Here is a 144,179-nt window from a genome sequence, read left to right as displayed (position 1 = left end):
GTGCAACGTGTACGGAGGGGTGGAGTTTAGATCAGTGCTGCTGAAATAATAGCGATCTCCATTTTTGTTTTCCTAACCACATGTACAGTGGGGCGGTGCAGGCTGTCAGCCAATCTCACACACACACACACACACACACACAGCAAAGTGCATTTTTTGCACACAAGCAAGGGCATGTGTCATTGGCTGTGTATGTCACATGTTCACATGTCCTTGCCCTATAAGACCCGGCCATTTTCCCCATCGCCACCATTACCTCAGTGCTGCAGTTGTGTGTCAGTCACCACTACTGCTGCTGTGGGTGCTATAAATTGTAATAGAGGGGTTTAGGGAGTAGAGACTAGTTGTAATTTAAGCCCTTTTGAGGGCTAGGTTAGAGCAGTTCCTAGTAATTTTTGCCAGGCAGGTCTGTGCCAGTGCTGTGCAAGTGTTTTTCACAGCATCTGGCCAAATCTAGCTCAGGCAATCCTTTTGGGCAGGTAGTGTAGCACTGCTGTGAAGAAAGCTAAAACGCCTGTCTATCCAGTAGCCAATATTTAACTGCAACTACCCCAGGAAATCCCTTGGGCATAGTAGCAGTGTCTGGTAGTCAGCAGTGTAACCCAGTTGTAAAGTAAGTTACACCGCCTGTCTATCCAGTAGCCAATTTTTTACTGCAGCTAGCCCAACATCACCGCTTCCTTGAGAAACTCTGTGTGTGACAGGGTGCATTTCACCACAGATATTTGCATCAGTAAGCATGGACAGGGGCATTACATGTTGCTGACTGGGTTCTGGGTAACTTTTGTGAAAGATAGAGAAGGGTCTGCTGTACAAGTCTTGCCGTCCCCACGAGTTGTGTGTCAATCCTCTCTATGTAGATGTTCCTCCACTGCTTCTGCCTCCTCAACCTTGTTCGGTCCTCCATCGCCTCCCAAAGCCTGTCTGGTAAGGCCACCTGCATTGTAACTGCGCACAAGGAATCCCACACACCTTCTTACTATGCTGGCAGCAGAGCTTAAAGGCGGTCTTTACTTTAAAATGTCTGGGAAATGTGAGTCACACAGCTGATGAGTTGTGGTCAGCTCTGGAGACCAAGTTTCTTCAATGGTTGTCTCCACTCAACCAGCAGCCAGGGAAGGCCGTGTGAGACAATGCTGCAAACCTGGGTGTGGCCCTTCGCCGGGGCAATGTGACACACGTGCAATGGCTCACGTGTTGAACCTGGTTGTCCAGCAATTTTTAACCCACTATCCTAGCCTACATGGGCTTCTGCAGAGGGCACGGTCGCTGTGTGCTCACTTCCACCGTTCATACCCTGCAACTCAACGACTTGCATCGCTCCAGAAACTTTTTGGCCTGCCGGTTCACTGGCTGAAATGCGATGTGCCGACAGGCTGGAATTTGACTCTCCACATGTTGCAGTGACTGTGGCAGTACCGCCCAGCCCTGGTGCAATACGTTATGATGTATAGCCTGGGTTAAATAAATAGCCACTGAGTATAGATTCAATTTATCAGATGATAAGTAGCAAATTTTTCACTTACTCCGGAAACATTTTTTTAAAATTTAACTTTTAATAATTCCACTAAAATGTGATAAGTAATCACAAATAACAAACAGTTGACATAAAAGAAAAGAATATGGCCCTCTTGTCTCTTCAAAGGATTTCTGTAAGCCAAAGAAATTGCTTGGACCTTCACCCCCAATGTAATCGGACTTTAGTAACCATAATTATAGGTGCCAATTAACATTAGCGTCCACTAATAATTGGATAAGTCTTACCTCACTCCAAATTAGAAAAATGAATTGGTCTCACCAAATTTATTTGGATGCCATCTAATATAATCACTGGGGTCCAGATAATGCCCCTTAATAGATCAGTCGTATCTCCCAACGCGTTTCATTCAAGTATAGAACTCTTCAGGGGAGTCTCAAAAAGTATCACATCCTTTTAGGGTACCATAGCATATGAACCCACCATTCGCATGACATGCAATTAGTATGGACTCATCACATAATCAATCTGTGACGCATCCAATTTCAGTCCTAACAAATTATGGACCCATAGCCTATATACCGTGCATGTGGCTGGAGCGGCCGTGCTTATCGCTCTATCACATCACATAGATAGATAGAGCGATAAGCACGGCCGCTCCAGCCACATGCACGGTATATAGGCTATGGGTCCATAATTTGTTAGGACTGAAATTGGATGCGTCACAGATTGATTATGTGATGAGTCCATACTAATTGCATGTCATGCGAATGGTGGGTTCATATGCTATGGTACCCTAAAAGGATGTGATACTTTTTGAGACTCCCCTGAAGAGTTCTATACTTGAATGAAACGCGTTGGGAGATACGACTGATCTATTAAGGGGCATTATCTGGACCCCAGTGATTATATTAGATGGCATCCAAATAAATTTGGTGAGACCAATTCATTTTTCTAATTTGGAGTGAGGTAAGACTTATCCAATTATTAGTGGACGCTAATGTTAATTGGCACCTATAATTATGGTTACTAAAGTCCGATTACATTGGGGGTGAAGGTCCAAGCAATCTCTTTGGCTTACATAGATCCTTTGAAGAGACAGGAGGGCCATATTCTTTTCTTTTATGTCAACTGTTTGTTATTTGTGATTAATTATCACATTTTAGTGGAATTATTAAATGTATAGCCTGGGCCAACGAGATCCAGAGGTGGGGCAGATCACGCTGCTGGAGTGGTCAAAGATCAAGGACCTATGCACCCTTCTGCACAATTTTGAAATGGCGACGAAGAAGTTTAGCGCTGACGATGTCATTATCAGCATGTCTATTCCGGTAATCTACATGCTGGAGCACACTCTAAACAGTATTCGGAGTCAGGTGGTGGGACAAGAGGAAGGGGAGGAAGTACAGGAGGAGTCATATGCGGAAGAGATAATAAGATCTCCAAGGTCCAGATGATAAGCAGCACCAAGGCAGCAGGTATAGGACGGAGAGGGATTAACAAGGGTGCATTGAAGCAGCCAAACTGTTGAGGAAGGTGCAGGAGCCAACGAAGAAATGGAGAACAAACTGGCGATGGGCATGGAAGACACATCAGATGAGAGAAACCATGATCACATTTCTGTTGTGCGAGGTTAGGGGGAGAGGGCAGAGGAAGCATGATTCTCACCTCGCCGCCACCAACACAACAAAGACTTGGTCCTCTTGGATGCGCAAGACACATGAGAGCCTTCTTGCTGCACTATCTACAACTAGAGATGAGCGGTGTTCTAATCAAACTGTTCGCCAATCTCAAGTTCGATCTGTTTATGGTGATGTCCGAGCCATTTGATGAACTCGAACGATTAGCTTCATGTTTGACAGTTCGAGTTACCGTTCGATCACCAAAAGCATGGCTAGTTACTAGCTGGCTTTTCACGTTAATACTGTCATTCAATGTTAAAAATAATATTCTCCAAATTCAGCGTAAATTGTGCGGGGGGGGGAGGGGCAGAGTTTAGATCAGTGCTGCTGAGTGCTGAAAGAATGGCGATCGCCATTTTTTTTTCTAACCGCGCGTCCAGTGAGGCGGCCAGGCTGTCAGCCAATCACAGACTTAAACACAGCAAAGTGCATTTTTGGCAGACAAGCAAGGGCATGTGTCATTGGCTGTGTATGTCACATGTCCTTGCCCTATAAGACCCAGACATTTTTCCCATTGCCGCCATTATCTCAGTGCTGCGGTTGTGTGTCAGTCACCGCTCCCACTGCTGCTGCTTCTGTGGGCACTATAAAGTGCAATCGAGATATCGGTTTAGGGAATAGGGACTAGCTGTAATTTCAGCCCTTTTCAGTGCTAGATTAGAGCAGTTCATAGCAATTTTTGCTAGGTAGGTCTGTGCCAGCACTGTGCAAGTGTTTTTTACAGCATCTGTCCAAATCAGCTCAGGCAATTCCTGTGGGCATAGTATAAGTGTGTGATAGTGGTGTAGGACTGCTGTCAAGAAAACTACCTCACCTCTACATCTGTAGTAGCCAATTTTTAACTGCAGGTAATCCAGGCAATCCCTTGGTCATAGTATCAGTATGTGATAGTCAGTGGCGTACCACTGCTGTCAAGAAACGTACTCCACCTCTCCATCTGTAGTAGCCAATTTTTAACTGCAGCTAGTCTAGGCAATCCCTTGGTCATAGTATCAGTGTGCGATAGTCAGTGGCATACCACTGCTGTCAAGAAAGCTTCCCCACCTCTCCATCTGTAGTAGCCAATTTTTAACTGCAGCTAGTCCATGCAATCCCTTGGGCATAGTATCAGTGTGTGATAGTCAGTGGCGTACCATTGCTGTCAAGAAAGCTACCCCACCTCTCCATCTGTAGTAGCCAATTTTTAACTGCAACAAACAGTTGCCAATTTATTCACATACAAAATGAGTGGAGAAAGGCCAGATGCTGGTGGAAAGGGGAACAGGCATGTTGGAAAGGGAAAAAAAGTATGTGTCCGTGGGGTAAGTAAAGCAACAGTAACATCTGCTGAAGAAATACCATCTTCCAGCCAAAATATGATGTCTACTTCTTTCCATGGACAATCTGATATGATCCCTTTCTTACGGACACGAAAATCGCTACCAATTGTAGATGAGGCACAAAAAGAGCTGGTGCTTGAATGGATCTCCAGTTCTCCATCAAGTGGCCTCTCCTCCACTTCAACTTCATCAACATCCCAAATACTCCAGTCTTCTGAGGTGTCTCCCCAATCGCACTTGCTTCCTACCAACTCTCAAGTCTCCACCCGCCCTGCTGAGTATGGGGTAACAGAGATGGTGGAGTCTACAGAGCTGTTCAGTCACACTATAGCCTGGGAATCAGAGGTCTGCTCCAAAGCTGCAGTGAATCTAGACAAGGAAATGATCTGCACTGATGACCAGAAGCTTTGTGAGTCGAATCCAGGCCCAGATGAAGAAGGTTCTGAGCATAATGTAGACCCTCATTCCCAAACTGTAACTCCTCTTGGTGGAGACAATGAGGAACAAGCTGATGAGACTCAGATACCTGATTGGAATGACAACTTAACTATTCGGTCAGGGCAGGAAGAGGTTGGCTCTGAGGACGAAGGGAGTGAGAAAACACAGGGTGATGATCAGGTTGTAGATCCCACTTACTTTCAACCCACAGTCAGGCAGTCGATGAGGTCAGCAGAGGAGGTGGAGGAGGATGCTAGTGATGGCGAGGTTAGGTTGCGCCTTCCTTGACAAAGACGGACTACTGGAAGCACGTCAACAACTGCATCCTCATCCACAACTCTGCCTCTGAGCATAAGTAATAGTGGCTCTGCAGGTCGCATGGGCTCTAAGCCTTGCCTAGCCTGGGCCTTTTTTGACATCGCAAAGGATCACCCAACTCATATCATCTGTAAAATTTGTTGTCAATGTCTAAGTAGATGCCAAAAACTCACTAGTTTGAGTACTTCGTCCATGAACCGTCACATAGATATGAAGCATAAGTCGCAGTGGGAAGCTCACTGTGCTACTATGCGGCCTAGCGTGACGGGCCAACCACCGTCTGCCCCATCAAGTGCATCCACGCGCATTCCTCTTTGACTGTGGGGACAGCAGTCACACATGCTTTTGGACACACACCTTCCACCTCTTTAACCGCAACAGGCAGTGTGATTGGCAGGTCAATAGTAGAGATGAGCGATGTTTGAATCGAACCATTCGCCAATTTCAAATTTGAGTGATTTTAGGCGGTGTTCGAGTCGTTCGACAAACTCGATCGATTTGCTTCAAGTTCGGCCATTCGAGTTACCGTTCGATAACGGTTCGATCACCAAAAGTGTGGCTTTTCACAGAAAGGCTATGGGCACATGTTGTGTATTTGCATGTGTCCTGCGTCCACAGCACAATCCCTCTCTCTTTCCTACTCAACAATGACGGGCGCGGTGCTGCATGGCTGTCACAAAGCTCCGACTGCTTTTCCTCTTTTGAAGGCCGGCGGGTCTATATCGTACAGTACAATAAATAAATAAATAATTAAAAAATACCTGCGGTTCCCCCTAATTTTGATACAGCCAAGTTAAAGCCACACGGCTGCAGGCTGGTATTGTCAGGATGGGGAGCGCCACGTTATGGGGAGCCCACCACCCTAACAATATCAGCCAGCAGTCGCCCGGAATTGCCGCATCCATTAGATGCGACAGTCCAGGGACTCTACCCGGCTCATCCCGAATTGCCCTGGTGTGGTGGCAATCAGGGTAATAAGGGGTTAATCATGACAGGCGTTTCGCCGAGATACCTTCCATGATTAACCTGTAAGTAAAAGTGAATAAACACATACACCCGAAAAAATAATTTATTTGGAATAAAAGACAAAAAAACCCCTCTTTCACGACTTAATTAAAATCCCCAAATACCCCTCCAGGTCTGGCGTAATCCACGAGGTCCCGTGATGCATCCAGCTCTGCTACATGAAGCTGACAGGAGCGCTCTGTGTCTGCTCCATGCAGTAAATGACGTGAGCCACACTGTCACTGGAGACTTCACCCAGGTAGTGCCTGCATGTGTGCGAGGATGAGGATGATGAGTGCGGTAGTGCTTGTGTGTGCGAGGATGAGGATGATGGGGGCGGTAGTGAATGTGTGTGCGAGGATGAGGATAATGAGAGTGGTAGTGCTTGTGTGTGCGAGGATGAGGATGAGTGCGGTAGTGCTTGTGTGTGCGAAAATGAGGATGATGAGTGCTGTAGTGCTTGTGTGTGCAAGGATAATGAGTGCAGTAGTGCTTGTGTGTGCGAGGATGATGATGAGAAGTGCAGTAGTGCTTGTGTGTGCGAGGATGCGGATGCTGAGTGCAGTAGTGCATGTGTGTGCGAGGATGAGGATGATGAGTGCAGTAGTGCATGTGTGTGCGAGGATGAGGATGATGAGTACGGTAGTGCTTGTGTGTGCGAGGATGAGGATGATGGGGCGGTAGTGCTTGTGTGTGCGAGGATGAGGATGATGAGTGCGGTAGTGCTTGTGTGTGCAAGGATGAGGATGATGAGTGCGGTAGTGCTTGTGTGTGCGAGGATGATGAGTGCGGTAGTGCTTGTGTGTGCGTGGATGAGGATGATGAGTCTCGTAGTGCTTGTGTGTGCGAGGATGAGGGTGATGAGTGCGGTAGGGCTTCTGTGTGCGAGGATGAGGATGATGAGTGCGGTAGCGCTTGTGTGTGCGAGGATGATGATGAGGAGTGTGGTAGTGCTTGTGTGTGCGAGGATGAGGATGATGAGTGCGGTAGTGCTTGTGTGTGCGAGGATGAGGATGATAGGGGTGGTAGTGCCTGGGTCTCTCTCTCTTCTCTCTCTCTCTCCTCTCTTTCTTCTCTCTCCTTCCTCTCTCTTTCCTCTCTCTTCTTTCTCTCAATCTCTACTCTATCTCTCCTCTCTCTCCTCTCTCTCCTTTCTCTCTCTTCTCTCTCCTCTCGCTCTCCTCTCTCTCTCTTCTCTCTCTCTCCTCTGTCTCTCTCTATTCTCTCTTCTCTCTTCTCCCTCTTCTCTCTCTTCTCTCTATTCTCTTTCTCTCTTCTCTCTCTCCCTTCTCTTTCTCTCTTTTCTCTATTTTCTCTCTCTCTCTGCTCTCTCTCTCTTCTCTCTCTCTTCTCTCTGTCTCTCTCCTCTATCTTCTCTTTTTCCTCTCTCTCCTCTCTCTCTCTCTCTTCACGCTCTCTCACTCTCCTCTCTCTCTCCCTCAGCAGGCAGTGTGATTGGCAGGTCGTCAGTAGGGATGAGAGATGTTCGAATCGAACCGTTTGCCAATTTCAAATTCGAGTGATTTTGAGCGGTGTTCGAGTCGTTCGACAAACTCAAACTATTTGCTTCAAGTTCGGCCGTTCGAGTTACCGTTCGATAACGGTTCGATCACCAAAAGCGTGGCTTTTCACAGAAAGGCTATGTGCACACGTAGTGTATTTGCATGCGTCCTGCGTCCACAGCACAATCCCCCTCTCTTTCCTACTCAACGATCACGGGTGCGGCGCTGCACGGCAGTCACAAAGCTCCGGCGGCTTTTCCTCTTTTGAAGATGGCTGCCGCTCATTATTCAATCTGGTATTCTCTCCTTCCCCACCCACCGGCGCCCATGATTGGTTGCAGTCAGACCCGCCCCCACGCTGTGTTTTAGCTGTCTCACTGCAACCAATCACAGCCGCCGGCGGGCGGGTGTATATCATACAGTACAATAAATAAATAATTTTAAAAAAACCCTGCGGTTCCCCCATATTTTGATACAGCCAAGTTAAAGCTACACGGCTGGAGGCTGGTATTCTCAGGATGGGGAGCGCCATGGGAGCCCACCACCCTAACAGTATCAGCCAGCAGCCTCCCGGAATTGCCGCAGCCATTGGATGTGACAGTCTCGGGACTCTACCCGGCAACCGACGTGAGCCGCACTGTCACCGGAGACTTCATCTAGGTAGTACTTGTGTGTGCGAGGATGAGGATGATGGGGGAAGTAGTGCATGTGTCTCTCTCTCTTCTCTCTCATCTCTCTCTCTTCTCTCTCTATTCTCTCTTCTCTCTCTATTCTCTCTCTTCCCTCTCTTCTCTTTCTCCTCTCTCTCTCCTGTCTTCTCTCTTTCTCTTTCTGCTCTCTCTCTTTCTTTTTCTCTCTTTCTTCTCTCTCACTCATCTGACTCACTCACTCTTCTCTCTCTCCCTTTCTTTTCTTTCTCTCTCTTCTCTCTCTCTCTCTTCCCTTTCTCTTCTCTCCCTGCTCTCTCTTCTTTCTCCCTTCTCTCTATTCTCTCTCCTCTCTCTTCTCTCTCTCTCCTCTCTTCACTCTCCCTCTCCTCTCTTCTCTCTGTCTCTCTTAACTCTCCCTCTCCTCTCTCTCTCTCTCTCTCTCTCTCCTCTGTCTCTCTCTTCTCTCTTTCTCTTCTCTCACTATTATCTCTATTCTCTCTCTCCCTCTTCTTTCTCCTCTCTCCTCTCTGTCTTCTCTCTCTCTTCTCTTTCTGCTCTCTCTCTTTCACTCTTTTTCTCTCTTTCTTCTCTCCCTCACTCATCTCACTCTCTCACTCACTCCTCTCTCTCTCCCTCTCTTCTCTTTCTTTCTCTCTCTTCTCTCTCTTCCCTTTCTCTTCTCTCCCTCTCCTCTCTCTTCTCTTTCTCCCTTCTGTCTATTGTCTCTCCTCTCTCTTCTCTCTCTGTCTCTCTTCACTCTCCCTTTCCTTTATCTCTCTCTTCTCTCTTTCTCTCTTCACTCTCCCTCTCCTCTCTCTCTTCTCTCTCTCTCCTCTCTCTCTTTTTTCTCTCCTCTCTCTCTTCTTTCTCTCCTCTCTCTCCTCTCTCCCCTCTCTCCTCTCTCTCTCCTTTCTCTCTCCTTTCTCTCCTCTCTCTCTCCTCTCTCTCTCCTCTCTGTCCTCTCTCTGTCTTTATCTTCACTCTCTCGCCTCTCTCTCTCCTCTCTCTCTCCTCTCTCTTCTGTCTCTCTCCTCTCTCTTTCTCTCTCCTCTTTCTCTCTCTTTCTCTCTCCTCTGTCTCTCTCTTTTCTTTCTCTTCTCTCCCTCTCTCTTCTCTTTCTCTCACTCACTCATCTCACTCTCATCATTGTAGCTGAATAATCATTTCCGGATTCTCTACTGCAACACAGAGATCAAGATTACCAAATTTTCCTATGCTTTTCATTTCAGGCACTGGCTCAATGGGTAGAGCTACTTCCTAAGGAGAATTAATACACGAGTTTGAGTCCCGGCCATCCCAGTAAAGAATTTAATTTATTTATATATTATAATCATTATTTATTTATAATTATAATTTAATTTAATTATGCTCTGGGGGGAGGAGCCGGACATCAGCTGTGAGCTGCGGGACACACCTCTAAAATCGGAGCAGTTCATGCAATGAGCCTGCATTGCTCTCTCCTCTCTCTCCTCTCTCTCTCTCTCCTCTCTCTCTCTCCTCTCTCCTCTCTCTCCCTTTTCTCTCCCTCTCCTCTCTCTCTCCTCTCTTCTCTCTCCTCCCTTCTCTCTCAGACCTGGCGATGATCAGCTGATGCAGTCACCTGACGGAATCAGCTGACTTTATAAGTCGAACGGTGAGGCCGTTTTTTTACCGCCCAGGCGGATAAACTATCAGCTGATGCTGTCGGACAGGAGTCTGCACTTAAGTGGTTTTTTCTTTTTTTTTCACTGATGCATCAGCTGATTGTATAAAAGCCGTTTATACAACCAGATGCTGTCCCATGTGATTCAGGCCCTTGAGCCTGACACATCATCTGATCACTTTGCCTTCTACCAAACCGATCAGATGATATTGGATCCAGATTAGATGGCGCGGGACCCTTGACCCAGGATTACTGCGGAGGGGGGTTCTTTATTTCAATAAAGATAGAGTCACTAATTGTGTTGTTTTATTTCTAATAAAAATATTTTTCTGTGTGTTGTGTTTTTTTTATCTTTACTAGAAATTAATGGTGGCCATGTCTAATATTGCCGTAACACCATGAATTTCGGGCTTAGGGCCAGTTGATAATATACAGCTAGCCCTAACTCTAATATTAGACAGCAAGCCACCCGTCACCAGGGCAGCTGAAGAGTTGGATACAGCGCCAGAAGATGGCGCTTCTATGAAAGCGCCATTTTCTGGGGTGGCTGCGGACTGCAATTCGCAGAAGGGGTGCCCAGAAAGCTTGGACACCCTGCATTGCGGATTCCAATCCCCAGCTGCCTAGTTGTACCTGGCTGGACACAAAAATTGGTCATTTTTTAATTTTTTTAATTATTTCATGAAATTCGTGAAATAATTAAAAAAAAAAGTGCTTCCCTATATTTTTCGTTCCCAGCCAGGTACAAATAGGCAGCTGGGAGTTGGGGGCAGCCCGTAGCTGCCTGCTGTACCTGGCTAGCATACAAAAATATGGCAAAGCCCACGTAATTTTTTGGGGGGGCAAAAAACTCCTGCATACAGTCCTGGATGGAGTATGCTGAGCCTTGTAGTTCTGCAGCTGCGGTCTGCTGTACGTCTTTATGGAGTAGAGGAGACAGCAGCTGCAGAATTACAAGGCTCAGCATGCTGCATCCAGGACTGTATGCTGGATGGAGAGACAGGGGGAGCATAACTACAAGGCTCAGCATGCTCCATTCACTAGTATATGCAGGAGAGCAGACAGCAGCTGCAGAACTACAAGGCTCAGCATACTCCATCCAGGACTGTATGCAGAAGTTTTTTGCCCACCAAAAAAATGACGTGGGCTTCGCCATATTTTTGTATGCTAGCCAGGTACAGCAGGTAGCCACGGGCTGCCTCCAACCCCCAGTTGCCTATTTGTACCCGGCTGGGAACCAAAAATATAAGAAAGCCCGTTTTTTTAAATTATTTCACTTATTTCATGAAATAATTAAAAAACAAATGACGTGGGCTTCGCCCCATTTTTGTGTCCAGCCGGGTACAACTAGGCAGCTGGGGATTGGAATCCGCAGCACAGGTTAGCCCGAGGTTTCTGGGCACCTCTGCTGTGAATTGCAGTCCGCAGCCGCCCCAGAAAATGGCGCTTTCATAGAAGCGCCACCATCTGGTGCTGTATCCAACTCTTCCAACAGCCCTGAAGCTGGGTGGCTTGTTGGGTAATAATGAGTTAATACTAGCTTTGTTTTACTAGCTAGTATTAAGCCAGAGATTCTTAATGTCAGGCACGTTTGACCCGGCCATTAAGAATCTCCAATAAAGAGTTAAAAAAAAGACACCACACAGAGAAAAAATACTTTAATAGAAATAAATACACAGACACATTAGAGACTCCATCTTTATTACCCCCTGTCAGCCCTCCACGATCCATGGTCTTCTGTCTTTCTCGTTCAACACATGCAGCTCTGCTCCATCACTGCTGCATGGGGGAAGACGCTGCTTCCCGTGCAGCCTTCCATCCAGGACTGTATGCAGGAGTTTTTTGCCCACCAAAAAAATGATGTGGGCTTCGCCATATTTTTTTATGCTGGCCAGGTACAGCAGGCAGGTACGGCTGCCCCCAACCCCCAGCTGCCTATTTGTACTCGGCTGGGAACTAAAAATATAGGGAAGCCCTTTTTTAATTATTTCATGAATTTCATGAAATAATTAAAAAAAAAAACGACTTGGGCTTCGCCCCATTTTTGTGACCAGCCAGGTGGGGATTGGAATCCGCAGCACAGGTTGGCCCGAGGTTTCTGGGCCCCTCTGCTGCAAATTGCAATCCGAAGCTGCCCCATAAAATGGCGCTTTCATAGAAGCGCCATCATCTGGCGCTGTATCCAACTCTTCCAGCTGCCCTGGTGATGGCTGGCTTGCTGGGTAATAATGGGCTTTGTTTTACTAGCTAGTATTAAGACAGAGATTCTTAATATCAGGCAAGTTTGACCCAGCCATTAAGAATCTTCAATAAAGGGTTAAAAAAAAGACACCACACAGAGAAAAAATACTTTAATAGAAATAAATACACAGACACACTTAGAGACTCCATGTTTATTACTGCCTCTAACCCCTCCATGAACCTGGTCTTCTGTCTTCTTTTTCCTTTAACCCATGCAGCTCTGCAACATCAGACAGTGCTGCATGGGAGGAAGACGCTGCTACGTCCCTTGCAGTCTATATGACTCAGTGAGTAGTAGAGGCTGCGGGTTGTAAGCGATGATGTCACCGCCCAACGTTGCACTGAGCACCTGATTCCCGGCGCCGGGGAGCCAAGCATGTGCCAGAGCATCTCGCCGGTACATGGAGATGCTCAAACGAGCACCACGTATCGGAGAGATGCACTGACAGGACCTAGCATGACGTCTAGCCATGTGACCAATCTGTAGCCAATGAGATAATACACACGTGACTGGTCACATGCTATGACGACGTCACGGAAGGTCCTATCATCAGTGCTGGTAACTGGGAGGGCACAGCGATAATCGGAAGGAAAATCGGCGGGAGACAGAGTTCAGGACGCGTCGCGGGGACCTGTAAGTATAATGGCAATGTTTATTAACTGTATGTGTACATGTATAATGTGTTTGTATGGGTTTGTGTTTGCCTGCCATTCTTTTCAATGGGGTTCGAAGGTGTTCGTCTAACATTCATCGAACGTTCGCCGAAAATACCCGCCGTTCGACGAACCGAACCGAACTCGAACACTAGGGGGGTATAACGCCTGCCTGGATACACAGACTCAGATAGGCTGTAATGGGGAGGCTAGAGGGAAGCCACTCACCAAGCAGGACCCCCAGAACCCTGAAACCCTTTAACTCCTATACAGTGATTTGGAATTACGCAGGGCCCGGGTGATCACTACCTGTGGAAGGCTGCAGTCCGATGAGAGTAGTAGTCAGGCAGGGTCAAACCAGGAATTGTGGAACAGGGACAGAATCGGCAGGCAATGACGTAGTCAGCAAACATAGCAGAGGTCAAATCCGGATCGGGCAGCGAGGTCCAAAAACAGCAGGCAGGAGGGTAGTCAGAAAACACGCAGAAGTCAGCACACAGGAATAACCAAACAGAATAAGACGTAACAGGAGCCAGGAAAATCAGAACTATCTCTGGCAGCGGTCTTGTGACAGGAGGGGGAATAAAAAGGGTGTGGTGTCTTCCCATTGGCTGTAGCTGAACGCTGGCAACTTCAGCTGGAAGACACATGCCACCCACAGTCAGCCATCAGTACTGCAGATCCCAAGATAACCCAGCCCAGTGGATGATCGGAGCCTGCGCCCACCGGTGCCGCTGGCATTGACTCCTCTCCCATCACCAGCACCATCCATGGCAGGAACATAGCGTAGCCTGGCGATCGGAGCAGAAGTCGCTGGAGGAGACTCCGGCGGTGACGTAACAGGGGGTGGCTCAACACTAGTCAGTTGTTTTGGAAGTGGAAACAGCTGCTGGTGTTGAGCTCTCTCAGACATCGAGAGCACCACCTTTGGATGAAGGCAACATTATTTTTCTGCCTACACCTTCCTCACAGACCAGCAGTTTGCCAGGGACAACCTACTCAATGCCGTCTCAGCACAGCAGCCAGCCCTTGGTCCCTCAGAAGTGGACAAGTAAAAGACCATTTCCTCTTAGCCAGGACAAAGCTAAGAGGTTGACGGTCAGCATCTGCAAGCTATTGGTTACAGAAATGCTGCCTTTCCGCCTGGTGGACACAAAGGATTTTTGAGACCTCATTACTGTCGCAGTGCCCCAGTACCAGATGCCCAGTCTCCACTACTTCTCCAAGAAAGGTGTGCCTGCGCTACGCCAGCATGTCGCACACAACATCACCACCTCCTTGAGAAACTCTGTGACAGGGTGTATTTCCCCAAAGTTATTTGGACCAGTAAGCATGGACAGGGGCATTACATATCGTTGACTGGGCACTGGGTAACTATGGTGAGAGATGGAGAAGGGTCTGCTGTACAAGTCTTGCCATCCCGAGTAGTGCATCAATAGTCTGTATGTAGAAGTTCCTCAACTGCTTCTGCCTTTTCCACCTTGTCTGGGTCCTCCGCCTCCACCCAAAGCCTGTCTAGTCCGGCCACCCGCGTTGTAACTGCGCACAGGGAATCCCACACACCTCCTTACTATGCTGGCAGCAGAGCTCAATGGCATCAGGCAGTCTTTACTTTGAAATGTCTGGGAAATGTGAGTCACACAGCTGAGGAGTTGTGGTCAGCTCTGGAGACCAAGTTTCATCAATGGTTGTCTCCACTCAACCTGCAGTCAGGGAAGGCCGTGTGCGACAATGCTGCAAACCTGGGTGCGGCCCTTCGCCGGGGCAAGGTGACACACGTGCCTTGTATGTCTCAAGTGTTGAACCTTGGTTTCCAGCAATTTTTAACCCACTATTCCGGGCTAGATAGGCTTTTGCACAGGGCACGGTCACTATCTGCTCACTTTCGCCATTCACACCCCACAGCTGAACACCTTGCATCGCTCCGGAAGTCTTTCAGCCTGCCAGTTCACCGACTGAAATGCGATGTGCCGACATGCTGGAATTCAACTCTCCACATGTTGCAGCGACTATGGCAGCACCGCCGAGCCCTGGGGCAATATGTTATGATGTATAGCCTGGGCCAATGAGATCCAGAGGTGGGGCAGATCACACTGCTGGAGTAGTCTCAGAATAAGGACCTATGCACCCTTCTGCACAGTTTCGACATGGCGACGAAGAAGTTTAGCGCTGCCGAATTCATTATCAGCATGACAATTCCAGTCATTTACATGCTGGAGCACTTTCTAAACAGTATTCGGAGTCAGGTGGTGGGACAAGAAGAAGGTGAGGAACTACAGGAGGATTCATATGTGGAAGGGATAACAAGATCTCCAAGGTCCAGATGGTCAGCAGCACCAAGGCGGAAGGCATGGGACGGTGGGGGAGAGGGATTAACAAGGGCGCATTGTAGCAGCCAAACTGTTGAGGAAGGTACAGGAGCCCAGAAATGGAGGAGGAACTGGTGATGGGCATGGAAGACTCAGCAGATGAGGGATCACATTTCTGTTGTGCGAGGTTGGGGTGAGAGGCCAGAGGAAGGAAGCATGATTCTCACCTCGCCGCCATCAACACAGCAAAGACTTGGTCCTCCTGGATGTGCAAGACACATGAGCACCTTTTTGCTGTACTATCTACAACATGACCCTCGGATTCTTAGAATTCGAAGAAATGCTGACTGCTTTCATTGCCACACTCTTAGATCCCTGATACAAGTCAAAATTTTGGCAAAATTATTCCTGCCATAGAAAGGGACGCACTTATGCAGGATTATCAGCAGAATCTGTTACACAATTTGAGATTGGCTTTTCCACTAAACACCAGTGGTGCACAGAGTGAATCTCACAGTTCTAACTTGACAACCATGGGACTGTCGAGTCATCATCACTCAAACTGTACCAGCAACACTGTATCTGGTGGTAACAGCAATTTTATGGAATCTTTTCATGAATTTTTTAGACCATCCTTTGCAAGGCCACAAGACACAAGAAGTCTGACACATAGTCAATGCCTGGAGAGGATGATACAGGAGTATCTCCAAGTGAATATCGATGCCATGACTGTGCAACTGGAGCCTTGCTCATTTTGGGCTTCCAATCTGGAAAAATGGCCTGAGCTCGCTACTTACGCCTTGGAGATCTTGATGTGTCCCGCAGCCAGCATTCTCTCGGAATGTGTATTCAGTGCTGATGGGGGTGTGCTGACAGATAAGCGCATGAGTCTGTCAAGTGACAATGTGGACAGACTAACGTTCATCAAGATGAACAATTCATGGATCCGCAAGGACTTTTCTACCCCTGTGTCATCCTGGGGACACTAAAGGCTTGTGTATTTTTGATTGTGCTTCATGCAAATCAACATTTTAAGTTTGCAACTGTGGGACAATTGATGCCATTTAAGTGGTGTCTGTGGCCAAATTTTTTTAAAAAATGGAAACTCTGGTTGGAGTCCTCTTGCTGTGTTTTAGATGATCGTTCATCAAGATGAACAAGTCATGGATCCGCAAGGACTTTTGTACCCCTGCTTCATCCTGAGGAGAGTAAAGGCTTGTGTATTTTTGATTGTGCTTCAAGCAAATCAACATTTTAAGTTTGCAACTGTGGGACAATTGATGCCATTTAAGTGGTGTCTGTTGCCAAATTTTTTGAAAAAAAGGAGACTCTTGTTAGAGTCCACTTGTTGTGTTTTACATGATTTTAGAAGGGCATGACATGCCTATATCTGTGTCTTCTCCTCCTTTTACTCATCCAGCTCTTTTTTTTCAGCATGAGTATATGTACTTGTCACTTTTTCATGTGTTTGTGGTGTCTTCTGAGTTGTTTGTCACATTTGTGACACCTTAGAAGGTGTTCTCTATGTGTTTGTGTTTGCCTGCCATTGTTTTCAATCGACGGTGTTCGACGTACATTTGTCGAACATTCGACGAACACACCCGCCGTTCCACGAACCGAACCAATCTCGAACACTAGGGTGGTGGCTCATCTCTACCTTAAACATGACCCTCAGATTGTCAGAATTCGAAGTAATGCTGACTACTGGGTTGCCACTCTTAGATCCCCGGTACAAGATAAAATTTGGCTAAATAATTCCTGCCATAAAAAAGGACACACGTATGCAGTTGTATAAGCAGAAGCTGTTACAGAATCTTAGATTGTCTTTTCCACTAAACACCAGTGGTGCATAGAGTGAATCTCACAGGAGTATCTCCAAGTGAACATCTATGACATGGCTGTGCAACTGTAGCCTTGCTCATTTTGGGCTTCCAATATGAAAAAATGGCCTGAACTCGCCATTTACGCCTTGGAGATCTTGTTGTGTCCCACAGCCAGAGATTTCTCAGAATGTGTCTTCAGTGCTGCTGGTGGTGTGCTGACAGATAAGCTCACTCGTCTGTCCAGTGACAATGTGGACAGACTAATGTGATGCCCTGGCCTATCAGGTCATCACAGGGTATTGTGCAACCTGCCCTTCTGTGCAATATCCCCCTCCTTGCTTACGGGTCCTCAACTTATGGTGTTGCCAACAGCAGTCAATCAAAATCCTAGGAACACTCTGCACCACACCCACCAGACACACCAGTGGACGGCCTGAGTGGAATAGGGTTGCCCACTTCGGGGGTTGGTAAAGGGAGGTCAGGAGTATCAAGAGTAGGTCAGTGAAGTGTAGGAAGTGAAGGAGAGAGGAGGTCAGGAGCCGGGCTCCTTGGAAGTAACTAGGTGGCAGACGGTGGTCTGGGCCTAGTAGGAGCTGAACCCCCGGTCACAGGGGATCACGACAAGGGGCACGGAACTGTCGAGGAGGACAGGCGGTGGTCTTGTACCATCACCGGTCTGGGAGCAGGGCACGACGGGGTACGTGAACCCTTGGTCACGGAGTAGCTTCAGGCAACCTGACAATTTACTCGACGAGGACGGAGCCTTCAAGATCCGCTCTCCACCTGCTCCAAAATCGAGGTACTAGCGCAATGAGGGGGATAGGACTTCTCACCAAAACGGTCCAGGAAATCCAAAGCGGGAACACTTTGAGCAAGCTCCCACAGTTAGCCACACTGGGAAGCAGGACCCGACTAGTTTTACACTACAGGGGCCATCTAGCAAGAGAACTTAGTGCCAGGAGAAAGGTCACAGATCATCAGGCAACACCAGTGGGGAGAGGACCCAAACTAGCTCCCCTCAGCGGCAGCGGTGTCCAGAACTTTGGTTAACCAAGTTGTCTATGTCAGCTTTATGGACTGAGTGAGTACGCAAGTTACCCTTTCAACCCAATGGCACTCCCCAACTACATCACCAAGTCCCGGGGCATCTCCCCTACCCGTAGAGGGCTTAAAAACACCTAGCTGCCCACTCCATCGCCCCCGGGTACTCCCAGCTGCAGCAGTGGTACTCCATCTTACCACACACCCCAGGTGGCGTCAAGAACTTTAAATATACAATCCCCTGTAAATACCCACTTTATTTGAGTGGCCACTGGGTCCGGCCGCTCCTCGAGCCACCGCGGATCCGGATCCGAGCAGCCCGGCTGCTGACGTGGGGGCGGCACACTAACGCTCATCAAGATGAACAGGTCATGGATCTGCAAGGACTTTTCTACTCCAGTGTCATCCTGGGGAGAATAAAGGCTTGTGGATTTTTGAATGTGCTTCATGAAAATAAGCTTTTTAAGTTTGCAACTGTGGGACAATTGATGGTACTTAAATGTCTGTGCCCAAATTTTTGGAAAAAATGGAGACTCTTTTTGGAGTCCCCTTGCTGTGTTTTACATGATTTTAGAAGGGCATGACATGCCTATATTTGTGTCTCCTCCTTTTACTCGTCCAGCTTTTTTCTTTTCGCATGAGTATATGTACTTGTCACTTTTCCATGTTTGTTGTGTCTTCTGAGTAGTTTATCACCTTTTGGACACCTTAGAAGGTGTTTTCTATGTGTTTTCTATGTGTTTGTATGTGTTTGTATGTGTTTGTATATGTTTGCGTTTGCCTGCCATTGTTTTCAATGGTGTTCGACGGTGTTCGAAAGGGTTCAACGAACGTTCGACGAACACACCCTAAGTTCAACGAACCGAACCAAACATGAACACTAGTGTGGTGGCTCATCTCTAATCTTCACACACGCCGGAATTTCACACGCCCCTGCAGCCATCTTTGTACCTGTTATCGCCATCCCACAGCGCTAACACGCAGGCTGGATGAGACGCATCCCTCACTGTTTTCTTTCAACCATCGCGTGTCTCACTTTCAAAATTTAATGTGGTCCTTAATAAAAATGGATTTCTAAATTTTGCTGTAAAAATAAGAAGTTGATGAAAAACACTTGAACCCTTCTAATTTCCTAATACAAAAAAATTGTTTTAAAAAGTGCAACATTTTCAAATTTTTGCTTAAATTTCAAATATTTTCAAAAATTAAAAAAAATATATAGTATTATATTTACCACGATCATGAGGTACAAAATATCCCAAAAAGACAATATCAGAATCACTGGTATCCATTGAAGCGTTCCAGAGTTATAAACTGTCAAAGTGTCAGTGGTCAGAATTAAAAAAATGGAATGATCATGAAGATGAAAACCCGGCTTAGGGGTAAAGGGGTTAAGAATTGAGATTAGCGAACCTGTCAAGGTTTGGTTTGTGTTCATAGACTTTCCCGGTGTTCACCAAACAACTAAATGAACATATCCAAAGAATCTGAAAGATTCAGGGCTGAAAGAATCTCTGAGTTTTGCCCCAGTCTTATGGAACCTTTATAGATTTAACCTGTACCATAATGTCACTGGCATTTTATCCATTTACAAATGCTTGGGGTTTTTTTTACTTTTCTGTATCTTTTATTTCTAATTTTTTCTTTTTCTTTCTTCCATATTTTTTGGCTTGTTATTTTTTTGCCCTTTTTCTGTCAATAATTTACTTTTCTGTTTTTCATATGTAGTTAATCATATGTGGGACCTTATATGACTTTCCTGGCCTTGGCCCTGCTTGAATTTCCACTGTGGGATTGCCTATTGAATCTTTACCTTGGACAGTCTTATTTACATATGGTTTATGTGCAATTTGCACTCCTTTTTTTAATCTTATAATACAAATGTTTTCCTGCTTTCTTGTACCATTGATTCATTGTCAGTTTAAATATGCACCGGTGCACTTTTCTATATTGTTAGGTAGGATACATTGGTGATGCAGTGGTTAAAACAATCCTGCGCTCAGCATTTGTTGTTCCGCAGTGCACCTGCGTCCTGTCTGGTTCCGGTCCCCCATGCTCCTCACGGCATCTGTATTGAAGGGTGCTGAGCATCCGGTAAACCATGGTAACCAGTGGGTGGTGGTCAGCCCACAGCTCTCCTTGATGGAAATTGGGTGTGTGTGGGATGGGGCTGGGCACAGAATGCACTGTCGGGCAGCCGTGTTTGGCCGAGTGCCCATTGCAGGTCTTGCAAGATGAACAATGCAGTCACACATCTGCTGATTTAAGTTCATTGAATATGGTCAGCTTTTAATTCCCCTAAATAAATGATTTGGTACACACGCAAAACATATGTAGGAGGGCTATTCTGTAGTGGATGGGTTGCAAAGTTACTTTCCATATGGGTGAGTGATTTAATTTGGGAATTTGAAACTATTTTCTATGCCTTTATATTTTTTTTATTAAACTTACACTCTGTGGTCTATCGGGACCCATATTCACAAGGGATGCACTATTTATCTACAGTATGTCATTTTCCCCTCTGGATTCCTTATTTGGGCAGCTATACCACCACTGATTGGGTAACTCTCCTTTCCTACATCCTACTGTCATTATGTTTTATTTCTTTTCTTGATTTTTAGTGATGTTTTTATGAACTTGGTGCTCTTTAATAAAAATGTGTAAATTTTGAAGCAAGGAACTCCTTTTTTCTTCTGCGCTTTCTGATAGCTATGGTTAAGGAAGTGACTTAATTTGGCCTACTTGTTGTTTTACTCATAATGTGTCCCAAGGAATTGTTTTTATTTACATTAAAGGATACAGCCGCCAGCTGTGCACATTTTCATGGCTGTGTATCAAAATATGAGGGACCACATGCAGCTTTTAAAAAAAAAAATAAATTAATAAACGGCGTTTGGTCTCCCTTTCATTTTGATACCCAGCCAAGATAAAGTAACAGCTGGGGGCTGGTATTCTCAGGCTGGGGAGGCCCATGTTTATTGGGTTCTCCACAGCCTAAAAATAGCAACCTCCAGCCACCCACCTACTAATCTGTAAGTGAAAGAAATAAAACACAAACACTGAAAAACCTTTCTATTTGAAATAAAAAACAAAAAAACTCCACTCTTTAACCCCTTTATCAACCCCCAAAACACACAGGTTGGACATAATCCACATGAGGTTCCACAACGGTCCTGGTTCGCCTACACCCTGTAGTCTCAGCATGCAGGCACAGAATATGACTGCATGCTGAGTAGAGTTGAGCGCGGTTTGTGGTTCATAATTCTCCAGTTCGCAGTTCGAGTGATTTTGGGGGGTGTTCTAGATCAAACTAGAACTCGAGCTTTTTGCTAAAGGTTCGTTAGCTCAAGTTACATTCGAGAACGGTTCTATCAGCAAAAAGCCTAGCTAATTACTAGCTGGCTTTTCACTGTAATAGCGTAAGTCACTCTGTGACTCACACTATTATGAAATTTCAGTGTATAGTGTGTGGGGGCTGCGCGTTCAGATCACTGCTGCAGGGATAATGGCGATTGCCATTTTTTTTTTCTTCCTTCCCTAAGCGCGCGTGTAGTGGGGCGGGCCAGCATGTCAGCCAATCCCAGACACACACACACTTAAGTGGACTTTTTGCCAGAGAAGCAAGAACATGTGTCATAAGTAGAGATGAGCGAACCGGTCCCGGTTCGGCTCGAGGTCGGTTCGCCGAACGGACGTCCCGTTCGAGTTCGGCTCGTCGAACGTTCGACGAACCGAACTCGAACTGCATAGGAAACAATGGCAGGCAATCACAAACACAGAAAAACACCTAGAAAACACCCTCAAAGGTGTCCAAAAGGTGACAAACAACTCACAACACAACACAAACACATGGGAAAGTGACAAGGACATATACTCATGCGAAAACAAAAGAGCAGGACAAGGAAAAAGTGGAGGACACACAGATATAGGCATGGCACGCCCTTCTAAAATCATGTAAAGCACCGCAAGGTTACTCCAAGCGGAGTCTCCCTTTTTTCCAAAAATTGTGCCCCACACACACCCACCCATTCAGTGACAGCACTTGTGCCCTAGTTGTACACTTCACAGCTAGATTTGCATCAAGCACATTCAAAAATACGCCATTCTTATCCGTCCCCAGGATGACACCGGGGTAGGTAGCAAAGTCTTTGCTGAACCATGACTTGTTCATCTTGGCTTCTTTTAAAAACAATGTAAGCAAGGGTTACTCCAAGCGAAGTCTCCCTTTTTTCCAAAAATTGTGCCCCACACACACCCACCCCTTCAGTGGCAGCAGTTGTGCCCCAGTTGTACAATTCACAGCTAGATTTGCATCAAGCACATTCAAAAATACGCCATTCTTATCCGTCCCCAGGATGACACCGGGGTAGGTAGCAAAGTCTTTCCTGATCCCAGCTCTGTTCATCTTGGCTTCTTTTAAAAACACAGCAAGCAAGGGTTACTCCAAGTGGAGTCTCCCTTTTTTCCAAAAATTGTGCCCCACACACACCCACCCATTCAGTGGCAGCACTTGTGCCCTAGTTGTACACTTCACAGCTAGATTTGCATCAAGCACATTCCAAATCCACAAGCATTTACTCTCCCCAGGATGACACAGGGGTTGTAAATTCCTTCTGGATCCATGACTTGTTCATTTTGATGAACGTCAGTTTGTCCACATTGTCACTGGACAGACGCGTGCGCTTATCTGTCAGCACACACCCAGCAGCACTGAAGACACGTTCAGAGACAACGCTGGCAGCTGGACATGACAAAATCTCCAAGGCGTAACTGGATAGCTCTGGCCATTTTTCTAGATTTGAAGCCCAAAATGAGCAAGGCTCCATTTGCAAAGTCATGGCATCGATGTTCATGTGTAGATACTCCTGTATCATCCTCTCCAGCCGTTGACTATGTGTCAGACTTGTTGTCTCTGGTGGCCTTGCAAAGGAGGGTCTAAAAAAATTATGAAAAGATTCCATAAAATTGCTGTTACCAGCACCAGATACGGTCCTACTAGTACGTGTAGACTGTTGAAGATGACGAGACCGTCCCATGTTTGTCAAGTTACAACTGGGAGATTCACTCCCTGCACCTGCACGGTTGTTTGGTGGAAAAGCGGATCTAAGATCGAGTAACAGCTTCTGCTGATACTCCTGCATACGTGCGTCCCTTTCTATGGCTGGTATTATGTCACAAAATTTGGACTTGTACCGGGGATCTAATAGTGTGGCAAGCCAGTAGTCATCATCACTTCTAATTTTGACAATACGAGGGTCATGTTGGAGGTAGTGCAACAAGAAGGCACTCATGTGTCTTGCGCAGCCATGCGGACCAAGTCCACGCTGAGTTTGTGGCATAGAGGTGCTAACCGTTCTTTCTTCCTCTGACATCTCCCCCCAACCTCTTTCAACTGAAATTTGACCAAGGTCTCCCTCATCTGCTGAGTCTTCCATGTCCATGGACAGTTCGTCCTCCATTTCTTCATGTCCTCCTGCACCTTCCTCAACATCTCGCCTGCTACCATGCACCCTTGTTGATCCCTGTCCCCCATGCTCCCATGCCTGGCGCCTTGGTGATGATGAACATCTGGACCTTGGTGATGTTGTTGTGTTTTGCGCATATGAATCCTCCTGTAGTTCATCCCCTTCCTGTTGTCCCACCCCCTGACTCCGAATAGTGTTTACCGTGTGTTCCAGCATGTAAATGACTGGAATCGTCATGCTGATAATGGCATTGTCAGCGCTAAACATATTCGTCGCCATGTCGAAACTGTGCAGAAGGGTGCATAGGTCCTTGATCTGAGACCACTCCATCAGGGTGATCTGCCCCACCTCTGCATCTCGTTGGCCCAGGCTATACGTCATGACGTATTGCACCAGGGCACGGCGGTGCTGCCACAGGCGCTGTAACATGTGGAGAGTTGAATTCCAGCGTGTCGCCACATCGCATTTCAGGCGATGAACCGGCAGGCCGAAAGACTTCTGGAGCGATGCAAGTCGCTCAGCTGCGGCGGTTGAACGGCGGAAGTGAGCAGACAGTTTTCGTGCCCTGTTCAGAAGGCCATCTAGGCCGGGATACTGTGTTAAAAATTGCTGCACGACAAGGTTCAACACGTGAGCCATACAAGGTACGTGTGTCACCTTGCCCAGGCGAAGGGCCGCACCCAGGTTTGCAGCATTGTCGCACACGGCCTTACCAGGCTGCAGGTTGAGTGGAGACAACCATTTATTAAACTCGGACCGCAGAGCTGACCACAACTCCTTAGCTGTGTGACTCTTATTACCAAGACATGTCAAGCTAAAGACCGCCTGATGCCGTTGCGCTCTGCTGCCAGCATAGTAATGAGGGGTGCGTGATTCCTTCTGCGCAGTGAGAACGCTGGTGGCCTGACCAGGCAGGCTTGGGGCGGAGGTGGAGGACCCAGATGAGGTAGAGGAGGCAGAAGCAGTGGCGGAACTTGGACAGACAGAGGATTGACACACAAGTCGTGGGGACGGCAAGACTTGTGCAGCAGACCCTTCACCATCTATCACCATAGTTACTCAGTGCCCAGTCAGCGACATGTAACGTCCCTGTCCATGCTTACTGGTCCAAGTATCGGTGGTGAAATGCACCCGTTCACACACAGAGTTTCTCAAGGAAGCGGTGATGTTGTGTGCGACATGCTGGAGTAGCGCGGGCACACCTTTCTTAGAAAAGTAGTGGCGACTAGGCATCTGGTACTGGGGCACAGCGACAGACATAAGGTCTCTAAAATCCTGTGTGTCCACTAGGCGGAAAGGCAGCATTTCTGTAGCCAACAGCTTACAGAGGGATAGAGTCAACCTCTTAGCTTTGTCATGGGTCGCAGGAAATGGCCTTTTATTTGTCCACATCTGAGGGACAGAGATCTGGCTGCTGTGTGTAGACGGTGTTGAGTAGGGTGTCCCTGGAAAAATGCAGGTTTGTGAGGAAAGTGCAGGCGGAGACATGATGTTGCCTTCATCCAAAGTTGGTGCTATCGATGTCTGAGAGAGCTGTACACACTCACTTGTTTCCCCTTCCAAAACAACTGACGACCTACCAAGCAAACTGCCTGTTGCGGTTACAGTGGTGGAAGTTGTGGGTGGAAAAACAGGTGTGACAGCTGTCCCCACAGTCCTAGAAGATGACGAGCGCGCGGATGCACTGGAAGGGGCAGGGGGTGGATGGTTCGCTCCGCAAGGCCGCATTGCAGCACGGTGAGCTTCCCACCGGGCCATATGATATTTATTCATGTGACGATTCATGGAAGAAGTAGTCAAACTGCTGAGGTTTTGACCTCTACTAAGAGAACCATGACAAATTTTACAGATCACATAATTTGGGCGATCTTTTTCTATGTCAAAAAAGGACCAGGCTAGGCAAGGCTTAGAGGCCATCCGACCTGTTGATCCACCCCGAATAATGCTCAGAGGCAGAGTGGTGGCTGAGGATGCAGTTGTAGACGTGCTACCAGTACACCGACTCTGTCCAGGAAGGCGCAAGGTAACTTCGTCATCAGTTGCATCCTCCTCCACCACCTCTGTTGACCTCCTCGAGTGCCTGACTGTGGGTTGACAGTAGGTGGGATCTAGAACTTCATCATCAATTGTTGTGTTTGCACTCCCCTCCCCCTCAGACCGAGCCTCTTCTTGCCCTGACCGAATATTTAAGTTGTCATCCCAATCGCGTATCTGAGTCTCATCTTCATCAGTATGTTCCTCATTGTCTATAACCACAGGTGTTACAGTTTGTGACAAAGGGTCAACATGATGCTCCGAAACTTGGTCCTCACAGCCTGAATCAGAGTCACAAAGGTTCTGGGCATCACTGCAGACCATTTCCTGTTCTGTACTCACTGTAGCTTGGGAGCAGACCTCTGATTCCCAGGCTATAGTGTGACTGAACAGCTCTGCAGACTCAGCCATCTCAGTTCCACCATACTGTGCAGGGCTGATGGAGACTTCAGAGCTGGGAGAAATCAAGTTTGATTGGGATGACAACTCAGAGGACTGGTGTTTTTTGGATGCGGTACTTGAAGTGGCTGAGAGGGCACTTGTTGGACCATTTGAGATCCATTCAAGCATTTTCCTTTTTTGACCATCATCTACCTTTGTTCCTGTTGTTCGTGTCCGTAAAAAAGGGAGCACATCGGATTGTCCACGGTAAGTAGTAGACATCTTACTTTTGATGGTAGATGGTCTATCTTCAGCAGATGATAATAGAGCTTTGCCACCTTCCCCACGGACAAAACCTTTTTTGCCTTTTCCACCACGCCTCTTCCCCTTTCCACCAGCATCTGTCATTTTGCCACTCATGTTGATTGCGACAAGATTGTGGACTGAAAATGTGGTAGTAAAAATTGAATGGTGGTGTAGATTGCAGTGGTGGTCTAGCTTTATTAACAGCAGAATAATAAAGAATAAATATCCCTGACAATGCAACTACGGCCCTTAAACTGGCAGCAAAAATTGCTAGTATAATGGCTTAGTTATAATGAGTTGGAGTGTGCAATGCAGGCAGAGGTGCTGCAAATGTCTTTGCACTAGTGGGACTATAGCAAAGTCCAATAGCCACGTTTAGGATGCCACTAGGTACACTGAGTGTTTGCTAGTATAATGGCTTAGTTATGAGTTGGAGTGTGCAATGCAGGCAGACTTGCTGCAAATGTCTTTGCACTAGTGGGACTATAGCAAAGTCCAATAGCCACGTTTAGGATGCCACTAGGTACACTGAGTGTTTGCTAGTATAATGGCTTAGTTATAATGAGTTGGAGTGTGCAATGCAGGCAGACGTGCTGCAAATATCTTTGCACTAGTGGGACTAGACAAAAGTCCAATAGCCACGTTTAGGATGCCACTAGGTACACTGAGTGTTTGCTAGTATAATGGCTTAGTTATAATGATTTGGAGTGTGCAATGCAGGCAGAGGTGCTGCAAATGTCTTTGCACTAGTGGGACTATAGCAAAGTCCAATAGCCACGTTTAGGATGCCACTAGGTACACTGAGTGTTTGCTAGTATAATGGCTTAGTTATAATGAGTTGGAGTGTGCAATGCAGGCAGATGTGCTGCAAATATCTTTGCACTAGTGGGACTAGACAAAAGTCCAATAGCCACGTTTAGGATGCCACTAGGTACACTGAGTGTTTGCTAGTATAATGGCTTAGTTATGAGTTGGAGTGTTCAATGCAGGCAGACGTGCTGCAAATATCTTTGCACTAGTGGGACTATAGCAAAGTCCAATAGCCACGTTTAGGATGCCAATAGGTACACTGAGTGTTTGCTAGTATAATGGCTTAGTTATAATGAGTTGGAGTGTGCAATGCAGGCAGATGTGCTGCAAATATCTTTGCACTAGTGGGACTAGACAAAAGTCCAATAGCCACGTTTAGGATGCCACTAGGTACACTGAGTGTTTGCTAGTATAATGGCTTAGTTATGAGTTGGAGTGTGCAATGCAGGCAGACGTGCTGCAAATATCTTTGCACTAGTAAGACTATAGCAAAGTCCAATAGCCACGTTTAGGATGCCACTAGGTACACTGAGTGTTTGCTAGTATAATGGCTTAGTTTTAATGAGTTGGAGTGTGCAATGCAGGCAGAGGTGCTGCAAATGTCTTTGCACTAGTGGGACTATAGCAAAGTCCAATAGCCACGTTTAGGATGCCACTAGGTACACTGAGTGTTTGCTAGTATAATGGCTTAGTTATAATGATTTGGAGTGTGCAATGCAGGCAGAGGTGCTGCAAATGTCTTTGCACTAGTGGGACTATAGCAAAGTCCAATAGCCACGTTTAGGATGCCACTAGGTACACTGAGTGTTTGCTAGTATAATGGCTTAGTTATAATGAGTTGCAGTGTACAATGCAGGCAGAGGTGCTGCAAATGTCTTTGCACTAGTGGGACTATAGCAAAGTCCAATAGCCACGCTTAGGATGCCACTAGGTACACTGAGTGTTTGCTAGTATAATGGCTTAGTTATAATGATTTGGAGTGTGCAATGCAGGCAGAGGTGCTGCAAATGTCTTTGCACTAGTGGGACTATAGCAAACTCCAATAGCCACGTTTAGGATGCCACTAGGTACACTGAGTGTTTGCTAGTGTAATGGCTTAGTTATAATGAGTTGGAGTGTGCTATGCAGGCAGAGGTGCTGCAAATGTCTTTGCACTAGTGGGACTATAGCAAAGTCCAATAGCCACGTTTAGGATGCCACTAGGTACACTGAGTGTTTGCTAGTAAAATGGCTTAGTTATAATGATTTGGAGTGTGCAATGCAGGCAGAGGTGCTGCAAATGTCTTTGCACTAGTGGGACTATAGCAAAGTCCAATAGCCACGTTTAGGATGCCACTAGGTACACTGAGTGTTTGCTAGTATAATGGCTTAGTTATAATGAGTTGGAGTGTGCAATGCAGGCAGAAGTGCTGCAAATATCTTTGCACTAGTGGGACTAGACAAAAGTCCAATAGCCACGTTTAGGATGCCACTAGGTACACTGAGTGTTTGCTAGTATAATGGCTTAGTTATAATGATTTGGAGTGTGCAATGCAGGCAGAGGTGCTGCAAATGTCTTTGCACTAGTGGGACTATAGCAAAGTCCAATAGCCACGTTTAGGATGCCACTAGGTACACTGAGTGTTTGCTAGTATAATGGCTTAGTTATAATGAGTTGGAGTGTGCAATGCAGGCAGAGGTGCTGCAAATGTCTTTGCACTAGTGGGACTATAGCAAAGTCCAATAGCCACGTTTAGGATGCCACTAGGTACACTGAGTGTTTGCTAGTATAATGGCTTAGTTATAATGATTTGGAGTGTGCAATGCAGGTAGAGGTGCTGCAAATGTCTTTGCACTAGTGTGACTAGACAAAAGTCCAATAGCCACGTTTAGGATGCCACTAGGTACACTGAGTGTTTGCTAGTATAATGGCTTAGTTATAATGAGTTGGAGTGTGCAGAGGACAGGAGGGTACAGTGCCAGGATTGTGGGGCTCTGGGTAGAGGAAAGGAAGCCTGCCTTTCTATTCCCTCCTAATAGGGAAATGCAGATAACAGAGAGTGATAGAAGAAGGGTCTTAATTCCGCGCCAAGGACACAATGGATCCAGGAAGAGATTAATGCTTCTTTAATAACATGCACAAGTCTACGCGTTTCTGGAGACACAGCTCCCTTCATCAGGACATTGGCAAGAGAACATCAAAATTTGATGTTCTCTTGCCAATGTCCTGATGAAGGGAGCTGTGTCTCCAGAAACGCGTAGACTTGTGCATGTTATTAAAGAAGCATTAATCTCTTCCTGGATCCATTGTGTCCTTGGCGCGGAATTAAGACCCTTCTTCTATCACTCTCTGTTATCAGCCAACTTTGGGACTGCTGCCTGGACCTGGATCTTATATATGCCTGTATAGTGGTTGTGACTGGCACAACCATTATAGGTGAGTGTGTTTTTATTACATATCTTCCTCCCTTTTTGGGGTAAGACCCTATTGCGCTTTTCTTTCCACAGTTTCTCATCTAATAGGGAAATGCAGGGAGGAAATCCCTGACCTTGGCTACACAGACGCTGTCGCTGTTTTCAGGACCTGTCACCTATGGCTCTGACCCTGCCGGTTTGAGCCCTTAAAAGGACTGATAGAAAGTGCTATCCCTATGCTGTCCAGCGCTGTGTATGGAGCGCATACAGCTGTATCGGCGATAGGACTCAGGACGGAGCTGCGACAGTGATGTCTGACACCAAAGACGCAGAAGAGATAATGGCGGCCTGGAGGAAAATGTCCGGTTTTATAATGCAGGGACATGTGACATGGACATCCTATCACACATGCCGTTGCTTCTCTGGCTAAAAGTCCACTTAGCTGTGTGTGTGTCTGGGATTGGCTGACATGCTGGCCCGCCTCACAAGACACGCGCGCTTAGGGAAGGAAGACAAGGAAAAAAAAAAAAAAATGGCGATCGCCATTATAGAAACAGCAGTGATCTGAAGGCGCTGTTCCCGCACACTATACACTGAAATATCATAATAGTGTGATTCACAGAGTGACTTACACTATTACAGCGGAAACCAAGCTAGGAATTAGCTGTTTTTTTGCTACTAGAACCGTTCTCGAACGTTTCTAGAACTATCGAGCTTTTTCAAAAAGCTCGAGTTCTAGTTCGATCTAGAACAGGCCCCAAAATCACTCGAGCCTAGAACTGGAGAACCTCTAACCGCGAACCGCGCTCAACTCTAGTCATAAGCTGTCCATGTCACATGTCCTTGCATTATAAAAACGGACATTTTGTTCCAGCATGGCATTATCTGCCTTCTGCGTCTGGGGAGAGACACCGCTCACTCAGCTGCTGCCGCCGATCCTGCTGTGTACGCTATAAACACAGCATTCTACAGATTAGAGACAGAATTTTATTTCAGCCCTTTTAAGGGCTAATTACAGCTGGCTCAGAGCCATAGGTGACAGTTAGGTCCGTGGAAACGCTTTTTACAGCTACAGATAACAGTATCTGTGTAGCTAAGCTCAGGGACTTCCTTGCTGCATTTCACCATTAGAAGGGATAGAAAGTGAGGCTTCCTTTCCTCTACACAGACCCACAACCCGGCCACTGTACCCTCCTGCACTTTTTAGCAAAGCCATTTTAATTGCAGAGTGCTGCCAGTTAGTGCCAAACAAATAGTGGCTGCTGGCCTCCATTATTGTGGTACTTGGGCCAAACAAGTCCCACCACCTCTGCATTCTCCCCTCCTGCGCATTTTTGCAAAGCCATTTTAATTTGAAATAGTGATGCCAGTTAGTGGCATCCTAAAAGTGGCAAGTCCCAGCACCTCTGCATTGCACCCTCAAGCTCATTTTTACTAAGCTATTATAATAGCAAACACTGAGGAAAATTAGTGGCATCCAAAAAGTGGCAGTTGGACTTCATTAGTGTCCCACTGGTGCCAAGCAATTTCCAGCACCTCTGCATTGCACCCTCAAGCTCATTTTTACTAAGCCATTATAATAGCAAACACTGAGGAAACTTAGTGGCATCCAAAAAGTGGCTGTTGGACTTCATTAGTGTCCCACTGGTGCCAAGCAATTTCCAGCACCTCTGCATTTCACCCTCCAGCTCATTTTTACTAAGCCATTATAATAGCAAACACTGAGGAAACTTAGTGGCATCCGAAAAGTGGCTGTTGGACTTCATTAGTGTCCCACTGGTGTCAAGCAATTTCCTAGAGCCTTGCTCATTTTGGGCTTCAAATCTTGAAAAATGGCCAGAGCTCTCCACTTACGCCTTGGAAATCTTGTCGTGTCCAGCTGCCAGCGTTGTCTCTGAACGTGTCTTCAGTGCTGCTGGGTGTGTGCTGACAGATAAGAGCACGCGTCTGTCCAGTGACAATGTGGACAGACTAACGTTCATCAAAATGAACAAGCCATGGATCTACAAGGAATTTACTACCCCTGTGTCATCCTGGGGAGAGTAAATGCTTGTGGATTTGGAATGTGCTTGATGCAAATTTACCTGTGAAGTGTACAACTGGGGCACAAGTGCTGCCACTGATGGGGTGTCTGTGTGGCCCAATTTTTGGAAAAAAGGGAGACTCCGCTTGGAGTAACCCTTGCTGTGTTTTTTAAAAGGAGCCAAGATGAACAAGTCATGGTCCAGCAAAGACTTTGCTACCTACCCCGGTGTCATCCTGGGGATGGTTAAGGATGGCGTATTTTTGAATGTGCTTGATGCAAATCTACCTGTGAAGTGTACAACTGGGGCACAAGTGCTGCCATTGAAGGAGGTGTCTGTGTGGCCCAATTTTTGGAAAAAGGGAGACTCCGCTTGGAGTCACCTTGCGGTGTTTTACATGATTTTAGAAGGGCATGCCATGCCTATGTCTGTGTCTCGTCCTCTTTTTCCTCATAACGCTGTTTTGTTTTCACATTAGAATTTGTTCTTGTCACTTTCCCATGTATTTGTGTTCTGTTGTGAGTTGTTTGTCACCTTTTGGACACCTTTGAGGGTGTTTCCTAGGTGTTTGTATGTATTTGTGATTGCCTCCCATTGTTTTCTATGGGTTTGGTTCGGTTCGCCGAACCGAACTCGAACTAGACCTCCGTTGGACGAACCAAGCTCGAGCCGAACCGCGACCGGTTCGCTCATCTCTAGTGCTGAGCTGCAGGCTGAGACTGACTGAACCGCAGCTATGTTCCCCAACTATGACGGCAGGAAAACTTACCTCAGGTGAACTGATTGAACTCAGTGACCTCACCTCAGGTGAACTGAGTTCAATCAGACCTGCATGACCTGGCATTTTTTTGCCATGAGATGCAAATTTGGTGCCGAAAATACACCAAAGCACCACTACAGCATCTTGTTTTGTTTTCAACTCTGTAGTGGTGCTTAAATGTAAGCCTCCCATCCCATGTCTGATTATCACCTTTCAACAATTTCATAAATTTACCAAAGCTGCACTGATCCTGTGGGGCTATTTTGTGCCCATATCTTCTGACTGGCTAGCAGTCAAATGCTAGTTCACAGGCACTGAATGCATTTCTATAAAAGCCAGAACGAGGCTCCCATAGAAATGCATTGAAGACTGACCTCCTGTGCCGTCCATGGAACAATGGAGCGGTCGGCAGATCACTTTTCAGCACAGGTCAACTGGAGCACTGCTGGAAAAGCATAAAGATGGTGGAAGAGGAGTATGGGTATGAGTACATAGATTTAAAGCACCAGTACAGTAGTTCAATAAAAAAACCACTTTATTGGCTCTTTAAGTAAAGTACATAATAACAAATTTATCCACAACCCTGCACACCAATACCCATCCACACTTGTTTCAATAAATATGAGTATAGTAGATCTCAGTATTTTAAATATGCAAAATTTTTCTCAAAATAAAAGCTTTCTTTTTAGCTTATTTTTAGTGAAAATATAGGAAAAACAATAGCTAGCTTAAAAGCCTCTTTCCTCCACATCGGTACATGACAGGTTAGAGAACAGTGTACTTTTGTTATTTGTGCCTCTTCTGTACTAAATTTCAGGTCACTTTTAGAACTTTTGATAAATCTTATTATTACTTTCTATGGCATCCATTTGTGTCTAAAAGATTTTTTACATTCTTCCTTTCTGCACAGTTTGCTTTGTCTGTAAAAATAATACTTAGTTGTTCTGGGCAAAAAACTGGCTCACCTACCAATTTTTGGAAAGCATTAAACAGTAGACGACTCTAGGGATACAACAGAACCACATCCCCAAGGTATACCAAAATCATGGCTTGCTAAAGGCTCCATGTATTTGGGCTGAAATTCTGGAAATATATGTGTCGCCCGAGGATAAGGGGTACTCAGATCCGGGCCATGGGGTCACTTCTGTGGGTATCACGGTGGCGTGACCCGGTCTGTGATCCCAGGCTCCACAGTAAGAAGGGGATTGGGTAAGGGAGATTGTCCGTGACGCCACCCGTGGTGTGCGGTGAGGTAACGGAGCACCGCCGCTGCTGGTAAATGGATCCCGGGGATGGTGGTGGGCAGCAAGGTGGTGATTTCCCTCCACGGGTAGGGTGTTGGTGTCCCGGGACCCCGGTGAGGTGGTGCAGGGAGGAGATGGAGATGGCCTGAGAGCTATGCGTCCGGTTGGACCGGGGGATGTTGTTACTCACAGTTCGCTTTGCAAGAAAATTCACACAGAGTCAGGAATTAACCAGAAAACTGCCGGAGCCCGCAGCCTTTGGTACGGAGGGTGTTAGTGTCCCACACATGGTGCAGCAGCCCCTGTTCTTTCCCTGCAGCCAGGTGCCTCTTTCTCCACTCTTTCTCCTTCTCCTCAGCCGGGAACGGGGAGTCCACTCCCCTGCAGTGATCCGGGTCACCCTTGGTACCGGCGGGCCGCTACCCTGCCCCGGCTACCTCTTGCCCCTTCCTCACTAACAGCCTGTCCCGGCCCTTTTGGAGCACGCTTCTGTAGCAGCCCAGGAGCTACAACTCCGGGCTCCTCTCCTGTCTCTCTCTCCACACAGTCTGCTCCAGCCCCTCCCCTCCTGCTCTGTTTTACTCTTACACTGGGGGAGGTGGTTTGTCCTGCTGCACTGGTGTGGGATCAGGTTACCAAGGAGGATTAACTCTTTCTGTGACAACCTGTCTTTGCCAGGGCGTCACATATACGTAGATAAAAAATGAATAGACTGCCTAGATTTTTTATTTTAATATTTTTTATTGCTTTTTGGTGTAAACAGTACTTGCACTCCTGAATATAATGATAGTCAATGTGCAATGAACGATTTACTATAGATCGTTCAATGCACCTCATTTACCATCCACTGCAAGAATAAACAGGCTATTAAATGACTGATAATTAGTAAATCTTTACCAATCAGTGGTCGCTTAATGTCACCCGTTGGTCACGGTAAACAGACTTTTAGTACGTCTATTTTAAAATATTCTATTAGTGAATTCGGAGTGAATAGAGAGTTGAGAAATCTTATGTTCAGGCACCTCATATGGGGTGTTATGGAGGGTTTGTCCCACACTACACAGGTAACCAATGATTTAGGACTAAGGAGATAAGATCCTTTGTAATTATTGAATGGAAATGTTCCCGGAAATACACTGAAGGCTCCTTCATTTGGACCAATATTCAGCTGATAAAGCTTTTATAGACACAATTGTTACCCTTTATTGATCCATGTAGAAATTCTTCTGATCAGCTGATGAAGAGGTAAAATAAGTGGATAATTTATGCTGGCTCTAAAATCTTTGTTTTTGGCAGCATAAGTCCCCTCATTAAAAAGGGAGTGTACTGTTAACAATAGGCAAACTATATAAGAAGTAATAATATTAATAACTATTAGTCCCCAAACAATTTGTATTGGCCTGTGTAAAAGAGCATCAAACGACTTGTTATATGATTCATAAGTGTTCTCTATAGGGAAAATTCTGCGAGCATAAATCTTCCATATTGCCAGATGTCCTTACAGATTACAGATAATTACAAAAGGTCTCTACATGGAAACACTTTGTAGTCAGCTTATTGTCAAGACAATTTAAGCAAGTAGAGGTTTTTTTTTAAATCAGATATCACATTCAAATTAAAAATAATCACGATTTTTTTTTTGCAAGGTATAATAACAATACAAAAACCACAGCACGATCTTAAATGGAGATAAAATTTGAAACATGAATTTTAAGGGTTACTCACTTTCTTTTGATATTGCATTTTCTCACACTCAAGATGTTCTGTCCATAAAATTGTTACTGATGTTGGACCAGATGATTCCATCAACCTTCTCCAAGAGAAAAGCAACTTTCTCATGTGAGGTATTTTACAATTGCAGGAGACTGATGGACAGGTTTGGTACCCTACTTATCCACCAATAGCCATCTTATGGACAGAAGTGCAAGTTAGATTGTGAAGAAATCTGCGCTATGAGAAAGTGGACAACCCCTTTAATATATATATATATTTTTTTTAAACTGAGTGCAAATTAATAGGCAAATGCAGATGTAAACACAACCAAATGCTCAAATTAATTGCTAATTAGGTTGCTGAAAGCAAACTTAGCGTTGCCTCCTACTATGTTTATTAAGAACTGTGCCTTCGTCAGGGCAGGCCAAAGCTAACAGTCACCAAAGAGTAATGCAAATGGAGGCTCTTAGCCACACCCAAGATGTACCTATCACTGTATTTAGCAAATTAAATTAATCATCAATTTTTGCAGAATGATGCAAGAATTTGAAAACTAAAACTACAATTCTTGAAGCCACAATGTCCCCTACACGAATAGATGTCTAATTTTTTTCTAAAGGCTGCTTTACATGCAGCGACATTGCTAGCAATGTCGCTAGCGATAGCAACCGCCCTCATCGTTTTTGCTTCACGGGCAAATCGCTGCCCGTGGAGAACATAATTGCCAGTACGTGTCAAACCAACTTACCTTCCTAACAACGTCTATGTGGCCGGCGAACAACCTCTTTTTTAAGGGGGCGGTTTGTGCGGCATCACAGCGACTTCACACAGCAGGCCACCAATAGAAGTGGAGGGGCGGAGAGCAGCCGCATGAATGTCACTCCCACCTTGTTGCCGGAGGAAGCAGGAATGCTGTTGTTCGTCGTTCTCGGGGTGTCACACGTAGCGTGTGTAGCAGTGTGTGCTGCCTCAGGAATGACAAACATTCTGCGTCCAGAACGAGCAATGATATTTTGTAAATTAACAACGTGTCAACAATCAACGATTTGGTGAGTATTTTACATCGTTAGCGGTCGCTTGTGTCACATGCAACGACTTTGCTAATGAGGCCGGATGTGCGTCACGAATTCCGTGACCCTAGCGACATTTCATTAGCGAAGTCGTTGCATGTAACGGGGCCTTTAGTCGAAAGAGTACGTTACCCAAAAAACATTGTTCCCCACACACTTTGGTGGTGCTCAGCAAAATGAATAAAGTAGTAAAAAGTACAATATGAGAAGACAATTAAATTGCAACATTCACCCATGTATAAAATTTTAGGAGACTTTATTCCTACCAAATAAAATGACAGCATAGCAGTGTGTGAAACACTACAAAGCAGGGAAAACAGACGTTTCTGGTCCCAACCAAGAACCACCCAGTTGACACACCTGTTTTATTCACATTCAAGACTTAGGGGTGCTTCACACACAGCGAGCTCGCTGCCGAGATCGCTGCTGAGTCACGCTTTTTGTGACGCAGCAGTGACCTCATTAGCGATCTCGCTGTGTGTGACAATGAGCAGCGATCTGGCCCCTGCTGCGAGATCGCTGCTCGTTACACACAGCCCTGGTTCGTTTTCTTCAAAGCCGCTCTCCTGCTGTGACACACAGATCGCTGTGTGTGACAGCAAGAGAGCGACAAATGAAGCGAGCAGGGAGCAGGAGCCGGCGTCTGACAGCTGAGGTAAGCTGTATCCAAGATAAACATCGGGTAACCAAGGTGGTTACCCGATATTTACCTTAGTTACCAGCCTCTGCAGCTCTCACGCTGCCTGTGCTGCCGGCTCCGGCTCTCTGCACATGTAGCTGCTGTACACATCGGGTTAATTAACCCGATGTGTACAGCAGCTAGGAGAGCAAGGAGCCAGCGCTAAGCAGTGTGCGCGGCTCCCTGCTCTCTGCACATGTAGCTGCATTACACATCGGGTTAATTAACCCGATGTGTACTGTAGCTAGGAGAGCAAGGAGCCAGCGCTCAGTGTGCGCGGCTCCCTGCTCCCTGCTCACACTGGTAACTAATGTAAACATCGGGTAACCATACCCGATGTTTACCTTAGTTACCAGTCTCCGCAGCTTCCAGACGGCGGCTCCGTGCAAGCGCAGCGTCGCTTGCACGTCGCTGCTGGCTGGGGGCTGTTCACTGGTCGCTGGTGAGATCTGCCTGTTTGACAGCTCACCAGCGACCATGTAGCGATGCAGCAGCGATCCTGACCAGGTCAGATCGCTGGTCGGATCGCTGCTGCATCGCTAAGTGTGAAGGTACCCTTAGACATACCCCCTTTCATAAAAAAAACCCACATTTAAGCCTTACAAAAAAAAATAACTAAAAGCTAAGCATAGGCTTGCACAGAAGATTATAAAGTGACACTCACAACAAAGTGTTTAAGTAGTTACATAGAAGCAATTCATAATCCATTTTCAAGAAATGCACTCAAATTATTGTGGTAATTCAAGCTTAGAGCACATAGTGCAATGGTGCATATGATCCAATTTGCCTTTCTTTGTAAAAGGAATGTACGCCGATTAACTCCTGACTGCCCCCATTATTCGATTGATTCCTGCAAATGTTTTGACACATAATGCATTTTAGTTTGAGCAGCAGTGCTTTTTTCCGATTAAGAAGTTTGAACACCCTTGGAGATTTGGGTGCTCAAATAACTTTCACAAAGGTTTCAGACCTTAATTAGCCGGTTAGGCTTATGGTTTTTTTCACTATCATTAAGAATGGCCAGGTGATGCAAATTTAAAAGCTTTATAAAAACCCAACCTTCTTTAACCTACTGCCAAAGAAAAAACAGAGGCGAGCCATGGATTCTTCTAAGCAGCTAGCTAGCACTCTGAAAATGAAAATGATGAAACCCCTCAAATCAGGAGGCTCTAAAAAGATAGTAAAGTGTTTTCAAGTTGCCCTTTCCTCAATTCAAAATGTAATTAAGTGCCAGTTAACAGGAACAGTGGAAAACAAGATAAGAGCTGGAAGACCAAGCAAAAATTCTGTGAGAACTGCTCATAGGATTGCTAGAGGGACAAATTCAGAACCCCCATTTGACTGCAAAAGATTTATTGGACTCTGCAGTTGTGGTAGATTTTTTATCGTTCAATGCACAAATATAGCCTTCAAGGAGGAGTCATTAGAAAAGCTTTCCTGGGTGGCATGGTGGCTCAGTGGTTAGCACTGCAGTCTTGCAGTGCTGGGGTCCTGTATTCAAATCCCACCAAGGACAACATCTGCAAGTAGTTTGTATGTTCTCCCTGTGTTTGTATGTTTTTCCTCTGGGTACTCCAGTTTCCTCCTACACTCCAAAAACATACTGATAGGGAAATTAGATGGTGAGCCCCAATGGGGACAGTGTTGCCAATGTATGTAGAGCACTGTGGAAATAATAGTGCTATATAAATTAATAAATATTATTATTATTATTATTATTATCCTGCATCCTCCCCAAAAAATTCAGCATAAGAAATATACAAAAGAACATCTAATTATGTTTGATGCATTTTGGAAACATGTCCTGTGGACCGATGAGGTTAAAATTAAAACTCTTTGGCAACAAAGATTAATGGTACAGTATGTGTGGAGAAAAAAATGGCACAAAAATTCAGGAAAAGAATATAATGCCAACCAATAAGCATGGTGGTGGATTAATCATGCTTTGGGGTTGTGTTGCAACCAATGGCACCTGAAATATTTTACTGGTAGAGGTAAGAATTGATTCAATGACATTTCAACAAATTCCTGATGCAAACATAACACAATCTGTAAAAAAGCTGAAGTTGAAAAGAGAATGGCTTCTACAAATGGATAATGATCCTAAACACAAAATCGACAATAGAATACCTCAAAAGGCCCAAGTTGAAGGTTTAACAATGGTCCTCACAGTCGCCTGATCTGAAAATCATTGAAAATTTGTATCTAAACTAGAGATTAGCAAACTTATTCTAATAATATTTGTCAAATTCAAATTCGGTACGAGCCTTGGCTCATTCGGCATGGATACACAAGCAATTTTCTCAAAAATAGGCAAAGATTGGTTTTGTTCGGTAACTGTTTTGCAGTTGCACTAATGTTTTACTTCTACCTTATTTTCACTTTGGTTAGGACAGTGGTGCTGTATAATGAGTGTGGGGACGTGTTTGATGAGGGAAGAGGGTGGGGAGAGGTCAGAGGAGAGCCGGGCTTTTTTTTTCTTCTTAACTCTATGTGTGGATGTTCCGGCAGCCAATCAGGGAGCAGGAAACATCCACAATTTTCAGACATAAGGGTTTGTTAAATTGGCTGTCTAAGACACATGCCCTTCTGCATATAAAATGTGGACATGCTGCCGTTGCTGCTGCTACACAGTTAGATTAGCTAGTGAGTTCAATTTTAGGCAATTGAGTTAGTTAGGAGGGTGATAGTGTAGAATATGGAAGTTTAGGGGCATGCAGTGTAGGGAATGTTGTGTGCCACAAATCGGCATTTTATCATCTAGTGATTGCTAATTGTGTAGTCCTTCCAAAAATTGCTATTTCAACAGCTAAACAATGCAAACTCTGCTTTCCAGCTCAATTGTCTTTTCAGCATCCACATAGTGCAAAATCTGTTCTCCGGTAGAGATGACCGATGTTTATCGGTAAAGGTTGACTAATTTAAAAATCTAATGATCATTGGCTGGTTCGGATCAGGCTTGGAAATCCGAACATTTGTCCCAAAAGTCAGCAATGTTCGGTTTTGTTTGGTAACTGTTTGCGGCTTTTCTAATACTTTACAATTATTTTAACTAATGTAGTGCTGATGTATGAGTATGGAGACATGTTTGATGAGGGGTAGGGGTGGTAAGAGGTCAGAGAAGCAGCAGATTTTTCTTTCCTTCTATGTGTGGATGCTCCTACAGCCAATCAGGATGCAGAAAACTTACAAAACATTCAGATATAAGGGTTTATGTCATTAACTGCCTAAGTCTCATGTCCCTCTGCATATAAAATGCGGACATGCAGTGTCAGCGCCATTTTTGTGATTGCGAAAGCTTAAAGATAATTGGATTAGCTAGGGGTTTAATTATAGGAAGTGTAGATAGTTCGAACATAGAATGAAAGTGCAGCGTAGGGAACGTTGTTTACAACAAATCAGCATTTCATCATCTAGTGATAGCTAATTGTGTGCTCCAGCTCCAAATTGTGATTTGTGCATCTAAATAGGGCTACATCTCAGTTCCAGCTCCAAATTGCGATTTGTGCATCTAAATAGGGCCAGCTACAAAGTGCTATTTCTGTATTTAAGTTGGGCCAAATCTGTGCTCCAGCTCCAAAGTGCTATTTCTACATTTAAATAGGGTCAAATCTGTGCATGAGCTCCAAAGTGGTATTTCTACATCTAAATAGGACCACATCTGTGTTCCATCTCCAAATTGCAATTTCTGCAACTAAATAGGGCCGCATCAGTGTTCCAGCATGAAATTGCTAGCTTTGCATCTGTATCTTTTGCATCTTACTGCAAAATCTGTGCTCCAGGTGAAAATTGTCATTTAATCACCAATATAGCGGTTGTTAATTTAGTGATTGGTGGCTGACAGGTGTGCGACTAGGGTTGTGAAGCAGCTGCTTAAAAGACGGAAAGGGTATATCAAACATGAGTGGGAAATTCCGAGGTCAAGGTGGAAGGTGGACTAAGCATGGTGTTCAAGGTGTATGGGAGTAGGTGCTAAAGTTCCTGAAAGTTCTACTAAACAAAAACAGTCTTGTCCTATCTAAAGACAAGTGATAACTTCTGCTGGATGGGCTAAGAGATATTGATTTCTTTTGTGCATCCTTCACTGCTTCCTCCTCTTCCTCTGGCACCACTGCCTCCTTCCACAGACCATTCAAAGTCATGTAGATTACCAGACTAGTGATGCTAATGATGACATTGCAAGCGCTAACTATCTTATTAGCCATTTCAAAACTCTGCAGAAGGGTGCAGCGGTTCGCCCGATGATCACATCATGCTGGCCCAGTATATACATCATGGCATGCATACTACAACACATTTCGTCGCTGCTGTCAAAGCAACATTTGCAGAGTGTAATTTCACCATCTTGGCACATCACATATCAACCAGTTAAGTGGTAGCGATGCAAGTCGAGCCGCGGGAGGTGAACAGTGGAAGTGAGAACACATCAACTGTGCTTTCTGCAGAAACTGTTTCAGGGGGGATAGTGGCCTAGAAATTTCTGTACAACCAGGTTGAGGACATGAGCTATGCAAGGCACACATGAGGTTGCTACAGCATAGGGCCACCACCAGGTTTGCACCGTTATCGCACATGGCCTTCCATGGTTAAGTGGAAACATCAATTGCTGAAACTTGACCTGGATAGCTGTCCACAACTCTGCAGCTATGTGACTGGGTTCTCCAATGGTTTTCAATTTCAACACTGATTTTGTTGTGTTGAGCACAGGCATTGCTGAACGGAGGTAGGGGGGGATTCTCTCTGCATTATTGAAGTGCATGTTACATTAATGGATAGGTTGAAGGTGCAGGAGGCAGAAGCAGTGGAGGAAGAGATAAATAAATAGCTTTGTTCTGCAAGCCTGAGGTATTCCAAGACTTGTGGAGCAGCCAATTGCTCACCTGCCGCCACAGCCACCAGAATCACCCGGTGCCCAGTAAGGGAAATTTAACACCCCTGGCCATGCTTGTTCACTTACCTGGTAGATTGATAGCAGGAAGTTGCTTTGGTTGCCCACGGCTAATTAAACATTTTCAGAAAGCTCAAAAAGGCAGCAATAGTTGTCTTTCATTTGCAGGAATCAAGCAAATAATTGGGGTGGTGGTGTCAAAAGTTAATAGGCATACATTCCTTTCTTTTACAAAGAGAGGCCCATTGGATCATATTCACTGATGTACTTGGATTCCACACGTACTTGAGAATGTTGATTGATTGTGTTTCTTTGAAATGGATTGAATTGCTTCTTTGTAACTAACTATGTAAACAGTTTATTGTTTCATTTGTGAGTGTCATTTTAAAATCTCCAAAACAACCCTAAGCATAGTTTTTTTGGTTATTTTGATTTGTATGGTTTAAGCCCTTTAGCGTCAAGGCCGTTGTCATTTTCCTGACAAGTCCATTTTTTTTAAATTCTGATGAGTTTCAATTTCTCTGGTCATAACCCTGAAAAGCTTCAATATATTACAAAGATTTTGAGATTGTTATTTCATGACATGTTGTACATGTACATTTTGGGCAATATATTTTATGGTAGTTTTTGAAAATATAGAAAAAAAATAATGTTTTTCAATTTTCAAACATTGAATGTTTATGTCTTTAAACTAGATAGTTATACCACATAAAATGGTTTATGTATAACATTTGCCAAATTTCTAGTTTACATTAGCATAATTTTTGAAACATTATGTTTTTTGTTAAGACATTTAAAGGGTTAAAAGTTTATCAGCAATTTGTAATTTTCCCAACAAAATTTACAAAACCAATTTTTTTAGGGACTACATCCCAATGTACATTGCTGACAGAAAATATACAAAAAGACCAAAATTTAAAAAATTGCACCCCTCAAAATGGTCAAAACCACACTCAGGAAGTTTTTTAATGTTTTAGGTGTTTCACAGGACTTAAAAGAATGCAAAAGGAAAAAATAAAAAAAAATGTTCCCATAAAATTTTGCTTTAGCCCCAAATTTTGCATTTTTATGAGTAACTGGAGAAAATGAAACATGTGATTTGTTGTGTAATTTTTTCTGAGTACACCAATACCCCATATGTGTTAGAAACTACTGTTTGGACCCATGGTAGGCCTCGGAAGGGAAGAAGCACTATTTGACTTTTGGAGCTCAAAATTCTCTGAAAAATATAGTGGATGCCATATCGCATTTATAAAGCCCTTAATGTGTCTAAACAGTTTAAACCCCTACAAGTGATCCCCTTTTAGAAACTTCAACCCTTAAGAAATTTATTTAGAGGTGTGATCAGCATCTTGAACCCACAAGTGTTTCACAGAAACTTATGTTGAGCTATTAAAATGGGAAAATACATTTTTCCCACAAAAATGTTTTGCAATTAATTTTTAATTTTCACAGGGATAGCAGGAAAAAATGGACCATACAGTTTGTTGTGCAGTTTCTCCTGAGCACACTAATAGGCTATATGTTGTGGAAATCTACTATTTGGTTGCACGGCAGGGCTCAGAAGGGAAGAAGCACCATTTGAGATAGATAGTGGATGTTATGTTGTGTTTGCTGAGCCCCTAATGTGCCTAAACAGTAGAAACTCACTTTAGGTGACCATATTTTGGAAAGTAAGCCCCTCAAGGAAACTATTTGGTGATATGATAAGCAAAGTTTTCTTACAGAATTTTATAGCATTGCACCATGAAAATTAAAAATTAAATTTTTCCGACAGATGTTGCTTTTGCCCCAAATTTTTAATTTTTATAAGGGTGACAGGAGAAACTGAACCATGCAATTTATTGTGCAATTTCTCCTGAGTACATTAATATCCTTTATGTGGTGGGTGTACGGCAAGGTTCAGACTTTTGGAGGGTCATTTTAGCTGGAATAGATTGCAAATGTCATGTCACAGATAAAGAGCCTCAGTCTTCCCAAAGCAGTAGAAATCCCCACAAGTAACTCCATTTTACATGAGAATTTCTAACCCCCAGGTGAATCACAGAAATGTTTAACATAAACTTTACATTTCCAAAGTGGTAAAAGGAAAAAACAAACAATGACATTTGTTACAAAATTTCTCCTGAGTACACTTTTACTTCATATGTTGTTGAAAATTTCTTTTGAGTCACAGTGGAAAGCTCAGAAAAGAAGGAGCATGATATTGGAGTGCAAATTTTGCTGGAATAGTTTGAGGGGGCCATGTCACATTGCATTGCCTTGGAAATTCCAGAAAAGAAGATCCCCCATGAGTGAGTCGACTTTAAAAACTACAAAACTCCATGAGCTCATTAGTAGAGTTGAGCGCGGTTCGCGGTTCGAGGTTCTCCAGTTCGCGGCTTGAGTGATTTGGGGGGCTGTTCTAGATCGAACTAGAACTCAAGCTTTTTGCTAAAGCTCAATAGTTCTAGATACGTTCGAGAACGGTTCTAGCAGCAAAAAGACAAGCTAATTACTAGCTGGCTTTTCGCTGTAAAAGTGTAAGTCACTCTGTGACTCACACTATTATGAAATTTCAGCGTATAGTGTGCGGGAACAGTGCATTCAGATCACTGCTGTTTGGATAATGGCGATCGCCATTTTTTTTTTTCCTTGTCTTCCTTTCCTAAGCGCGCACGTGTAGTGGGGCGGGCCAGCATGTCAGCCAATCCCAGACACACACACAGCTAAGTGGACTTTTAGCCAGAGAAGCAACGGCATGTGTGATAGGATGTCCATGTCACATGTCCATTCATTGTAAAAACGGACATTTTCCTCCAGCACGCCATTATCTGCCTTCTGTGTCTTGGTGTCAGTCACCGCTGGCGTAGCTCCTGTCTCCGATACTGCTGTGTAAGCTCTATACACAGCACTATACAGAATAGGGATAGAAGTTTCTATTAGTACTTGTAAGGGCTAATACCGGCAGGGTCAGAGCCATAGGTGACAGTCAGGTCCGTGAAAACAGATTTTAACAGCTACACAAGATGACAGCGTCTGTGTAGCTAAAGTCAGGGATTTCTTCACTGCATTTCCCCATTAGGAGGGATAGAAAGGGAGGCTTCCTTTCCTCTACCCAGACCCACAACCCTGCCACTGTACCCTCCTGACCTTTGCACACTCAAACTCATTGTTACTAAGCCATTATACTAGCAAACACTGAGTAAACTTAGTGGCATCCTAAAAGTGGCTGTTGGACTTCCATTAGTGTCCCACTGGTGCAAACCTATGTGCAGCACCTCTGCATTGCACACTCAAACTCATTGTTACTAAGCCATTATACTAGCAAACTATTCTGTCCTCTGAGTTGTCATCCCAATCACACTTGCTTTCTCCCAGCTCTGAAGTCTCCATCCGCCCTGCACAGTATGGTGGAACTGAGATGGCTGAGTCTGCAGAGCTGTTCAGTCACACTATAGCCTGGGAATCAGAGGTCTGCTCCCAAGCAACAGTGAGTACAGACCAGGAAATGGTCTGCAGTGATGCCCAGAACCTTTGTGCCTCTGATTCAGGCTGTGATGACCAAGTTTCTGAGCATAATGTTGACCCTTATTCACAAACTGAAACACCTGTTGTAATAGACAATGAGGAACATACTGATGACGATGAGACGCAGATACCAGATTGGGATGACAACTTAAATATTCGGTCAGGGCAAGAAGAGGCTCGGTCTGAGGGTGAAGGGAGTGCAAACACAACAATTGATGAGGAAGTTCTAGATCCCACCTACTGTCAACCCACAATCAGGCCCTCGAGGAGGTCAACAGAGATGGTGGAGGAGGATGTAACTGACGACGAAGTTACCTTGCGCCTTCCTGGACAGAGTCGGAGTACTGGTAGCACGTCTACAACTGCATCCTCAGCCACCACTGTCCCTCTGAGCACTAGTCGGGGTGGATCAGCAGGTCGCATGCCCTCTAAGCCTTGCCTAGCTTGGTCCTTTTTTGACATAGCAAAAGATCGCCCAAATTATGTGATCTGTAAAATTTGTCGTGATTCTGTTAGTAGAGGGCAAAACCTCAGCAGTTTGACAACTTCTTCCATGAATCGTCACATGAATAAATATCATATGTCCCAGTGGGAAGCTCACCGTGCTGCAATGCGGCCTAGCGGAGCGAACCATCCACCGCCTTCCCCTTCCAGTGCATCCGCGCGCTCTTCATCTTCTAGGACTGTGGGGACAGCTGTCACACCTGGTTTTCCACGCACAATTTCCACCACTGTAACCGCAACAGGCAGTTTGCTTGGTAGGTCATCAGTTGGTTTGGAAGGGGAAACAAGTGCGTGTCTACAGCTCTCTCAGACATCGATAGCACCAACGTTGGATGAAGGCAACATCATGTCTACACCTGCACTTTCCTCACAAACCTGCATTTTTCCAGGGACACCCTATTCAACACCGTCTACACACAGCAGCCAGATCTCTGTCCATCACATGTGGACAAATAAAAGGCCATTTCCTGCGACCCATGACAAAGCTAAGAGGTTGACTTTATCCCTCTGTAAGCTCTTGGCTACCAAAATTCTGCCTTTCCGCCTGGTGGACACACAGGAATTTAGAGACCTTATCTCTGTCGCTGTGCCCCAGTACTAGATGCCCAGTCGCCACTACTTCTCTAAGAAAGGTGTGCCCTGCCCGCGCTACACCAGCATGTCGCACACAACATCACCGCTTCCTTGAGAAACTCTGTGTGTGAATGGGTGCATTTCACCACCGATACGTGGACCAATAAACATGGACAGGGACGTTACATGTCGCTGACTGGGCACTGGGTAACTATGGTGATAGATGGTGAAGGGTCTGCTGCACAAGTCTTGCCAACCCCATTACTTGTGTGTCAATCCTCTGTCTGTCCAAGTTCCGCCACTGCTTCTGCCTCCTCCACCTCATCTGGGTCCTCCACCTCCGCCCCAAGCCTGCCTGGTCAGGCCACCAGCGTTCTCACTGCGCAGAAGGAATCACGCACCCCTCATTACTATGCTGGCAGCAGAGCGCAACGGCATCAGGCGGTCTTTAGCTTAACATGTCTTGGAAATAGGAGTTGTGGGCAGCTCTGGAGACTGAGTTTAATAAATGGTTGTCTCCACTCAACCTGCAGCCTGGTAAGGCCGTGTGTGACAATGCTGCAAACCTGGGTGCGGCCCTTCGCCTGGGCAAGGTGACACATGTGCCTTGTATGGCTTGTATGAACCTTGTTGTCCAGCAATTTTTAACACACTATCCCAGCCTAGATGGCCTTCTGAACAGGACACGAAAACTGTCTGCTCACTTCCGCCGTTCAACCACCGCTGCTGAGTGACTTGCATCGCTCCAGACGTCTTTCGGCCTGCCGGTTCATCGCCTGAAATGCGATGTGGCGGCACGCTGGAATTCGACTCTCCACATGTTATAGCGACTGTGGCCGCACCGCCGAGCCCTGGTGCGACACGTCATGACTAGAGTTGAGCGCGGTTCGTGGTTCGAGGTTCTCCAGTTCGCGGCTCGAGTGATTTTGGGGGCTGTTCTAGATCGAACTAGAACTCGAGCTTTTTGCTAAAGCTCGATAGTTCTAGATACGTTCGAGAACGGTTCTAGCAGCAAAAAGCAGGGCTTTTTACAGCTACAGTGTGCAGGAGCCATCGCTAGCAGCCTGACAGAAGCTGGTAACCAAGATAAACATGGGGTATCCAAGCAAAGTGCTTTGGTTAGTAACCCGATGTTTATCCTAGTTATGTGCAGGAAGCCCACACTTGCCCGCTCAGCTCACTCCGCCCCCTCCTGCACGCGGCATGTACACACACACTCACACACACACACACACACACGTCCCCAGCCATGCAGTCCACGACACTGACGTCTTCCTGGCACTCTGCACACATGGTCCCGCTCGGCTTACCTGCGGTGATAAAGTCCCGACATCAGCTCTGTCACTGTCCTCCATGGCCGCCGCTTGTCACATCACCTTCTCTCGCTTCCGACCCGAGACTGACTAGCGGTGACGTCACGGGCCTCTCGCGATACTTGGCTATGAAGGCGGCAGTCATTGAACTCAGTGACAGGTGCTGTCAGCAGTGCAGGAGATCAGCGCAGGTAATGTACCTCGCTGACAGCAGCACTTGTCATCCCCTGCAGTGACCTGGGATGACCCATTGATGTTAGCTCAGGTCACTGCACTGCTCTCCCAGCCAATGGGGAACATCCTGCTCTTCATTGACTGGGACAGTGTGGATCGTCATGGCAACCCCTTGGATTGCACCAGACCTGGATTTGTTTTTCTTTCTAATAAATTGGTTAAAAAGGGAATGTATTGGGGAGTGTTTTTTCAAATAAAAATGTGTTTGTCGTCTATTTTGTTTTATTACTGACTGGGTTGGTGATGTCGGGTATCTGATAGACGCCTGACCTCACCAACCCCAAGGCTTGGTGCCAGGTGACATTACACATCTGGTATTAACCCCATATATGACCACGTTTGCCACCGCACCAGGGCACGGGATGAGCTGGGGCGAAGCACCAGGATTGGCGCATCTAATGGATGCGCCACTTCTGGGGCGGCTGCGGCCTGCTATTTTTAGGCTGGGGAGAGTCCAATAACCATGGACCTCCCTAGTCTGAGAATATCAGACCCCAGCTGTCTGCTTTACCTTGGCTGGTGATCCAATTTTGGGGGGACCCCTACGTGTTTTTTTTTTTTTTAAATTATTTATTTAATTTAAAATAACAGCGTGGGGTGCCCTCAGTTTTAGATTACCAGCCAAGGTGAGGCTGCCAGCTGTGGTCTGCAGGCTGCAGCTGTCTGCTTTACCCTAGCTGGCTACAAAAAAATGGGGACCCTACGTCATTTTTTTTTTCATTTTTTTGGCTACATACAAAGCTAAGCACCCCTTAGTGCCACATGAAAGGCACCAAAGGGTGCAAAATTACAAAATGCAGGAGAGTGGGACATTATGTGTCTATCTGCCATTATAATGACAGAAAAGACTGATATGAAGTGTACAAGCACAGGAAAATCACCAGAGCGCTCTACGCTGTGAAAAGCAGTAGAAAATGGCACTGGAGTGAACATGTGACCGCCTCATGTAGGTTGAAGCTAAGGATCCTGGGTAAATTTATGTATTTTCCCTCCTTCAGTTATTTTGCAGTACACAAAAAAAAACGGAAGGCTCACGGATGACAAACAGATGACATACGGACCGTCTACGGAACGGAAACGGATGCCACACGGATGCACCCGTGAAAAAAAACGGGCTGTTTTTTGCAGACCACAAAAATGGATCGGTCGTGTGAATGTAGCCTTATTCTGACCTGCCGTTTATAAACAGCAGGCAGAAATAAGTGAATAACGCCCCCCAGCATCAGAAAATCTCCTCCGGGGTTTCAGGGCTAGCTGAAACCCTGGAGATCATGATTCAGGACGGTTTTTCCGGTCCCCGCTCACGTGATCACAGGTATACACCGTGTACTGATGATCACGTTACAGTAAATGACAGCGCCGGTAAAAATTATTTATCTCCCATCTGGCATGAACAAACATGATAAATCTCCTCCCCGGTCCCCTCCGGTCCCCCGGTGTCGCCAAAGTGCCCCCCCTGATGCCCTCCCAGAAATCCAAGATGGCCGCGCGCACAGCAGCGCGCCGGCCGCATTCACCCTACTCCTCTGATTTCTGTCGCATGTGCCATGACACATGCAACAGAAAACTCCTCCCCAGGCCCTGCCAGGTCACCCCCTATAACCCCACCGGTGTTCCCCGGTGTCCCACGGTACCTGTGCAGCGTTGATCCCTCCATGGCCCTCTCCTTCACAATAGACGCTGCCGCATGCACAGAGCGGCTGTCAGCTCAGCTTCCTGTGTTCAGACACAGTGAGTGGTGGTTATGCATCTGTAAGCTAAATGGGCGGCACGGTGGCTCAGTGGTTAGCACTGCAGTCTTGCAGCGCTGAGGTCCTGGGTTCAATTCTCACCAAGGGCACCATCTGCAAGGAGTTTGTATGTTCTCCCCGTGTTTGCATGGGTTTCCTCCGGGTACTCCGGTTTCCTCCCACACTCCAAAGACATACAGCACTATGGAATTAATAACGCTATATAAATGAATAAATTATTATTATTACTGCAATGCCCTGCTCATGAGGTAAGGAACATAATTGATCAGGAGAGCTATATACTACATTTCCAAATGGAGGGATTTGCTTTTATAGTTTCCCTGCTGAACGACTACCAAACATGAGAGTCCGTTATACACCACAAGAAAACACATCTAAATAGCGAGCTCTGTTGTTAAGTATTCATTCAGCTGGATAACTGGACTTAAAGGGGTAGTCCATCACCAAGATCCTATAGCCAATATATAGTAGGTGGAATCGCAATAATATCAGCAAATACCAGTATTTGGAAATGTAGAATAGTTCTCCTGATTAGGCATGCCCTTACCTCATGAGCAGGGCATTGCAGCTTTGGTAGCAACCATTATGACATGGACTCTGCTGCTGTGGACCCAGGGAGAGTGAGTGCAGATTCATTGCACCCACAATCCTCACATGAAGGGTCTGCACTCCTAGAAAATGGGGGAAACGTTCCCTGAGTGTCTCCCCCCCATATTCTAGATGGTCCAGAGTCGTTGTGGGACCCCTTTATTTTTTTTCTTACAATAAATTGGTGAAAGAGGAAATGTTTTGGGGACTGTTTTTTCAAATAAATTTCTTTTGTCGATTTTTTTTTGTTAGTACTGACAGTTTATGATGTTGGGTATCTAATAGACGCCATGACATCACAAACTGCTGGGTTTGATCTCAGGTGACTTTACAGCTAGTATCAACCCGATTTATTTCCCCGTTTGCCACTGCACCAGGGCACGGGATGAGCTGGGGTGAAGCGCCAGGATTGGCGCATCTAGTGGATGCGCCACGTCTGGGGTGCCTGCGGCCTGCTATTTTTAGGCTGTGAAGGCCCAATAACTATGGACCTTCCCACCCTGAGAATACCAGACCACAGCTGTCCGCTTTACATTGGCTGGTGATCCAATTTGGGGATGACCCTACTTTTTTTGTGTAATTATTAATATTTATAAAATAATTATAAAAAAAGAGCCTGGGGGACCTCCACATTGGATCCCCAACCACGGTAAAGCTGCTAGCTGTGGTTTTCAGGCTACAGCCGTCTGCTTTACCCTAGCTGGCTATCAAAAATGGGGGGACCCAACGTCATTTTTTTTTAACTATTTTTTAAACACAAAAAATTAATGGGCTTCCCTGTATTTTGATTGCCAACCAAGGTAACGGCAGGCAGATGGGGGTGGCAACCCATAGCTGTCTGCTTTATCTGCGCTGAGAATCAAAAATACCGCGGAGCGCTACGTCATTTTTTTTAAAGATTTATTTTTACAGCACTGTGATGTCCAGCAATCAAAATACAAGGAAGCCCATTTTGTTTTTAGTTATTTAAATAAATAATTAAAAAAAATATATATGGGCTCCCGCTGCATTTTTTGTATTGCTAGCTAAGGGTAATCCAAGCAGCTACTGGCTGCTAACCCCCACTGCTTGGTGTTACCTTCACTGGCAATGGAAAATCCAGGGAAGCATTTTTTCTTTTTTTTGCCAAAAAACTACAAAAAAAGGACGCGAGCTTCGCCATATTTTTGTATGCTAGCCAGGTATAGCAGGCAGGTGCTGGAAGAGTTAGATACAGCGCCAGAAGATGGCGCTTCTATGAAAGTGCCATTTTCTGAGGCGGCTGCAGACTGCAATTCGCAGCAGTGGGGCCCAGAAAGCTCAGGCCAACCTGTGCTGCGGATTCCAATTCCCAGCTGCCTAGTTGTACCTGGCTGGACACAAAAATGGGGCGAAGCCTACCTCATTTGTTTTCTAATTATTTCATGAAATTCATGAAATAATAAAAAAAGGGCTTCCCTTTATTTTTGGTTCCCAGCCGGGTACAAATAGGCAACTGGGGGTTGGGGGCAGCCGTACCTGCCTGCTGTACCTGGCTAGCATACAAAAATATGGCGAAGCCCACATAATTTTTTCAGGGGGCAAAAAACTTCTGCATACAGTCCTGGATGGAGTATGCTGAGCCTTGTAGTTCTGCAGCTGTTGTCTGTCTGTATGGAGAAGAGCAGACAGCAGCTGCAGAACTACAAGGCTCAGCATACTCCCATCCAGGACTGTATGCAGAAGTTTTTTGCCCACCAAAAAAATGACGTGGGCTTCGCCATATTTTTGTATGCTAGCCAGGTACAGCAGGCAGCCACGGGCTGCCTCCAACCCCCAGTTGCCTATTTGTACCCGGCTGGGAACCAAAAATATAGGGAAGCCCGTTTTTTTTAATTATTTCACTTATTTCATGAAATAATTAAAAAACAAATGACGTGGGCTTCGCCCCATTTTTGTGTCCAGCCAGGTACAGCTAGGCAGCTGGTTATTGGAATCCACAGCACAGGTTAACCCCAGGTTTCTGGGCGCCCCTGCTGCGAATTGCAGTCCGCAGCCGCCCCAGAAAATGGCGCTCTCATAGAAGCGCCATCATCTGGCGCTGTATCCAACTCTTCCAACAGCCCTGGAGCCGGGTGGCTTGTTGGGTAATCATGAGTTAATACTGGCTTTGTTTTACTAGCCAGTATTAAGCCAGAGATTCTTAATGTCAGGCACGTTTGACCCGGCCATTAAAAATCTCCAATAAAGGGTTAAAAAAAAACACCACACAGAGAAAAAATACTTTAATAGAAATAAATACACAGACACATTAGAGACTCCATCTTTATTACCACCTGTTAGCCCTCCACGATCAATGGTCTTCTGTCTTTCTCGTTCAAAAAATGCAGCTCTGCTCCATCACTGCTGCATGGGGGAAGACGCTGCTTCCCGTGCAGAAATCACTCCGTGAAGGCTGCACGGGAAGCAGCGTGCAGCCTTCACTCTGTGAGAGATCAGTGCTGCTGGCTGCTGGCGGTGACAGACGCGTTACCATAGCAACAGGGCTCCGATCATGTGATTCCCGGAGCCGCGGTTAGCGGTGACGTCACCGCTAACTGCGTTGCTATGGCAACGGTGATCTCCGTTAATGACCGGCTGTGTCAGCCGGTTCCTAACGGAATGGGGAGTCGACCGTGTGCTAGAGCATGTCGCCGGTACACGGCAATACACAAATGTGCACCGTGTACCGGAGAGTGCAATGACAGGTCCTACATGACGCGTCATAGTCATGTGACCAGTCTGTGGCCAATGAGATAATAGCCACGTGACTGGTCACATGGCTACTTTGACGTCACGATAGGTCCTGCATCACTGCTGGCAGTGCTGGTCACCGGGAGGATTCAGCGATCATCGGATGGAATAGCGGCAGGAGACAGAGTGCAGGAGGGATCACGGGGACCGGTAAGTGTTATGGCAATGTTTATTAACTGTATGTGTACATTTATAATGCGTTATTATGTGTTTGTGATTGCCTCCCATTATATCCTATTGGTTCGAGTTCGGTTCGTCGAACGTTCACCGAACTGAATTCGAACGAGATCTCCGTTCGACGAACCGAACTCGAGCCGAACCACGGCCAGTTCGCTCATCTCTAGTCATGACGTATAGCCTGGGCCAATGAGATGCAGAGGTGGGGAAGATCACCCTGATAGAGTGGTCTCAGATCAAGGACCTATGCACCCTTCTGCACAGTTTCGACATGGCGACGAATATGTTTAGCGCTGACAATGCCATTATCAGCATGACAATTCCAGTCATTTACATGCTGGAGCACACGCTAAACACTATTCGGAGTCAGGGAGTGGGACAACAGGAAGGGGAGGAACTACAGGAGGATTCATATGCGCAAGACACAACAACATCACCAAGGTCCAGACGTTCATCATCACCAACGCGGCAGGCATGGGACCATGGGGGACAGGGATCAACAAGGGCGCATGGTAGCAGGCGAAATGTTGAGGAAGGTGCAGGAGAACATGGACATGGAAGACTCAGCGGATGAGGGAGACCTTTGTCAAATTTCAGTTTAAAGAGGTTGGGGGGAGATGGCAGAGGAAGAAAGAACGGTTAGCACCTCTATGCCACAAACACAGCGTGGACTTGGTCCGCATGGCTGCGCAAGACACATGAGTGCCTTCTTGCTGCACTACCTCCAACATGACCCTCATATTGTCAAAATTAGAAGTGATGATGACTACTGGCTTGCCACACTATTAGATCCCCGGTACAAGTCCAAATTTTGTGACATAATTCCAGCCATAGAAAGGGACGCACATATGCAGGAGTATCAGCAGAAGCTGTTACTCGATCTTAGCTCGGCTTTTCCACCAAACAACCGTGCAGGTGCAGAGAGTGAATTTCCCAGTTGTAACTTGACAAACATGGGACGGTCTCGTCATCTTCAACAGTCTACCCGTACCAGTAGCACCGTATCTGGTGCTGGTAACAGCAATTTTATTGAATCTTTTCATAATTTTTTTAGACCCCCCCTTTGCAAGGCCACCAGAGACAAGTCTGTCACATAGTCAACGGCTGGAGAGGATGATACAGGAGTATCTCCAAATGAACATTGATGCCATTACTTTGCAAATGGAGCCTTGCTCATTTTGGGCTTCAAATCTTGAAAAATGGCCAGAGCTCTCCACTTACGCCTTGGAGATTTTGTCGTGTCCAGCTGCCAGCGTTGTCTCTGAACGTGACTTCAGTGCTGCTGGGTGTGTGCTGACAGATAAGCGCATGCATTTTTCCAGTAACAATGTGGACAGACTAACGTTCATCATAATGAACAAGTCATGGATCCACAAGGAATTTACTACCCCTGTGTCATCCTGGGGAGAGTAAATGCTTGTGTATTTGAATGTGCTTGATGCAAATCCAGCTGTGAAGTGTACAACTGGGGCACAAGTGCTGCCACTGAAGGGGTGGGTGTGTGTGTGGCCCAATTTTTGGAAAAAAGGGAGACTCCTCTTGGAGTAACCCTTGCTTACATTGTTTTTAAAAATGATCCAAGATGCACAGAGCTGGGATCAGGAAAGACTTTGCTACCTACCCCGGTGTCAGCCTGGGGACGGTTAAGTATGGCGTATTTTTGAATGTGCTTGATGCAAATCTAGCTGTGAAGTGTACAACTGGGGCACAAGTGCTACCACTGAAGGGGTGGGTGTGTGCGGGGCCCAATTTTTGGAAAAAAGGGAGACTCCACTTGGAGTCACCTTGCGGTGTTTTACATTGATTTTAGAAGGGCGTGCCATGCCTATATCTGTGTCTCCTTCTCTTTTTCCTTGTCCTGCTCTTTTGTTTTCGCATGAGTATATGTCCTTGTCACCTTCCTATGTGTTTGTGTTGTGTTGTGAGTTGTTTGTCACCTTTTGGACTCCTTTGAGGGTGTTTTCTAGGTGTTTTTATGTGTTTGTGATTGCCTGCCATTGTTTCCTATGTGGTTCGAGTGGTTCGCCGAACAGAACTCGAATGAGACCTCCGTTCGGCGAACCGAACTCGAGCCGAACCGCGACTGGTTCGCTCATCTCTACTCATTAGGGGTGCAGGGAGCATGTTGACACCATATGTTCCTCACAGAATTTATACCATTGTGTGCTGAAAAAAGAACAATCACATTTTGAAAACAAAAATGTTGTTACCCTTGTTTTTAATTATTATAATGGCTCATAGGAAAAAAACTGAGGAAAAAACTGAGCCACACTGTTATGCAAATTTTTGTGAGTGTGCCGATACACTACAAGTAATCAAGATAAGAACTATTTTTTCATTTTTCAGGCAAAGTGCAAGGCTGAGAAAGAAAGCAGTGCCATATTATAGTGTAAATTATCCAGTTAAGGATTGTTAATGCATTGTGACATTGGCAGAGTGATCATATTGACACACATTTTATACCATGGGAGGGAAATAGTAACACTTTTCCGGCAAAAATTTAGTTTTAGCCCCAGATTTTAACATTTCTACATCAAGAAATAGGTAAAAATGTAACCAAATTTTGTCACACAATTTCTGCTGAGTGTGGCAATACCCCACATATGGCTATATAGTATTCCTTAAACCCATGACAAGACTTGGGGGAGAAGTAGTGCAATATGAAAAAGTCTGCAGACTCCATATGCAGAGTCCCTAAGGGGTATTTTGCACGTTGCGACATCGCTACTGTAATATCGTCGGGGTCAAATCGAAAGTCGCAACGTGTAGAGCCTAGATGCGCCAATAAACGATCGCAAAAGCGTCGTAAATCAGTGATCTGTGTAGCGTCGGACATTTTCATAATGTCGCACCAATAGGAAATACGATGTTGTTCTTCGTTCCTGCGGCAGCACACATCGCTGTGTGTGAAGCCGCAGGAGCGAGGAACATCTCCTTACCTGCCTCCACTGGCTATGCGGAAGGAAGGAGGTGGGCGGGATGTTTACGTCCCGCTCATCTCCGCCCCTCCGCTTCTATTGGCCGCCTGCCGTGTGACGTCGCTGTGACACTGCACGACCCGCCCCCTTAGGAAGGAAGCGAGTCGCCGGCCAGAGCGACGTCGCAGGGCAGGTAAGTGCGTGTGAAGCTGCCGTAGCGATAATGTTCGCTACGGCAGATATCGCATGTGCGACGGGGGCGGGTACTATTGCGCTCGGCATCGCTAGCATCGGCTTGCGATGTCGCATCGTGCAATGTACCCCTAAGGGCCAAAAGAGCAAATTCCCCCTTTAAGTGTTCCCATTTTGTAAATTAAACTCCTCTGGCAATTTATCTACTAGGGTAGTGATGATTTTGAGTCCATAGGTGTTTTCAAGAAACAAGCAGCAATAATAGTGATGAATGAAAATTGTAAAGCTGCCATTGTAAAGTCCAGAACATTGTAGTACCTGTACATTGTAGTGCTCATACACTATGCCCACTTCATTATTCTGGAGACATGCACCCAATAAATTAAAGTGGCGCTACTCACTACAGAAATAGCAAATATGTGGATGCTACATGTGGTTTTAACTCTCTGTAGGGCTCAGAAAGGAGTTGGCATTTCGATTTGGGATTGCAGATTGCAGGACTTCTTTTTGGAGAAAGCCATGGCTCCTTTGCAGAGCCTTTTTGTTACCAGTAAAGTGGAAGCCCCTTATATTTCTGTTGTTGACAGATGAGAGACCCGAGTGAAGACTTATTGTTTTTTTTTGTGGAATGAGTTGAAGATTTTATTGGGAACATTTTACATGACATTTGGTTTCTCATTAATCCTGTGCTTAACGCTGAGCACTTACTTTGAGGCCTCTTTCACACATCTGACTGTTTTTCACGGACGTGTCAAAGGTGCGTTTTGCTCTCTGTGAGCCGTGTTTTTGGCACACGTGTTCTCCGAGTGTTATCCATGATAACACACGGAGAACGGGAACTTTCTGCTCACCTGTCCATGGCGTTGCTGTCTGTGGTGCTGATCTACAGTCTCCGGTCCTGCCGACTCCCCGCTGCTGCTGCTTCCGGCCCGTAGTGAAGTGAATATGCAATGAGCGGCGGTCAGAAGCAAGTGACAGCAGCGGCAGAGACAGCAGGGCTGGAGAAGGTGAGTAAAGATTTTTTTATTTTTTTCTCAGACACGTGTGTTTTCTCCAGTGCGTGTCACATGGAACTCCTCCGTGTGGTCCGTATGCGTGCCGTGTGACACCCGTGATGCTGGAGAAAAACAGACATGTCTACATGTGGAGCACATGGACACACGGTCCATGGCAGAACACGCACGTGAGCACAAACCCATTGATTTTAATGGGTTTATGTGCGCCCGTGTCTCCGGTACGTGAGGAAACTGACTAAACACGTACCGGAGACACGGACGTGTGAAAGGGGCCTGAGGTTTATATCTACATATCCGATTGCCATGATTCAGATGAAACCCCTCATAGATCCATTTACTTTAATGAGGCAGGCAGAGATATTTTGGACTCTGAAATATGTTTGGCAGTGCCCATCTTTTCAGAAGTGCACAAAACTATGGTCAACTGTGCTTTTATGAATGTTTGAAAAGATCAACACTGCTAAATCATAGGCCAGACACAGTCCAAAGTGACTCTATCTGCCTCATTCCAGTGAATATTGCATTTGGAATTTTGCATCGTCAATTTGTTTTTGTAGTAAATGTGTGTTTTATTATTTCCCTTGACTGAGAATTGAATGAGATGAGGAGTACCCTCTGATTAAAAATGCATACGCATTTTTTTTTGCATATCTGCAGCGAAAATGTGCTGAGTGCATGTAATCTGCATATGACTTTATCAATAAACTTTTATCAAAGACAAGTAATAACAACTTTCCAAAATAAAAACTCAGTACAAAACACATGTAAAAAGCACTAAAAATGTAATTAAAAAAACAAAGTAATTTAATTTAGTTAAATAGTGCCGAAAAGCTGCATAAAATCTGCAGCAAGAAGAATTACCTAAATCATCATGGTTGGAAATTAACCTTAGACTTGCCAGAGAATTCCTGACTTGAAATATTGTATATTTAGTGATATATCTAATACTGTATGTGGCTGTTGCTGCTCTAATGAACATTAGAAGACACCAATGTACTTTAGAATAGTGACAATTAGTTTGACAAATACATGGTTCCCTTGCATGTATAGAGCACTCCTTCTAAAGAGTGCAGGATAGGGACAAACTAAAATACTTTACATATTTGATAGTGATAATTTTTCCTAATATTGTCATTGCTTGATGTGAGGATATGTTCCACTGACATGCTGTTCCACGATTAGTTGTCTAAGCTATTGCCTTTTCTTTCTTGTACAAATGCTGATGGTCCCATATGTGGTAATGGGCGATCCCCCCGATGGTCGGGATTGGGGAGACTCGCCCGATCGTTTTGTAAAGATCGAGATTGGGATCGAGATCTTGTGTCCGATCACCGATCTTGGACTTTACAGTTATGGGATGGGGCGGGGGGCTGTAAAATAAAAAATACAGTTGCAGACTCTGTCTCTCGGCGCTTCTGCTTCTGAGTCGATCATCACTGTGCTCTCCTGGTAACCAGAATGACTAAAGGACCTTCCGTGACGTCATAGCCAGTTGACCAGTCATGTATGAATGTTGTATTATCTCATTGGCTACAGACTGGTCACATGGCTTTGATGTCATGCAAGGTCCTATAGTGACAGGATAGGGATGGGCGCGCATGCTCGCCAGTACTCAGTACTCACCCAAGCATCTCAGCACTCGGTATATTCGGCGAGCCGAGAACTGGCAAGATGCTCGAGCACATGCTCGGCTCCTCCTCCCTGCATGTTGGTGCTCTTTTCAGAGTCAGCCCACATCTCATGCAGGGATTGGCTGCAACACACTGGATTGCCACAACCGGTGAATAGTGGCGCCAAGTAACCCACTTGTTAGGTTACTATGGAAATGGTGGCAGCAGTGATGTCACCACTTACCAACCCGCAGCCTCTGCTCAATTAGACAGCACAGGGAGCAGCAGCGTTCCCCCCCCATGCTTTCTGATATAGTAGAGCTAGATCAGTTGAAGAAGAGAGAAGACCAGGATCATGGAGGGGTGAGAAGGAGTAATAAAGTCCCTAAGTCCCTAAGTGTCTCTGTGTATTTATTTCTAAAACAATATGGATAAAAGAAATACAGGTTTAATGCTGCGCTAGAAACCACATGAATCCAGGAGTATGTGATGAAATCCTTTTTCTTTATTTCTGCAGGTCTACGCATTTCAAAGACATATCCATCTTCTTCATCAGGACAAAAGAACAGTATACCTATAACAGTATATCAGTATATCATATACTGTTCTTTTGTCCTGATGAAGAAGACAGATATGTATTTGAAATGCATAGACCTGCAGAAATAAAGGAAAAGGATTTCATCACATACTCATAGATTCATTTGGTTTCTAGCGCAGCATTAAACCCAGATTTCTTTTATCCATATTGTTTTATCTCTCGCTTCGGGGCTGCTGCTGACCACTTTTTGATATATCTGCATCAAGGAGATGTGCCTGACACAAATTCAAGAGGTGAGTGTGCTTTTGGCACTATACTTGCGAAATCTTATACCTGGTAAGACCCTATGTGCGCTTTCTCTTCCACAGGCAAATAATTGTATTTATTTCTAATAAGTATTTTTTATCTGTGTGGTTATTTTTTAACCTTTTATTGGAGATTCTTAATGGCCGGGTCAAACTTGGCCTGACATTAAGAATCTTGGTCTTAACACAAGCTGGTAAAACAAAGCTGGTATTAACCCCTTATTACCCTGCGTGCCACCTGGCACTAGGGCCGCTGGAAGAGTTGGATACTGCGCAAGAAGATGATGCTTCTATGAAGGCGCCATTTTATGGTGCAGCTGTGGACTGCAATTCGCAGAGGGTGGGGGCCATAAAGCTTGGGCCACCCTTCGCTGCAGAATCCAATCCCCAGCTGCCTAGTTGTACCTGGCTAGACACAAAAATTGGGCGAAGCCCACGTCGTTTTTTTTTTATAACATCATGAAATTTATGAAATTATAAAAAAAGGGAATCCCTATATTTTTGTTTCCCAGCCGGGTACAAATAGGCAGCAGGGGGTTGGGGGCAGCCCATACCTGCCTGCTGTACCTGGCTAGCATAGAAAAATATGGCAAAGTCCATGTAATTTTATATATATATATATATATATATATATATATATATATATATATATATATATATTTTTTTTTTTTCTGATTTTTCTCTTTATATTTTTCAGTAACATGTAGATGGTTCTTTTATTCTATAAACTACTGACAACATGTCTCCGAATTTCCAAGCAATACACTTTGTATATATTTTCTGAAAATTCTAGATTATAGAACAAAAGAGCATATTACATGTTATTCGAAAATATAAAGAGAAAAAAATCAGAAAAACAAACTTTTGCAGTGGTCTCTTAATTTTTGCCACAGCTATGTATGTATGTATGTATGTATGTATGTATGTATGTATATATAAACACACACACACACACACAATATATAGTTGTATTAAAATAAGTAATTTAAAAAAATGACATAACGCTCTGCATTATTTTTGATTCTCAGCGCACAAAGCAGATGGCTATGGGCTGCCACCCACCCCCATCTGCCTGGCGCTACCTTGGCTGGCAGTAAACATACAGGGAAGCCCATTTTTTTTTAAGTTATTTTAAAAAAATAATTAAAAAAATGCACTGCATTTTCTATTGCTAGCTAAGGGTAATCTAAGCAGCTACTCTCTCTCTCTCATATATATATATATATATATATATATATATATATATCAGTACAGACCAAAAGTTTGGACACACCTTCTCATTCAAAGGGTTTTCTTTATTTTCATGACTCTAAAAAGAGTGTGCAAAGCAGAAATCAAAGCAAAAGGTGGCTACTTTGAAGACCCTAGAATATAAGACATATTTTCAGTTGTTTCACACTTTTTTGTTAAGTATTTCATTCCACATGTGTTAATTCATAGTTTTGATGCCTTCAATGTGAATCTACAATTTTTAGAGTCATGATAATAAAGAAAACTCTGTGAATGAGAAGGTGTGTCCAAACGTTTGGTCTGTACTGTTGTACAAAGAAAAAAGAAATAAATAATTAAAGAAATGACGTAGAGCTCTGCGGTATTTTTGATTCTTAGCGCAGATAAAGCGGACGGATACGGGCTGCCACCCCCATCTGCCTGGCTTTACCTTGGCTGCCAATCAAAATACAAGGAAGGCCATTAATTTTTTTTTAATTATTTAAAAAAAATTTAAAAGAAAATGCGTGGACTCCCGTTATATTTTTATCGGCAGTCAGGTAAAGCCAGGCAGCTGGGGGCTGGGATTCTCGGCAGCCTGCAGCAGCCCCTGGAAATGCTGCATTGTTTCTTAGTGCCATTTCCAGGTACCTTACCCCGCTTTTTTAGCAACCCTGATGATGGTGGCATGCTGGGTAATAAAGGGGTTAATACCAGCTTTGTATTCTCAGATGGTAGTAAGCCCAAAACTCATGGTGTCATGCCAAATTAGACATGGCCACCATGAATTTCTAGGAAACAGTAAAAAAAACACAGCACAGAGAATTTATTTTTATTAGAAATAAATAAAAAAAAATTTAGAGACTCAATCTGTATTTTAAAATGATCCTTAATCCGACGTAATCCGCAGGGACAGCAATGTCAACTTTGCTTCATCACTGTGCACACAGTCTATACATAGTGAGAAGCAGAGAGCCATGTCACCTCTGCGGCATCGCTTTGTACAGAGTGATGAGGCAGGCTGACAGTAAGGGTATGATTACACTTATGTGTCGCATTGCATCACCCCACACCTGACGCTCTCAGGACAGGAGCCTCAGCTGCAAGGAAATAGACGCAGCTGACCCACTCCTGGATGAGATTGAGAGTTGTAATGTGACGCGACACTCGCACAGTGACAATCAAAGGTCAGTTACCGTCCAGGACCTTTGATGACGTCATATTCATGTGACCAGTCTGTAGCTAATGAGGTAATACAACATTCACACGTGACTGGTCATATGGGTATGACGTCACAGAAGGTCTGTTAGTCAATGCTGGTTACCGGGGCAGCACAGCAATGATCAGACACAGAAGCAGAAGCGGCCAGGAGACAGAGTCTGCAGGACGCGTTGCGGGACCTGTAAGTATAATTATAAGGTTTATTAATAATGTCTTTTTTTTCCCCACAGTCCCTGGACCTGATCTAGACCCGATGTGTAACACAAGCTTTCCAGGTTAGCTTGTGATTGAGATCGTGTACATGATCACTATGTGATCGGTACGATCGCCAATCTTTACAGTTCGGAATCGCCCATCACTACCCATATGCTTTTGTTCTCCCTTCTTGGTTAGCTCCTCTCTAAGTGTTTCTCATTTTCTCACTTTGGCCTGCCCTTTGACATTCTGCATTGGGTTTTATATGTTCATCTTTCACTTCCTTTCCTTCCTGGATATACCTATAGGTGGATGTGTATTTAGGAGTTCAAGCCCTTAAGCTTAAGGGTTTACCTTATTGAATAAACCCCAGTCTACTTCCTGCAGCGAGTTGGTTTGTTTTCCTTCCCAGGACATATTCCTCTCCTCTCTTTTAGGTTTCTGGAAGGCTTTACTTGATCCGCTTATTTGTAGCTTTCTTTAGCTTTCCCTCTCTACCTGTTATCAACATGTTTTAATTTTCTTACTCTGGGTTTTGGTATCTTCCTCTACCCTTGTTTTACAGTGTGTTGTGACATTCCATTCATTAAGATTTGATAAGCCCCTCAACGGTCTTTTACAGAGTGAGTTTGAATTGGTTTTTTGAGTTGTGCAGCTAGGGTCTTTGTAGTCTGTTCAGAGACCATATGGGTGCAGGTGCGGTGTCTCCCCATAATTGGTCTTCCCTTTTTCCTTTATTCGTGTGATAAATTATAAGTGCATAAAAAAAATGTAATAAGTGACTGCAGATACACAAATACTGTATGGCAATTACATTTTTGAAGAATGCCCTCTTTGGCAATAGCATGTGTATTAATGGACTTCAAAAGGACAAGTAACTACTCTTTGCATACTAGTCAATTGAAGAGGCTGGTAGGTGTGACATTGTATATATTACATTAAACACAAGTAGCCTCAATACAAGTTAACAAAACCTTTATTTTCATCATTTTTAACTTTGTATGTTTCATTTTCCAGTATGATGTAGCTCAATACCAAGGTAACTATAGACTATGTTTTCAGTGACTTTTCCAAAATCAGATTTTCAGTGAGTGTCTGTGAGTATGCAAAGCTTTTACAATAATGTGAATTAGAAACATTTTTGCATTCAACGATTATTTTTTTTTTGAAAATTAAATTTAATGTCACTCAGCAAAAGACTTTAACTGTTACTTTTTTTGCTTAGTACAAAAGTTCAACATTGAAGAAAAAAGACAACTTGTGCCTTTTGATAATATGAAATAAGTCTGAAAGCCATTCTTCTATATTTCACTTGTATCTATGTCTGTATAATGCATATATAATAGTCATTGTGCACTATTATTGCTGTGTATTTCATGGCTAATTTTCATGTGCAATTATCCAGAAAAATGAAAGCTATGCTTCAGCAGACATACAATTTTACAAAGTGCAAAACAGTGTGAATTCTTTCACAGCACCTGCACTGTGTAAAAATATTAAAAAGCAACTAACTTCGTACTACTGGCTCAAAAGAAAGTTAATAATGGATATTATTACAAATATACATTCATATTTTTTTTTCTTGACTTTCAAGATTGTATTGTGCAATTCTCCATTTTATTGTTTTACAAAGTTTATAGAAAACACTTTAAAGGATGTTCTGGTTTCTGCAAATCAACCTTTTTTACGGTCTAATGAAAGTTATGTAACTTTCCAATAAACCTTGTGCATAAATTACATATGGATTTCAAATTACTTGCGTGCAGTAATAGAATGGGAACCTTACTAACACCTTTATACCCATTACACATAATATAACAGTACAATGGCACAGTCCTTGTCCCAAAAGTTGGTTAACTTATGTTATCCTTCATGGCGCCAATCTCTCCTACTATAAATGGATTGTATGTAATTACTAAGGATGATCGAATACCTCAAATATTCGGCTTCGCGAATATTTGCCGAATAAATCGCCGCTTTTCGACTATTCGCGAATATTCGATGCGCAATGTAAGTCTATGGGAAACCCGCATAACAACTATTTGGAACTATTCAGGCTTCCCATAGACTTACATTGGGCTTTGAATATTCAAATAACGGCGACCTATTCGTCGGATATTTGCAAAGCCGATTATTTGAAGTATTCGATCATCCCTATAAACAGCCCAATTCTGTACTGTCACATTTAACTGAAATTGTCACACTGAGATTTGGTCAACACTTGCCGAGTGTCCTGGTGACATCAGATGCTGTTCACATTCAGATTCTGACGCACCACACTGTGGTATCTCTGGTGTTTATGAGTTACACAGGCAGGTTCGGACGTCGACCAGATGTGTGCTCATTAATTGTCAGACTAGCATAAGATAACCTCTTCTGGCCTGCTGGTTACCTCTAGGATTACATGTTGTTGTAAACGTATCTAATTTACTCCCAGCCTTTTTAAGATGATGGAATCTGTCTTCACATGCTGACTGTAATTTATTGCTATGTTGGTCCGTGGGCTATTGTGTCTCAGGTCTGCTGGTGATTATATTGGGTGGTGCTTGTAGTTGCTGTGGAATTCTCTTGTCATCTTTTTGTTTCCTCCCTGCTCTTATTTTCCTCCTTACCTCTTATTGTCTTATACCTTTGTGTGAGTGTGCTGTGTGATAGAGTTTTGGTTTACCCTGTTTATCTATCTCTGTTAGTTTTATCATACTCCTGTCCAAGCCCTTCTCTGGGGTAGGGGGAAGAGGGTATAAGATTAGAGCTGGTCAGGAGCATGGTCAGGGATTCAGTTCAACATATCCAATATCATAGATATCCTTGAGATAAGGGATAGTCAGGGTCCCCATAGTCTGAGGGCCAGTGTAGTGTGTCCTTTGCTCTCCACACTCACCGTGACAATATAGTCACCAAACTTAAATTATGGCATACACCCAGTTACTGCACTATCAAGACAATTGCAGTACTTGTCTCTCCAAGTGGTGGAATTAAAGAAGGCAGTGTAGCAAGAAGCGCAGTCTGCTACTCCGTTGCAATCCATGTTGGTTGTCGAATCCAAACTGCCCCTCCCAGAAAGATATTTGTTTCCTTCAATCACTTTATATTTATTCTTACGAGAGCCCAGTTTTGAGTCTCATGGAAATTAAACAAAAAAGTAACAAAAAGGCCTTTCACCAAAACAAATTCGAGAATCAATTTAGATATTCTGCATGAAACAAATTTGTCTGCATGGGCTTCTGGCATCCAAACAACCTTTTATATTTTATATATTTTACCCTGGCTCTATTATAAATCTATTTGTAAAAAAAAATCTCTTTTACTTGAATGAGTTATCATGCTGCAATAGACTGAGAAAGAAAAAGTTATGCTTAAAATGAAGCTTTCTGAAAGAACTTTTGCACAAAACAACCCGATCATGAAAGCAAAGCATTGAAGAGGTTGATCATTACATCCCTTCTTTAATACTATATTCAACAATAAAAGTGGTCATCCTTTGCGCCACTGCTGTTCTAGTGATATTGGCACTGCATCTCCTGGCTCGCATATGACATTGGCTGCAGAGCCTATATTGCAAGATAAATCAGAGATTCCTAATAAGCTGCTTCTCTACGTTTCCTTTGGAAGAACCTCAGGTGCCCCAAGTGTGAAAACTGCAGCTTTTTAAAAAAGTCCATGTCTGAGTTCAGTGTTTGGGTACTGTTTGTACGCTAAATAATATTATTGAAAGGCTGCATTGCAGCCAATCAACTAGCTTTATTGCATGCCTAAGCTGTCTGTGCTAAGCTGGGAACAATAAAAATAAGGCTCCTGCCTATATTTGATAACCAACACAGGTAAAACAGACATTTGTGGGCTGCAACAGTCAGCTGTCAGATTTACCTTAACTGGTCTTTAAAAATAGAAGGGATCCCAGCCTGTTTTTTAAAATGATTTAAATAAATATTTTTTAAAAAAAAGGCTCCACCCTATTTTTAATAACCAGGCAAGATAAAGCAGATAGTTAGGGGCTGGTATTATCAGGGTGACAGGGCACATGGTTACTAGTCCCCTCCTGGCCTAATAATAGCAGCACACAGTAGCCACAGAAGTGGCACATCCATTTGAGGCGCCAGTTCGAGCACTTTACCCGGCAATTCCTGATTGCCCTGGTGCATTGGCAATCGAGGTAATACTTTTGGGATTCATATCAACTCTGAATTGACAGTTGACATGAAGCCCTTGGGTTAGTAATGGTGCAGCCTCTATCAGACACCCCCATTACAAATATAGTGTTAACAAAAACAAAGACACAGGGGAAAAAAGTTTACTTGATTAAAAACTCCCCCACAGGCCCATATTCACCAATTTGTTAATAAAAGAAAACAAATCTTCAAAGTTCCAACGTAATCTAGTTGGGGAATAAACACATCCCCATACACCCTCATTCACCAATTTATTAATGAAACAAATCCTGAAAGTCCCAACATAATCCAAAGAGTAATTTCCCACAACATCCATTGAATCCAATGGAGCTGCATTCTGAGAACAATCTTAGAACGCCACTCCATAGGTCACTATCAGTCAGTGGCAGCCCAGAATTCCTCATGCTTGGGAGAAATTCCATACCTACTGCTAAATGGCAGTAACCCCTACGTAGCCTCATTCTAGGAATGATCTCAGAACAAGGCAGCACATGGGTTACTGACATTGAGAAACAGACCCAGAATTTCTCACAGTTGTGAGAAATTCTGGGCTGCCACTGGCTAACTGTGACCTATGGAGTATTTGTAAGCCAGTATTCTCATTGTTAAATATCAAGGGAATAAAGAATATATAAGATATCTCTGTGGATACCAAATATAAGGACTTTCCCAATCATCCAAATTGGTCCATGAGGATCAGGAGAGAGTTATAAATATTTTGTTTTGTACCTAAGAATATCATACGATACCCCACCTTTGCAAGGTGTAAGAGGTTCCTCTTAATCTAATTAGGAGTCGTCAGATTAAATATGACAGTGATCTGCCTTTATAGTTTGGTAATTGGGTTTTACACCCTAAACAGGAGGACAAATGATTTGTTGGATATTAGGTTGAATGTAAAAATGGTCCTGCTGTTCCCCCCGGTCCTGCTCTGCTCCCATTTACATTGAAACCAGTTGATAAGAGGGGATTTTAATGGTAGAAGATAGGAAAATCTCGATTCAGTGAACTTTGTTGTGTTGGGATGGCTTTTAGCTTTTTTGATCAAAAACAGTACCCTTTGATTTGTATCTGTACTACTTTTTACTTACATACTTACTGCAAGTTCTATGTTCATTTCATGTTTATCTTAGGATTTTTCTGTTAAATGGCCAAAGAGTGATCATGTTCCTACACATTGCATGTATACCAACTTAAGATCTGGCTCATTTATTTGTTTTTTTCTGTGGTTTCTTGTACTTTGTATAAATAGTGGTGTGGCTGCCTCTGTTTGAGCTAGGCATTTTACTTATATAGTTTCCCAAGGGCAGGTGCCTGAAAAGTTGGGCCCCAGTCCTACAGTACCCCATCTACTTTAAGGACCGGTTGACACAGAGTGAGGTTTTAATAACAGAGTATTAGACCATACTGGTTGGGGTACACCTTGTCAGAGTGGGAAGGCTTTTACACTTTTTTGATCAAAAACAGTGTATACTAAGTACCCTTTGTTATTTAGATGTAGTACCATTTACTTACATACTGCCATGGGTGTGTCATGGGTTGTAGACAGTCATTTGGTTTCTGGCAATAGAAGGTCACAGCGTTTGGCTGCACAAAATGCTCCCTGACTTTCTTTTGTTCCTGTTGTTAGTATTCATTATACTAGGTAGCTTTCCTGCTGGATTTTTATCTCTCCCCTTTAAGACCCAGCAGGAGCTCGCCTTCCACCCAGCTGCTGATTATCAGTATTTTGTTTGTGCTTAAATAGTCCCATCTTCCCTGGACTGGTGCTGGTAATATTATTCTGTTCATTTTGCTCCGGTTGCAAGCAGGAGGCTTGTACTGATCTGTGATATCATTGCTGTAACTTTCTGGAACATCTGTCTCAGTCAACTACAGATAAATAGTTCATGCACTTTCCCTTGTGTGTCCTCTTTGTGTCTTTGTATCGTTGCTGTAACTTTGCTGAACTTCTACCTCAGTCATCTGTGGATAAGTAGTTCATGTATTTTCCCCTGTGTGTCCTACTTGTGTCTTCTAAAACGAAGAGCTCATTCCATCAGTTCCCTATTTATGGCCCTGCAGTACGGATACCTAGGGTCAGGTATCCTGCTTGGCGCATAGATGCGGAACCTATCTAGGGTGGTGAGGGACCCCAGGGACTAGCGGTAGCTTTGGTCAGGGGTCATCATCTTCCTCTTCACATACATGTAAAACAGGTACAACAGATTTGAAGAGATAAATTGTATACCAAACTGGAAAAATTTATTTTCACTGTTAAAGAGGTACACTTTTTGGGATATCTATTGTTATCTTCAGGTTTTTGGATGGATCCTGAGAAGGTTTGTGTAGTAATTAACTGGAATCATCTGGAAAACCTGAAAGCGTTACAGCACTTTCTAGGGTTTAACAATTTTTACTGCAAATTTATTCAGAACTGTTCAGTAATTGAAAAGCCTCTCACTGACATGAAAAAAAAGGGAAAGATTTCTCTAAATGATGGGACTCTACCCAGCAGCCTTTTTCTTCTTTAAAACAATGTTTTTCTACAGCACCAATTTTGCATGTTTTGCAGCCTTTTATCATGGAGGTTCACGCATCTGAAGCGGGAGTTGGAGCTGTGTTATCAGAAGTCCGTCTCCTGGTAAATGGCATCCTTATGCTTTCTTTTCCAAGAAATTGTCCTCTGCCGAGAGAAACTATGTTGCTGGCAACAGAGAACTCTTGGCGATTAAGTTAGCTTTTGAGGAATGGCACCATTGGCAGGAGGGGGCAGGTAATCAAAGGCCATAAAAACCTGTCATATCAAGTTTGCCAAATATCTCAATCCCAAGCAGGCTAGATGGTCTTTGTTTTTGCCAGGTTTAAGTTTAGTGTCACTTACCATCCATGAATTAAAAACACCAATGCAGATTCATTATCCCTGAGCTTCCCTGGTGGTAGTGATCATGTGAACCTGGTACCCATTTTGCAGAAGTGGGTGGTCGTCTCAGTCTTGTGCCCACACCTGGAGGTGGAGGTGTTGAAGGCTCAGAGGGACGCCCTGGCCTCTTGCCCTTCAGGAAAGTTAGTCATGCCACCCAATTTGCACTGTAAACTAATTGGGGAACATCACAATTCTGTACTTGTGGGTCATCCAGGTAGTAATGCAACCTCATACCTCCTGTCTTGTTTTTTTTGGTGGCTAAGGTTGCATCAGGATGGGGTTAACTATTTGTCTGCTTGCAGTATTTGTGCACGTTCCAAGGTAATGCATACTCGTCCATTGGGATCTCTTCTGACATTGGCTATCCCGAATAGACCATAAACGCATTTATCATGGATTTCCTTACTGACCTAACTTTGCCTTCAGGAAAGACTGTGGTTTGGGTGGTTGTGGATAGGTTCAATAGGTTGATGCATATCATTGCATTGCCGACTCTTCCGAATGCTAAGACTCTGGCTCAGGTGTTAATCAATGAGCTCATGAGGCTTCACTGGGTTCCTTTCAATGTGGTCTCAGATTAGGGAACCCAGATTGTTTCCAAATTTTAGAAAGCATTTTGTGCTCAGCTGGGAATGCAATTGTTTGGCTTGGCAGGCTTGGTGGAACCTCCAGTGAAAGGTCAACAGTGTCCCATGTATTTGAGATCTGGCCCTAAAAATTTACAGAACCTCTTTTCAAACATACATGTACATCCTTATAAATTTTCAGCAAAATCAGAGAAGGTCGAGTGGGGACCACTGGTCCACTTGACATGGAATGACCCAATTGTACTTCTTGGTTCTGCAGAGCTGCTCTTGGCTTGAGTTTGTGCTTGTGTTCTCACGTAAGTTTCTTGACCCCGGACTGTGATTTGATTCTTCTCTGCCCGCTCTCTGTTTTTGTCATTACCTCCTGGCTTTGAACCTAGGATCGCTCCCTTACCACGTCTTTCTCCGCTCCCTGAATCTATACACCCTCTCCTGGAATTCTGACTCTCGACCTGTGATTTGACTGCGCAACTGTTTACTCCCTTTGTCCTGATGTGTCCTCCTGTTACTACAGGAATTTTGAAGAAAAGGGCTCTGCATATAAAGATGTGCACACCATATATATCTAAAATGTAACAATTTTATTAAATAACAATAGACACATTAAAAACATTAAAAGACACAAAAAAGCTGACACTCAGTATAGCAAATGGTTCTAATATAAAGGAAGCTTCAGCAAAATTAAGTTCCCCTGGTAACAATGGTCTACAATACTATCATCTGATAAATAGCATACATTACAATTCATATTAAAACATGATACAGAGATGCATTAGTCTTAAGTATACATAATCTATACACACACCACAGTAGGCAAGCTCCCTCATCTGAAGGTCTCACCCATACAATGGAGATCCAGCATAGTATGATTGAAAGGGTTAATACCCTAAAAAGAGGCCTCACTGGAAAGAAGAACTAACATGCAAAGAATGAGCAGTGGAGCACATGTGACCATAAAAGGCAAGGGGAAGCTAGAAGCTAAATTAAGCGAAAGGTTGGAAATATAGCTGAGTGCTCAGCATAGAGATCCAACACGTATAGCTTCATCAGGGTCACCCCTGATGAAGCTGCCAAGCGCAGATACGTGATGCAGCATTGTATTTGATTTTGAATTAGATGCACTTAACACTGTAACTCACTCCTGCAGGATCCTATTCCTACACTGTATTTGTTTCTTCCTAACTGCATCGATCATTGTCCCTCACTCCAACAGCGTAATCTCGATATTTTAATCAAGGCAAAATTGCGGCGTGGCTCATGATTCGACCTTTATATAAGCCAAGTCACGTGGTGTGCTGGCCAGTCACAGCCATGCCAATACTTAGCATGGCTGTAAAGTCAGTTACATAATAAGAGCAGAAAATTTTTTTTTGCTTATTTTTACTTTTTAGAATAGAAATATGCATAATCTTCATAATGTCAAAGAGGAGAGCTGCAATAAAGCCTCAAAATAGTAACATAAAAAGGTAGTGGACAAGTGCTGGTATTTTTCCATTTCATTGTTTAAATATAGATACAGCTACAGAGATTTTCTGTACATCTTCCCTATGTCGCAGGTGGCACCTAGGTGTGCCCCTTTGTCATCAGTCCAGCAGGTCTCTTAGACCTGTCCAAGGTACTTATCATTTAAATATTCCATCTCTGATATTGCTGGGTTATGCTGCAGTTTAGAGTGCTTAGAACACTTAGGGAGATCAACATCCAACACCGCGAAGACACCATCACGTGTTTCTCAATGCAGTGATTCTAGAGCAATGCCCCCTGGGAATTTTTTTTGCTCCCACTAGCCAGTTTCCTACTCCACACTGATGAGGGGCAAATACCCCAAAACAGCTTTCTGTGGATGGATATCATGTTTGGCATAGGTGGTCTCCTTGACTGGAGACTGCCCTTCCCGTGGTTGTTCCTTCCCGGTGAAAGACCTGGCTAGTTTCTTGCCAGCGTTGAGAAACATGTGATAGTGTCTCCGCAGGCTTTCTTGTTTTGAATTTTTTGCAATTCTGACCAGTGTCACTTTGACAGGTTATAACTCTGGAACGCTTCAACAGATCCTGGCAATTCTAACATTGTTTTTTAGTGACATATTGTACTTCATGTCAGTGGTAAATTTAGGACAATATGTTTTGTATTTATTTGTGAAAATTTTGAAAATTTTGCAATTTTCTAAATTTGAAATATTATGCCCATAAATCTGAGAGATGTCACACAAAATAGATACTAAATAACATTTCCCACATGTCTAGTTTACACCACTGCAATTTTCGAAACAATTTTTTTTTTCGTTAGTAAGTTTAAAGGGTTCAAAGTTCATCAGCAATTTTTCATTTTTCCAACAAAATTTACAAAAAAAAATGTTTAGGTAGCACATCACATTTGGAGTGACTTTAAGAGGCCTATGTAACAGAAAATACCAAAAAGTGACCCCATTCTAAAATCTGCACCCCTCACACTGCTCAAAACTACATCCAAGAAGTTTATTAACCCCTTAGGAGCTTCACAGCAACCAAAGCAATGTGGAAGGAAAAAAAATGAAAAATTTTTACTTTTTTTACACAAAAATGTTACTTTACCCATAAAATTTAGCATTTTCACAATGGTATCAGGAACAAATGCACCATAAATTTAATTATGCAATTTCTCCTGAGTACACAGATATCTCATATGTGGGGGAAATCAATTGTTTGGGCGCACGGCAAGGCTCGGAAGGGAAGGAGAATCATTTAAATTCTTGAAAGCAAAATTGTCTGGAATAATTAGCAAATGCGATGTTGTGTTTGGAGACCCCCTGAAGGTGCTTAAACAATGGAGCTCCCCCAGAAGTGACCCCATTTTGAAAACTGGACCCCTCATGGAATTTATCTAGATGTTTAGTGAACACTTTGAATCCCTGGAGGCTTCACAAAAGTTTAGAATGTTCAGCCGTGAAAATATATATATTTTTCTTTTTACCACGAAATTATTTCAACCAGGTAGCTTTTTTTTCCACAAGAGTGTCGGGAATAAAATGCACCATAAAATGTATTGAGCAATTTTTCCTGAGTACACAGATACCTCATATGTGGTGGCAAGTAATTATTTGGGCACACGGAAGGGCTCAGAAGAGAAGGAGCGCCATTTCACAGCAAAATTGGTTGGAATTATTAGCGGACCTCATGTTGCGTTTGGAGACCCCCTGAGGTGCCTAAGCAATGGAGCTCCCCCACAAGTGACCTCATTTTGGAATCTACACCCCCATGGCATAAATCTAGATGGGTAATGATCACTTTGAACCCTCACGTGCTTCATACATTGAGCCATAAAAACAAAAAAGTACTTTTTATGCCACAAAAATGTTATTTTAGGCTTAATTTTTTTTAATTTTTCTAGGGGTAACAGGATAAAATGGACTACAAAATTTGTTGGGCAATTTGTCCTGAGTACGCTGATACCATATATGTGGCAGAAAACTACTGTTTGGGTGCACGGCAGAGCTCTAAAGGGAAGAAGCATCATTTGACTTTTTAAAAGGAAAATTAGCTGTAATCGTTAGCCGCACCATGTTGCGTTTGGAGATCCCCCTGATGTGCCAAAAGAGTGGAGCTCCCCAACATGTGACTCCATTTTGGAAACTAGACCACCCCATACAAAAATAAATATTAGTTTGGTGAAATAAAAAATATGGACGTCAGTACAAAAAAATAAAAAATGAGCGCCTGCAATAACACTAAAGGGGGTGTTACACTCAGCGATATCGCTAGCGACATCGCTGGTGAAAGCACCCACCCCCGTCGGTTGTGCGTCACGGGCAAATCGCTTTCTGTGGTGCACAATATCGTTAGGAGCCATCACAGGACTTACCTGCCTAGCGTCGTCGCTGTTGCCGGCGAAATACCTTCTTTCTAAGGAGGCGGTTCATGCGGTGTCACAGCTGCGTCACTAAGCGGCCACGCAATAGAAATGGAGGGGCAGAGATGAGTGGGACGTAACATCCCGCCCACCTCCTTCCTTCTAAATTGCCAGCGGACGCAGGTAAGTTGTAGTTAGTCGTTCCCGAGGTGTCACACATAGTGATGTGTGCTATCTCGAGAACGACGGACAACCTGCGTGTTCAACAATCGATTTTTTAAAAAGGAATGACGTGACAACGATGGACAATAAGGTGAGTATTTTCCATTGTTAACGGTCTGTCCTTACTGTCACACGCAACGATGTCGCCAACGATGCCGGATGTGCGTCACGGAATCCATGACCACGGCGATATATCGTTAGATCCATCGTTGCATGTAACGGGGCCTTAAGGAAAGTGCCACACGTGATAGCGATGCACGAATCTTGCATCGCATCATCCAGCACAGCCGCAAACTCCTGTCTGGAAGAGAGCGACCGTGCCGGATGATGCGATGCAAGACTCGCGCATCGCTCTCATGTGTGGCACTGGGCTGACCCTTACAATATTCAGTAAAAAATACTGAAGTTGACATTGACTACAGTATCATTTTACTGGCCCTAAACTAAGTTTATTTGTATTTCGCAGGGGGAAGTAGATGCAGGGGGAGCAGTGGCAGATGCAGGAGGGGCGGCGGCAGATGCAGGAGGGGCGGCGGCAGATGCAGGAGGGGTGGCGGCAGATGCAGGAGGGGCGGCGGCAGATGCAGGAGGGGCGGCGGCAGATGCAGGGGGGGAAACAGCAGATGCAGGGGGGCAACGGCAGATGCAGGGGGGCAACGGCAGATGCAGGGGGGGTGGCGGCAGATGCATGGGGGTGGCGGCAGATGCAGGGGGGGTGGCGGCAGATGCAGGGGGTGGCGGCAGATGCAGGGTGTGGCGTCAGATGCAGGGGGGGCAACGGCAGATGCAGGGGGGGCAACGGCAGATGCAGGGGGGCAACGGCAGATGCAGGGGGGCAATGGCAGATGCAGGGGGGCAGCAGCAGATGCAGGGGGGGTGGCAGCAGATGCATGGGGGGTGGCAGCAGATGCAGGGGGGGTGGCGGCAGATGCAGGGGGGGTGGCGGCAGATGCAGGGGGGGTGGCGGCAGATGCAGGGGGTAGCAGATGGAACAGAGCAGCGTGTCACATGCAGGGGCGGAGCAGAGCAGCGGTGATACAGGGGCGGAGCAGATGGAGGATGGCGGATGATCTGTGGCAGTGGCTGTGGTGGTGGATGATCAGGACAGCTGATGATCTGGGGCTGTGACTCACAGATGGTCACCAGCAAGGATCATTCTCCTCAGCTTCACGGACCTACAGATCATCGGTCCCAGATCCATGGTGACTGGAGAGATCAATCACAAGGCCGATCTCTCCAATCAGAGCTGGGGGAGGGTGCAACAAAGGTCCCCCAGCTCCAGCAAATGGTCAGTGCTATAACTGCACTGATCATAGCTGAATTTCAATGTTTCAGCCACTTTCAATGGCTGAAATATTACACTGGCTGTGATTGGCTGAGCGGCATTCGTCAGCCAATCACAGCCTCCGTAGGTGTGTGGAGGAGATACCACCCCTCCTGAGGTCAGGTACAGGTCCTCTCCTTCCCAAATCTACAGGTTTTAAAAACCGGTCATGCGTCTTTAAGTACCAAAGCACCATGACAGATGGATCCGTCAAAGGTTGTAAAGGGGTTAATATTTTTAAACCTGCTACCTCCAATAAGTGGTACTACAGCCTATGGCCTATTCTTCTGTGAAAAGTATATTATCTAGTGATAGGCGAATACAAAAAAAATTTGGGCTCAGATTATTTGTCTTAAATATTTTGTACAATTCGTGTATTCATCACAAATAACAAATCTAATGTAAGTCAATGGAAAACTAGAATAATTTTCCAGCGGACCCTCACAGGATGCCAGCAGAGGCTGTAAAAATGATGAAATTGATGGAAAAGTGCTGAAATTGAATTGGAGCACCATGGAGAAGATGCTTGGATACATCTCTGAAGCAAAGGTCCCTTCTCGGAACAATGACATCAGAGTATTACGTCACTTTGATGTGCAATCCCATGCCTATTTGTCATAAACAGTACATGTAAAGTAGACAAGTGCGGGCTGCAGCCCCCAGCTATGTACTTTCTTAGCTAATTATTAAAAATAGAGGCTCTGCCAAGCCATTTTTTAAAATTACTTAAATAAATAATAAAAAATGTTGTGGGCTCCTGGCCATTTTTGATAATCAGGGCCGATAAGGTATACAGCTCGGGACTGGTATTCTCAGGCTCGAAAGGTCTATGATTATTGGGCCCACCAAAGCCTAAAAATAGCAAAATTCATAGCCTTCAAGTGTCCAAACAGCTGGGAACTCCAGGAACCTTAAAGGCTCCACTAAGGTTTCCGGGTCTCAAAGCTGCCGGACTGTCGAACTGCTCTGCAGCGAAGTCATGCAATCTGACAGTCAGCAGTGAGTTCACCTGAGGTTATTTCTGGTGTTTCTCATGGTACCCTCTGTGTGAGTCGCAAGTTGTGACCTCAGGTGAACTTAGTGCTGGACTGTTGGACTGCAACTATGCTGTGACACGCAGTCTGACAGTGCAGCAATGACTTCACCTGAGGTCACTTCTGGTTGTTCTCATGGTACCTTCTGTGTTAGCTGCCAGATGTGACCTCAGGTGAACTCAGTGCCAAACTGTCAGACTGCACTGTTGTCATGACATGCAGTCCTAAAGTCCAGCACTGAGTTCACCTGAGTTCACTTTGATTGATTCTTTAGGCACCCTCTGTGTGAGCTGTCAGCTGTGATATCAGGTGAACTGAGTGCTGGACTGTTTGACTGCGCTGCTGCCGTGGCATGCCGTCAAACAGTCCAGCAATGAGTTCACCTGAGGTAACTTCTGGCTGCTCAAATGCTGCCCTCTGTGTGTCCTTGAGGTCACGGTGAGCAGTCACATGTTCTAGTGTCACCGCTTTCCATGGCCTTCGGATGTAGCAAAGCCAGGATCGTCGTGGTACATTGTATGGTTTACGTCAGACCTTGGGGGTTAATAGACTTTTAAAAAAAGATGTGTTTTTTATCTTTTATGTAAAAAAAACAATTTTTGTGTGTTTGCACTTTTTTTTTTTTTACTTACAGGGCTGGTAAGGGGGGTTTCATACACACTTTTTCATTATCAACAAAGGGGTTACTGGCAGCTGTGATTTTTGACAAACCACAGCTAACATAAATCCCATACAGTATTTTAGTCCTATTGCCACCACACTAGGACAATCTGGATGAGCCGGGTAAAGAATCACAATAGGCGCATTTAATGGATGCGGCAATTTTGGGGTGGCTGTAGGCTGCTATTTTTAGGCTGGGGAGGGCCCAAAAACCATGAACCTTCCAAGCCTGAGAATACCTGTCACTAGCTGTGTACTTTATTTTCACTGGTTATCACAAATAGGCGGGGGATTGCACATCATTTTATTTTTTCACTAGGACTGCCAATTACAGTAATGCCAGTAGCAAATATAGCTACAGCATTACTGTACTTGTCAGGCAATCCCCGAATGTTTAGTCGCTGAAAATTAGGCACTAAACATGTGGCGAGGGGACTTGAAACCCATAAGTCGAATACCAAAATACCCGACAAGTAACGAATATCCTGAATACCTCAATATTTTTCTGAGTAATGAATATATTCACTCATCACTTATATTATCATAATATTTTTTAAATTATCTCAAAACTTCCCTTTGATGGAATGGTAAAAGTGTATATGTACTAAATTCTAGATACTGAAGAAAACTAGATAGCATTTCAATACCTTCCAGGTAAGTTGTTATGTAGACATTGCTTGTGTGCTCTCGAAAGGGGTTAAAAGTCCAAAGTGCACAATATTATCTAATCTTAGTTCTGAAATTATATATTTTATTTTAACAGCCCAATATCATGCTCTTCACCCAAGTGTGTTTAAAAGTGTGAAGAGTACCACAAGAACTGCACAAGAAAGAGGTCTATCGCAGCCCACTCACAAAGGAGAATGCCCCCTAATAAACTTTTTTTAAACCCTGCAGACGTAAAGTTTACCTAATGAGTAGAGATGAGTAAACCAGTCGCGGTTCGGCTCGAGTTCGGTTCGCCGAACGGAGATCTCGTTCGAGTTCGGTTCGGTGAGCCGGTTCAGCGAACCACTCGAACTGCATAGGAAACAATGGCAGGCAATCACAAACACATAAAAACACCTAGAAAACACCCTCAAAAGGTGTCAAAAAGGTGACAAACAACTCACAACACAACATAAACACATGGGAAAGTGACAAGGACATATACTCATGTGAAAACAAAAGAGCTGGACAAGGAAAAAGAGGAGGAGACACAGATATATGAGTATATGCAAGGAAACATCAATGCCATTACTGTGAAACTTGAGCCCTGCTCATTTTAGGCTTCCAATCTGGATAAATTGCCTGAGCTTGCCACGTATGCCTTGGGGATCTTGTCATGTCCTGCAGCCAGCGTTCTCTCGGAACCTGTCTTCAGTGCTGCTGGGGGTCTGCTGGCAGATAAGCACACGCGTCTGTCCACTGACAATGTGGTCATGGCTCTCAGAGGACTTTTCTTCCCCTGGGTCATCCAGGGGAGGCGAAAGGCACGCGTATTTTTGAGAGTGCTTCATGCAAAGCATCTTTTTCATTTTGAAAAGGGGGATCAACTGATGCCAGTCAAGTGGGGTGTGTGTGGCCCAATTAGTGGAAACGAGGGAGACTGTGGTTGAAATCCCCTTGCTGTGTTTGTAAAAGAACCAAGATGAACAAGTCATGGCTCTCAGAGGACTTTTCTTCACCTGGGTCAGCCAGGGGATGCAAAAGGCACACGTATTTTTGAGAGTGCTTCATGCAAAGCATCTTTTTCATTTTGAAAAGGGGGATCAACTGATGACAGTCAAGTGGGGTGTGTGTGGCCCAATTAGTGGCAACGAGGAAGACTGTGGTTGGAGTCCCCTCGCTGTGTTTCTAAAAGAACCAAGATGAACAAGTCATGGCTCTCAGAGGACTTTTCTTCACCTGGGTCAGCCAGGGGATGCGAAAGGCACACGTATTTTTGAGAGTGCTTCATGCAAAGCATCTTTTTCATTTTGAAAAGGGGGATCAACTGATGCCAGTCAAGTGGGGTGTGTGTGGCCCAATTAGTGGCAACGAGGGAGACTGTGGTTGGAGTCCCCTCGCTGTTTTTTTACATGATTTTCGAAGTGCATGACATGCCTAAGAGATTTTGTTTCAGCATCTCAAACTTGTTGGCTACAGAAAGGCTGCCTTTACACCCTTTTGTCACCGAGGATTTTCGAGACCTTATGCTCATTGAAGTGCCCCAAGAGCCGATGGCCATTTGCCACTCCTTCTCCAAGAAAGGGGTGCCCGCGCTAACACAGCAGGTCGCACACAGCATCACCGCTTCCTTGAGAAACTCTGTGTGTTACAGGGTGCATTTCACAACAGATACTTGAAACAATAAGCTTGGACAGGGGCGTTACATGTTGCTGAGTGGGCACTGGGTAACTATGGTGATAGATGGAGAAGTGTCTGCTGTACAAGTCTTTCCGTCCCCACGAGTTGTGTGTTTAAATCCTTCCTCTGTATGTACAAGTTCCTCCACTGCTTCTGCCTCATCAACCTCGTGTTGTTCCTGCACCTCAGCCCAAATCCTGTGTGGTCAGGCCACCCTTCCTTGTAACTGCGCCCAAGGAATCCCATACACCTCCTTACTATGCTGGCAGCAGAGCTCAAGGCCATCAGGCGGTCAAATGTTTACTTTGAAATGTAGGGGAAATGTGAGACACCGCTGAGGAGTTGTGGACGGTTAGCTCTGTAGAGTGAGACCGAGTTTCATCAATGGTTGTCTCCACTCAAGCATCAGCCAGGGACTGCCGGGTGCGACAATGATGCTAAACAGTCTGCGGCCCTTCTTCAGGGCAATGTGACACACGTGCTTTGTATGGCTCACGTGTTGAGTCCGAATCTCCAGCAATTTTTAAAACACTATCATGGCCTACATGTCCTTCTGTCGAAGGCACGGTGTAATGCCTGCCTGGATCGACACACTCCGACAGGCTGTAAAGGATAGGCTAGAGGGAACCCACTCACCAAGCTGGACCCCCAGAACCCTGAAACCCTTTAATCCCAATACAGTGATGTTGAATGACACAGGGCCCAAGTTGATCAATACCTGTGGAAGGCTGCAGTTCCAGAGAATAGTAGTCATGCAGGGTCAAAACATTAATTGAGGAAGAGGAACAGAATGGGAGGGACAGGACTTAATCAGAAAACAAGCAGAGGTGAAATGCAAATCGGCCAACGAGGTACCTAAACAACAAGCAGGAAAAGTAGTCAGGTAACAAGCACACAAATTTATAAAACTAAACTGGGGGTAACAGTAACCAGAGGTTCATAGCTATGTCTGGCAGTGGTCTGCAGACAGGAGAGGCCTAAAAAAGGGTGTTGTGTCTTCCCGTTGGTTGTAGCTGAATGATGGTACTTCATCTGTGAGATACCCACCACCTACATTCAACCTGTGGTTCTGCATCTGTCAAGGTAATGCATCCCAGTGGGTGAGCATAACCTGTGTCCACCTGCACTGCTGGCGTCGACTCCTCTCCCATCATCAGCACTATGTACGAAAGGAACAGGTTGTCACCTTGCGACAGGAGTACAAATTGACGTAGCGGACTATGGTGGTGACTTAACAGCCGTGTGCGGCAATGATGAAAACATGGCAGCGTGCCTTCATCAGGCACATGTGACACGTGACTTGTATGGCTCACGTGTTTAATCTGATTCTCCAGCAATTTTTAAAACACCATCCCGGCCTACATGGCCTTGTACAGCGGGCACGCTCACTATGCGCTCACTTTCATCGTTCGCACCCAGTAGCTCAACAACTTTCATCGCTCCTGAAGTCTTAAGGTCTGGCGGTTAAACGTCAGAAATGCGATGTTCCGACACGCAGTAATTTTAATCTGCACATGTTGCAGCGTCTGTGGCAGCACCGCAGAGCCCAGCTGAAATACGTTATGACGTATACCCTGGGCTAACTTGATCCAGAGGTGGTGCAGATCACGCTGCTGGAGTGGGGTCAGATCAAGGACATATGCACCCTTCTACACAGTTTACAAATGTCGACGCAGATGTTTAACACTGGCGATGACATTCTTAGCGTGACAATTTTGGTCATCTACATGATGGAACACACTGTAAGTATTATTCGGAGTCAGGTGTTGGTCTAACAGGAAGGGAGTAAGTACTGGAGGAGTCATATGCGGAAGGGATAACAAGATCTACAAGGTCCAGACGGTCAGCGGCACCTTGGCGGCAGTCATGGTACGGTGGGGGAGAGGGATTATCAAGGGAGCATAGTATCAGCAAAACAGTTGAGGAAGGTGCAGGAGCCCAGGAAGAAATGGAGGACGAACTGGTGATGGGCATGGAAGACTCATCAGATTAGTGAGAGCTTGCTCACATTTTGGTTGTGCGAGGTTGTGGGGAGAGGGCAGAGGAAGGAGGCACGATTCTCACCTCTCCGCCATCAACACACCAAGGACTTGGTCCTCCTGGATGCTCAAGACACATGAGCGCCTTCTTGCTGCACAACCTACAACATGACCCTCGGATTGTACGAATTCCAAGTCATGCTGACTACTGGGTTGACACATTGTTAGATCCCCGATACAACACAAAATTTTGCGAAATAACTCCTGCCATAGAAAGGGACGCACGTATGCAGGAGTATCAGCAGAAGGTGGTACGCAATCTTACATCTGCTTTTCCACTAAACACCAGTGGTGCACAGAGTGAATCTCAACGCTTTTTCATCGATAGGAGGAAATGGTCTTACTTGTCCACATCTGAGGGACCGAGGGCTGGCTGCTGTGCTGAGACGGCGTTGAGTATGGTGTCTCTGCAGAGTTGCATTTTTGGTCATATACAAACTGAGTTGAAAAAGGACAGATGCTGTTGGAAAGGGGAACAGGTGTGTTGGAAAGGGTAAAAAAGTTTGTGTCCGTGGGTTTGGTGGTTAAGCAACATTAACATTTGCTGAAGAAACAACATCTGATATGGTGGGACTGGCAGATTTGGATAAGGTGGTATATACTATGTTACCGCTATATCAAAAATATTAAGAAGAAAAGAAAGAGAAAGGTAGATATCCCAATCATCATTCGGTGTCCACCATGGTCACAGATGGAAAAGGAGAGGTTGGCAACTGGAAGGTTAGTTGGAGGATACAGAGCAGCTTGACTTTCAAACAAATAGTAGCCTGAACCGAGTTAGACGCAACTCGGATCTGGAGATTTGGAGCCCTGTTAGCGTGACAGGGTCCACACGACCACCAAGCCCCAGAACTCCGTGTTAACAACACAGGGGCAATTGGTTACGCAGTCCGTGTGCGTAGGGGGCACACCTGTGGACAGCAGGCGCATCAGCAGCAGCAGGCCTGTTTATGCCACTGGGCTGCACTAGCAGGACTGGTAGCACAGGAGCTGTTCTTAAACAATCTGCGTTACCAACTGTGGTGGCGGCCTGCATCGATGACCTATCCCTGCCTACCTCTGGCCTAAAGCCGCAATGGGTTCAACACATGGAGGTGTGCTCTTTCGGAGCATAATAGAAGACTGGGCACCTTCTTCTTGGCTCCAGCCCCTTTTATAACCTGGGTCCACCCGAAACCAGGGTGGACCACAATGCACCTCCTGGAGACAAAATCAGAGTGACACGTCATGAGTGGCATAACTAGCGTCCTATTTTGAACCGCCACTTGAATGATGACCTCATGGCTGCCACAACCAAAACACCTCAAAAGTCATTGTCTGACCAACAACAATGAGGTGACAAGTCATAGGGGTGGCCCTCTGCAAGCCTGTTTGGAGTGGCCTGGCCAAATTGTCAGGACACCTTATGCCCTGTGGTCTATATGGGCTCCCCACATCAGGGGCAGGGCCAAAGAGTTCATTACCTGACCTAGCCTCTGATGCAGTAAGTGCCTGAGCATGCTCAGTACCATGAAATACAGTTTCTGAAAAAAAGACTATCCGCTTCAGCATGCTGTCTAGGCACAACACAGGACTTAGACCCGGCACGGAGTGCAAATACCTGTGCAAAGAGGCTTTTCTCAGTCAGTGTGAAGTCCCACAGGTGTTGTGTTGGTGCATTACCTTCAGGGACTCCACGTGGAGGAAGAGTATGGTCACACTTAGGTTGCATCTTTATATGTATTTTTGTGACGCCACTCTTGGTATTGCGGTCAGTGGGGACCGCCACTGCAGTGTAAGGGGACACCTGGGGCTGATGTTGGGTGCAGTTAGTTTTAGTGGCCTCCCGAGAGTGAGTCAAGCACCAGGGCCCTGTGTAAGTGTGTTGAGCCGCAGATCGCAGAATGACTCAGGCACAGTCAAAACGAGCATGTGCTGTAGCCCAAAATTAAGACTTTGCCTCAGGAATGATACAGTCAGGCAGAGCATACTCAGTTGGCGAAACACTGGAGTTAGGCTATGGCTGGGGTAAATCAGCACACAGGAAGGAGCAACCGCGGAAACACTTCATTCAATTGTGAGGGGAGTCATTTTGGAGTTTTGTGAGGAGTACCGTAATGCCAGTGAGCAGCATCCTGTGCCACAGACCAACATTCTTCCGGTGCTGTCTATACTGTTAACCATGATAGGAGCGTAAAGTCTGTATTTATGGCAACTGGACATCACATTACCCGGGTACGGTAGGCTGTGCCCAGACAGTAATGCATGCACGCAACATTTTGTTTTATTATGAAAACACATATCTGTTCTGAGTAGGACAACTATATAGACAATCATACTTGCTGCCTCTGCACTGTCAAATTGTCACGTACAGTTTAAACCATAGAGGGACAGCGACACATGTTTGCATTGAATGTTGCTTTTCAATATTTACATGACTGTGTTGCAGAGCTGTGTGGTTTGCATTCACACTGTTATCATCTGCCTTATCTGTGAGGCTTCAGCTAACAAGGGTATTCAGGGTGGGTGATGTGTTTTGTCTATGTTTAGGTAGATAACTGAGAAGCTCTTGTGATGCGCCACTAATTAGTTGTCGTCGCACACACACACGCACAAACACACAATTACTGCTGCTACGCAGAGAGCTTAGCAAGCAGTAGGCCACTGATGAGATTGTTCTATTATTTCAATTTAATGCATGGTTCTTATTGTTTGTTTTGGGAAAGTGAAAGAATCATTTATGAACCCAACTGCAAACAGTGCTTTTCATGTTACGTGGTTTTGCTGCATACTGTCGATCCCACCAAATACAAGACTTAAAATGAAGCATAAGTCGCAAAGGGAATTTCACTGTGCTACAATGCGGCCTAGCGTGCCTGTGCAACCACCGCCTGCCCCATCAAGTGTATCTGCGTGCTCTTCATCTTCTGTGACTGTGGGGACAGCAGTCACACATGCTTTTTCACGATGAACTTCCACCCCTTTACCCGTAAGCGGGAGTGTGATTGCCAGGTCGTCACTTGTTTTGGAAGTGGAAACTGATGGTATTGTTGATCTGTCAGACATCGAGAGAACCACCATTGGATGAAGGCAACATTATATCCACGCCTGCACCTTTGTGAAAGATTGGCTGGACTACCTGCAGTTAATTATTATGTTCCACAAATGGAAAGGAGTGTAGAACGCACATATGTTGTACCTTGCTTGGCAGCAAAGGAACACTAACTTAGTATTCAAGATAATTTTAGGATGGCAGAAAAAGTGTCAGCTCTTTGGGCAAATTAAATAGCGTGGCAAAAGTGGGCAGGTGGGTACAGTGGCCATGTTCTGTGTGTACCAGGACAGTAAAGGAAGCCTCACTTTCTATCCCTCCTAATGGTGAAATGCAGCAAGGAATTTCAGGAGTTTGCTATAAAAATAGCGTTGCAAAATGTGCAGGAGGGTGTCATGCAGAGGTGTTAGAAATAGCTTGGCACCATTGGGGCACAAATGGAGTACAACAGCCACTTTTTGGATGCCACTAACTGGCAGCATTTTTTGCTATTATTATAGCTTATTAAAAACAGAGCAGGAGGGTGTCATGCAGAGGTGTTAGAAAATGCTTGGCACCATTGGGGCACAAATGGAGTACAACAGCCACTTTTTGGATGCCACTAACTGGCATCATTTTTTGCTATTATTATAGCTTATTAAAAACAGAGCAGGAGGGTGCAATGCAGTGGTGCTGCAAATAGCTTTGCACCAGTGGGACACTAATGGAAGTCCAACAGCCACTTTTAGGATGCCACTAAGTTTACTCAGTGTTTGCTAGTATAATGGCTTAGTAACAATGAGTTTGAGTGTGCAATGCAGAGGTTTTGCAAATTGATTTGCACTAGTGGGACACTAATGGAAGTCCAACAGCCACTTTTAGGAAGCCACTAAGTTTACTCAGTGTTATCTAGTATAATGGCTTAGTAACAATGAGGCTTGAGTGTGCAAAGGGCAGGAGGGTACAGTGGCAGGGTTGTGGGTCTGGGTAGAGGAAAGGAAGCCTCCCTTTCTATCCCTCCTAATGGGGAAATGCAGCGAGGAAATCCCTGACCTTAGCTACACAGACGCTGTTATCTTGTGTAGCTGTTAAAATCTGTTTTCATGGACCTGACTGTCACCTATGGTTCTGAGCCTGCGGGTATTAGCCCTTACAAGGGCTAATAGAAACTTCTATCCCTATTCTGTATAGCGCTGTGTGTAGAGCGTACACAGCAGTATCGGAGACAGGAGCTACGCCAGCGGTGACTGACACCCAGACGCAGAAGGCAGATAATGGCGTCCAGACGGGCAGATGCCTGTATTTATAATGCAGGGACATGTGACACGGACATCCTATCACACATGCCGTTGCTTCTCTGGCTAAAAGTCCACTTAGCTGTGTGTGTGTCTGGGATTGGCTGACATGCTGGCCTGCCCCACTACACACGCGCGTTTAGGGAAGGAAGACAAGGAAAAAAAAAAAAAATGTCGATCACCATTATCCCAGCAGCAGTGATCTGAATGCGCTGTTCCCGCACACTATACGCTGAAATTTCATAATAGTGTGAATCACAGAGTGACTTACACTATTACAGCGAAAAGCCAGCTAGCTTGGCTTTTTGCTGCTAGAACCGTTCTCGAACGTTCTCGAACGTAACTAGCAACTAGCTTTAGCAAAAAGCTCGAGTTCCAGTTCGATCTAGAACAGCCCCCAAAATCACTCGAACCGCGAACTGGAGAACCACGAACCGCGAACCGTGCTCAACTCTACTAATGAGTCAGAGATTGGTGGCTTCCTCTCATTGAGGCTTAGGGAGAGCCACACATGCTCCCAGAATTCACCTCCTTTGCCACCCCAAAAGAATCAGTATCTCAGTTTAGAGCAGTTCTCCTTACAGAGGAGGAGAGCCATGAATTTGCAGGTGAGGAAGGAACTGAACATAATGGCCACACTCCACCTCCGATCAATCAGGGAGGAACCCATAAGGGCAATTTAACATAAAGAATCCTTGTGACGAGGACACAGAATTAAAAAGGTTAAACACAGTGGCCAAATAAAATAAATAAATGAAGTTTTTCCTGTGCAAAACTGATTGGACCTTCCAAAGACTTTTTCAATTACCCATCCTAGCCAGAAAGCCCGAAAAAAAGGTGTGTGCTGAAAGAGTGTTAAAGGAGAAAAGCATGCAGTGTGCCTCTAAAATCAAATGGGGTCACACACCCAGTGAGTCCAGACATTCAAGTGTCATCACTCCTGAGGCAGTTTGCTCCTCGGGCATTCAAACTTACCAGACCTAATGGCTTTGATTCTGGGGAAAAGTCATCTTTCCAGATGACTGTATAAACCCACCTGGTGTACAGACTAAAGCTTTTACCCAGTTGGCATTGGATCAATCTACTACGACAATCTTTATCTATCTGCCAATTCAAAAGATATTACACTTGATTTTAGCTAAAAGACCTATAAGCTGCAAATAATATATTTACTTAAAATTTACCAGGCAGCTCGTCAACATAATCCAGCACCATTGCCCAGTTTGTGCACCGAGACACTGCTGCAACTCACAGAAGTGAGTACAACTTACTAAGTATTATAAACAGTTAAATATTTCTGATGAGTCAATCTTTGAAATTCAAATTTGTGAAATATTCCAAATTTTATCCAAAACTAAATTCACGTGAATCTCAATACTGAAAAGCTTGTAATTTCATGAAAAATATACATACAGTGAGGAGAGAATAAGAGAGAGAGCTTACCAACAACCTACAATTTACAGGCAATACTGAGAGAAGAAAATGCTGACCTTAAGCCTACACACTAATGAAGAGAAAGAGAGAGACAGAGGACCCTGGTGAGCCTACACTTTACAGGTGAGAGAGAGAAAGAATCCTATTGATCAAAATGCTTACACTCTACAAGAGAGAAAAGACACCAGGGACCATAAGTGCATACACTTTACAGGTGAAAGAGAGAGTCAGAGAAACATGCTGACTATAAGAACGTAAACTCTACAGGAGATAGCGAGAACCTTGCTGACTATAAGAGATTATAATCTACAGGTGAGAGAGTGATACATAGAGAGAGACTACCCTGTTACCAATAAGAGCTTATACTCTACATAAAAGAGAGACTTACCCATTGACTCTGGAAATAGAAAACCACTCTGCCATACTAACTGTTATGCACTGGAAACCACTGATCTGTTAGGTACTGACTATCACTGTAAAAGATAGGATGATCCATAAATTGCCATTCCTGTAGGGCATTATGAGCAGGCCCTTGTGACAAAGCAAAAAAAAAATGGTAGCCCGCTCTCTGATGTGTATAAGAAACCGTGCAAGGCAAGTTTTATGCTTTTGCGAACTGCAAATCGAATCTTAAATATTATATATATCGGTTCATTTTTTGCATTTCAGATTTTCAATTCACACTCCCATTCCTTCACATTAAGTTTGATAATTCATGAAATGCTAAATTACATTTGATATACTAAAGTTAGTTAAAGTACTAAATTTCAGTAAATGTGCAAACTTAGTACTTGTGTGACTTACTTTAATAGCAACTGAACCATTTAACATTTTATCTGCCCATCACTTTTAGGTTGGGACTTGAGAAAATGCAGGTCATTTGCCGTAATCATATTTGGTGATGAGATTTGTCTTTTAGACACAGGTTGGTGTTCTCTTCTGATCATCACAGCCATTTTGGTTCAGACTGTTATTTGTAGATTTTATTTTAAACATGCTACTATTAATTGCATGACTATTAGTTTCTTCAGTTTACCTATTATTTATTTTGCTATTTCACTAGCCTCTCAGGAGATTTCAAATTGAATTTATCATACTCTCCTGCCATCTAGTGCCTGGATGGAATAATGCTAATATATAATTATAAATAAATGATGTTCAAATTTAAACAAATTCCTTATTAATGTAGATTCCGTGTAATTTAAACGATTGTAGCTTTACTATTTTTAAATAGCCAGTTTTATCCATACTCTAAGACTGCAAACAAAATTTAAATTATTTTTTTACAATACTAAACCTTACAAGCTTACTTAATATTTATTGTGAGCTGGGAGTTTTGAACGATGGAAAATTATGCAAACAAATTTCTTCAGGAAGAATAATATATTGTGATGTTAAAAACTTCATACATTTAGAGTAACTTTTTAGATTAAAGTAAGAAAAGAAACTGCATCGCTAATCAATATAAGTACTAAAGAAATTTATACAATTGCATTTTTCATTAAAATGTAAATACCTTGTCACTTAATCAAGTTGAGTGTGAAGGTGTGCATTTATATCTCAGTACAGTAATGCATTTATTGCTGCAGTGTTACTTTTTCAAATACAGTAACTATAAAGTTAAGACACTGGATATATATATATATATATATATATATATATATATATATATATTGTGAGGTAGCAGTGTTGTTTGGGCAAAAACGTGAGGCAGTGAGGCAGCAGCGTGTTCACACCAACAGTCTATTTATTGTTGCAGCATAAATAGATCCAATTTCCCACAGTCAAAGTCTCTTCCGGATCACAGCCGGTGCATATAGACAAATTCTTTGCATCAAAAAGTCTTGTTACCTTAGGACCCCGATAACCGCAGGGATCTGTATAAGGTTCTCCTAGGCTCACCCTCTTGGCCTGTGTTCACTCCACACAGAGCCAGCCCAGCTCACACCGCATGTGTTAGCTTCACCAAGCCTGGCTCTCAACTGAGACACACCCTGCTGTGCTCTGCATGAGTTTAAATGAAAATGCTGGACATGAGAATTGCTACAAAACCTGGACTGGGAGGAGGGATCTGTCTCCCTGTTACCCTTTGTGCTATACTCCCAGTAATAGCTATAGCAAACTCAGAGGGTTTCCAGACACATTCTGGGGGACACATAGCGGTCTTCAAATATTACCCCTGTCACTGCCTCACATATCCCCCCCCTCAGTTCAAACGGGCGGGGTTGAACTTTTGCCAACATACAGGGACCTCTGGACAGGGCATCCGCATTGCCCTGCAACCTACCAGCCCGGTGTTCCACAGAAAAGTGAAAGTTCTGCAAGGAGAGAAACCACCTGGTGACTCTAGCATTTCTCTCCTTAGCATTCCTCATCCAGACCAAAGGGGAGTGGTCTGTCACCAGGCGAAAGTGTCGCCCCAGCAGGTAGTAGCGGAGGGATTCCAGAGCCCATTTTATGGCCAGGCACTCCTTCTCCACTATGCTATAGTTCTTCTCTGCCGGGGTGAGTTTTCTACTCAAATAGGTGACCGGGTGCTCCTCTCCATCTACCTCCTGGGACAGAACCGCACCCAGACCCATCTCAGAGGCATCTGCCTGTACTATAAACTCCTTTTGAAAGTCAGGGTTGACAAGGACAGGCTGACCACATAGGACTACCTTTAGCACCTGATAGGCTTCCTCTGCTTGTGTATTCCAGTGGACCATGACCGACTTCTTCCCTTTTAAAAGATTGGACAAAGGCGCCGACCGTCCAGCAAAATTGGGTATGAATCGTCGGTAATACCCCATTATACCCAGAAAGGCTCTTACCTGTTTTGTGGTAAGGGGACGAGGCCAGTTTTGAATGGCTTCGATTTTGTTTACTTGTGGCTTGATAACCCCTTGGCCTATCATATACCCCAAGTAACGGGCTTCTTTGAGACCCATAGCACATTTGCTTGGATTTGCCGTCAGACCAGCCGCTCTGAGCGAATCCACTACCGCTTGTACCTGAGATAAGTGGGTGCTCCAGTCACTGCTATAGATGATGATGTCATCCAAATATGCAGAGGCATATGGTTGATGGGGTTCTAACACTATGTCCATTAATCTCTGAAACGTGGCCGGAGCCCCATGTAAACCAAATGGCAAGACGACATAGTGATAGAGCCCCCCTGGCGTGACAAAAGCGGTCTTTTCTTTTGCCGCCTCTGTCAGCTGCACCTGCCAGTAAACTTTAGTGAGATCGAGAGTCGTGAAGTACTGGGCCCGTCCCAGTCTCTCTATCAGCTCGTCGACCCTGGGCATGGGATACATATCAAACTTCGATACCTCATTTAACTTTCGGAAGTCATTACAGAATCTTAAAGAACCGTCTGGTTTCGGGATCAGCACAATGGGACTGGCCCATTCGCTCGTGGATTTTTCAATAACCCCTAGTTGGAGCATCTTTTTTACCTCCTCCGCAATGGCTTGCATCCGAGCCTCTGGTACCCGGTATGGCCTCAGGCGTACCCTTACTTGAGGCTCGGTGACAATATCGTGGTGGATTAAGGTTGTTCGGCCGGGTAGGCTTGAGAACACATCCGTATTCCGCTGCACTAATCTCCGAGACTCCCGTCTCTGCTGTTTTGAGAGAGAATCCCCTATCCTTACTCCCAATTCATCATCAGGGGACTCCTCCTTTGTTGTTGTCAAGGCACCTGAAAAGGTTAGGTCCAACGTTACGTCAGCCACCATACATTCCCTGTCTTTCCATGCCTTCAGCAGGTTTACATGGTAGATTTGCTCTGGTTTTCTTCTACCTGGCTGATACACCTTATAGTTTACTTCCCCCACTTTCTCCCGGATCTCATAGGGACCTTGCCATTTGGCTAAGAAATTACTTTCTGCAGTAGGTATTAGGACTAAGACACGATCTCCTGGTTTAAAAGACCTGATGGAGGCCTTTCTATTATACTGAGTACTTTGGGCTGCCTGAGCATCCAGCAAATGCTCTTTAACAATGGGCATTATTGCCATGATACGATCCTGCATACCCATAACGTATTCCACTGTGCTTTTGTGAGGGGTGGGCTCCTGTTCCCAAGTTTCCTTAACTATATCCAGCAGTCCCCGCGGATGTCTGCCATACAGTAACTCAAATGGCGAGAACCCGGTGGAAGATTGTGGGACCTTGCGGATAGCGAACATTAAATAGGGCAATAACATGTCCCAATCTTTCCCCTCTTTGGAGACCACCTTTTTCAACATAGCCTTTAGAGTTTTATTAAAACGTTCCACTAGACCATCAGTCTGGGGATGGTACACCGACGTGCGTAGCTGCTTGATCTGGAGGAGTTTGCACAGTTCCTTTGTAATTTTAGACATAAAGGGAGTGCCCTGATCGGTCAGGATTTCTTTGGGTAACCCCACGCGACAGAACATAGCAAACAACTCCCAAGCAATAAGCCTCGCCGAGGTGTGACGTAGTGGAATGGCCTCCGGATAACGTGTCGCGTAATCCATCACTACCAGGATGTGCTGGTGACCACGGGCTGATTTTACAATGGGTCCGATCAGATCCATAGCAATCCGCTCAAAAGGCACCTCTATAATGGGTAAAGGTATCAGAGGACTACGGAAACGGTGCGTTGGTGCGGTCAACTGATAAACTGGGTAGGACTCACAGAACCTCTTAATTTCTGCGCCGACCCTTGGCCAGTAAAACCGCTGAAACATGCATTCCCGCGTTTTCTCTTCACCTAGGTGCCCACTCATTAGGTGGTTATGAGCCAATTCCAAGGTCTGACGGCGGTACGGCTGAGGGACCACCAACTGTTCCACTATTTCCCCCCGGATTGTATCAACCCGATAGAACAACTCTCGCTTTAGAGCCATGTAGGGAGTTTCCAGCCTGGCACCAGGCCGCTGGGGTACCCCATCAATTACCTGTACATTTCCACGTCCAGGAGCCAATGTGGGGTCCCGGAGCTGTGCTGTTCCGAAATTATCTGGAGACACGTTCAACTCCGGGATTGCCTCGAGTGGCTCAACCTCTCCTGCCATTACCTCTAGGGGGAACCTGGCAGGGTTACACTCTGTCCCTATACTGGTGACCCCTACGGCAGGTATCCCTGAGTCGGGATCGTCCGGCTCAGGGCCTGGTTCAATCATACACCTCGGAGGGCTAGGTCGCCTCCCACATAATGTCCAGAACAGGGGCAAGTCTCTTCCCAAAATAACAGCATATGGAAGTCTTTTTATCACCCCCACTTCATGTTGAACCTCTCCACACGAGGTAGCAATGGTGACCCTTTCCATAGGGTATTCACGTAGGTCTCCATGAATACAAAGTACCCCTACTTTATGTCCCATAGGGTTTTCCCCGGAGACCAAGGAGGCATGTACAAGAGTCACTACACTTCCTGAGTCCAACAAAGCCTCTGCTGTATAGCCATTTACACGTACTTTGCAGAGATGGGGCTCCTCCCCCATAGTAACAGTGCTTACGGTAAAAACAGTATGGGCATACATTGATACCCGGCGAGCGTACCGGCAGTCCATGGGTTCTGTTGTGAGTGGGCACTGTGCCATCACATGCCCGAGCTGATGGCACCGCCAGCACATAACAGCAGAGGTGTCCCTGTTTCGGGTGTCTGACTTTGGGGAACCGGGACTCCTGCTGACCTTAGTCTGGGGTTTACTCTCTGCCAGGGCTGAAGACGGGGAAGCACCCGAGGAGGGACGGGAGTCTTTTACCAACTGTGAAGGGGGCGTATCCCTACGGAGTGCCCGCCGTGAAGCAGAGTCCCGGACCAACTCCTGGGTAGCTGTGTAGCATTCCACCAAATTCACTAGCTGGTCTAGGGTACCGGGGTCCCCCTGTCCCACCCACCGTTGAATGGGGGCTGGCAAAGTCCGCACAAACCGTTCAATCACCACCCGCTCAATCATCTGTCCGGGGTTCAAGGTCTCCGGCTGCAGCCATTTTTTTACAAGGTCCAGTAAGACATGGGCCTGTGAGCGTGAAGGTTTTCCCTCCTCAAAGGACCACTGATTCACTCGTTGGGCCCGGAGATAAGTGTTAACCCCCATCCGTGCAAGGATCTCACCTTTCAGTATGCCATAGTCCTTGGCATCCTCCGTGCTGAGATCCAGGTAGGCTTTTTGGGGTTCACCTACCAGGAACGGGGCCACGACATCAGTCCAACGGTCGGTAGACAATTTCTCTCGCTCAGCGGTCCTCTCAAACACGGAGAGAAAGGCTTCTGGGTTATCCTCTGCACTCATCTTTGTAAGTGCCGCCCTTACTCTGTCCTGGGCCGCAGGAAGGAGTGGATGACCTGGAGTTACCGTTGGGAGCGCTTCTCGCAGAGCAGAAAGCTGCTTAGTCAACAAGCTGTTTGTCTCCTGTTGCTGAGCTAACGCCCGCTGGTGCTGAGCATTAGCTTGTTGCTGCTGTGCACTGGTTTGTGCAAAAACCTGCTGTAGTTGAGCAGTAGACTGGGCCAGCTGCTTTACAAGATCCTCCATAGTGGCTGCTGAGGTAAACTGTAACTTTGCAGGCTTGATCATAAACATGTGAAAACTGGGTTGTTGCCCCTAGCAACCAGGCTGCAATGCCTGCAGGCTTCGTGGACCCGCCGATCCACCGCAAACAGTCAGTAGAAAAAAATTATTTATTTTTTTTTCTTCTTCCAGGTAAGTACCTCTTAGGCCATTGCCCTTAGCAACCAGGCTGCCATGCCCGCATTCTCCACCATAATGTGAGGTAGCAGTGTTGTTTGGGCAAAAACGTGAGGCAGTGAGGCAGCAGCGTGTTCACACCAACAGTCTATTTATTGTTGCAGCATAAATAGATCCAATTTCCCACAGTCAAAGTCTCTTCCGGATCACAGCCGGTGCATATAGACAAATTCTTTGCATCAAAAAGTCTTGTTATCTTAGGACCCCGATAACCGCAGGGATCTGTATAAGGTTCTCGTAGGCTCACCCTCTTGGCCTGTGTTCACTCCACACAGAGCCAGCCCAGCTCACACCGCATGTGTTAGCTTCACCAAGCCTGGCTCTCAACTGAGACACACCCTGCTGTGCTCTGCATGAGTTTAAATGAAAATGCTGGACATGAGAATTGCTACAAAACCTGGACTGGGAGGAGGGATCTGTCTCCCTGTTACCCTTTGTGCTATACTCCCAGTAATAGCTATAGCAAACTCAGAGGGTTTCCAGACACATTCTGGGGGACACATAGCGGTCTTCAAATATTACCCCTGTCACTGCCTCACATTATATATATATATATATATATATATATATATATATATATATATATCCAGTGTCTTTATAGTTAATGTATTTGAAAAATTACAGCGATATATATATATATTCTTTTTGAGGTGCAGGTTGTACTTATTTGCAACTATCTTATTATAAATACATCATATATATATATATATATATATACACATACATACATACATACACATACATACACATATACATACATACATACACATTTTTATCTTCATTTAATTTGTCTTCAATGAAAAAAAATGTAAAAAATTGTCATAAAGTCAAATTGGATATAATTCCACACCAAACATAAAAAAGGGGTGGACAAAAGTATTGGCACTGTTTAAAAAATCATGTGATGCTTCTCTAATTTGTGTAATTAACAGCACCTGTAACTTACCTGTGGCACCTAACAGGTGTTGGCAATAACTAAATCACACTTGCAGCCAGTTGACATGGATTAAAGTTGACTCATCCTCTACCCTGTGTTCTTGTGTGTACCACATTGAGCATGGAGAAAAGAAAGAAGACCAAAGAACTGTCTGACGACTTGAGAATCCAAATTGTGTTGATGCATGAGCAATCTCAAGGCTACAAGTCCATCTCCAAAGACCTGAAAGTTTCTGTGTCTATGGTGTGCAGTGTCATCAAGAAGTTTAAAGCCCATGGCACTGTGGCTAACCTCCCTAGATGTGGAAGGAAAAGAAAAATTGACGAGAGATTTCAACGCAAGATTGTGCGGATGGTGGATAAAGAACCTCGACTAACATCCAAACAAGTTCAAGCTGCCCTGCAGTCCGAGGGTACAACAGTGTCAACCCGTACTATCCGTTGACATCTGAATGAAAAGTGACTGCATGGTAGGATACCTAGGAAAACCCCACTTCTTACCCCGAGACATAAAAAAGCCAGGCTGGAGTTACCTGAGAAAGCCTAAAACATTTTGGAAGAATGTTCTCTGGTCAGATGAGACAAAAGTAGAGCTTTTTGGGAAAAGCCATCAACATAGCGTTTACAGGAAAAAAAAAGAGGCATTCAAAGAAAAGAACATGGTCCCTACAGTCAAACATGCCGGAGGTTCCCTGATGTTTTTGGGTTTCTTTGCTGCCTCTGGCACTGGACTGCTTGACCATGTGCATGACATTATGAAGTCTGAAGACTACCAACAAATTTTGCAGCATAGTGTAGGGCCCTGTGTGAGAAAGCTTGGTCTCCCTCAGAGGTCATGGGTCTTCCAGCAGGACAATGACCCAAAGCACACTTCAAAAAGCACTAGAAAATGGTTTGAGAGAAAGCACTGGAGACTACTAAAGGGGCCAGCAATGAGTCCAGACCTGAATCCCATAGAACACCTGTGGATAGAACTCAAAATGGCAGTTTGGAGAAGGCACCCTACAAATCTCAGGGACCTGGAGCAGTTTGCCAAAGAACAATGGTCTAAAATTCCAGGAGAGCATTGTAAGAAACTCTTTGATGGTTACCGGAAGCGGTTGTTCGCAGTTATTTTGGCTAAAGGTTGTGCAACCAAGTATTAGGCTAAGGGTGCCAATACTTTTGTCTGGCCCATTTTTTGAGTCTTGTGTGAAATGATCAATGATTTGATTTTTGCTTCATTCTCTTTTGTGTATTTTTCATTGCAAGCAAAATAAATGAAGTTAATAATACCAAAGAAATTGTGATTGCAATCATTTTCAGAGTATTATCTGACAAAATTGCAGGGGTGCTAATAATTTTGGCCAGCACTGTATAATATATATATCTATATATATAATTGCCTTATTTTGTCTGTCTGTCTGTCTGTCTGTCTGTCTGTCATGCTCCGAAATTGTGTCCTTACGGTGACACAAAGCTGATTGGCCGCTGGGCTCGCCATGGCCCCGCCCCCCCACACGGATTGGCCTCTCGCCCCGGCTCTCTGCAGGCCCCGCCCCCCTCACGCAATGCACGCTCGCTGACACGGGGCTCCGATTCCCAGGTGAGTACACACACATCAGATCACACTCACTCTCACACACACCTCACACATCACATCCACACATCACAACATCCTGGGATATCGCTTGCTTCTACACCGGCTCCGTCAGGATCCCAGCAGCGCCACACATAACCTTGCGATGCTGGGATCTTAACGGAGGCCGTGAAAGCTGGTAACCATTATACACATCGGGTAACTAAGGTCCCTTAGTTACCCGATGTGTATCATAGTTACCAGTGTACACCGGCTCACACTCACTCTCACACACACCTCACACACACATCACATCGCATCCACACATCAAGGTCCTGCAGCTGCGGAACATACATAACATAACAGCACACACACACACACATACACACAAATCAGATCACACTCACTCACACACACATCACATCGCATCCAAATACTCACAACATCCTGGGATATCGCTTGCTTCTCGGCGGCGATATTGTGCTGTGAGCTTCCAGGACCTGACGGAGGATCACATGGCCAGAAGCATGTGATATCCCCGGATGTTGTGAGTATCAGCGCGTATGTGCAATATCGTCTGTGTGTGTGAGTGTATGCGATCGGGTGTGTGTGAGTGTATGCGATCGGTTGTGTGTGTGAGTGGATGCGATCGGTTGTGTGTGTGAGTGGATGCGATCGGTTGTGTGTGTGAGTGGATGCGATCGGTTGTGTGTGTGAGTGGATGCGATCGGTTGTGTGTGTGAGTGGATGCGATCGGTTGTGTGGGTGAGTGGATGCGATCGGTTGTGTGGGTGAGTGGATGCGATCGGTTGTGTGGGTGAGTGGATGCGATCGGGTGTGGGTGAGTGTCGGCAGAGGAGCACGGCGTGCTGGAGGAGGCTGGGAGCAGAGAGGCTGATCTTGGGGAAGGCGGGGAGGGGGAGGCTGATGCTGAGGGAGGCTGGAAGGAGAGAGGCTGAGCAAACGTGCTCCATCCGCCATACTGCGCACTCCCCATCGTGCTGCATCCCCCATGCTGCGCACTCCCAAACGTGGTCCATCCGCCATGCTGCGCACTCCCAAACGTGGTCCATCCGCCATGCTGCGCACTCCCAAACGTGGTCCATCCGCCATGCTGCGCACTCCCAAACGTGCTCCATCCGCCATACTGCGCACTCCCAAACGTGCTCCATCCGCCATACTGCGCACTCCCCATCGTGCACCATCCGGCATGCTGCGCACTCCCAAGCGGATGGAGCATGATGGGGGGTGCGCAGCATGGCGGATGGAGCACGTTTGGGAGTGCGCAGCATGGCAGATGGAGCACGTTTGGGAGTGCGCAGCATGACGGATGGAGCACGTTTGGGAGTGCGCAGCATGACGGATGGAGCACGTTTGGGAGTGCGCAGCATGCCAGATGGTGCACGATGGGGAGTGCGCAGTATGGCGGATGGAGCACGTTTGGGAGTGCGCAGTATGGCGGATGGAGCACGTTTGGGAGTGCGCAACATGGCGGATGGAGCACGTTTAGGAGTGCGCAGCATGGCGGATGGACCACGTTTGGGAGTGCGCAGCATGGCGGATGGAGCACGTTTGGGAGTGCGCAGCATGGCAGATGGAGCACGTTTGGGAGTGCGCAGCATGACGGATGGAGCACGTTTGGGAGTGCGCAGCATGACGGATGGAGCACGTTTGGGAGTGCGCAGCATGCCAGATGGTGCACGATGGGGAGTGCGCAGTATGGCGGATGGAGCACGTTTGGGAGTGCGCAGTATGGCGGATGGAGCACGTTTGGGAGTGCGCAACATGGCGGATGGAGCACGTTTAGGAGTGCGCAGCATGGCGGATGGACCACGTTTGGGAGTGCGCAGCATGGCGGATGGAGCACGTTTGGGAGTGCGCAGCATGGCGGATGGAGCACGTTTGGGAGTGCGCAGCATGGCGGATGGACCACGTTTGGGAGTGCGCAGCATGGCGGATGGAGCACGTTTGGGAGTGCGCAGCATGGCGGATGGAGCACGTTTGGGAGTGCGCAGCATGGCGGGTGGAGCACGTTTGGGAGTGCGCAGCATGGCGGATGGAGCATGATAGGGGGTGCGCAGCATGGCGGATGGAGCACGTTTGGGAGTGCGCAGCATGGCGGATGGAGCACGTTTGGGAGTGTGCAGCATGGCGGATAGAGCACGATGGGGAGTGCGCAGCATGGCGGATGGAGCACGTTTGGGAGTGCGCAGCATGGGGGATGCAGCACGATGGGGAGTGCGCAGTATGGCGGATGGAGCACGTTTGGGAGTGCGCAGCATGGCGGATGGACCACGTTTGGGAGTGCGCAGCATGGCGGATGGAGCACGTTTGGGAGTGCGCAGCATGGGGGATGCAGCACGATGGGGGGTGCGCAGCATGGGGGATGGAGCACGATGGGAGGTGCACACCTCCCCCCAACACACACACACACGCGCACTGCACAACACACACACACTAGGAATCACAAACAACGCCCTACACAGACACCCACACACACAGACAACGCTGCACACACAAATATACGCACATACTGCACAACACACACATTGCTCAAAACATACCTCCCCCAAAACACACCACACCCACACAAACCGCACAACACACACACACACACAACGCTACAGACACACAGCGCTCCACAAACAACGCAACACACATACAACACCGCTCTCACCCCCCGCGACACTCAGAACATGTACAGCGCCCTACACAAACACTTGGTAACTACACACAACAACATCTATATATATATATATATATATATATATATATATATATATAACAAAAATCATACATGAACTACACAATACGTAAATTATAGAATACCCGATGCGTAGAATCGGGCCACCTTCTAGTATATATATATATATATATATATATATATATATACTGTATATGTATATGACAGAAGTGAGTACACACCTCACATTTTTGTAAATATTTTGTTGTATGTCTTGTTGAGACAACACTGGGGATATGGCACTTTGATACAATGTAAAGTATTCAATGTACAGCTTGTAATTTGATGTGCAATCTAAATAACCCAATACACAGCCATTAATGTCTAAACCACAGAAAACAAAAGAGGTGTAAACATTTAAGTGAAGATGGCTAAATTGTGCCCAACCTGTCAATATTTTGTGTGGTCACCATTATATGTACTGCAGCTCTGTCTTTACGCTCTTGGGCATGGAGTTCATTAGAGCTTTACAGGTGCCACTGAAATCCTCTTCCCCTCCTCCATCACGACATCACAGGGCTGGTGGATGTTAAAGACCTTTTGCTCTTCTACCTCCCATTAGAGGATCCCCACAGATGCTCAATAGGGTTTAGGTCTAGAAATGTGCTTGGCCAGTTCAGCACCTTTTACCCTCAGTTTCTATAGAAAGTCAGTGGTTGTCCTGGAGGTGTGTTTGGGGCCATTATTCTGTTGGAATACGAAGGGAGGGGATCATGCTCTGCTTCAGTATATCCCAGTACATGTTGGCATTGATGATTCTGTCAATGAACTCCAGCTCCCGAGAGCCAGCAGCACACATGCATAACACTCCCACCACTATGCGTGACTGTAGGCAAGACACACTTGTCTTTGCACTCTTTACCTAGTTGCTGCCCCACACACGTAACACCCTCTGAACCTAATGTTTATCCCAGTCTCATCAGACCACAGGACATGATTGCAGTAATCCATGTCCTTGTCTGCTTGTCTTCAATTAACTATTTGAAAGCTTTCTAGTGCACCATCTTTAAAAGAGGCTTCATTTTGAAACGATAACCATACAGACTAATTTGATACAGTGTGCGAAGTATGGCTGAACACTGCCAGGCAAAGACCCCCCCACATCTTTAGCCTTTGCAGCAATGCTGACAGTACTTATATTTCTATTGTGAAAAGCCAACTATGCATATAATGCTGATTACATGCACTCAACTTCTTTGGTCAACCATGGTGAAGCCTGTTCTGAATGGAACCTGTCTTGTTACCCTTTCATGACCAATGACGTACTGGTACATCATTGGCTATGTAGCATTAATCAATGCTGGCTAATTTAAACAGCAGACATGTGGGGCTAAGATGAACCTGCACCTGCTTGCCACTTAGATCGCGCTGTCAAAATGTGACAGCACAATTTAAATGACCATGGCGGGGATTGCGACGCTCCCTGTCCCCATCAGAGGCCACGTGATGTGATCATGGGGAGCCAATGGTTGCCATGGTAGCTTGGGGTCAGGTGATGACCCCTTAGACTACCATGACGTACTTCTTGAAATTACCGACAGAGCATTGGCTCTCACAAGAATGCTGCATTTCTGCTGATCAGAGCTGTGCAGGTCTGATCAACAGAAATGAACAAGCGATCAGACTGCTGATCCATAAAGTCCCCTTGAGGGACTAGTAAATAAATAAAAAATGTAAAAAAAAGTTTAAAAATATGAAAAAATGTTAAAAAGTCTAAAAGTTTAAATCACCTCCATTTGCCAAATTGAAAATAAAAGTTATAAATTATAAAAAAAACATGCACATATTTGGTATCACTGCATTCAGAAATGCCCTATCTATGAAAATATAAAATCAATCATTCTGACCGGTACACGGCGTGGCAAGAAACAAAAATTCCAAATGCCAAAATTATGCTTTTTGTTTGCTTCAAAAATGTTTTAAAATGCAATAACAGGCGATCAAAACTTAGCATCTGCACAAAAATGGTATCAATAAAAATGGCAGCTCAAGATGCAAAAAACAGTCTGTTACTGAGCTCCAGATCCCAAAAATGAGAACGATACGGGTCTCAGAAAACAGCATCAAAAGTGCAATTCTTTTGTTGGACAAAATTCAGATTATTTTTAACCCCTTAGATAAATGTAAAAGTATACATGTTTGGTATCAATGAACTCATACTGACCTGAGGCATCATACTATGTTAGTTTTACCATATAGTAAACATGGTGCATAAAATATTCCCAAAACAATCATGCAATAGCACTTTTTTTTGCATTTTCACCACAATTCTAATTTTTTTTTATCTATTTTCTAGTACACTTAATGTTAAAACTAATTATTTCATTCAAAAGTACAACTCATTCCACAAAAAATGTCTTCAAATGGCAAAATTGACAAAAAAAAATTCAAAAGTTATGACTCTCGGAAGAAGGGGAGCAAAAAACAGAAACAAAAAATGGAAAATTGCCTGGGGTTGAAGCGGTTAAACTGCTGTATCGTCTTGGCTACTGTGCTTCAGCTCAGTTTCAGAGTGTTGGCAATCTTTTTATAGTTTACACCATTTTTATGTGGAGCAACAATTCTTTTTTCACATCTTCAGAGAAGATTTTGCCATGAGGTGCCATATTGAACTTCCAGTGACCAGTATGAGAGAGTGTGTGAGCGATAATACCAAATTTAACACACCTGCTTGCCCTTCACACCTGAGACCTTGTAACACTGAGTCAAATGACACCGGGGAGGGAAAATGGCTAATTTGTGACAATTTGGCCATATTCATTTAGGAGTGTACTCACTTTTGTTGTCAGCAGTTTAGACATTAATGAATGTGTGTTCAGTTATTTAGAGGTCACAGCAAATTTACACTGTTATACACACTGTGCACTAACTACTTTACATTGTATCATAAGTGTCATATCTTTAGTGTTGTCACATGAAAAGACATAAAATATAAAAATGTGTGAGGTGTACTCACTTTTGTGATATACTGTGTATAGTCATGCTCAAAAGTGTTGGCCCCTTTAAAACTGTATCAGAAAATGAAGTATTTCTGCCAGAAAATTACTGCAATTACACGTTTTGTTATAAATGTTTATTTTCTTTATGTGTATTGGAACAACACAAAAAAGAGAAAAAAAAAAGAAAAAATAGACAATATTTCACACAAAACCCCCCAAATGGGCAAGCAGAATTGTTGCTAGCTTTACAAAATTGTGGCAAAACAACTTTGTTTCAAGTATGTGATGCTCGTTCAAACTCACCTGTGACATGTAACAGATGTGGGTAATATGATAATCACACTTAATATAAGATAAAAAGGGAGGAAGTTGGCTCAATCTTTGTATTGTGTGCTACACAAAGCATGGGGAATAAAAAGGTAAGAGAAATATCTGAAGAGTTAAGAACAAAACTTGTTGAAAAATATCAACAACCTGAAGGTGACAAGTCCATCTCTAGACATCTTGAGATTACAACTCGACATGGCACGGTAGCTTATGTCAGTGAACATAGAGGGTAGAGAAAAATGGATAAAAGGTTGCAATGCAGGATATTCGGGATCGTGGATAATCAGCCCCAATCAATTTCCCAAAAAATTCAAGCTGTCCTGCCGGCTCAGAGTGCATCAGTGTCAATGAAAACTATTCATCGACATTTAATTGAAATCATATGCTATGGCAGGAAACCCAGGAGGACGCACAGACGTACTTAGACAAAATTGTTATTACATTTCTGTTAAAACAACCAAGGTCCCTAACCCAAATTAAAAGGAGGACAAAAAGTGCTTCATGCAATAGTAAAATTACTTATTTTATTGTAGACATATAAATATAAAACGATATAAAAAAACAAACAAAACAAAAACAAAAACAGAAGGAGACTACTGAGGAGGGGTAACAAATACTACCTGACACAATTTGTAGAAGCACCCATATTTAGAATAAATAATGTTGTCTTTAGATGAACATAAACCATAAATATGACTGACTGGAGGAGTAAATGTAAAATGTAATGAAAGCCAAGTGGCAGCAATTTTACCAAACTCCCAGTAAAAATACAGAACACCAAAAAGGTAATAAATTGTAATCAAAAAATGTTCTGCAGCATAAATAGGGCATATTAAGAATCCAGCAAATTGCAAAAATGCGCTAAGTATTTACAAAAAAAGTGGAAAATACATGAATGTACAATACAGAACGGTATAGGAAATCCCAATACAGCAGGATCTCAAAATTATCACATGTACCAATATGGTTACATAGCAATGATATGGCTTATCAAAAATGCAGCAGATAAAGTATCTTAGTGCCACAAAGGACAATCTAAATTAAGGTGCCAGGAGATAGGCCACAGTCCACCAGGCGGTATTGCAGGGGACTGGACCCGGATGAGCTCCCCAAGAGGGCAGCGGCACCCAGAGACTTGGTTTACTACGTTGTCAGCGTCTGCTTTCTTGCTGAGTGAGTACCTGATTAACCCCGGCTACTAGTGAGCCTGTGCTCCCCCTGCACCCCAAACCACCATCCAGAGTCCCGGGGCCTTCCCCTACCCGTGGAGGGTAATGTCATCTGGCTGCCCCATTCCATCACCCCGGGTGCTACCAACGGCAGTGGCGGCAGTCCCTATTACCGCACACCATGAGTGGCGTCACAAACTATCTATATCTCCCCTGTAAATATCCCCCTTCCACATTTGAGTGTGACCCCTAGCCCCCGGGTCCGGAGACCCTCGAGCCATGAGTAATCACCCCCGGATCCGAGCGGTTCGACCACTGCAGGGGCGGCACACCAACAGAAAGCAAAGTACATTTAATATTGGGCTCCAAAGTAGGGAGAAAAGGCTCAAATAGAAGAACCATCATAAATTTCTCACTGCCGAGAGATAATTGTGACAGATTATAGCCTTACAGTTCTTGCTGCTGCAACATAAAAAAAACTATTTATTTATTTTACTGTATTTAGTGTAGGGCAAATTGCTGGAGAAAGGATAGTGCATTAGAACCATGTAGGCAAGGATTATAGCATTTAAGACCTTGCAGCTGCAACATATAAAATGTATTCTAGTCTATAAAAATACTGCTCTTAATGTAGGATATGCTGCTAGAGAAGTTATAGTATAGAAGTCCCACGCGAGGAGCGCGTAAGCAGTTACCCAGTGCCGGCTGACCCAGCCTAAACGGCTGTGGGATCCGGTCTGCTCCCGCCCGCTGCAAGCACTCCACCACCGTCACCCTCATCCTCGGCGGATGCCGAGCTGCCAAACCCAACACCGGCAGCGGAACCTCCAGTCCCGTTTGTAAGAAGCAGGTTGCAGAGCCCCTGAATCTACCATGTGACCAGGCTATGACAGTGGTGATCCCAGCACAGGCCCGACCAGACCCGGCCGCATCAGCGGGCCTGTACCCCGATACGGAGCACCTGGGATTTGCACCCCCGGCTGCGGAGCAGTCGGTTTCTTTATCTATCATAGCAAAAGCAGAGCCTGTGGAGATGCCAGCTCCGCCGCCGCGCGGCATTCCAGCGGCTGCTGGGGCTGCAGGAATCCACCTACTAGAGGTACCAGTGAGGCAGGCTAGGCCGGATGCTGACGCCCCTTACCGGGAAAGAGCAACAACTGCAAAAGATGCACATGGAGATGACTACCAGAGAACAGCGATGACAGGAGATTGCTGCCCCGCACCAAAAAAGAGAAAGAGCATCTGAGGAATGCCACCTTCCGAGTCAGAGGGCCGCGGCACCGGGGCAATGTGAGGTGCTTCAACCCTGACAAAGAATGCGGGTTCATTATGGAAGTGGGCTTCACAGAAGGAGTGTTTGTGTCCCGACGAGATGTAGAGGAGCATCTCCCGAGTAGAGATGAGCGAACCGGTCCCGGTTCGGCTCGAGGTCGGTTCGCCGAACGGAGGTCCCGTTCGAGTTCGGCTCGTCGAACGTTCGACGAACCGAACTCGAACTGCATAGGAAACAATGGCAGGCAATCACAAACACAGAAAAACACCTAGAAAACACCCTCAAAGGTGTCCAAAAGGTGACAAACAACTCACAACACAACACAAACACATGGGAAAGTGACAAGGACATATACTCATGCGAAAACAAAACAGCTGGACAAGGAAAAAGAGGACACACAGATATATGAGTATATGCAAGGAAACATCGATTCCATTATTGTGCAACTTGAGCCCTGCTCATTTTAGGCTTCCAATCTTGATAAATTGCCTGAGCTCGCCACGTACGCCTTGGGGATCTTGTCGTGTCCTGCAGCCAGCGTTCTCTCGGAACCTGTCTTCAGTGCTGCTGGGGGTCTGCTGGCAGATAAGCACACGTGTCTGTCCACTGACAATGTGGACATGGCTCTCAGAGGACATTTCTTCCCGTGGGTCAGCCAGGGGATGGGAAAGGCACGCGTATTTTTGAGAGTGCTTCATGCAAAGCATCTTTTTCTTTTTCAAAAGGGGGCTCAACCGAAGCCAGTCAAGTGGGGTGTGTGTGGCCCAATTAGTGGCAACGAGGGAGACTGTGGTTGGAGTCCCCTCGCTGTGTTTCTAAAAGAACCAAGATGAACAAGTCATGGCTCTCAGAGGACTTTTCTTCCCCTGGGTCAGCCAGGGGACGGGAAAGGCACGCGTATTTTTGAGAGTGCTTCATGCAAAGCATCTTTTTCTTTTTCAAAAGGGGGCTCAACCGATGCCAGTCAAGTGGGGTGTGTGTGGCCCAATTAGTGGCAACGAGGGAGACTGTGGTTGGAGTCCCCTCGCTGTGTTTCTAAAAGAACCAAGATGAACAAGTCATGGCTCTCAGAGGACTTTTCTTCCCCTGGGTCAGCCAGGGGATGGGAAAGGCACGCGTATTTTTGAGAGTGCTTCATGCAAAGCATCTTTTTCTTTTTCAAAAGGGGGCTCAACCGATGCCAGTCAAGTGGGGTGTGTGTGGCCCAATTAGTGGCAACGAGGGAGACTGTGGTTGGAGTCCCCTCGCTGTGTTTCTAAAAGAACCAAGATGAACAAGTCATGGCTCTCAGAGGACTTTTCTTCCCCTGGGTCAGCCAGGGGACGGGAAAGGCACGCGTATTTTTGAGAGTGCTTCATGCAAAGCATCTTTTTCTTTTTCAAAAGGGGGCTCAACCGATGCCAGTCAAGTGGGGTGTGTGTGGCCCAATTAGTGGCAACGAGGGAGACTGTGGTTGGAGTCCCCTCGCTGTGTTTCTAAAAGAACCAAGATGAACAAGTCATGGCTCTCAGAGGACTTTTCTTCCCCTGGGTCAGCCAGGGGACGGGAAAGGCACGCGTATTTTTGAGAGTGCTTCATGCAAAGCATCTTTTTCTTTTTCAAAAGGGGGTCAACCGATGCCAGTCAAGTGGGGTGTGTGTGGCCCAATTAGTGGCAACGAGGGAGACTGTGGTTGGAGTCCCCTCGCTGTGTTTCTAAAAGAACCAAGATGAACAAGTCATGGCTCTCAGAGGACTTTTCTTCCCCTGGGTCAGCCAGGGGACGGCAAAGGCACGCGTATTTTTGAGAGTGCTTCATGCAAAGCATCTTTTTCATCTTGAAAATTGGGTCAACCGATGCCAGTCAAGTGGGGTGTGTGTGGCCCAGTTAGTGGAAACGAGGGAGACTGTGGTTGGAGTCCCCTCGCTGTGTTTCTAAAAGAACCAAGATGAACAAGTCATGGCTCTCAGAGGACTTTTCTTCCCCTGGGTCAGCCAGGGGACGGGAAAGGCACGCGTATTTTTGAGAGTGCTTCATGCAAAGCATCTTTTTCTTTTTCAAAAGGGGGCTCAACCGATGCCAGTCAAGTGGGGTGTGTGTGGCCCAATTAGTGGCAACGAGGGAGACTGTGGTTGGAGTCCCCTCGCTGTGTTTCTAAAAGAACCAAGATGAACAAGTCATGGCTCTCAGAGGACTTTTCTTCCCCTGGGTCAGCCAGGGGACGGGAAAGGCACGTGTATTTTTGAGAGTGCTTCATGCAAAGCATCTTTTTCTTTTTCAAAAGGGGGCTCAACCGATGCCAGTCAAGTGGGGTGTGTGTGGCCCAATTAGTGGCAACGAGGGAGACTGTGGTTGGAGTCCCATCGCTGTGTTTCTAAAAGAACCAAGATGAACAAGTCATGGCTCTCAGAGGACTTTTCTTCCCCTGGGTCAGCCAGGGGACGGGAAAGGCACGCGTATTTTTGAGAGTGCTTCATGCAAAGCATCTTTTTCTTTTTCAAAAGGGGGCTCAACCGATGCCAGTCAAGTGGGGTGTGTGTGGCCCAATTAGTGGCAACGAGGGAGACTGTGGTTGGAGTCCCCTCGCTGTGTTTCTAAAAGAACCAAGATGAACAAGTCATGGCTCTCAGAGGACTTTTCTTCCCCTGGGTCAGCCAGGGGACGGGAAAGGCACGCGTATTTTTGAGAGTGCTTCATGCAAAGCATCTTTTTCATCTTGAAAATTGGGTCAACCGATGCCAGTCAAGTGGGGTGTGTGTGGCACAGTTAGTGGAAACGAGGGAGACTGTGGTTGGAGTCCCCTCGCTGTGTTTCTAAAAGAACCAAGATGAACAAGTCATGGCTCTCAGAGGACTTTTCTTCCCCTGGGTCAGCCAGGGGACGGGAAAGGCACGCGTATTTTTGAGAGTGCTTCATGCAAAGCATCTTTTTCTTTTTCAAAAGGGGGCTCAACCGATGCCAGTCAAGTGGGGTGTGTGTGGCCCAATTAGTGGCAACGAGGGAGACTGTGGTTGGAGTCCCCTCGCTGTGTTTCACATGCTTTTAGAAGGGCATGACATGGCTTGGAGGTTGACTTTCAGCATCTGCAAACTGTTGCCTACCAAAATGCTGCCTTTCCAACACCTGTGGTTATAGACAATGAGGAACATACAGATGAAGATGAGACGCAGATACCCGATTGGGATGACAACTTAAATATTCGGTCAGGGCAAGAAGAGGCTCGGTCTGAGGGGGAGGGGAGTGCAAACACAACAATTGATGATGAAGTTCTAGATCCCACCTACTGTCAACCCACAGTCAGACACTCGAGGAGGTCAACAGAGGCGGTGGAGGAGGATGCAACCGACGACGAAGTTACCTTGCGCCTTCCTGGACACAGTCGGAGCACTGGTAGCACGTCTACAACTGCATCCTCAGCCACCACTCTGCCTCTGAGCATTATTCGGGGTGGATCAACAGGTCGCATGGCCTCTAAGCCTTGCCTAGCCTGGTCCTTTTTTGACATAGAAAAAGATCGACCAAATTATGTGATCTGTAAAATTTGTCATGGTTCTCTTAGTAGAGGTCAAAACCTCAGCAGTTTGACAACTTCTTCCATGAATCGTCACATGAATAAATATCATATGGCCCGGTGGGAAGCTCACCGTGCTGCAATGCGGCCGAGCGGAGCGAACCATCCACCGCCTGCCCCTTCCAGTGCATCCGCGCGCTCGTCATCTTCTAGGACTGTGGGGACAGCTGTCACACCTGTTTTTCCACCCACAACTTCCACCACTGTAACCGCAACAGGCAGTTTGCTTGGTAGGTCGTCAGTTGGTTTGGAAGGGGAAACAAGTGAGTGTGTACAGCTCTCTCTGACATCGATAGCACCAACGTTGGATGAAGGCAACATCATGTCTCCGCCTGCACTTTCCTCACAAACCTGCAGTTTTTCCAGGGACACCCTACTCAACACCGTCTACACACAGCAGCCAGATCTCTGTCCCTCAGATGTGGTCAAATAAAAGGCCACTTCCTGTGACCCATGACAAAGCGAAGAGGTTGACTCTATCCCTCTGTAAGCTGTTGGCTACCGAAATGCTGCCTTTCCGCCTAGTGGACACACAGGATTTTAGAGACCTTATGTCTGTCGCTGTGATCCAGTACAAGATGCCCAATCACCACTGCTTCTCCAAGAACAGCATGCCCGCGCTACACCAGCATGTCGCACACAACATCACCACTTCCTTGAGAAACTCTGTGTGCGACAGGCTGCATTTCAACACAGATACTTGGACCAGTAAGCATAGACAGGGTCATTACATGTCACTGACTGGGCACTGGCAAACTATGGTGAGAGATGGAGAATAGTCTGCTGTCCAATTCTTGCCGTCCCCACGAGTTTTTTCAATCCTTCTTCTGTATGTAGAAGTTAATACACTGCTTCGGCCTCTTCAACCTCGTGTGGGTCCTCCACCTTGGCGCAAACCCGGTGTGGTCAGGCCACCCTTCCTTGTAACTGCGCACAAGCACTACCACACACCTCCTTACTATGCTGGCAGCAGAGCTCAATGCCATCAGGCGGTCAAAGTTTTACTTTGAAATGTATGGGAAATGTGAGTCACACCGCTGAGAAGTTGTGGACGGTTAGCTCTGGATACCGAGTTTCATCAATGGTTGTCTCCACTCAACCAGCAGCCAGGGAAGGCCGGGTGCGACAATGATGCAAACATGGGTGCGGCCCTTCGCTGTGACAATGTGACACACATGCCTTGTGTGGTTCACGTGTTGAACCTGGTTGTCCAGCAATTTTTAAAGCACTATCCTGGCCCACATGGCCTTCTGCAGAGAGCACGGTGTAACGCCTTCCTTGATCCACACACTCAGATGGGCTGTTAATGATAGGCTAGAGGGAAGCCACTCACCAAGCAGGACCCCTAGAACCCTGAAACCCTTTAACCCCTATACAGGGATTAGGAATTGCACAGGGCCCAAGGTGATTAATACCTGTGGAAGGCTGCAGTTCCAGAGAATAGTAGTCAGGCAGGGTCAAAACATTAATTGAGGAACAGGAACAGAATGGGACGGCCAGGACTTAATCAGAAAACAAGCAGAGGTGAAATGCGGATCGGCCAACAAGGTACATAAACAGCAAGCAGGAAAAGTAGTCAGGTAACAAGCACACAAAATCATAAAACTGAACTGGGGGTAAAAGTAACCAGAGGTCATAGCTATGTCTGGCAGTGGTCTGCAGACAGGATGGGCATAAAAAAGGGTGTGGTGTCTTCCCATTGGTTGTAGCTGAATGATGGTATTTCATCTGTGAGATACCCACTAGCTACATTCAGCCAGAGATTCTGCATCTGTCAAGGTAATGCAGCCCAGTGGGTGAGCATAACCTGCGTCCACCTGCGCCGCTGGCATCGACTCCTCTCCCATCATCAGCACTATTCATGAAAGGAACACGTTGTCACCTGGCGACCGGAGTACAAATTGACGGAGCGGACTCCGTTGGTGACTTAACAGCCGTGTGCGGCAATGATGCAAACCTGGCTGCGGGCCATCCTCAGGGCAATGTGACACACGTGCCTTGTATGGCTCACGTGTTGAACCGAATTCTCCAGCAATTTTTAAAACACCATCACGGCCTACATAGCCTTGTGCAGCGGGCACGCTCGCTATGTGCTCACTTCCATCGTGCGCACACAGCAGCTCAACAACTTTCATCACTCCGGAAGTCTTAGGGTCTGGCAGTTAAACGACGGAAATGCGATGTTCCGACACGCAGGAATTGGAATCTGCACATGTTGCAACGTGTGTGGCAGCACCGCAGAGCCCTGCTGAAATACGGTAAGACATATAGCCTGGGATAACTTGATCAAGAGGTGGTGCAGATCACGCTGCTGGAGTGGTGTCAGATCAAGGACCTATGCACCCTGCTACACAGTTTACAAATGTCGACGAAGATGTTTAGCACTGGCAATGTCATTCTCAGCGTGACAATTCTGGTCATCTACATGATGGAGCACACTGTAATTATAATTCGGAGTCAGGTGTTGGGACAAGAGGAAGGGGAGGAAGTACAGGAGGAGTCATATGCGGAAGGGATAACAAGATCTCCGAGGTCCAGATGGTCAGCGGCACCTATGCGGCAGTCATTGTGAGGGAGAGGGATTAACAAGGGCGCATAGTATCAGCAAAAAGTGTTGATGAAAGTGCAGGAGCCCATGAAGAAATGGAGGAGGAACTGGCGATGGGCATGGAAGACTCAGCAGATGAGTGAGAGCTTGCTCACATTTCGGTTGTGCGAGGTTGTGGGGAGAGGGCAGAGGAAGAATGCACGATTCTCACCTCTCTGCCACCAACGCACCAAGGACTTGGTCCTCCTGGATGCACAAGACACATGAGCGCCTTCTTGCTGCACTACCTACATGACCCTCGGATTGTATGAATTCGAAGTAATCCTGAATACTGGGTTGCCACACTGTTAGATCCCCGGTACAAGACAAAATTTGGCGAACTAATTCCTGCCATAGAAATGGACGCACGTATACAGGAGTATCTGCAGAATGTGGTACGCAATCTTAGATCTACTTTTCCACTAAACACCAGTGCTGCACAGAGTGAATCTCAACGCTTTGTCATGGATAGGAGGAAATGGTCTTTTACTTGTCCACATCGGAGGGACCGAGGGATGGCTGCTGTGCTGAGATGGCGTTGAGTACGGTGTCCCTGCACAGTTGCACTTTTGGTCATATACCAAAATGAGTTGAAAAAGGACAGATGCTGGTGGAAAGGGGAACAGGTGTGTTGGAAAGGGGAAAAAAGTTTTGGTCCGTGGATTTGGTGGTTAAGCAACTGTAACATTTGCTGAAGAAACACCATCTGTTACAGTGGGACTGGCAGATTTGGATAAAGTGGTATATAATCTGTGACCGCTATATAACGAAAATTAATAAGAAAAGAAAGAGAAAGGTATATATCCCCATCAGCAGTCAGTGTCCACCGTGCTCCCAGTTGGAAAAGGAGAGGTTGGCAACTGGAAGGTTTGGTGGAGGATACAGAGCTGTGTGGCTATGAAACTAATAGTAGCCTGAACCGAGTTAGACGCCATTCGGATCTGGAGACTGTGAGCCCTGTTAGCGTCACAGGGTCCACATGCCCACCCAGCCCAGGAACTCCCTGTTAACAACACAGGGGCCATTGAGTACGCTGACCGTGTGCGTAGGGGCACACCTGTGGAAAGCAGGCGCATCAGCAGCAGCAGGCCTGTTAATGCCACTGGGCTGCACAAGCAGGACTGGTAGGACAGGAGCTGGTCTTAACCGTTCTGCGTTACCAACTGTGGTGGTGGCCTGCATCGACACCCTATCCCTGCCTACCTCTGGCCTAAAGCCGCAATGGGTTCAACACATGGAGGTGTGCTCTTTCGGAGCATAATAGAAGACTGTGCACCTCCTTGTTGGCTCCAGCCCCTTTTATAACCTGGGTCCGCCCCAAACCAGGGTGAACCACAATGCACCTCCTGGAGACAAAAGTAGAGTGACACGTCATGAGTGGCATAACTAGCGTCCTATTTGGAACCGCAACTTCAATGATGACCTCATGGCTGCCATGACCCAAACACCTCACCAGTCATCGTCTGACCATCAATAATGCGGTGACAAGTCATAGGGGTGGGCCTCTGCAAGCCATTTGGGAGGACACCTGATGCCCTGTGGTCTATATGGGACCCCCACATCAGGGCCAGGGCCAAAGAGTTCATTACCGGACCTAGTCTCTGATGCAGGAAGTGCCTGAGCATGCTCAGTAGCATGAAATACAGTCTCTGAAAAAAGACTATCAGCTTTAGCATGGTGTCTAGGCACAAAACAGGACTTAGACCCGGCACGGAATGCAAGCACCTGTGCAAAGAGGCTTTTCACACTTAGTGTGGGAGCATGCGCTGTATCCCGAAAAGAAGACTTAGCGTCAGGAATAACACAGTCAGGCTGAGCATACTCACTAGGCGAAACACTGTAATTATGCTGCAGCTGGGGTAAATCGGCACACGCATGCCCAATAGCTGCCTCTCCACACTTAGACGTGGAGGGGAAATTGCTCTTGGAGATGCTGTCTATGAACAGAAGGAAAAGCTAAAGGAAGCCTGACTTTCTATCCCTCCGAATTATGAAATGCAGCAATGAATTCCATGAGTTTGCTATAACATTAGTGTAGCAAAATGTGCATGAGGGTGTCAGGTAGAGGTGCTACAAATAGCTTGTCACCAGTGGGGCACTAATGGAATAAAACAGCCAGTTCTATGATGCCACTAAATGGCAGTATTTTGTGCTATCATTATCGCTTATTAAAAACAGAGCAGGAGGGTGTCATGTAGAGGTGCTAGAAATAGCTTGTCACCAGTGGGGCACTAATGGAATACAACAGCCAGTTCTATGATGCCACTAAATGGCAGTATTTTGTGCTATCATTATAGCTTATTAAAAACAGAGCAGGAGGGTGTCATGTAGAGGTGCTAGAAATAGCTTGTCACCAGTGGGGCACTAATGGAATACAACAGCCAGTTCTATGATGCCAATAAATGGCAGTATTTTGTGCTATCATTATAGCTTATTAAAAACAGAGCAGGAGGGTGTCATGTAGAGGTGCTAGAAATAGCTTGTCACCAGTGGGGCACTAATGGAATACAACAGCCAGTTCTATGATGCCACTAAATGGCAGTATTTTGTGCTATCATTATAGCTTATCAAAAACAGAGCAGGAGGGTGTCATGTAGAGGTGCTAGAAATAGCTTGTCACCAGTGGGGCACTAAAGGAATACAACAGCCAGTTCTATGATGCCGCTAAATGGCAGTATTTTGTGCTATCACTATAGCTTATTAAAAACAGAGCAGGAGGGTGTCATGTAGAGGTGCTAGAAATAGCTTGTCACCAGTGGGGCACTAATGGAATACAACAGCCAGTTCTATGATGCCACTAAATGGCAGTATTTTGTGCTATCATTATAGCTTATTAAAAACAGAGCAGGAGGGTGTCATGTAGAGGTGCTAGAAATAGCTTGTCACCAGTGGGGCAGTAATGGAATACAACAGCCAGTTCTATGATGCCACTAAATGGCAGTATTTTGTGCTATCATTATAGCTTATTAAAAACAGAGCAGGAGGGTGTCATGCAGAGGTGCTGCACATAGATTTGCAGTAGTGTGACTAGACAAAAGTACAATAGCCACGTTTAGGATGGCACTAGGTACACTGAGTGTTTGCTAGTATAATGGCTTAGTTTAAAAAAGTTGGAGTGTGCAATGCAGGCAGACGTGCTCTGCAAATGTCTTTGCACTAGTGGGACTATAGCAAAGTCCAATAGCCACGTTTAGGATGCCACTAGGTACACTGAGTGTTTGCTAGTATAATGGCTTAGTTTAAAAAAGTTGGAGTGTGCAATGCAGGCAGACGTGCTGCAAATATCTTTACAATAGTGTGAATAGACAAAAGTACAATAGCCACGTTTAGGATGGCACTAGGTACACTGAGTGTTTGCTAGTATAATGGCTTAGTTTAAAAAAGTTGGAGTGTGCAATGCAGGCAGACGTGCTGCAAATATCTTTACAATAGTGTGAATAGACAAAAGTACAATAGCCACGTTTAGGATGGCACTAGGTACAATGAGTGTTTGCTAGTATAATGGCTTAGTTTAAAAAAGTTGGAGTGTGCAATGCAGGCAGACGTGCTCTGCAAATGTCTTTGCACTAGTGGGACTATAGCAAAGTCCAATAGCCACGTTTAGGATGGCACTAGGTACACTGAGTGTTTGCTAGTATAATGGCTTAGTTTAAAAAAGTTGGAGTGTGCAATGCAGGCAGACGTGCTGCAAATATCTTTACAATAGTGTGAATAGACAAAAGTACAATAGCCACGTTTAGGATGGCACTAGGTACACTGAGTGTTTGCTAGTATAATGGCTTAGTTTAAAAAAGTTGGAGTGTGCAATGCAGGCAGACGTGCTGCAAATATCTTTACAATAGTGTGAATAGACAAAAGTACAATAGCCACGTTTAGGATGGCACTAGGTACACTGAGTGTTTGCTAGTATAATGGCTTAGTTTAAAAAAGTTGGAGTGTGCAATGCAGGCAGACGTGCTGCAAATATCTTTACAATAGTGTGAATAGACAAAAGTACAATAGCCACGTTTAGGATGACACTAGGTACACTGCGTGTTTGCTAGTATAATGGCTTAGTTTAAAAAAGTTGGAGTGTGCAATGCAGGCAGACGTGCTCTGCAAATGTCTTTGCACTAGTGGGACTATAGCAAAGTCCAATAGCCACGTTTAGGATGCCACTAGGTACACTGAGTGTTTGCTAGTATAATGGCTTAGTTTAAAAAAGTTGGAGTGTGCAATGCAGGCAGACGTGCTGCAAATATCTTTTCACTAGTGGGACTATAGCAAAGTCCAATAGCCACGTTTAGGATGCAACTAGGTACACTGACTGTTTGCTAGTATAATGGCTTAGTTATAATGAGTTGGAGTGTGCAATGCAGGCAGACGGGCTGCAAATATCTTTACAATAGTGTGAATAGACAAAAGTACAATAGCCACGTTTAGGATGGCACTAGGTACACTGAGTGTTTGCTAGTATAATGGCTTAGTTTAAAAAAGTTGGAGTGTGCAATGCAGGCAGACGTGCTGCAAATATCTTTACAATTGTGTGAATAGACAAAAGTACAATAGCCACGTTTAGGATGGCACTAGTTACACTGAGTGTTTGCTAGTATAATGGCTTAGTTTAAAAAAGTTGGAGTGTGCAATGCAGGCAGACGTGCTCTGCAAATGTCTTTGCACTAGTGGGACTATAGCAAAGTCCAATAGCCACGTTTAGGATGCCACTAGGTACACTGACTGTTTGCTAGTATAATGGCTTAGTTATAATGAGTTGGAGTGTGCAATGCAGGCAGACGGGCTGCAAATATCTTTACAATAGTGTGAATAGACAAAAGTACAATAGCCACGTTTAGGATGGCACTAGGTACACTGAGTGTTTGCTAGTATAATGGCTTAGTTTAAAAAAGTTGGAGTGTGCAATGCAGGCAGACGTGCTGCAAATATCTTTACAATTGTGTGAATAGACAAAAGTACAATAGCCACGTTTAGGATGGCACTAGTTACACTGAGTGTTTGCTAGTATAATGGCTTAGTTTAAAAAAGTTGGAGTGTGCAATGCAGGCAGACGTGCTCTGCAAATGTCTTTGCACTAGTGGGACTATAGCAAAGTCCAATAGCCACGTTTAGGATGGCACTAGGTACACTGAGTGTTTGCTAGTATAATGGCTTAATTTAAAAAAGTTGGAGTGTGCAATGCAGGCAGACGTGCTGCAAATATCTTTACAATAGTGTGAATAGACAAAAGTACAATAGCCACGTTTAGGATGGCACTAGGTACACTGAGTTTTTGCTAGTATAATGGCTTAGTTTAAAAAAGTTCGAGTGTGCAATGCAGGCAGACGTGCTGCAAATATCTTTACAATAGTGTGAATAGACAAAAGTTCAATAGCCACGTTTAGGATGGCACTAGGTACACTGAGTGTTTGCTAGTATAATGGCTTAGTTTAAAAAAGTTGGAGTGTGCAATGCAGGCATACGTGCTCTGCAAATGTCTTTGCACTAGTGGGACTATAGCAAAGTCCAATAGCCACGTTTAGGATGGCACTAGGTACACTGAGTGTTTGCTAGTATAATGGCTTAGTTTAAAAAAGTTGGAGTGTGCAATGCAGGCAGACGTGCTGCAAATATCTTTACAATAGTGTGAATAGACAAAAGTACAATAGCCACGTTTAGGATGGCACTAGGTACACTGAGTGTTTGCTAGTATAATGGCTTAGTTTAAAAAAGTTGGAGTGTGCAATGCAGGCAGACGTGCTGCAAATATCTTTGCAATAGTGTGAATAGACAAAAGTACAATAGCCACGTTTAGGATGGCACTAGGTACACTGAGTGTTTGCTAGTATAATGGCTTAGTTTAAAAAGTTGGAGTGTGCAATGCAGGCAGACGTGCTCTGCAAATGTCTTTGCACTAGTGGGACTATAGCAAAGTCCAATAGCCACGTTTAGGATGGCACTAGGTACACTGAGTGTTTGCTAGTATAATGGCTTAGTTTAAAAAAGTTGGAGTGTGCAATGCAGGCAGACGTGCTGCAAATATCTTTACAATAGTGTGAATAGACAAAAGTACAATAGCCATGTTTAGGATGGCACTAGGTACACTGAGTGTTTGCTAGTATAATGGCTTAGTTTAAAAAAGTTGGAGTGTGCAATGCAGGCAGACGTGCTGCAAATATCTTTACAATAGTGTGAATAGACAAAAGTATAATAGCCACGTTTAGGATGCCACTAGGTACACTGAGTGTTTGCTAGTATAATGGCTTAGTTTAAAAAAGTTGGAGTGTGCAATGCAGGCAGACGTGCTGCAAATATCTTTACAATAGTGTGAATAGACAAAAGTACAATAGCCACGTTTAGGATGGCACTAGGTACACTGAGTGTTTGCTAGTATAATGGCTTAGTTTAAAAAAGTTGGAGTGTGCAATGCAGGCAGACGTGCTGCAAATATCTTTACAATAGTGTGAATAGACAAAAGTACAATAGCCACGTTTAGGATGGCACTAGGTACACTGAGTGTTTGCTAGTATAATGGCTTAATTTAAAAAAGTTGGAGTGTGCAATGCAGGCAGACATGCTCTGCAAATGCCTTTGCACTAGTGGGACTATAGCAAAGTCCAATAGCCACGTTTAGGATGGCACTAGGTACACTGAGTGTTTGCTAGTATAATGGCTTAGTTTAAAAAAGTTGGAGTGTGCAATGCAGGCAGACGTGCTGCAAATATCTTTACAATAGTGTGAATAGACAAAAGTACAATAGCCACGTTTAGGATGGCACTAGGTACACTGAGTGTTTGCTAGTATAATGGCTTAGTTTAAAAAAGTTGGAGTGTGCAATGCAGGCAGACGTGCTCTGCAAATGTCTTTGCACTAGTGGGACTATAGCAAAGTCCAATAGCCACGTTTAGGATGCCACTAGGTACACTGAGTGTTTGCTAGTATAATGGCTTAGTTTAAAAAAGTTGGAGTGTGCAATGCAGGCAGACGTGCTGCAGATATCTTTACAATAGTGTGAATAGACAAAAGTACAATAGCCACGTTTAGGATGGCACTAGGTACACTGAGTGTTTGCTAGTATAATGGCTTAGTTTAAAAAAGTTGGAGTGTGCAATGCAGGCAGACGTGCTCTGCAAATGTCTTTGCACTAGTGGGACTATAGCAAAGTCCAATAGCCACGTTTAGGATGCCACTAGGTTCACTGAGTGTTTGCTAGTATAATGGCTTAGTTTAAAAAAGTTGGAGTGTGCAATGCAGGCAGACGTGCTGCAAATATCTTTACAATAGTGTGAATAGACAAAAGTACAATAGCCACGTTTAGGATGGCACTAGGTACACTGAGTGTTTGCTAGTATAATGGCTTAGTTTAAAAAAGTTGGAGTGTGCAATGCAGGCAGACGTGCTGCAAATATCTTTACAATAGTGTGAATAGACAAAAGTACAATAGCCACGTTTAGGATGACACTAGGTACACTGAGTGTTTGCTAGTATAATGGCTTAGTTTAAAAAAGTTGGAGTGTGCAATGCAGGCAGACGTGCTCTGCAAATGTCTTTGCACTAGTGGGACTATAGCAAAGTCCAATAGCCACGTTTAGGATGCCACTAGGTACACTGAGTGTTTGCTAGTATAATGGCTTAGTTTAAAAAAGTTGGAGTGTGCAATGCAGGCAGACGTGCTGCAAATATCTTTTCACTAGTGGGACTATAGCAAAGTCCAATAGCCACGTTTAGGATGCCACTAGGTACACTGACTGTTTGCTAGTATAATGGCTTAGTTATAATGAGTTGGAGTGTGCAATGCAGGCAGACGGGCTGCAAATATCTTTACAATAGTGTGAATAGACAAAAGTACAATAGCCACGTTTAGGATGGCACTAGGTACACTGAGTGTTTGCTAGTATAATGGCTTAGTTTAAAAAAGTTGGAGTGTGCAATGCAGGCAGACGTGCTGCAAATATCTTTACAATTGTGTGAATAGACAAAAGTACAATAGCCACGTTTAGGATGGCACTAGTTACACTGAGTGTTTGCTAGTATAATGGCTTAGTTTAAAAAAGTTGGAGTGTGCAATGCAGGCAGACGTGCTCTGCAAATGTCTTTGCACTAGTGGGACTATAGCAAAGTCCAATAGCCACGTTTAGGATGCCACTAGGTACACTGACTGTTTGCTAGTATAATGGCTTAGTTATAATGAGTTGGAGTGTGCAATGCAGGCAGACGGGCTGCAAATATCTTTACAATAGTGTGAATAGACAAAAGTACAATAGCCACGTTTAGGATGGCACTAGGTACACTGAGTGTTTGCTAGTATAATGGCTTAGTTTAAAAAAGTTGGAGTGTGCAATGCAGGCAGACGTGCTGCAAATATCTTTACAATTGTGTGAATAGACAAAAGTACAATAGCCACGTTTAGGATGGCACTAGGTACACTGAGTGTTTGCTAGTATAATGGCTTAGTTTAAAAAAGTTGGAGTGTGCAATGCAGGCAGACGTGCTCTGCAAATGTCTTTGCACTAGTGGGACTATAGCAAAGTCCAATAGCCACGTTTAGGATGGCACTAGGTACACTGAGTGTTTGCTAGTATAATGGCTTAGTTTAAAAAAGTTGGAGTGTGCAATGCAGGCAGACGTGCTGCAAATATCTTTACAATAGTGTGAATAGACAAAAGTACAATAGCCACGTTTAGGATGGCACTAGGTACACTGAGTTTTTGCTAGTATAATGGCTTAGTTTAAAAAAGTTCGAGTGTGCAATGCAGGCAGACGTGCTGCAAATATCTTTACAATAGTGTGAATAGACAAAAGTTCAATAGCCACGTTTAGGATGGCACTAGGTACACTGAGTGTTTGCTAGTATAATGGCTTAGTTTAAAAAAGTTGGAGTGTGCAATGCAGGCATACGTGCTCTGCAAATGTCTTTGCACTAGTGGGACTATAGCAAAGTCCAATAGCCACGTTTAGGATGGCACTAGGTACACTGAGTGTTTGCTAGTATAATGGCTTAGTTTAAAAAAGTTGGAGTGTGCAATGCAGGCAGACGTGCTGCAAATATCTTTACAATAGTGTGAATAGACAAAAGTACAATAGCCACGTTTAGGATGGCACTAGGTACACTGAGTGTTTGCTAGTATAATGGCTTAGTTTAAAAAAGTTGGAGTGTGCAATGCAGGCAGACGTGCTGCAAATATCTTTGCAATAGTGTGAATAGACAAAAGTACAATAGCCACGTTTAGGATGGCACTAGGTACACTGAGTGTTTGCTAGTATAATGGCTTAGTTTAAAAAAGTTGGAGTGTGCAATGCAGGCAGACGTGCTCTGCAAATGTCTTTGCACTAGTGGGACTATAGCAAAGTCCAATAGCCACGTTTAGGATGGCACTAGGTACACTGAGTGTTTGCTAGTATAATGGCTTAGTTTAAAAAAGTTGGAGTGTGCAATGCAGGCAGACGTGCTGCAAATATCTTTACAATAGTGTGAATAGACAAAAGTACAATAGCCATGTTTAGGATGGCACTAGGTACACTGAGTGTTTGCTAGTATAATGGCTTAGTTTAAAAAAGTTGGAGTGTGCAATGCAGGCAGACGTGCTGCAAATATCTTTACAATAGTGTGAATAGACAAAAGTATAATAGCCACGTTTAGGATGCCACTAGGTACACTGAGTGTTTGCTAGTATAATGGCTTAGTTTAAAAAAGTTGGAGTGTGCAATGCAGGCAGACGTGCTACAAATATCTTTACAATAGTGTGAATAGACAAAAGTACAATAGCCACGTTTAGGATGGCACTAGGTACACTGAGTGTTTGCTAGTATAATGGCTTAGTTTAAAAAAGTTGGAGTGTGCAATGCAGGCAGACGTGCTGCAAATATCTTTACAATAGTGTGAATAGACAAAAGTACAATAGCCACGTTTAGGATGGCACTAGGTACACTGAGTGTTTGCTAGTATAATGGCTTAATTTAAAAAAGTTGGAGTGTGCAATGCAGGCAGACATGCTCTGCAAATGTCTTTGCACTAGTGGGACTATAGCAAAGTCCAATAGCCACGTTTAGGATGGCACTAGGTACACTGAGTGTTTGCTAGTATAATGGCTTAGTTTAAAAAAGTTGGAGTGTGCAATGCAGGCAGACGTGCTGCAAATATCTTTACAATAGTGTGAATAGACAAAAGTACAATAGCCACGTTTAGGATGGCACTAGGTACACTGAGTGTTTGCTAGTATAATGGCTTAGTTTAAAAAAGTTGGAGTGTGCAATGCAGGCAGACGTGCTCTGCAAATGTCTTTGCACTAGTGGGACTATAGCAAAGTCCAATAGCCACGTTTAGGATGCCACTAGGTACACTGAGTGTTTGCTAGTATAATGGCTTAGTTTAAAAAAGTTGGAGTGTGCAATGCAGGCAGACGTGCTGCAAATATCTTTACAATAGTGTGAATAGACAAAAGTACAATAGCCACGTTTAGGATGGCACTAGGTACACTGAGTGTTTGCTAGTATAATGGCTTAGTTTAAAAAAGTTGGAGTGTGCAATGCAGGCAGACGTGCTGCAAATATCTTTACAATAGTGTGAATAGACAAAAGTACAATAGCCACGTTTAGGATGACACTAGGTACACTGAGTGTTTGCTAGTATAATGGCTTAGTTTAAAAAAGTTGGAGTGTGCAATGCAGGCAGACGTGCTCTGCAAATGTCTTTGCACTAGTGGGACTATAGCAAAGTCCAATAGCCACGTTTAGGATGCCACTAGGTACACTGAGTGTTTGCTAGTATAATGGCTTAGTTTAAAAAAGTTGGAGTGTGCAATGCAGGCAGACGTGCTGCAAATATCTTTACAATAGTGTGAATAGACAAAAGTACAATAGCCACGTTTAGGATGGCACTAGGTACACTGAGTGTTTGCTAGTATAATGGCTTAGTTTAAAAAAGTTGGAGTGTGCAATGCAGGCAGACGTGCTGCAAATATCTTTACAATAGTGTGAATAGACAAAAGTACAATAGCCACGTTTAGGATGACACTAGGTACACTGAGTGTTTGCTAGTATAATGGCTTAGTTTAAAAAAGTTGGAGTGTGCAATGCAGGCAGACGTGCTCTGCAAATGTCTTTGCACTAGTGGGACTATAGCAAAGTCCAATAGCCACGTTTAGGATGCCACTAGGTACACTGACTGTTTGCTAGTATAATGGCTTAGTTTAAAAAAGTTGGAGTGTGCAATGCAGGCAGACGTGCTGCAAATATCTTTACAATTGTGTGAATAGACAAAAGTACAATAGCCACGTTTAGGATGGCACTAGTTACACTGAGTGTTTGCTAGTATAATGGCTTAGTTTAAAAAAGTTGGAGTGTGCAATGCAGGCAGACGTGCTCTGCAAATGTCTTTGCACTAGTGGGACTATAGCAAAGTCCAATAGCCACGTTTAGGATGGCACTAGGTACACTGAGTGTTTGCTAGTATAATGGCTTAGTTTAAAAAAGTTGGAGTGTGCAATGCAGGCAGACGTGCTGCAAATATCTTTACAATAGTGTGAATAGACAAAAGTACAATAGCCACGTTTAGGATGGCACTAGGTACACTGAGTTTTTGCTAGTATAATGGCTTAGTTTAAAAAAGTTCGAGTGTGCAATGCAGGCAGACGTGCTGCAAATATCTTTACAATAGTGTGAATAGACAAAAGTTCAATAGCCACGTTTAGGATGGCACTAGGTACACTGAGTGTTTGCTAGTATAATGGCTTAGTTTAAAAAAGTTGGAGTGTGCAATGCAGGCATACGTGCTCTGCAAATGTCTTTGCACTAGTGGGACTATAGCAAAGTCCAATAGCCACGTTTAGGATGGCACTAGGTACACTGAGTGTTTGCTAGTATAATGGCTTAGTTTAAAAAAGTTGGAGTGTGCAATGCAGGCAGACGTGCTGCAAATATCTTTACAATAGTGTGAATAGACAAAAGTACAATAGCCACGTTTAGGATGGCACTAGGTACACTGAGTGTTTGCTAGTATAATGGCTTAGTTTAAAAAAGTTGGAGTGTGCAATGCAGGCAGACGTGCTGCAAATATCTTTGCAATAGTGTGAATAGACAAAAGTACAATAGCCACGTTTAGGATGGCACTAGGTACACTGAGTGTTTGCTAGTATAATGGCTTAGTTTAAAAAAGTTGGAGTGTGCAATGCAGGCAGACGTGCTCTGCAAATGTCTTTGCACTAGTGGGACTATAGCAAAGTCCAATAGCCACGTTTAGGATGGCACTAGGTACACTGAGTGTTTGCTAGTATAATGGCTTAGTTTAAAAAAGTTGGAGTGTGCAATGCAGGCAGACGTGCTGCAAATATCTTTACAATAGTGTGAATAGACAAAAGTACAATAGCCATGTTTAGGATGGCACTAGGTACACTGAGTGTTTGCTAGTATAATGGCTTAGTTTAAAAAAGTTGGAGTGTGCAATGCAGGCAGACGTGCTGCAAATATCTTTACAATAGTGTGAATAGACAAAAGTATAATAGCCACGTTTAGGATGCCACTAGGTACACTGAGTGTTTGCTAGTATAATGGCTTAGTTTAAAAAAGTTGGAGTGTGCAATGCAGGCAGACGTGCTGCAAATATCTTTACAATAGTGTGAATAGACAAAAGTACAATAGCCACGTTTAGGATGGCACTAGGTACACTGAGTGTTTGCTAGTATAATGGCTTAGTTTAAAAAAGTTGGAGTGTGCAATGCAGGCAGACGTGCTGCAAATATCTTTACAATAGTGTGAATAGACAAAAGTACAATAGCCACGTTTAGGATGGCACTAGGTACACTGAGTGTTTGCTAGTATAATGGCTTAATTTAAAAAAGTTGGAGTGTGCAATGCAGGCAGACATGCTCTGCAAATGTCTTTGCACTAGTGGGACTATAGCAAAGTCCAATAGCCACGTTTAGGATGGCACTAGGTACACTGAGTGTTTGCTAGTATAATGGCTTAGTTTAAAAAAGTTGGAGTGTGCAATGCAGGCAGACGTGCTGCAAATATCTTTACAATAGTGTGAATAGACAAAAGTACAATAGCCACGTTTAGGATGGCACTAGGTACACTGAGTGTTTGCTAGTATAATGGCTTAGTTTAAAAAAGTTGGAGTGTGCAATGCAGGCAGACGTGCTCTGCAAATGTCTTTGCACTAGTGGGACTATAGCAAAGTCCAATAGCCACGTTTAGGATGCCACTAGGTACACTGAGTGTTTGCTAGTATAATGGCTTAGTTTAAAAAAGTTGGAGTGTGCAATGCAGGCAGACGTGCTGCAGATATCTTTACAATAGTGTGAATAGACAAAAGTACAATAGCCACGTTTAGGATGGCACTAGGTACACTGAGTGTTTGCTAGTATAATGGCTTAGTTTAAAAAAGTTGGAGTGTGCAATGCAGGCAGACGTGCTCTGCAAATGTCTTTGCACTAGTGGGACTATAGCAAAGTCCAATAGCCACGTTTAGGATGCCACTAGGTTCACTGAGTGTTTGCTAGTATAATGGCTTAGTTTAAAAAAGTTGGAGTGTGCAATGCAGGCAGACGTGCTGCAAATATCTTTACAATAGTGTGAATAGACAAAAGTACAATAGCCACGTTTAGGATGGCACTAGGTACACTGAGTGTTTGCTAGTATAATGGCTTAGTTTAAAAAAGTTGGAGTGTGCAATGCAGGCAGACGTGCTGCAAATATCTTTACAATAGTGTGAATAGACAAAAGTACAATAGCCACGTTTAGGATGGCACTAGGTACACTGAGTGTTTGCTAGTATAATGGCTTAGTTTAAAAAAGTTGGAGTGTGCAATGCAGGCAGACGTGCTCTGCAAATGTCTTTGCACTAGTGGGACTATAGCAAAGTCCAATAGCCACGTTTAGGATGCCACTAGGTACACTGAGTGTTTGCTAGTATAATGGCTTAGTTTAAAAAAGTTGGAGTGTGCAATGCAGGCAGACGTGCTGCAAATATCTTTGCACTAGTGGGACTATAGCAAAGTCCAATAGCCACGTTTAGGATGCCACTAGGTACACTGACTGTTTGCTAGTATAATGGCTTAGTTATAATGAGTTGGAGTGTGCAATGCAGTCAGACGGGCTGCAAATATCTTTACAATAGTGTGAATAGACAAAAGTACAATAGCCACGTTTAGGATGGCACTAGGTACACTGAGTGTTTGCTAGTATAATGGCTTAGTTTAAAAAGTTGGAGTGTGCAATGCAGGCAGACGTGCTGCAAATATCTTTACAATAGTGTGAATAGACAAAAGTACAATAGCCACATTTAGGATGGCACTAGGTACACTGAGTGTTTGCTAGTATAATGGCTTAGTTTAAAAAAGTTGGAGTGTGCAATGCAGGCAGACGTGCTGCAAATATCTTTACAATTGTGTGAATAGACAAAAGTACAATAGCCACGTTTAGGATGGCACTAGGTACACTGAGTGTTTGCTAGTATAATGGCTTAGTTTAAAAAAGTTGGAGTGTGCAATGCAGGCAGACGTGCTCTGCAAATGTCTTTGCACTAGTGGGACTATAGCAAAGTCCAATAGCCACGTTTAGGATGGCACTAGGTACACTGAGTGTTTGCTAGTATAATGGCTTAGCTTAAAAAAGTTGGAGTGTGCAATGCAGGCAGACGTGCTGCAAATATCTTTACAATAGTGTGAATAGACAAAAGTACAATAGCCACGTTTAGGATGGCAGTAGGTACACTGAGTTTTTGCTAGTATAATGGCTTAGTTTAAAAAAGTTGGAGTGTGCAATGCAGGCAGACGTGCTGCAAATATCTTTACAATAGTGTGAATAGACAAAAGTACAATAGCCACGTTTAGGATGGCACTAGGTACACTGAGTGTTTGCTAGTATAATGGCTTAGTTTAAAAAAGTTGGAGTGTGCAATGCAGGCATACGTGCTCTGCAAATGTCTTTGCACTAGTGGGACTATAGCAACGTCCAATAGCCACGTTTAGGATGGCACTAGGTACACTGAGTGTTTGCTAGTATAATGGCTTAGTTTAAAAAAGTTGGAGTGTGCAATGCAGGCAGACGTGCTGCAAATATCTTTACAATAGTGTGAATAGACAAAAGTACAATAGCCACGTTTAGGATGGCACTAGGTACACTGAGTGTTTGCTAGTATAATGGCTTAGTTTAAAAAAGTTGGAGTGTGCAATGCAGGCAGACGTGCTGCAAATATCTTTACAATAGTGTGAATAGACAAAAGTACAATAGCCACGTTTAGGATGGCACTAGGTACAATGAGTGTTTGCTAGTATAATGGCTTAGTTTAAAAAAGTTGGAGTGTGCAATGCAGGCAGACGTGCTCTGCAAATGTCTTTGCACTAGTGGGACTATAGCAAAGTCCAATAGCCACGTTTAGGATGGCACTAGGTACACTGAGTGTTTGCTAGTATAATGGCTTAGTTTAAAAAAGTTGGAGTGTGCAATGCAGGCAGACGTGCTCTGCAAATGTCTTTGCACAAGTGGGACTATAGCAAAGTCCAATAGCCACGTTTAGGATGCCACTAGGTACACTGAGTGTTTGCTAGTATAATGGCTTAGTTTAAAAAAGTTGGAGTGTGCAATGCAGGCAGACGTGCTCTGCAAATGTCTTTGCATTAGTGGGACTATAGCAAAGTCCAATAGCCACGTTTAGGATGCCACTAGGTACACTGAGTGTTTGCTAGTATAATGGCTTAGTTTAAAAAAGTTGGAGTGTGCAATGCAGGCAGACGTGCTCTGCAAATGTCTTTGCACTAGTGGGACTATAGCAAAGTCCAATAGCCACGTTTAGGATGCCACTAGGTACACTGAGTGTTTGCTAGTATAATGGCTTAGTTTAAAAAAGTTGGAGTGTGCAATGCAGGCAGACGTGCTGCAAATATCTTTACAATAGTGTGAATAGACAAAAGTACAATAGCCACGTTTAGGATGGCACTAGGTACACTGAGTGTTTGCTAGTATAATGGCTTAGTTTAAAAAAGTTGGAGTGTGCAATGCAGGCAGACGTGCTGCAAATATCTTTACAATAGTGTGAATAGACAAAAGTACAATAGCCACGTTTAGGATGACACTAGGTACACTGAGTGTTTGCTAGTATAATGCCTTAGTTTAAAAAAGTTGGAGTGTGCAATGCAGGCAGACGTGCTCTGCAAATGTCTTTGCACTAGTGGGACTATAGCAAAGTCCAATAGCCACGTTTAGGATGCCACTAGGTACACTGAGTGTTTGGTAGTATAATGGCTTAGTTTAAAAAAGTTGGAGTGTGCAATGCAGGCAGACGTGCTGCAAATATCTTTACAATAGTGTGAATAGACAAAAGTACAATAGCCACGTTTAGGATGGCACTAGGTACACTGAGTGTTTGCTAGTATAATGGCTTAGTTTAAAAAAGTTGGAGTGTGCAATGCAGGCAGACGTGCTGCAAATATCTTTACAATAGTGTGAATAGACAAAAGTACAATAGCCACGTTTAGGATGGCACTAGGTACACTGAGTGTTTGCTAGTATAATGGCTTAGTTTAAAAAAGTCGGAGTGTGCAATGCAGGCAGAAGTGCTGCAAATATCTTTACAATTGTGTGAATAGACAAAAGTACAATAGCCACGTTTAGGATGGCACTAAGTACACTGAGTGTTTGCTAGTATAATGGCTTAGTTTAAAAAAGTTGGAGTGTGCAATGCAGGCAGACGTGCTCTGCAAATGTCTTTGCACTAGTGGGACTATAGCAAAGTCCAATAGCCACGTTTAGGATGGCACTAGGTACACTGAGTGTTTGCTAGTATAATGGCTTAGTTTAAAAAAGTTGGAGTGTGCAATGCAGGCAGACGTGCTCTGCAAATGTCTTTGCACAAGTGGGACTATAGCAAAGTCCAATAGCCACGTTTAGGATGCCACTAGGTACACTGAGTGTTTGCTAGTATAATGGCTTAGTTTAAAAAAGTTGGAGTGTGCAATGCAGGCAGACGTGCTCTGCAAATGTCTTTGCATTAGTGGGACTATAGCAAAGTCCAATAGCCACGTTTAGGATGCCACTAGGTACACTGAGTGTTTGCTAGTATAATGGCTTAGTTTAAAAAAGTTGGAGTGTGCAATGCAGGCAGACGTGCTCTGCAAATGTCTTTGCACTAGTGGGACTATAGCAAAGTCCAATAGCCACGTTTAGGATGCCACTAGGTACACTGAGTGTTTGCTAGTATAATGGCTTAGTTTAAAAAAGTTGGAGTGTGCAATGCAGGCAGACGTGCTGCAAATATCTTTACAATAGTGTGAATAGACAAAAGTACAATAGCCACGTTTAGGATGGCACTAGGTACACTGAGTGTTTGCTAGTATAATGGCTTAGTTTAAAAAAGTTGGAGTGTGCAATGCAGGCAGACGTGCTGCAAATATCTTTACAATAGTGTGAATAGACAAAAGTACAATAGCCACGTTTAGGATGACACTAGGTACACTGAGTGTTTGCTAGTATAATGCCTTAGTTTAAAAAAGTTGGAGTGTGCAATGCAGGCAGACGTGCTCTGCAAATGTCTTTGCACTAGTGGGACTATAGCAAAGTCCAATAGCCACGTTTAGGATGCCACTAGGTACACTGAGTGTTTGCTAGTATAATGGCTTAGTTTAAAAAAGTTGGAGTGTGCAATGCAGGCAGACGTGCTGCAAATATCTTTACAATAGTGTGAATAGACAAAAGTACAATAGCCACGTTTAGGATGGCACTAGGTACACTGAGTGTTTGCTAGTATAATGGCTTAGTTTAAAAAAGTTGGAGTGTGCAATGCAGGCAGACGTGCTGCAAATATCTTTACAATAGTGTGAATAGACAAAAGTACAATAGCCACGTTTAGGATGGCACTAGGTACACTGAGTGTTTGCTAGTATAATGGCTTAGTTTAAAAAAGTCGGAGTGTGCAATGCAGGCAGAAGTGCTGCAAATATCTTTACAATTGTGTGAATAGACAAAAGTACAATAGCCACGTTTAGGATGGCACTAAGTACACTGAGTGTTTGCTAGTATAATGGCTTAGTTTAAAAAAGTTGGAGTGTGCAATGCAGGCAGACGTGCTCTGCAAATGTCTTTGCACTAGTGGGACTATAGCAAAGTCCAATAGCCACGTTTAGGATGCCACTAGGTACACTGAGTGTTTGCTAGTATAATGGCTTAGTTTAAAAAAGTTGGAGTGTGCAATGCAGGCAGACGTGCTGCAAATATCTTTACAATAGTGTGAATAGACAAAAGTACAATAGCCACGTTTAGGATGGCACTAGGTACACTGAGTGTTTGCTAGTATAATGGCTTAGTTTAAAAAAGTTGGAGTGTGCAATGCAGGCAGACGTGCTGCAAATATCTTTACAATAGTGTGAATAGACAAAAGTATAATAGCCACGTTTAGGATGGCACTAGGTACACTGAGTGTTTGCTAGTATAATGGCTTAGTTTAAAAAAGTTGGAGTGTGCAATGCAGGCAGACGTGCTGCAAATATCTTTACAATAGTGTGAATAGACAAAAGTACAATAGCCACGTTTAGGATGGCACTAGGTACACTGAGTGTTTGCTAGTATAATGGCTTAGTTTTAAAAAGTTGGAGTGTGCAATGCAGGCAGACGTGCTCTGCAAATGTCTTTGCACTAGTGGGACTATAGCAAAGTCCAATAGCCACGTTTAGGATGCCACTAGGTACACTGAGTGTTTGCTAGTATAATGGCTTAGTTTAAAAAAGTTGGAGTGTGCAATGCAGGCAGACGTGCTGCAAATATCTTTACAATAGTGTGAATAGACAAAAGTACAATAGCCACGTTTAGGATGGCACTAGGTACACTGAGTGTTTGCTAGTATAATGGCTTAGTTTAAAAAAGTTGGAGTGTGCAATGCAGGCAGACGTGCTGCAAATATCTTTACAATAGTGTGAATAGACAAAAGTACAATAGCCACGTTTAGGATGGCACTAGGTACACTGAGTGTTTGCTAGTATAATGGCTTAATTTAAAAAAGTTGGAGTGTGCAATGCAGGCAGACATGCTCTGCAAATGTCTTTGCACTAGTGGGACTATAGCAAAGTCCAATAGCCACGTTTAGGATGGCACTAGGTACACTGAGTGTTTGCTAGTATAATGGCTTAGTTTAAAAAAGTTGGAGTGTGCAATGCAGGCAGACGTGCTGCAAATATCTTTACAATAGTGTGAATATACAAAAGTACAATAGCCACGTTTAGGATGGCACTAGGTACACTGAGTGTTTGCTAGTATAATGGCTTAGTTTAAAAAAGTTGGAGTGTGCAATGCAGGCAGACGTGCTCTGCAAATGTCTTTGCACTAGTGGGACTATAGCAAAGTCCAATAGCCACGTTTAGGATGCCACTAGGTACACTGAGTGTTTGCTAGTATAATGGCTTAGTTTAAAAAAGTTGGAGTGTGCAATGCAGGCAGACGTGCTGCAGATATCTTTACAATAGTGTGAATAGACAAAAGTACAATAGCCACGTTTAGGATGGCACTAGGTACACTGAGTGTTTGCTAGTATAATGGCTTAGTTTAAAAAAGTTGGAGTGTGCAATGCAGGCAGACGTGCTCTGCAAATGTCTTTGCACTAGTGGGACTATAGCAAAGTCCAATAGCCACGTTTAGGATGCCACTAGGTTCACTGAGTGTTTGCTAGTATAATGGCTTAGTTTAAAAAAGTTGGAGTGTGCAATGCAGGCAGACGTGCTGCAAATATCTTTACAATAGTGTGAATAGACAAAAGTACAATAGCCACGTTTAGGATGGCACTAGGTACACTGAGTGTTTGCTAGTATAATGGCTTAGTTTAAAAAAGTTGGAGTGTGCAATGCAGGCAGACGTGCTGCAAATATCTTTACAATAGTGTGAATAGACAAAAGTACAATAGCCACGTTTAGGATGGCACTAGGTACACTGAGTGTTTGCTAGTATAATGGCTTAGTTTAAAAAAGTTGGAGTGTGCAATGCAGGCAGACGTGCTCTGCAAATGTCTTTGCACTAGTGGGACTATAGCAAAGTCCAATAGCCACGTTTAGGATGCCACTAGGTACACTGAGTGTTTGCTAGTATAATGGCTTAGTTTAAAAAAGTTGGAGTGTGCAATGCAGGCAGACGTGCTGCAAATATCTTTGCACTAGTGGGACTATAGCAAAGTCCAATAGCCACGTTTAGGATGCCACTAGGTACACTGACTGTTTGCTAGTATAATGGCTTAGTTATAATGAGTTGGAGTGTGCAATGCAGTCAGACGGGCTGCAAATATCTTTACAATAGTGTGAATAGACAAAAGTACAATAGCCACGTTTAGGATGGCACTAGGTACACTGAGTGTTTGCTAGTATAATGGCTTAGTTTAAAAAGTTGGAGTGTGCAATGCAGGCAGACGTGCTGCAAATATCTTTACAATAGTGTGAATAGACAAAAGTACAATAGCCACATTTAGGATGGCACTAGGTACACTGAGTGTTTGCTAGTATAATGGCTTAGTTTAAAAAAGTTGGAGTGTGCAATGCAGGCAGACGTGCTGCAAATATCTTTACAATTGTGTGAATAGACAAAAGTACAATAGCCACGTTTAGGATGGCACTAGGTACACTGAGTGTTTGCTAGTATAATGGCTTAGTTTAAAAAAGTTGGAGTGTGCAATGCAGGCAGACGTGCTCTGCAAATGTCTTTGCACTAGTGGGACTATAGCAAAGTCCAATAGCCACGTTTAGGATGGCACTAGGTACACTGAGTGTTTGCTAGTATAATGGCTTAGCTTAAAAAAGTTGGAGTGTGCAATGCAGGCAGACGTGCTGCAAATATCTTTACAATAGTGTGAATAGACAAAAGTACAATAGCCACGTTTAGGATGGCAGTAGGTACACTGAGTTTTTGCTAGTATAATGGCTTAGTTTAAAAAAGTTGGAGTGTGCAATGCAGGCAGACGTGCTGCAAATATCTTTACAATAGTGTGAATAGACAAAAGTACAATAGCCACGTTTAGGATGGCACTAGGTACACTGAGTGTTTGCTAGTATAATGGCTTAGTTTAAAAAAGTTGGAGTGTGCAATGCAGGCATACGTGCTCTGCAAATGTCTTTGCACTAGTGGGACTATAGCAACGTCCAATAGCCACGTTTAGGATGGCACTAGGTACACTGAGTGTTTGCTAGTATAATGGCTTAGTTTAAAAAAGTTGGAGTGTGCAATGCAGGCAGACGTGCTGCAAATATCTTTACAATAGTGTGAATAGACAAAAGTACAATAGCCACGTTTAGGATGGCACTAGGTACACTGAGTGTTTGCTAGTATAATGGCTTAGTTTAAAAAAGTTGGAGTGTGCAATGCAGGCAGACGTGCTGCAAATATCTTTACAATAGTGTGAATAGACAAAAGTACAATAGCCACGTTTAGGATGGCACTAGGTACAATGAGTGTTTGCTAGTATAATGGCTTAGTTTAAAAAAGTTGGAGTGTGCAATGCAGGCAGACGTGCTCTGCAAATGTCTTTGCACTAGTGGGACTATAGCAAAGTCCAATAGCCACGTTTAGGATGGCACTAGGTACACTGAGTGTTTGCTAGTATAATGGCTTAGTTTAAAAAAGTTGGAGTGTGCAATGCAGGCAGACGTGCTCTGCAAATGTCTTTGCACAAGTGGGACTATAGCAAAGTCCAATAGCCACGTTTAGGATGCCACTAGGTACACTGAGTGTTTGCTAGTATAATGGCTTAGTTTAAAAAAGTTGGAGTGTGCAATGCAGGCAGACGTGCTCTGCAAATGTCTTTGCATTAGTGGGACTATAGCAAAGTCCAATAGCCACGTTTAGGATGCCACTAGGTACACTGAGTGTTTGCTAGTATAATGGCTTAGTTTAAAAAAGTTGGAGTGTGCAATGCAGGCAGACGTGCTCTGCAAATGTCTTTGCACTAGTGGGACTATAGCAAAGTCCAATAGCCACGTTTAGGATGCCACTAGGTACACTGAGTGTTTGCTAGTATAATGGCTTAGTTTAAAAAAGTTGGAGTGTGCAATGCAGGCAGACGTGCTGCAAATATCTTTACAATAGTGTGAATAGACAAAAGTACAATAGCCACGTTTAGGATGGCACTAGGTACACTGAGTGTTTGCTAGTATAATGGCTTAGTTTAAAAAAGTTGGAGTGTGCAATGCAGGCAGACGTGCTGCAAATATCTTTACAATAGTGTGAATAGACAAAAGTACAATAGCCACGTTTAGGATGACACTAGGTACACTGAGTGTTTGCTAGTATAATGCCTTAGTTTAAAAAAGTTGGAGTGTGCAATGCAGGCAGACGTGCTCTGCAAATGTCTTTGCACTAGTGGGACTATAGCAAAGTCCAATAGCCACGTTTAGGATGCCACTAGGTACACTGAGTGTTTGGTAGTATAATGGCTTAGTTTAAAAAAGTTGGAGTGTGCAATGCAGGCAGACGTGCTGCAAATATCTTTACAATAGTGTGAATAGACAAAAGTACAATAGCCACGTTTAGGATGGCACTAGGTACACTGAGTGTTTGCTAGTATAATGGCTTAGTTTAAAAAAGTTGGAGTGTGCAATGCAGGCAGACGTGCTGCAAATATCTTTACAATAGTGTGAATAGACAAAAGTACAATAGCCACGTTTAGGATGGCACTAGGTACACTGAGTGTTTGCTAGTATAATGGCTTAGTTTAAAAAAGTCGGAGTGTGCAATGCAGGCAGAAGTGCTGCAAATATCTTTACAATTGTGTGAATAGACAAAAGTACAATAGCCACGTTTAGGATGGCACTAAGTACACTGAGTGTTTGCTAGTATAATGGCTTAGTTTAAAAAAGTTGGAGTGTGCAATGCAGGCAGACGTGCTCTGCAAATGTCTTTGCACTAGTGGGACTATAGCAAAGTCCAATAGCCACGTTTAGGATGCCACTAGGTACACTGAGTGTTTGCTAGTATAATGGCTTAGTTTAAAAAAGTTGGAGTGTGCAATGCAGGCAGACGTGCTGCAAATATCTTTACAATAGTGTGAATAGACAAAAGTACAATAGCCACGTTTAGGATGGCACTAGGTACACTGAGTGTTTGCTAGTATAATGGCTTAGTTTAAAAAAGTTGGAGTGTGCAATGCAGGCAGACGTGCTGCAAATATCTTTACAATAGTGTGAATAGACAAAAGTATAATAGCCACGTTTAGGATGGCACTAGGTACACTGAGTGTTTGCTAGTATAATGGCTTAGTTTAAAAAAGTTGGAGTGTGCAATGCAGGCAGACGTGCTGCAAATATCTTTACAATAGTGTGAATAGACAAAAGTACAATAGCCACGTTTAGGATGGCACTAGGTACACTGAGTGTTTGCTAGTATAATGGCTTAGTTTTAAAAAGTTGGAGTGTGCAATGCAGGCAGACGTGCTCTGCAAATGTCTTTGCACTAGTGGGACTATAGCAAAGTCCAATAGCCACGTTTAGGATGCCACTAGGTACACTGAGTGTTTGCTAGTATAATGGCTTAGTTTAAAAAAGTTGGAGTGTGCAATGCAGGCAGACGTGCTGCAAATATCTTTACAATAGTGTGAATAGACAAAAGTACAATAGCCACGTTTAGGATGGCACTAGGTACACTGAGTGTTTGCTAGTATAATGGCTTAGTTTAAAAAAGTTGGAGTGTGCAATGCAGGCAGACGTGCTGCAAATATCTTTACAATAGTGTGAATAGACAAAAGTACAATAGCCACGTTTAGGATGGCACTAGGTACACTGAGTGTTTGCTAGTATAATGGCTTAATTTAAAAAAGTTGGAGTGTGCAATGCAGGCAGACGTGCTCTGCAAATGTCTTTGCACTAGTGGGACTATAGCAAAGTCCAATAGCCACGTTTAGGATGGCACTAGGTACACTGAGTGTTTGCTAGTATAATGGCTTAGTTTAAAAAAGTTGGAGTGTGCAATGCAGGCAGACGTGCTGCAAATATCTTTACAATAGTGTGAATAGACAAAAGTACAATAGCCACGTTTAGGATGGCACTAGGTACACTGAGTGTTTGCTAGTATAATGGCTTAGTTTAAAAAAGTTGGAGTGTGCAATGCAGGCAGACGTGCTCTGCAAATGTCTTTGCACTAGTGGGACTATAGCAAAGTCCAATAGCCACGTTTAGGATGCCACTAGGTACACTGAGTGTTTGCTAGTATAATGGCTTAGTTTAAAAAAGTTGGAGTGTGCAATGCAGGCAGACGTGCTGCAAATATCTTTACAATAGTGTGAATAGACAAAAGTACAATAGCCACGTTTAGGATGGCACTAGGTACACTGAGTGTTTGCTAGTATAATGGCTTAGTTTAAAAAAGTTGGAGTGTGCAATGCAGGCAGACGTGCTCTGCAAATGTCTTTGCACTAGTGGGACTATAGCAAAGTCCAATAGCCACGTTTAGGATGCCACTAGGTACACTGAGTGTTTGCTAGTATAATGGCTTAGTTTAAAAAAGTTGGAGTGTGCAATGCAGGCAGACGTGCTGCAAATATCTTTACAATAGTGTGAATAGACAAAAGTACAATAGCCACGTTTAGGATGGCACTAGGTACACTGAGTGTTTGCTAGTATAATGGCTTAGTTTAAAAAAGTTGGAGTGTGCAATGCAGGCAGACGTGCTGCAAATATCTTTACAATAGTGTGAATAGACAAAAGTACAATAGCCACGTATAGGATGCCACTAGGTACACTGAGTGTTTGCTAGTATAATGGCTTAGTTTAAAAAAGTTGGAGTGTGCAATGCAGGCAGACGTGCTCTGCAAATGTCTTTGCACTAGTGGGACTATAGCAAAGTCCAATAGTCACGTTTAGGATGCCACTAGGTACACTGAGTGTTTGCTAGTATAATGGCTTAGTTATAATGAGTTGGAGTGTGCAGTGGACAGGAGGGTACAGTGCCAGGATTGTGGGTATGGGTAGAGGAATGGAAGCCTGCCTTTCTATTCCCTCCTAATGGTGAAATGCAGGGAGGAAATCCCTGACCTTGGCTACACAGACGCTGTTGCTGTTTTCAGGACCTGTCACCTATGGCTCTGACCCTGCCGGTTTGAGCCCTTAAAAGGACTGCTAGAAAGTGCTCTCCCTAAGCTGTCTAACGCTGTGTATGCAGCGCATACAGCTGTATCGGCGATAGGACTCAGGAGGACGGAGCTGCGACAGTGATGTCTGACACCAAAGACGCAGAAGAGATAATGGCGTCCTGGAGGAAAATGTCCGTTTTTATAATGCAGGGACATGTGACATGGACATCCTATCACACATGCCGTTGCTTCTCTGGCTTAAAGTCCACTTAGCTGTGTGTGTGTCTGGGATTGGCTGACATGCTGGCCCGCCCCACTACACGCGCGCGCTTAGGGAAGGAAGACAAGGAAAAAAAAAAAAATGGCGATCGCCATTATAGAAACAGCAGTGATCTGAAGGCGCTGTTCCCGCACACTATACACTGAAATGTCATAATAGTGTGATTCACAGAGTGACTTACACTATTACAGCAGAAACCAAGCTAGGATTTAGCTGGTTTTTTGCTGCTAGAACTGTTCTCGAACGTTTCTAGAACTATCGAGCTTTTGCAAAAAGCTCGAGTTCTAGTTCGATCTAGAACAGGCACCAAAATCACTCGAGCCTAGAACTGGAGAACCTCGAACCACGAACTGCGCTCAACTCTACTCCCGAGGGAGCACCTGGGCCATAACCTGGAAACAGGAGAGGTGGTTTCCTACACCTGGCATTGTGGAGAGCGGGGCTGGTATGCCCTAGATGTGAAAAGGCTTGTCATGATTGATGAAAAGGTCATGCCAGCTTCTGCCGTGGAAATGTTAATACTGTGTTTTCTTTTATTGTTTTCCTTAGTTTGTTATTTTCCTTTGTTGAACTGTGGCTGCTGGCTATCCTCCGAGATTAGCCCAGCACCCAGTCCCAACCTCCCATGACTGGGAATCCTTTGGGTCCACAGTAGAGATGAGCCACACCCCTAGTGTTCGAGTTCAGTTTGGTTCGTCAAACAGTGGGTGTGTTCGTCGAACACCTTCAAACCCCATTGAAAACAATGGCAGGCAAACAGAAAGACATACAAACACATAGAAAACACAAAAAAAGGAAAGGTTCAGCTTGCCAGGGTAGAAGCCAAATCAGGAGGTGCACGGATCGATCCAGATGAGCCAGTTCTGGTATGAAGTACGTATACACAGAGTAATCTCTTTCTATGGTGTCCAAAAGTGAAACTACTCACATGTCCTTATAGGGCAAGGACATGTGACATACACAGCCAATGACTAATGCCCTTGCTTGTGTAGCTAAAAATCCACTTTGCTTTGTGTGTGTGCGTGCGCGCGATCGGCTGACAGCCTGCACTGCCCCACTGTACGCGCTGTTACTAAAAAAAATAAAAAAAAAATAGAGAGATCGCCATTATTTCAGGAACCTAAAGCCCCCTTCCTCCCGCATTTTGCAGGGGAACTGATGTAATTATGACAGGAAGAGGAAGCTGAGCAGACAGTAAACAGACACAGACATATAGAATACACATACAAATCAAACGTACATATTAAAAATAAAAAAAAATAAAAAAACGTGGGTCCGCCGTATTTTTACCATCCAGCCGAGGTAAACACACAGCGGCATCCCAGTATTCTCAGGCTGGGGAGGGTGAGGGCCATGATTAATGCCCCCCCTCCCTCAGCCCGCAGCTGTCCCGGGACTGTCGCATCCATTAAGCGACAGTCCCAGCGTGCTACCGGTCCTTCCAGATTGCCATGATGCGGTGGCAATAATGACTTAATGCCAGCTATGCGCTGCCACTAAGTCCAAACTTAATCATAGCAGTGTCTATGAGACAGCTTACATGATTAACCTGTAAGTAGAGTGAATAAACACATACACCGAAAAATCCTTTATTTTGGATAAAATAGCAAAAAAAAGCCCCCTCTTTCACCATTTTATTAACACCCCCAAAACATAGCTCCGGCATATTCCATTCAGGTCCCACGACGCTTGCAGACTGATCCAGCCATGTCTGACACATAGTAATCAATGCAGCCTTGTAACGAGCTTTCAGGGGTAACGACAGGTAATTTCTCACGGTTGGTAATGTGAACACACTACCGCTCGCGAGAACTGCAGTGTGTCCTCACAGGGACTCTATCGATTCTCTTTCTATCTATGTATCCCTCGATCTATCCATTATCTATCTATCTATCCATTATTTATCTATCCTATCTATTTATCTATCCATCCATTATCTCGGGGAGACACCTGCCATGATTAACCTAGGACTTAGCGGCAGCTATAAGCTGCCATATAACTCCTTTATTACCCAGATTGCCACCGAACCAGGGCAATTCGGGATGAGCTGAGTAGAGTCCCGGGACTGTCGCATCTAATGGATGCAGCAATTCCGGGCGGCTGCTGGCTGTTATTTTAAGAGTGGTGGGCTCCCCATAACGTGGCGCTCCCCATCCTGACAATACCAGCCTCTAGCGGTGTGGCTTTATCTTGGCTTGCATCAAAATTGGGGGGGACCGCAGTTTTTTTTTAAATTATTTATTTATTTTACTGCACGATATAAACCAGCCCGCCGGCGGCTGTGATTGGTTGCAGTGAGACAGCAGTCACTCATCGTGGGGGCGTGTCTGACTGCAACCAATCTTGGGCGCCGGGGGGCGGGGAAAGCAGGGAATACCAGATTGAATAATGAGCGGCAGCCATTTTCAACAGCCGCCAGAGCTTTGTGACAGCCGTGCAGCTGATCGCTGAGTAGGAAACAGGGATTGTGCTGGGAATGCAGGACGCATGCAAATAAACAATGTGCACACATAACCTTACTGTGAAAAGCTACGCTTTTGGTGATCGAACCGTTATCGAACGTTAACTCGAACGTTAAGCAAATCGTTCGAGTTCATCAAACGACTCGAACATTGCCCAACACAACTCGAATTTGAAATTGGCGAACGGTTCGCTTTGAACATCGCTCATCTCTAGTCCACAGCACGGTCTGTGACCTAGGCTGCTTCTCCCCTGGGAGATCGAACTCCCAGCTTCCTTGAGATCCTCACCGCTCGAGGGATACCACTCAACTCTGGGGATCCGCTACTCCCTGCTCCTCACTCACTGGGAGCTACTTCTGTTCTCTTCGCTCCCCTGTAGCTAACTGACTTGTCACCTCCCAACTCCCTGTCTGACCCCTAGGTGGGCGGCCCTATTCCCTTAACCAGCCCACTGGTGTGCAAGGAGTCACTAGGATTTGTGAATGCTGGTGAAGCTACAGGACATCCAGAGGTTTATTTTGTAACTAAACAGAAAAAGAAAAAGATAACAATTTTAATAACAATTTCTCTTCCCTCACAGGGGAGGTACATTACTTGAACGTTACATTTAAAACTCTTAGAGTTCATTTTTAATTAAGAACCCTGGGAACACTACTGGTTGTAGCAGTAGTCGGTGCAGCACCTTCCTTCGACAGTCCATTCCCATTGTCCCTCTCCCTTCAACCCGCCACCCAAACAACCTGAAGCCCACCGCTTCCTACTTGGTTCCGTGACAGGGTTAAAGTCCTGGAGGCATAAAAGACGACTCTGTGGGCGCACTGGATGCCACTATATACAAAGATGGCCGCTGCCAGTCACGCCGTCATGGTCCATGTTTAACTTTAAATTATTGGCAGAAAATCAGGTGACTTTCCCGGATAATCACATTTTCATTCAACATTAGCAGCATTTTCAAAATTTTACTTATTACTTCTCAGGAAAATAACAAACTAAGGAAAACAATAAAGGAAAACACAGTATTAACATTTTAACTTTAGATAGCCTGGTACCGCTACCATCAATACTTGCAATCCAGGGCGAAAGCTAGCATGACCTTCTCATCAATCATGACAAGCCTTGTCACATCTAGGGCATACCAGCCCCGCTCTCCACAATGCCGGGTGTAGGAAACCACCTCTCCCGGTTCCAGGTTTCAGCCCGGGTGCCCCCTCGGGAGATGCTCCTCTACATCTCGTCGGGACACAAACACCCCTTCTGTGAAGCCCGCTTCCATAATGAACCCCCATCCTTTGTCAGGGTTGAAGCATCTCACACTGCCCCGGTGGCCCTCTGACTCGGAAGTTGGCATTCCTCAGATGCTCTCTCTTTTTTGGTGCGGGCAGCAATCTCCTGTCGTCGCTGTTCTCTGGTAGTCATCTCCATGTGCAGCTTTTGCAGTTGTTGCTCTTTCCCAGTAAGGGGCATCAGCGTCCGGCCTCGCCTGCCTCACTGGTACCTCTAGTAAGTGGACTCCTGCGGCCTCAGCAGCCGCTGGGATGCCGTGCGGTGGCGGAGCTGGCATCTCCACAGGATCCACCTCTGCTATGGTGGATAAAGAAACCGACTGCTCTGCAGCCGGGGGTGCAGAGCCCGGGTGCTCCGTATTGGTGTACGGGCCCGCTGATGCGACCGGGTCTGGACGCTCCGGTGCTGGGATCACCACTGTCATGGCCTGGTCACATGGTAGATTCAGGGGCTCTGCAACCTGCTTCTTACAAACGGGACTGGAGGTTCCGCTGCCAGTGTTGGGGTTGGCAGCTCGGCATCTGCCGAGGATGAAGGTGACGGTGGTGGAGTGCTTGCAGCGGGCGGGGGCAGACCGGATCCCGCAGCCCGATAGGTCGGGTCAGCCAGGACTGGGTAACTGCTTACGCTCTCCTCTCGTGGGACTTCTATCTCACGGGCTCGCACCGCCATTGCCAGGCTCCTCATCTCTTACATCTAATGATCTCAAATGAAGAGGAATTGCGTCTGGATTCTCCTGCAGAGATTCTCTTTCTCCTGCTCAATCCATGCCGCGATCCCAGGAGCAGCGTGCTCTGGTGACCAGTCTCGTGCTGCCGCCATCTTGCCTCTGCGGTGCCCAGGAACTTGATCATAGAGTCCTGGCATCCCTGCTCCACTTCTGCTGCTACATGCCGTCATGCCCCCTTGGTTTTCGCCAGCCACTCACTTTTGCGCTGGGGTACTCTGGGAACTTCTGGTTTCAGCCACACTCTCAGGACAAAGGGCGGTGCTTCAGCTTCGCACGCATTTGGCCTGGAAGATGGCATTTTGGTGCCAAAGATGGTGGAAAATGGCGGGAATGGGATCTTGACACAGCAACTTGGATTCTAAAGCGCACTTCACCCAGGTTAGTGGGTCCTGTCTGGATCCTGTTTGTGACGCCAAAGTATTTGAGGTGTGCCGCATCTGCAGCGGTCGAACCGCTCGGATCTGGGGGTGATCACTACTGGTCTCCGGACTCGGGGCTAGAGGCCACACTCAAATGAAGAAGGGTGGTATTTACAGGGGAGATATAGATAGATCGGGATGCCACCCATGGTGTGCAGTAATAGGGAGTGATGGAGTAAGCCAGCCAGATGACATTACCCTCCACTGGTAGGGGAAGGACCTGGGACTCAGGATGGTGGTTTGTTGTGCAGGGGGAGGGCAGGCTCACTGGTAGCAGGAGTAAATCAGGTACTCGCTCAGCAAGAAAGCAGACGCTGACAACGTAGTAAACCAAGTCTCTGTGTGCCGCTGCCCTCTTGGGGAGCTCATCCAGGTCCAGTCCCCTGCAGTACCGCCTGGTGGTCTGTGGCCTACCTCCTGGCACCTTAATTTAGATTGTCCTTTGTGGCCCGTCAGCCTGGAGGTTTCCGGGCCCCGCTCCCTGCTGTGGCTAGCAAGAGGTGCTTGCTTTCAGTATCTCACGCTTGGGATTTCAGTGGGCTGCTTTTCTTGGAAACCCCTATTCCCCTCGTTGCGCTAGTGCCCCCAATCTCTCAGCTTAGTGGGAATAGTCCATATAGGCCCTGTCCTCCGCAGGTTAATTGCCGGGTTGATTGAAGCCTCTCCCCAACCTAGGGTCCGTGTACCCCGACGTGCCTTTGGTCGCAGCCCATCTGTTGAACTGTGTCTGCTGGCTATCCTCCGAGATTAGCCCAGCACCCAGTCACAACCTCCCGTGACCGGGTCTCCGACTCCTCTGGGTCCAAACCACCGTCTGCAACCTAGGCTGCTTCTCCTCTGGGAGTTTCAACTTCCAGCTTCCTCGAGCTCCTCCCCACTCAAGGGCTGCCACTCAACTCTGGGGAGCTGCTACTCCCAGCTCCTCTCTCACTGGGAGCTAATTCTGTTCTCTTTGCTCTCCTGGAGCTAACAGACTTGTCACCTCCGACCTCTTTGTCTGACCTCTAGGTGGGCGGCCCAATTCCAGCTTAAGCAGCCCACTGGTGTGCCTGACAGGGTGTGGTGCAAGGTGTCGCTAGGATTTGTGAATGCTAGTGGAGGCAGTAATGCAAGATAGGGACCCAGAACCATGGGGGTTGAGCCCTGCATGGATAGAGAAAGATTGTGCAGAACCCTGTGACAACCTGACTAGGCCAGGGCATCACATTGGCACAGCTAGGGTTAATCCCAGTTTCCCCCATGCTGAAAAGTTAGTTAATTGGAGCCCAGCTCTGGCCACTCCCCTCCTCCTTAAAAATCCCCATCAATCACTTCTTCCTTACAGTTGATAGACCCTTCTACCAAGCTCTGCCTTGGAAAGAGGGAGTCGCTTTACAGCTGCTGGTGCAAGTTCTGCTGTTTGCTTGCTGTTTTTGTAGAGTTACCCCTTGTCTTGTATTTTCTTCCCTGCTTTGGCTTCCCCTTTTATTATTTGTTGTCTTATTCCTCTGTGTTTGGGTGCAGTGTGACTGAGTTTTGGTTCCCCCAAGTTTATCTATTTTTTGTAGGGGTACCGCTCTAATCCCAGTCACTCCATTCGGTGGTGGGAGAGGGTGTACTAGATCAGAGCTGGTTAGGAGCAGGACCAGGGTGGCGGTCTAGACATCCTCATCTCCAGAAATAATTCTGAGATGAGGGATAACTAGGACCCCCAAGCCTGAGGGTCAAATCAGAAGCCCTTGTTCTCATTACCTGCATTTCTTCCCGTTATATTCCATGTTACCTCATCCCTTCCTATGATGGAATCATTCTAATACAGTATCCCTCCTCCAGCAGCCCTCCTATTTCTGGGTAAAGTGTGTCAGCATTAGGCTATGTGCGCACATTGCTTACTGCCGTGACAAATATTCTGCAGCGATTTGGCAACACATGTGCGCTTCAAATTGCTGCAGAAACACTGCGTAATGGATGCAGTGTGTCTGCAGAATAGATGCCAATTTCATGCGCTCTGGATGCTGCCTCCCCCATAGACAGAGTGGGAGCAGCATCCAAAGCGCACAAAATAAGTGACATGTTGCTTTTTTGAGCACAGCGATTTGGATCAAAATTTCAGCATGCAAATCGCTGCGCTCTCAAACGCAACATGTGGTTGGATTATGCACAATCTTCATAGATTGTGCTGGGGACGCACGACGCATGTGTTTATGCAGCAGTGCAATACGCAGCATAAACGCATGAAATTAAGCAACGTGCGCACATAGCCTAACTGTGATTAGCAGGCAATCCTCACATGTTTAGTGGCTGAAAAACTGATGGAAAACATGCGGGGGCGGAGATTTGATAATGGTGCCAGAGCACCAGGATACTTGAAGGCGTACCGAGCGTGCAGAGCACCCCCGATACTCAATCAAGTCCTGAGCAGTGTCGAGCACGCTTGCTCATCACTAATAGTATAAAAACAAATTCAAATATAGGAGATATTAAAAAAAAATAGATGTTTTAAAATGTAAATGTATTTTATGTATTTTTTCAAAACATACACAAAAATTCTTAAAAAGTAAAATGATTATTACACTATAACATTTGCTAACTGACAGTTTTATTCATCTTGTAATATTTAGAATATGTAGCCATTCCATTTTGATTAAGTCATTCTTAACCATTCTATATTATATCTATATTTTTTCTTCCTCACTGGGTGCTAAAAAACATAAAATGGAAGATAACTTGCTCATGCAGCATGGAATCATGTTTCCCAAGTCACATAATAGAGTTTGAGTTTAAGTTGGTGTCAATTTATAGACTGCTGTGTTTTGCCTACATTATCTCTGCTGTAAGAAAGCTCTTCTGTAGTCTTCTGTAGTGTCCAGCAGAATAGAGTTTATAATCCATGGCTTTGGATGTTAAATAATCTCAACTAAGGAACT

This window comes from Anomaloglossus baeobatrachus, chromosome 3, assembly GCF_048569485.1.
Source record: "Anomaloglossus baeobatrachus isolate aAnoBae1 chromosome 3, aAnoBae1.hap1, whole genome shotgun sequence".
NCBI lineage: Eukaryota > Metazoa > Chordata > Amphibia > Anura > Aromobatidae > Anomaloglossus > Anomaloglossus baeobatrachus.
The sequence above is the reverse complement of the archived record's forward strand: the minus strand, read 5'-3'. Positions refer to the sequence as shown.